The 137,971-nt window shown below is 44.9% G+C and overlaps 2 protein-coding genes across 7 annotated transcripts; both read right to left on the bottom strand.

Moving 5' to 3' along the window:
• Positions 1-11,323: 11,323 nt before the first annotated feature.
• On the bottom strand, positions 11,324-37,189 carry LOC142739547 (protein FAM47E-like). 6 transcript variants are annotated; one of them, XM_075849821.1, is made up of 9 exons: positions 37,100-37,189; positions 36,873-36,938; positions 30,490-30,859; positions 28,474-28,643; positions 27,984-28,146; positions 20,231-20,431; positions 19,571-19,729; positions 17,042-17,119; positions 11,325-11,557 (listed from the first exon to the last, which is right to left on the bottom strand). In XM_075849821.1, the coding sequence occupies exons 2-9, from the start codon at positions 36,923-36,925 to the stop codon at positions 11,414-11,416; spliced, it is 1,338 nt and encodes a 445-aa protein (XP_075705936.1). In that variant the 5' UTR covers positions 36,926-36,938; positions 37,100-37,189; the 3' UTR covers positions 11,325-11,413. The 6 variants fall into 6 exon arrangements, with proteins under 6 accessions (XP_075705940.1, XP_075705936.1, XP_075705937.1 ...); XM_075849822.1 differs by having other exon boundaries at positions 37,089-37,167; XM_075849823.1 differs by having other exon boundaries at positions 37,093-37,132.
• A 20,892-nt stretch (positions 37,190-58,081) lies between these two features.
• Positions 58,082-135,520, bottom strand: HPSE (heparanase). The gene is made up of 12 exons (XM_075849818.1): positions 135,217-135,520; positions 131,334-131,479; positions 112,080-112,205; positions 107,268-107,441; positions 105,175-105,346; positions 97,001-97,048; positions 86,182-86,275; positions 72,442-72,548; positions 66,244-66,358; positions 64,590-64,717; positions 59,669-59,812; positions 58,082-58,997 (listed from the first exon to the last, which is right to left on the bottom strand). Exons 1-12 carry the CDS (start codon positions 135,393-135,395, stop codon positions 58,838-58,840), a joined length of 1,593 nt encoding a protein of 530 aa, XP_075705933.1. The 5' UTR covers positions 135,396-135,520; the 3' UTR covers positions 58,082-58,837.
• Between the last annotated feature and the right edge of the window lie 2,451 nt (positions 135,521-137,971).

Raw genomic sequence — 137,971 nt, 5'->3', positions numbered from 1 at the left:
TGGTGATGTACTGATGTGGGGGACTGTAATGAGTTATTTACTAACTTTTGCATTTAGCACTTTACATGTGGCAATATATTGTCCATTAAAACGGGAGTTTAGAAAGATTCATGTTATTTAGAAATATTGCTATTATTTATGCCTACAGGCTAGCCATTAACAAATTAGCCTTTCTTTCTCCACCTTTACTACCTGTAAATATTGCACTTTAGTAGTTATCCTATGATACATGTATCAACAATGGAAAGTTTTGTACAGTATTGATATGATATTCCTCATGTGGTGATCCTATTTGTTCATCAGTGTGGATTAATTTTTATATATATACAGTGGATATAAGAAGTCTACATACCCCTGTTAAAATCCAAGGTTTTTGTCATGTCAAAAAATCAGTTTAAAGAGACTCTGTCACCACATTATAAGTGCCCTATCTCCTATATAAGGAGATGGGCGCTGTAATGTAGGTGACAGTAATGCTTTTTATTTAAAAAAACGATCTTTTTTCACAACGTTAGGAGCGATTTTGGTTTATGCTAATGAGCTTTCTTAATGCCCAAGTGGGCGTACTTTTACTTTCGACCAAGTGGGCGTTGTACAGAGGAGTGCATGACGCTGACCAATCGGCATCATGCACTCCTCTCCATTCATTTACACTGCACTAGCGATATAGATATATCGCTATGTGCAGCCGCATACACAAACCCTAACATTACTACAGTGTCCTGATAATGAATACACATGAAATCCAGCCTGGACGTCATGTGTACTCAGAATCCTGACACTTCTGACTCTTTTTTGTGAGATTCCAGCAACGGATACGAAATGTCAGGATGAGTACACATGAAGTCCAGGCTGGATTTCATGTGTATTCATTATCAGGACACTGTAGTAATGTTAGGGTTTGTGTATGAGGCTGCACATAGCGATATATCTACAGTGGAAACTAACCAAAAGTGACTCCATTCACAAAACTAGACCCCTTGAAGATTTTATTAGAATTGGGCAATAAAAATAAAAACAATCCTTTTTCTTCAATAAGACATAGCTTTAGCTAAAAAGAAAAAAAAAATTCTCAACAAATAAAGGAAAAAAAAGGACCACAACATTTGTAAAGCAATTTCTCCAGAGTACGGCAATATCCATATGTGGTCATAAACTGCTGATTGGTCAAGGCTCAGAAGGGAAGGAGCGCCATTTGGGTTTTGGAGTGCAGATTTTGCTAGATTGGTTTCTGGGCGCTATGTCGCATTTGCAAAGCCCCTGTGGGACCAAAACAGTGGGAACCACCCAGAAGTTACCCCATTTTGGAAACTACATCCCTCAAGGTGTTCACCGGTGTAGGGAGCATGTTAACCCCACAGGTATTTTGCAGACATTAGTGTGCACTCGATGTTGCAGAGTGAAAATGGGATTTTTTTCCATAGGTATGCCAATATGTGGTGCCCAGCTTGTGCCACCATAACATGACAGCTCTCTAATTATTATGCTGTGTTTCCCGGTTTTGGATACACCTTACACGTGGCCCTAATCTTTTGCCTGGACATTCGACCAGTCTCAGGAGTGAAAGAGTACCATGCAAAGTTGAGGCCTATTTTGGTGATTTACAAAGTATTGGTTCACAACTGCAGAGCTCTGATGTTTAATAATAAAAGAAACCCCTGAGAAGTGACCCCATTTTATAAACTACACCCCTCAAGGTATTTATGAAGGGGTGTAGTGAGCATTTTCACCCCACAGGTCTTTTCCATAAATGCGGATGGTGCAAAGTAAAAATAAAATTTCTTCCCTAGATATGCCATTTCAGTGGCAAATATGTGGTGCCCAATTTGTGCCACTAGAGACACACACCCCAAAAATTGTTAAAAGGGTTCTCCCAGGTATGGCGATGTCGTATATGTGGAAGTAAACAGCTGTTTGGGCAACCTGTAGGGCTCAGAAGGGAGGGAGCACCATTTTACTTTTGGAGCGTGGATTTTGCTTGGTAGTAGTTTCGTTTGAAGTTTTACTGGTATTTCAGTTTATAATGTGGGGATACATGTAAGCTGGGCTGAGTACCTCAGGGGCATAGTCACGTGGTATTATAATGGGGTAAACAATAAAATAATCCATAGATGTGTGTTACGCTGTGAAGAATCCTTTATGCACAGGCCAGTGTCGCACTGATAAATGATGTACTTACTTATCGCCCTTTTGGTCCACACTCTGCATACTTTGCAGTTTGGGGAATTTTGCTGGGAAAGTGTTGTCCTGGTATAATACGGGCATCCTCGCTCCCAGCAGATATGTTTGAGTCCTACCCTAATTTTAGGGCCTTGATAAATCGCCTCTTGGAACAGAAGAAATGTTCCCCTCGGGCCTGCACAACTGAATATTTTTTATTTCCTGACTTATTGGAAACTTGACTAACTTTATTTTTTCATAGACGTAGTGGTATGAGGGCTGTTTTTTTGCGGGACGAGCACTAGTTATTATTGGTATAATTTTGGGGTACATGCGACTTTCTAAAAAATTTTTATCCTATTGTTTGGGAGGCAAGTTGACAAAAAAACAGCAATTCTGGCATAGTTATGTAGGTTTTTTTATACAGCGTTCACCACGCGTTATAAATTACATGTTAACTTTATTCTACAGGTCAGTCCGATTCCGGCGATACCAAATTTATAGCACTTTTTTATGATTGACAACTTTTTGCACAATAAAATTACTTTTGTAAAAATAATGTATTTTTTCTGTCGCCATGTTGTGAGAACAATAATTTTAAATTTTTTTCATCGACTGAGCTGTATGAGGGCTTGTTTTTTGTGAGACGAGCTATAGTTTTTATAGGTATCATTTTTGGATACATGCGACTTTTTGATCACTTTTTATTTACATTTTTGTAGAGCAAAGTAACCAAAACACCGAAATTCTGGGATTGTTTTTTACGGGGGTTTTTTTTTACGCCGTTCACTGCGTGGAATAAGTAATATAATATTTTTATAGTTCAGGCCGTTACGGTCGGGGCGATACCAAATATGTATGGTTTATTTTATTTTTTTTCAATAATAAAGGACTTGATAAAGGAAAAAGGGCGATAGTGTTTTGTTTTGTTTTGATTTATTTTATTACTTGAAACCTTTATTATATTTTTTTACAACTTTTTTAACATTTTTTTTTTAGTCCCAGTAGGGGACTTGAAGGTCCAGCTGTCAAGTTTTTTTTCGAATACATTGCACTACCTATTTAGTGCAATGTATTAGATCGGTCAGCCATTCACTGACAGCAAGCCGATTAGGCGTTGCCTCCAGGCAGGGCCTAATCGGCTTCAGTAATGGCAGAGCAGGAGGCCATTGTTAGGCCTCCTGTTGCCATAGCAGTCTGAAGCCCTGCGATTGCAGGGCAGAGCTGCCGATCTGCTGCCAACCACTAAGATGTAGGGATCGCTTTCGATCGCTGCATCTAAGGGGTTAATGGCAGGAATCGGAGATAGCTCCAGTTCCTGCCTTTACAGGTGGATGTCAGCTGTAACATACAGCTGATATCCACCGCTGATGTCGCTGGCTCATCTCCTGAGCCAGCACCATCTTGCCGACGGCTCAGGAAGCCTTTTAGGCCCCGCCTCTGGGCAGGGCCTGGAAGGTTTCCGTACTAGGCAGACTGGGAGGCCACTATTAGGTCTCCAGTTGCTATTGCAGGCACCGGCACCCCAGCAAATGTAGTGCCCTCTGTAGATAGTGCCACGAGGCCCCCCTCACAGGTAGTGCCACACAGCCCCCTCCTCACAAGTAGTGCAACCCAGCCCCCCCCCCATGGTAGTGCCACACAGCTCCCCTCCCTGGTAGTGCCACACAGCCCCTCACCTTGGTAGTGCCACACAGCCCCCCACTCCCAAGTAGTGCCACTCAGCCCCCTCCTCCCAGTTAGTGCCACACAGCCCCCTACTCCCAGGTAGTGCCACACAGCCACCCTCCCTGGTAGTGACACACAGCCACCCTCCCTGGTAGTGCCACACAGCCACCCTCCCTGGTAGTGCCACACAGCCAACCTCCCTGTAGGCCTTTGGGGTTCCCTCTAGGAGTGGAATTCCACTTCAGGAGAAGCCCCTGACATCACTGTCCATATATGGACAGTGTTGTCAGGGGCAACCTCAGAGCCATAGTCCCGGGCAGAGCGCTACTAGCACTCTGCCTGAAACACTGCTCTGCTCCTGACATCACTGTCCATATATGGACAGTGATGCCGTGACAACGGCAGCGTCGGCACGCTGCGGCCGAGTGGGCCACCCCCAAAGGTGGGCCCCGGTACTTGCCCGGGTTCACCTGGTGATGACGCCGGCCCTGACAGGCACCATAAACTGTGTCTAACATAGGATAACTTTGTTATTGTAATGATGGGGGTAAGGAAACAGACAAGTGAGCCCTAATCTACCCGCCACTCAGTCCCTGCCTACGTGCAACTCAGGGTTAATCATCCTTAATCTGACCCATTTCATTTTCAGTATTATAATAATTTACAATCCTAGGGAAACTAATTAACCCTCACCTGGGGCATGGCGAATTTCCTTTCCAGGAAACGTAATCCTGATGACCTATCATCTGAAGCAGCACTAGTATTCTCCACAGATAATATACCCCTGCATAAATCTGACGTACAAACGGCATTCAGAGACATACAAAAAACTTATAAGCAATATGTCCGTTCATGCTAGGAAATCACCAGCTTAGAGACCTATATCCAGCAAAAAATAATCTACAGAGGGTTACGTATAAATATAACCCCCAACTAATACCGCAACGACAATATTTTCATCCAAGGGTGGGAACAGCTATTAACCGATAGCTCATTACGCATGCTACATTACTTGCTAGAATTTGAAAAGAGAGATTTCCCCATGGAGACGCATGATGTGTTTGACAAACAAGGTAGCTAACGTAGCATTGGGTAGTTTTTTGAGGGACACAAAGTGGCACATCTTACTGAAGCGGTCAACTACAACCCACACCACCGACTTGCCTTGAGATGGAGGCAAATCGGTGATAAAATCCATGGAGATATGGGTCCAAGGTCTCTGGGGAATGGGCAAAGAATGTAGTAAGCCCGCTGGTCGGGACCTGGGAGTCTTGGACCTAGCACAAACCTCACTAGCGGCGACGTAGGCCTTAACGTCTTTAGGCAACCCAGGCCACCAATAGTTTCTGGCAATGAGGTGCTTGGTACCCAGGATGCCTGGATGACCAGATAGTGCGGAGTCATGATTTTCCCTAAGTACCCTTAGCCGGAAATGCAGGGGAACAAGCAGCTTGTTCACAGGAAGGTTCCCGGGAGCTGAACCTTGATCAGCAGCAATTTCAGAGACTAAATCAGAATCAATAGAGGAAATGATTATACAAAAGGCAAAATACAAGCAGGATCTTCCTCCGAAGGAGGGCTGGCCATGACGCTATGCATCAGCCTTAAAATTTTTAGACTCAGCCCTATAGGTAACCAAAAAGTTGAATCTGGTAAAAAATAACGCCCATCGAGCTTGTCTCGGGTTTAGCCTCCGGGCAGATTCTAGGAAAACCAGATTCTTGTGGTCGGTAAGGACCGTTACCTGGTGCCTAGCCCCCTCCAGGAAGTGGCGCAACTCTTCAAATGCCCATTTAATGGCTAAGAGTTCGCGGTTGCCAATATCATAGTTACTCTCAGTGGGCGAAAACTTCCTGGAGAAGTAGGCACAGGGACGGAGATGGGTGAGGGACCTGGTACCCTGGGACAAGATAGCCCCCACTCCCACCTCAGACACGTCAACCTCCACGATAAATGGCTCCATTTGGTTGGGCTGAACCAGCACCCGGGCCGAGATAAAGCACTTTTTAAGGATCTCAAAAGCCTGGACAGCCTCAGGAGGCCAGCGGAGGAGATCAGCACCTTTGCGAGTGAGATCCGTAAGAGGCTTAGCGATGACCGAGAAGTTAGCAATAAATCTCCTGTAATAATTAGCGAACCCCGAGAAGCACTGTAACGCCTTCAGGGAGGCAGGTTGGACCCATTCCGCCACAGCCTGGACCTTGGCGGGGTCCATGCGGAATTCATGAGGAGTGAGGATTTGACCCAAAAATTGTATCTCCTGCACCCCAAACACACATTTTTCGGTCTTCGCAAACAGTTTGTTTTCCCGAAGGGCCTGGAGCACCTTCCTGACATGTTCAATGTGGGAGGACCAGTCCTTGGAAAACACAAGTATGTCATCAAGGTACACTACAAGGAATACCCCCAGGTAATCTCTTAAAATCTCATTTATGAAATTCTGGAAAACCGCGGAAGCATTACATAACCCAAAGGGCATGACGAGGTATTCGAAATGACCTTCGGGCGTGTTAAACGCAGTCTTCCACTCATCCCCCTCTTTGATGCGGATAAGGTTATACGCCCCCCGTAGATCAAACTTAGAGAACCATTGGGCCCCCTGAACCTGATTAAAGAGATCAGGAATCAAAGGAAGGGGATACTGGTTCCTTACAGTGACCTTATTCAAGTTACGGTAGTCAATACATGGCCTAAGACCACCATCCTTCTTCCCTACGAAGAAGAAGCCAGGACCTACCGGAGAAGTAGAGGGGCAAATGTAACCCTTGGCCAGGCATTCCTGGACATACTCTCTCATGGCTTCATGTTCGGGACAAGAGAGATTAAATATCCTACCCTTAGGGAGCTTAGCTCCTGGTACCAAATCGATAGCGCAATCGTATTCTCTATGAGGAGGTAACACTTTGGAAGCCTCCTTAGAGAAAACATCAGCGAAGTCCTGAACAAACTCAGGTAGCGTGTTCACCTCCTCAGGGGGAGAAATAGAATTAACAGAAAAACATGACGTCAAGCATTCATTACCCCATTTGGTAAGATCCCAGTATTCCAGTCAAACGTGGGATTATGCAACTGCAACCAGGGAAGGCCTAAAACCAAATCGGACGATAATCCCTGCATCAACAGTACAGAGCACTGCTCCAAATGCATGGAGCCAACAAGGAGTTCAAAAACAGGGGTATGCTGTGTAAAATAACCATTAGCAAGAGGAGTGGAGTCGATACCCACTACCGGGACAGGTTTAGGCAAATCAATCAAAGGCATAGCTAGAGACATAGCAAATTCCACAGACATGATATTAGCAGACGACCCTGAATCCACGAAGGCACTGCCGGTAGCAGACCTACCACCAAAAGAGACCTGAAAGGGAAGCAAGATTTTATTACGTTTCATATTTATGAGAAATACCTGTGCGCCCAAGTGACCTCCCCGATGATCACTTAGGCGCGGAAGTTTTCCGGCTGATTATTCTTACGCCTAGGACAGGTGTTCACTAGATGCTTGTCATCCCCACAATAGAAGCAGAGACCATTCTTCCTGCGGAACTCTCTACGTTGTTGGGGGGACACGGAGGCCCCGAGTTGCATAGGTACCTCCGAGTCTTCCGTGGAAGAACGAAGCAACGGAACCTCGGGAGACATCATGGGGGAGTCAGAGGAGAAAACACAAAAACTTTCACGTTGTCATTCCCTGAGACGTCGGTCAAGTCGTACCGCTAAAGCCATAACCTGGTCTAGGGAGTCAGAAGAGGGATAGCTAACTAGCAGGTCTTTCAGGGCGTTCGACAGACCCAACCTAAACTGGCACTTTAAGGCAGGGTCATTCCACCGAGAAGCTACGCACCACTTCCTAAAGTCAGAGCAATACTCCTCAACAGGTCTCTTACCCTGACGTAAGGTCACCAGCTTACTCTCGGCAAAGGCAGTCCTGTCAGTCTCGTCATAAATGAGTCCGAGAGCAGAAGAGAAAAGATCAACGGAGGAAAGTTCAGGGGCGTCAGGAGCCAAGGAGAAGGCCCATTCTTGGGGCCCTTCCTGGAGCCGGGACATAATTATACCCACCCGCTGGCTCTCAGAACCTGAGGATTGGGGCTTTAAACGAAAATAGAGCCTACAACTCTCCCGAAAGGAGAGAAAAGTCTTCCGGTCCCCTGAGAACCGGTCAGGCAACTTGAGGCAGGGTTCAAGAGGTGAGGTATGGGGCACTACCATGGTAGCATCAGGCTGGTTGACCCTCTGAGCCAGGGCCTGGACCTGTAGGGAGAGACCCTGCATTTGCTGAACCAGGGTCTCAAGGGGGTCCATAGTAGTGTGAGGGACCAGGGTAGAGTAGGTATATGGGCTTGTGATTATGTAATGATGGGGGTAAGGAAACAGACAAGTGAGCCCTAATCTACCCGCCACTCAGTCCTTGCCTACTTGCAACGACCCGCCCTAGGCGACGGGGTACAACTGGGCGACGGTCCCTACGCTCAATAAGTGCACGACAGACAAACAGACAAGGGTACACAGAAGCAAGGGAAAAGGGGCAGTTGCCCACGGCAACACCGTGAGCAGCAAGAGTGGTGAACGAGCCGAGTAAAACCAGGAGTGTACAAGGTACCAAACGCAGAGCAGGAGAGTAGTGAACAAGTCGAGTCAAACCAGGAGTGTACGAGGTACCAAACGCAGAGCAGGAGAGTAGTCAGTAAGCCAGGGTCAATATGAAGCAGGGTCAAATGGTTCAAGAAGCTGCAGCAGGGCCAGGAAACAAAACGAGAAGAATCACAAGCAAGGAGGAACAGGAAAGGCAGGTATAAATAGACAGAAGGCGGGAGCTAGCTCCGTCTGGCCAGGCTGTGATAGGCTCTCCCACTCCTAAGCTTGCCATCCTGAGTGGTGGAAGATGGAGTCAGTCTCACAGACATAGAAGCAGGTGCAGACTGATTACCTATGGGCGTGGATACAGAAGCTGTGCCTGGCAGATCCTTAACAGTTATGTTTAATTTTTATATACATTACATTTGGACCTGATTGAGGAGGCCGCATATTGACTTTACACATAACTTTTTTTTTCCATACTCCGTACTGCACGATTACAGTGAGGAGAATTTTGAATGGAGTGGGGCGCATGTCCCCTGCCACTCATTAAATGTCTATGGAGCTGACGGAAACAGCCGAGCGCTTTAGAATGATCGGGCAGTGAGAAGGATCGGGGGCCAGTAGTGGGACCCTCGGGAATCATACATTTATCACCTATCCTGTGGATAGATGATAAATGTTCTTAGTGGGCAAACCCCTTTAACCCCTTAAGGACACGGCCAATTTTGGCCTTGAGGACAGAGCATCGTGTCGGCCACATCGGCACCAGAGGCTACAGTTGATTTTGCAGCAGCATCAGCGTTTGCAGGTAAGTAGCTACATCGACTTACCTGCAAACGCTGATGCTGCTGCAGAATCAACTGTAGCCTCTGGTGCCGATGTGTCCTCGCTCGTCCGACACGATGCAGGACCTGGGGCAGGAAGTGAGTGACGTCACAGCATGATCTCTCGAGAACACGCTGTGTGTCTGCACTGCCAGAAGCTGGGCGTTCTGAAGAGAAGTGGATGATACTTCTCGTCAGTACGCCCAGCTAGAAAAAGTAGTAAAAACGCCCCGATGTACGCACATAATACACGCCCAGTTGGACTTTTACTTTAAACACGCCCACTTGGACTTTTGCAAGCCTCATTTGCATAAATACAAAAATGGTCATAACTTGGCCAAAAATGCTCGTTTTTTTAAAATAAAAAAATTACTGTAATCTACATTGCAGCGCCTATCTGCTGCAATAGCAGATAGGGGTTGCAAAATCTGATGACAGAGCCTCTTTAAGTTCTCTTTCACATAGGCATTTTAGTCAATATTTTGCATTAGTATTTGTAAGCCAATACTACAACTGGAACCTACATACACATGGAAAAAAAATATAATGGAATGATTGCACCACCTCTCCCGTGGTTTGGACCCACTACTGGTTTTGACTTACAAAATGCTGCCGTGTGAATGTGGACTAAAAGAATATATTAGGCCTTTTTCCTACTTTTCCTCCTGATGCATTATTTTTAGATAAATATATCAAAACTTCCACCAGAACAATAAAGACTTTACACCGTGTTTCAAATTATTATGCACATTGGATTTAAGTGTCATAAACATTTAATTATTAGTTTTTCAATGAAACTCATGGATGGTATTGTGTCTTAGGGCTCTTTGGATCATTGTAATCAATCTCAGACACCTGTGATAATTAGTTTGCCAGGTGTTAATAGGATTAGGAGAGCAGCTGCTAAAATGCCATTGCAAAGCAGCAAACAGGTATTTGAAGCCGCTGGTGCCTCTGAAGTCCCGCGAACCTCAAGGTGTAGGATCCTCCAGAGGTTTGCAAGTGTGCATAAAGCTATTATTCGGCCACCCCTAAACAATGCTCACAAGCAGAAACGGTTGCAGTGGGCTCAGAAATACATGAAGACTAATTTTCAAACCGTGTTGTTTACTGATGAGTGCCGTGCAACCCTGGATGGTCCAGATGGATGGAGTAGTGGATGGTTGGTGAATGGCCACCATGTCCCAACAAGGCTGCGACGTCAGCAAGGAGGTGGCGGAGTCATGTTTTGGGCTGGAATCATGGGGAGAGAGCTGGTAGGCCCCTTTAGGGTCTCTGACGGTGTGAAAATGACCTCTGCAAAGTACGTAGAGTTTATGACTGACCACTTTCTTCCGTGGTACAAAAAGAAGAACCGTGCCTTCAATAGCAAAATTATCTTCATGCATGACAATGCACCATCTCATGCTGCAAAGAATACCTCTGTGTTATTGGCTGCTATGGGCATAAAAGGAGAGAAACTCATGGTGTGGCTCCCATGTTCCCTTGACCTCAACCCTATTGAGAACCTTTGGAGCATCCTCAAGCAAAATATCTATGAGGGTGGGAGGCAGTTCACATCAAAACAGAAGCTCTGGGAGGCTATTCTGACATCCTGCAAAGATATTCAAGCAGAAACTGTCCAAATACTCACAAATTCAATGGATGCAAGAATTGTGAAGGTGATATCAAAGAAGGAGTCCTATGTTAACATGTAACTTGGCCTGTTAAGTTTTTTTTGATTGAAAGAGCTTTTGATTTCTGTAAATATGACCTCCTGATGCTGCAAATTCAACAAATTACCATTTTAGTTCTCTTTACAACCTTTAAAATGTTTTGATCTCTGTTGTGCATAATAATTTGAAACAGTGCATTTTGAGTTTTTTACTTCTAAAAAAAAAATCTGTTATCAATAGGAGATTTGTTCAATAAAATTTGCATTATACTCCAACGGTTGATGGCTTGAAGATTATACTGACTGTCATTTCCGTAGACTATTTAGGAAAATCAGCGAAAAATAAAATTTGCATAATAATTTGGAATGCGGTGTACAGAGAAGACATTACCACTTTAGTGGTTCGCTAAGATGCTCTGTTGTTACATCAATCTCTTAATACTGACAGCATTTTTTCATATATTTATTATTCTACTCAACATTTCCATATAGCAGAATACACAAATACGCCATGTGTACTAGACAGCTGGTCAGTTTATGATACTATCTTCATGGGTGGAGGCTGAACCGGAACGGTACCAGGTGTTTCTTGCAGAAGAAGCTGCTCTGGATTCAGTTACAAGCGTACTGTCTGAGGTGACTCCATCCTTCTTGCAGAACAGTTTATTCAGAAACTAAAAGAGAGATGTTACCATTATTTAGTAAATTAACTATAAAAAAGTAACAAGAGAACATATCTGGCAAAGGTGTTATTAGACTGTACAGTATATGCAAGATGCAAACTACACTGTATGGACAAAAGTATTGGGACACCTGCACATTTCACCTACAAGAGCTTGTATGACATCCCTTTATGGACCTTGCTTTGTGCACTGGAGCACAGTCATGCTTGAATACAAAAATGCCTTCCCCAAACTGTTTCCACAAAGTTGGAAGCATACAATTGTCCAAAATGTCTTGAAGCATTAAAGGAACAGTGTCATCACAAATTATTTTTTTATATGTTAAAGATGTTAGTGCTTTATTAAAAACGTTTATATTCATTTGTGTGTTTGTGTTTTACTTTTTCTTATTTTTACACTTTTTCTTCCCTATGGGGGCTGCCATTTTGTGTTCCATTTCTGTCTGTGTCGATTAACGACACATACAGACATGGAATACGGCAGCCACAGTCCCATAGGGACTGTGAACGGCTCCCGTCCCATTGACTTCCGTGTACGGTGTCTGTGTGGGAACTGCGCATGCGCCGCTCCCACACAGTCCAATTCGAAATTGGCGCCGTCCGGCGCCATTTTCCTGTGGACCGGAAGTCGCGGCCGGACAGTAATATTACTACTTCCGGTCGCGGCTTCCGGATTTGTGCACTTGGACCAGCGGCAGCAAACGGAGCGGACGGGCCGGAGGGAGCCGCGGCGGCAGGAGCAGGTAAGAGATTTCAATGTATGTTCGTGTTTGTGTGTGTTTACTACTGTATGTAAACCTACTACGCTGTGTGTTAGCTCAAAAAATGGCGACACACAGTGTAGGAGGTTACACCGTTCAAACCCCTCGTTTATCCCGGCACTAGCCAGGATAAAGGAGGGGGGGATGCTGAGAGCTCACTAGAGCGAGGGCTTTTAACCCAATGTTGCAATGCTGCAATTTTGGGAACTAGCTCCATCTAGTGACCAAAAATGGGTAGTATTATAAATTAGAAATAAATTAGAAATAATTTATAATATTTCCTGACTCGCGAAAAAAATAAAAAAAATTTGAACAATGTTTAATCACCCACACACTAAATGTTTAATTTTTTTTAAAAAAACATGTTTTTCTGGCAACACATTCCCTTTAAGATTTCCCTTCACTGGAACTAAGGGGCCTAGGCCAAACCCTGAAAAACAACTCCATAGCATTATCCCTCCTCAGCCAAACGTTACAGTTGGCACAATGCAGTCAGACAAGTAACGTTCTCCTGGCATTCGCCAAACCCAGACTTGTCCATCAGACTGCCAGATAGAGAAGCGTGATTCATCGCTCCGCAGAACACATTTCCACTGCTCCAGAGTCCAGTGGCAGCGTGCTTTGTGCCACTCCATCTGACGGTTGGCATTTTGCTTGGTGATATAAGGCTTGAATGCAGCTGTTCGGCTATGGAAACACATGCCATGAAGCTCACAGACACAGTTTTTGTGCTGATGTTAATGCCACAGGAGGTTTGGAACTCTGCAGTTATTGAGTAAGCAGAGCATTGGCTTTTATATACTACGTGCCTCAGCATTCGGCAACCCCGCTCTGCAAATTTACGTGGTCTGACACTTTGTGGCTGAGTTGCTTCATAAATGCTTCCACTTTGCAATAATACCACTCACAGTTGAATAGTCATGGAATATCTAGTTAGGAAGAAATTTCACAAACTGACTTGTTACAACGGTGACATCCTATTACAATACCACGCTGGAATTCAGTGATCTCTTTAGAACGACTCATTCTTTTTCACAAATGTTTGTACAAGCAGACTGCATGGTTAGGTGCTGGATTTTATACACCTGTGGCAATGGGACTGAATAAAACATCTGAATTTAATGATTAAGAGGTTTGTCCCAAGAGGTTTGGTTCCTATAGTGTACCTGCAATATTAAGATGGGTGAAGAGGTAAAATATGTCCCATCAGCAATTTACCGATGTGGGAATTTCTTATTATAGACCAGTATTTGTCAGTGGAGGCTGAAATGTTGGAATATTGATCCAGTTTTTAGCCTCAATTGTTGTTTATGCAGCGAATAAATACAGCTTCGTAAAATAAAATTTGCAGAATACTGATGAGACTAATTTTTACTGATTCACTCATCTCTAATTAAGACAGTGGCGTAACTACCGCCCCCCCCCCCTTATGCTCGGTGGCGCCGCTAGCAGCAGTTATGACTGCTACAGCAGTAGCGCCGCTACTATGGGGCCCGCGCCGCCAAGCCTCCAACAAGTATGGGCCGGGCGACACAGGCCCTCTCATGCCTGTAGGCGTCGCTAGCACCGGAGGGGGCCCCGGTGCTAGCGACAGCCAAATACATGCATTAGCACTGAATGGCTGGCCATGTTCCGTGCCCGACCATTCAGCGCCTTACAATGACGCTGATTGGCTAGTGGCGCGATGATGTCTGCGCTGCTTCCATGCTTGAAAGGCGCTGATTGACGGGGCAAGTCATTCTGCCCCGCCAATCAGCGTTATTGGACGACGCTCGTTCAGCTCCTGCAGACTCGCTCAGAAGAGAGCAGAACTGCATCGCCAGCGAACAGGAACGGGATCATGTGAGTATGTAAAGTTTTTTGGGTTTTTTTGTTATAAAACTGTTAACGGCATTATCTATAGTCGGGGCTCTATCTACAGGGGGGTCGTCTATATGTGGGCCACTATATACAGGGGGGGGTCTATATGTGGGGCACTAGCTACAGGGGTGGTCTGTATGTGGGGATGTGGGGCACTATATACAGGGGGGTCTATATGTGGGGATGTGGGGCACTATCTACAGGGGGATCTATATGTGGGGCACTATATGTGAGACACTATACAGGGGTGGGCTATATGTAGAGCACTATCTATAGGGGAGCTATTTTTTAGGGCACTTTCTATAGGGGTGGGCTATATGTGGGACACTATATACAGTGGTGGGTTACCTGTGGGGCACTAGCAACAGGGTGGCTATATGTAGGGCACTGTCTACAGAGGTGGGCTATAAGTGGAGCACTACCTATAGGGGAAGCTATATGTAGGGCAGCACAGTGGCTATGGGGGCACTATCTACAGGGGGCACGGTGTGTGTGTGTGACAGTGTATGGTACTATTATAATCAGGGACACAGTGTATGGAGCTATTATAGTTAGAGGTGCAAAAGGTGTTGAGAATTTTTACTTTACTTATAGGTGCAGAAATGTTTTAAAAGTGAGAAGCTAAAGACACCTGAGCGGAAAACTGCAGAAATGGTGTGTTTCTTCACCTTGGAGCCACTGGACACTTGGAGCGACATAGGTTAGTTATTTATTCATGTTCTTATAAACATATATCACTGTTGTAGTTTGGGGATTTCTTCCCCCTTGAGGTTTAGAAGTGTCAAGTATGTTTACTGGCGCCCTATTGATCTGACCGCTTGAGTTCTACACAGCATTGTTACAAACTACTATTACCTCCATAGATATCATCATAGTATATACTCTGTCTGTGTTACGATATTGCTGTGTGGATTACTTCTGCATACCCCTTTTCTTGTCGATATAGCACATTGCCACTTTAGCTATTTCAGATATGGCTATTTAGCCCTCTGTATAAGGCCCCATGCACACGACCGTAAAAAACCTCAGTTTTTGCGGACCGCAATTGCGGTCCGCAAAAACTGAGCCATTCACTTTAATTGAACACTGACACCTTTCCGTAGCACTACGGAAGGGTGTCCGTGCCGTGGAAATGTTCCGGGAATTATGGAACATGTCCGTTCTTTCGCATTTTGCGGGCCGTGCGGCTGTCAGTCAGCGGCCGGCCGTGCCCGCAATCGCGGGCCGTGATTGCGGGCATGGTCGTGTGCATGGGGCCTTAGAGCTTATTTCTTGGCATTTATGTGTATTCCTGTCCTATGTGTAGCTCATGTACAGTTGTCCGATTTGAATTCTTAATTTTATTATTTTATCTGTATTTGTCCAATAAAGTTTGAACTTTTCTATGCCTGTGGCATTTAAAACCAATATAGTATATGACTCCTTTTTTTCTTATGTTTCAATTAATCAAAAAGTGTCTGTCTCCATTATTACTAAAATAGTAGAGTCACAATGCCCACATATTGTAATATTAAATATCTGCAGCAACCATAAAACCTATTGGGACGTTACCGTATTTCCAACAGAAACTAATGTGACTACGTTTCTAGGGATGTGTGGCCTTCTCTCCGGTAGCAACAGGGAACTGGGAACCCATATTCTCCAATAGGTATGCAATAAATGCCTTTTGAGGGGAATATCAGTTACCCACATGGCGACAGACGTTATTGTAAATTTCCCCCTAGCAATTGCACACAAGGCTCAATCACATGTGTGTACACAGCTTTAGCTGTCTTGGCTCTCTTCATGTGTCGGAGATTTTTGCAATAAGCCCAATACTTTTTTGTACAGAAAAGGATAGGATTGGACTTCGATGGACTGGTGCTATAGTCATACCTACAATTGATTTAACTAAACTAGCTGCTGATCTGTTCCTGTTGGCTTCAAACAAATTTACTCTTCAGTGCAACTATTTCACGTAAAAAATATGCTCAGGCTGCCTATAATAAAAGGTTAAAACCCAGTGATCACAATGCTAAGGTTCACAGGTTCATCTGTTACTCATATAGGGAAAGGTCTGCTTTAATATTAGTCCAAACAGCACCAAAAAAAATGGTGCTCTTGTGCTAATAAACCCTAATAAAGAATAGTTATGAGTCCGCTGTATTCTTGGGGCGAACACTCCCCTTGTTTCTCCCCACCCATGTCAGAAGTGCTTGAGAGGCTGCTGTGTGTCTGCACGTATATATGGCAGCCATCAATCACTGGTGAAAGTGGCGGAAAGAAGAGGGGAGAGGCGGGCTCCAGACTAGTATTACCTAGACTGGATACACTGGACTGGATGCATATTATATTTTTATCTACTTGATGTACATTCGAATGTGTTGAGTTTTTCATGTACACAGTGATTGAACTTTATTTATAAAACCAAAAACTCCTTAGGCTGCGTCCAGACGTAGTTTGCCATAAGCATATATTACATGCAGATTTTGGTGGGGATTAGCAGCGGATTTACATTTAATGCATTGCAAAGGGTGAAATTCGTATTGAAAAATCTGCTGCTTCTCCGCACAACAATTAGCATGCTGCAAATTTTCTAACCTGCAGCATGCTCTCTTTTCGGTGCAGATTTTTTCCACTACATGTGGATGGGATTCTAAAGAACCAATCCACTTGTATTGTACTGTACTGTTAATTGCTGCGGATTTGAAATCCAGAATCCGCACCGCAAAAATGCAGCAAATCGACCATATCTGGATGCACCCTCAAATTCATCTTACAGTGCGTTGTGCCAACATAATGATGTAAAGATTATCATTTTCGTGGAATAATAAGCTAAATAACAATTTATAGTGAATAGGGCTGAAAGTACTCACTTCTGGTTTTCTATAGCCCTTCTTCTCAATAAAATCTTTAAAGGCAATAGTTCCATGGAGCTGCAGAAGATCTTCATCCTACAATGACACATATTGTGCTCTTGATATTCTTAATTTTTTTACATTATTAGAAAAAACAACTGTGCGTATTTCGGCATGGCATGGACAGAATTAAAGTATAAATCAGCTTTTAAGCTTACAGCATAAATGCTTACTGGATGAAAAGAAAAAAATCTTAAACAAATAAGCATCTCTGTATAGTATACGTGAATTTAAACAAATATGAGTACTCCATTTACAGTAGTACCCTCTCTCTTCATCATACAATAGTCTGAAGGAAAAACTACTTATGAAGAAGAGCTGAGTTTTTTATTGGAGCGAAACCGAATTAATCATTTGGCACAACTTAAGGGCTTATTCACACAAACGAGTGCAAACTTGGACGTGAAAAACTGCTGTTTTTCGCGTCCAAGTTGCACCCGTGCTTGCTTAGTTTTCACGGATCCCTTATAGACTTGAGTCTATCGAGGGATCCGTGAAAATGGAAGAAAATAGGACATGTTCTATTTTTCAACGGACCCTTCACACGGTCCGTTGAAACAATGGCTCTGTGAACGGCCCCATAGAAATACATGCATTGATGTGATGGCCATTGTTTTAACGCCCGTCACACGGACGTATACAACATTCGTGTGAATAAGCCCTAACATGATGCAATGGTGTGTTATCTGTGGTTTTCCATAGAACTACAGGTAAACCTACTAAGATATCTTTACTTAACAAGTTATCACTATCTGGGGCAAACACTGATTAAATTCTCTTTCTACATCACAAATTTTTTAGGGGTTGTTATTCCTGTAATACTCCTGGGGGTCTAGAGTGGCTTAGTGGTTAATATCTAGTATCTCTGCTGGGCTAGGGGTAATTTAAAATCAATTATCCATGGTAGTCTTGGACAATTATGGGTTAATATCTAATATCCCTGAATGGCCATCATGTAATACTACATTTCTCTGGCCTGATGATCTGGATGACCGTGACAGTTCAATGAAAAGAAAAAAAAAAAAGGTCACTGTATACTAATTTATTATTGAGTTTAAAGGGGTTTTACCAGAATCATAAATGATCACCTATCCACAGGATAGGTGATAATTATCTGATCTGTGGGGGTCTCATTGCTGGGACCCCCACAGATCTGGAAAACGGGGGTCATTAAAGGACATTGAATGGAGCAGCGGTCGAGCATGCGCACTTGCCACTGCATTCAAAGTGTATGAGAATGACAGAAATAGCCGAGTGCAGCGCTCAAATCTTCGACCGCCACTCAATTCAAGCTCCTCCTCACTGCGGGGGATAGTAGTGAGGTGGATCTGGGGATTTTGGATCCCTGTTCTCACGATCGGTGAGGGTCCCAGCGTTGGGGCTCCCAGCAATCAGAATATTATCAGCTATCCTGTGGGTAGGTGATAATTTATGATTCCAGGAAAACCCTTTTAAGTGCCAGGAGCCGGACCGGTGGCAGTCAGCTGCAAACTTTAACCTCCATAATATATGCAATGCAATGAACTCCCACTAGTAATGACAGATTTTTTTATTTATTTAATTAATTTAAATGTTTTCTCCTGAACTTTTCTTCAGGAAAAGGGGAGTTCTGGGTACTAGGAACCCTCACTTCAGTATCCAAATGTAAGAGTTCATTAACAAATTCAGTTATGCTACAGCTTTGTGTCCACACGAAAATTGCCACTGTAAATTTAATCTCAAAGGCAAATGGAGTTGTTAGTTGGTAATTTTCAATGCAGTAGTTTTCTTTTCATAAAATATAAATGTTTACAAGCTGAAAAGTATTGTACATATGTAATACAGTGTGTCACTCAAGTCATGAATAATGAAGTTGAACTCCGCTTATCAATGTTGCACACTGATAATATTTATATTTAATACCAAATATTCAGCTCATAATAATTTATAGGCCCATGCTGTAACATTGTCTGTGAGGAAAAAAAAATATGGCAGCCCATCACATCTCATGGAGCGTATTCTTGGCCCGTGAAATAGAATGTAAAAGAGGTATGTACTGTATATTGTAACATATTTTATTTATTTTTTTCGGCAGATATCTTTAGGGGGTTTAAATAGATCTCAGACAACTCTATTAAGGCCCCATGCACACGACAGCAAAAAACCTACCTTTTTGCGGACCGCAATTGCGGTCCGCAAAAACGGAGCCATTCACTTTAATTGAACACTGACACCTTTGCGTAGCACTACGGAAGGGTGTCAGTGCCGTGGAAATGTTCCTGGAATTATGTAACATGTCCGTTCTTTCGCATTTTGCGGGGCCGTGCTCCCATACTTTGTATGGGAGCACGGCCCGAAAATGCGGCTGTCAGTCAGCGGCCGGCCGTGCCCGCAATCGCGGGCCGTGATTGCGGGCACAGTCGTGTGCATGGGGCCTAACCAACCACATGGTATGTTCTATTTAGTATTTAAAGTCACAAAAAAAAATTATACTTATTTAAAAGAAACCTTTTGGTTCAGCCTTTCTGTTGAATGTGCAACCTTTTCTTTCTTTTCTATGACTGGATCTTTCAATGGCTCATTGACTTTCTGTTTTTTCCATGTTTTAGGATCAAGGTACCAAGCTCCATATCTAGTTTTTACCCAGCTTGGACAGTATGTGGACTCCTGTAAAAAGGAACTGATTTATAAAATGCAGCTGCATCTATTTTATTTTTATGAGACAAGTAAATAAGCAAACTAATGTTGTTTTTAAGTATTGATTTGATAGGAATTCGCCAAAGCTTTAATACAATGAGGTAGAACTCATGGAAACAAAGAAATGAGCACACTGAACAGAGAAAGCAGGGGATATTAAGGGTCAGAGGAAGGTATAGAGAGCACAGGCGACAGAGGCGGAAGCAGGGAGCGCAGAGAATCGGGGTAAGGAGCTGCAATTGACAGCATGTTGCTCTCCCCTGCAGAACTAAACTGATCAAATTTTCGTAGCTTTATTTTACTTAAATCTACTTTATTCCTACACATTAAAAAATATACATGCAAGTAGAACTCCACAGAATACAGAATAAAATATAACATTTAATAATGATGCTTGATTCGACACAGAGGTCATTTACCACTTTGGCTTGATTTCTCATCTTCTGTGCTAACAATTGTCATGCCATTTACCTTAGATTGCACTCCGTTCCCTGAGGTTGGAGTCTTTGCTGAGCCCTGTTGAGGTGAGACTCCTACAGACAATCTCAGCTCTGGTGGTACATTGTTGAGCTCTACAACATGGATTGGGACACTGAGGGCAGGCTTTGTCTCGTAACCACTAGCAAATAAACTGAAGATGGCGGATTCATTAACATTGCATGGCTCCCCTCCCTGCAGAAATTACAAAAAAAAAGTACAAACGCTTAATAACATGTATAAATGCATTGCATAAACTCATTTTATGATTATTAATACTTCAAAAATATGAACCCTAAAAAATTTACAATCTTGCATTTACTATTCTCAGGCTGTGCACAGCGTTATCTAAATTTTAAGTGGAGCACGGTTTCATCTATCTGCTTTGAGTACAATCTATTTAGTTGTAAGAGTTGTGGAACGCTTCCCTTTAACCCCTTAAGGACGCAGCCTAGTTTGGGCCTTAAAGAGGCTCTGTCACCAGATTATCAAATCCCTATCTCTTATTGCATGTGATCGGCGCTGCAATGTAGATAACAGTAAAGTTTTTTTGTTTTATTTTAAAAACGATCATTTTTGGCCAAGTTATGATCCATTTTATATTTATGCAAATGAGCCTTTGTAATGGACAACTGGGCGTGTTTTCTCTTATTTCCAACTGGGCGTGTATTGTGTTTTTAGCAACTGGGCGTGTTTACTTGTTTTACTAACTGGGCGTTGTGATTAGAAGTGTATGATGCTGACGAATCAGTGACTAGTCAGCATCATGTACTCCTCTCCATTCATTTACACAGCACATACTGTTCTTACTAGAACGATGTGCAGCCACATACACAGACATTAACGTTAATCAAGTGTCCTGATAATGAATACACATGACCTCCAGCCTGGACGTCATGTGTATTCAGAATCCTGACACTTCTGAATCTTTTCTGTGAGATTTCCAGCAAGGGAAACAAAATCTCGTTTACCTCGTAATCTCGCGAGATTACGCGTGGCTTGCTGGAATCTCACAGAAAAGATTCAGAAGTGTCAGGATTCTGAATACACATGACGTCCAGGCTGGAGGTCATGTGTATTCATTATCAGGACACTTGATTAACGTTAATGTCTGTGTATGTGGCTGCACATCGTTCTAGTAAGAACGTGATGCTGCTGTGTAAATGAATGGAGAGGAGTGCATGATGCTGACTGGTCACTGATTCGTCAGCATCATACACTTCTAATCACAACGCCCAGTTAGTAAAACAAGTAAACACGCCCAGTTGCTAAAAACACAATACACGCCCAGTTGGAAATAAGAATTTAAATGCATCTGCTTGTAAAACAGATGGTTATACCACCCAAAATAGTGACTAGTTCACATTTTCCATATGTCTACTTTAGATTGGCATCGTTTTTTGAGCATTCTTTTATTTTTCTTGGACGTTACAAGGCTTAGAACATAAACAGCAATTTCTCATATTTTTAAGAAAATTTCAAAAGCCTTTTTTTTAAGGTACCTGTTCAGTTCTGAAGTTGCTTTGAGGGGCCTATGTATTAGAAACCCCCATAAAACACCCCATTTTAAAAACTAGACCCCTCAAAGTATTCAAAACAGCATTTAGACTTTTTTTTAACCCTTTAGGCATTTCACAGGAATTAAATCAAAGTGGATGTGAAATTTGCAAATTTCATTTTTCTTTCTGAATTTCAATTTTATTCAATTTTTTTCTGTAACACAGAAGATTTTACCAGAGAAACACTACTAAATATGTATTGCCCAGATTCTGCAGTTTTTAGAAATGTCCCACATGTGGCTCTAGTGTGCTCGTGGACTAAAACACAAGCCCCAGAAGCAAAGAAGCACCTAGTGCATTTTGAGGCCTCTTTTTTATTAGAATATATTTTAGGCAGCATACCAGGTTTGAAGAGGTGTTGAGGTGCCAAAACATTAGGAATCCCCCAAAAGTGACCCTATTTTGCAAACTACACACCTCACGGAATTAATTTATGGTTGTTGTTACCATTTTGACCCCACAGTTTTTACACAGCACGTATTTGAATTGGGCTATGAAATTAAGAAAATTAAATTTTTTCCAATAAAATGTAATTTTTCATCAACATTTCTTATTTTCACAGGAAACAAAATACCCCATTTTGTTGCCCAATTTGTCCTGAGTGCGGCAATACCCCATTTGTGGTGATAAACTGCCGTTTTGGCCCATGGGAGGGCTCAGAAGGAAAGGAGTGCTATGTGTTCTTTGGAGTCCAGATTTTGCTGGATTGGTTTTCGGTGCCATGTCGCATTTGCAGAGCCCCAGAGGTATCAAAGCAATGGAAACCCACCAGAGGTGACCCCATTTTGGAAACTACACCCCTCAAGGAATTCATTTATGAGTGTTGTGACCATTTAGACCCCACAGTTTTTACACCGAATTTATTTGAATTGGGCTTTGAATTAAAAAATATATATATTTTTTCCAATAAGATCTAGTTTTCGCTCAAAATGTCTTACTTTCACAAGGAATAAAATACCCAATTTTTTTGCCCAATATGTCCTGAGTGCGGTAATACCCCATTTGTGGTGATAAACTGCCGTTTGGGCCCATGTGAGGGCTCAGAAGGAAAGGACTGCTATGTGTTCTTTGGAGTGCAGATTTTGCTGGTTTGGTTTTCGGGTGCCATGTCGCATTTGCAAAGCCCCAAAGGTATCAAAGCAATGGAAACCCACCAGAAGTGACTCCATTTTGGAAACTACACCCCTCAAGGAATTCATTTATGAGTGTTGTGACCATTTAGACCCCACAGTTTTTTCACAGAATTTATTTGAATTGGGCTGTGAATTAACAAAAATTTAATTTTTTCCAATGAGATGTCGTTTTGGCTAAAAATTTCAAATTTTCACAAGGAATAAAATAGCCCATTTTGTTGCCCAATTTGTCCTGAGTGTGACAATACCCCAGTTGTGGTTATAAACTGCCGTTTGGGCCCATGGGGGGGCTCAAAAGGAAAGGACCACCATTTTGCCTACTGGGGATTTTCTGGTGCTAAGTCATGTATGCAGAAGCCCCTGAGGAACCAGTACAGTTGAAACCCCCGAGAAGTGACCCCATTTTAAAAATGACACCCCTTAAGGCATTCATCTAGAGGTGTCGTAAGCATTTTGACCGGAGACATACACCCCATAAACTGTAATGTGGGCTCTCCCGGGTATGGCAATACCCTCAATGTGGCTGTTATCAGCTGCCTGGGCACGCAGCAAGGCTCAGAAGGGAAAGATGAGGGTGATAAGCTGTGCGGAGTGCATCAGGGTAAGTAAAACTGGGGTAGATTAAAAATCAAAGGATGTATGATAAATTTTAAAACACTCTTTCATACAGAGCTCTGATTTTTCGGAACACGTGTCACATTGATATATTGTGTTCTTCCTTATCCCCGTCTTATAGCAGACTTTGCACCTCTTTTGACTTTTGCCCTTCTTGCCAGTTTGGGGAACTTCTCCTGGAAAGTGTTGCCCTAGTACGATGTGTGTGGCCTCGCTTCCAGAAGTACTGGGTGCTCCTCCCTTCTTGGTCCCTAAAGATTAGTTTCTTGATAACCACCTCTTGAAATTCCAGGAAAGTTCCCCTCTGGCTTGTACATCGACGTAGCACGTACACATTGTACAATGCCATCTGTATGATGTGCACGGCCAGCTTCTTATACCACACCGCATGGCGCTGTAGGGCTTCAGGACTTGATCTGACAAGTCCACCCCTCCCATGTACCTATTGTAGTCCAGGATGCAGTCTGGTTTGGGGGTCTCTGTTCTGGTACCTCGTACTGGTACATGGGTACTGGTGTGGCCATGTATTGTCAATACAAGGACATCTCTCTTGTCCTTGTACTTGACACACAATATGTTGCTGCTGGATTGTGCCCTGCTCTCACCCCTTTTTGTTTGCCCAAGGAGAGTCTTAGGGAGGCCTCTCAGATTTCTTCTAGCAGTGCCGCATGCCGCAGGACTTCTGGAAGCGAGGCAGTTGAAGAGTGGGACGCCGGTATAAAAATTATCCAGGTAGAGGTGGTAACCCTGGTCCAGCAGTGGGTGCACCAAATCGAACACAATTTTGGCATTAACTCCCAATAAGGGGGGGGGGGCATTATGGGGTTTGAATACTGGTGTCCTTCCCTTTATATATCCTAAATTTGTAGGTATACCCTGATGCACTCTCGAACAGCTTATACATCTTCATGCCATACCTTGCCCTCTTACGCTGCAGGTACTGGCGGAATTGAAGCCTCCCTTTAAAATGTACCAGGGACTCATCAACAGAAATACACTTCTCGGGGGTGTATGCTTGGGAAAACCGGGCACTGAAACGGTCTAATAGGGGTCTCCGTTTATACAAACGGTCAAAACTGGGGTCATCTCGGGGTGGGCACTGCTCATTATCAGTATAATGTAAGAAGCGAAGTATTGCCTCATTTTTATTTTTTTTTAGGTTCCAGTTCAGTTCTGAAGTTGCTTTGAGGGGCCTATATATTAGAAACCCCTATCAAACACCCAATTTTAGAAACTAGACCCCGCAAATTATTCACAACAGCATTTAGAAAGTTTATGAACCCTTTAGGTGTTTCACAGGAATTTAGAGCAAAGTAGAGGTGAAATTGAAATTTTATTTTTTTTTGTCAGAAAATCCTTTTTATTCCATTTTTTTCTGTAAAACAGAAGGTTTTACCAGAGAAACGCAACTTAATATTTATTGCCCAGATTCTGCAGTTTTGAGAAATATCCCACATGTGGCCCTAGTGCGGTAATGTACTGAAGCCCCGGCCTCCGAAGCAAAGGAGCACCTAGTGGATTTTGAGGCCTCCTTTTTATTAGGCACCATGTCCGGTTTGAAGAGGTCTTGTGGTGCCAAAACCGTGGAAACCCCCCAAATGTGACCCCATTTTGGAAACTAGACCCCTTGAGGAATTCATTGCAGTTTTCATGAGGGTGCATGTGGCTTTTTGATCAGTTTTTATTCTATTTTTAAGAGGCGTGGTGACTAAAAACCAGCAATTCTACTATTGTTTTTTTATTCTATTTTTTTTACAGCGTTCACCGTGCGCTATAAATGACATATTCACTTTATTCTGCGTGGCGATACGATTACGGCGATACCATATGTTTATAGTTGTTTTATGTCTTATGGCGTTTGCACAATAAAATACGTTTTGTAAAAAATCATTCACTTTTTGTGTTACCTTATTCTAAGAGCCAGAACTTTTTTATTTTTCTATCAAGAAAGCCGTACGAGGACTTATTTTTTGCGTAACGAACTGTAGTTTCGATCAGGTACATGCGACTTTTTGATCTCTTTTTATTCCATTTTTTAGGAGGTGAAGTGACAAAAAAATTGTCATTCTGGTATGGTTTATCATTATTTTCTTTTATGGCGTTCACCGTGCGGGATAAATAATGAAATAATTTTGTAGTTCAGGCCGTTACGGACGCGGCGATACCAATTATGTATAGTTTATTTGTTTATTTATTTTAATAATAAAGACTGATAAGGGAAAAGGGGGGATTTTTACTTTTATTTTCTTATTTTTACCCAACTTTCTTTGACTTTTTTTTTACTTTTTTACTTTGTCCCACTAGGGGACATGAGGGAAGGAGTCCCTGATCACTATTCTATTACACTGCACTACATGCGTAGTGCAGTGTATTAGAGCTGTCAACTACTCACTGACAGCAAGCATAGTAGGTCCTGACTCTGTAAGGACCCACTAGGCTTCCGTCAATGGTGTATCCAGAGTCCTTTGTTAGGATTCTGGTTGCCATAGCCACCATCGCCGGCCGCTATCATGTAGTGGGCCGTCGATGGCGGTTTAACCCCTAAGAAGCCGCGATCGCTATTGAACGCGGCTTCTGAGAGGTTAATCTGCAGGGACCACCGCGATCGGTCCCTGCACATTGAGCTGTGATAGCCTGCTGTCGGAAACAGCAGCTATCACAGCTCATGAACGCGCCCCGCGCGAACGGCGCAGTGTTTAATCCATGACATACTATTATGTCATGGAGCGCGAACGATGCACTTACCATGACATAATAGTATGTCCTGGAGCGTTAAGGGGTTAATGACACATAGCTACCTGCATAAGGCCAGCATTCACAAAAGCAAAAGTATAAAAAGTAAATGTATAACTAAAAATGAAGACAAACAAGTTATTTTCACTTATAATGTAAATTCTTCTGAATCATAAAGCCATTAATGGTGATAAGCTATATGTAGTTTTAACATATGCTGTATTTGTCATTCGGCTATAAAACCTAGCACTCAGTTCTCTCTATAGTCATAGAATATATACCCTTTTGTTAGGTATGTGTATTTCTATGGCCTGAGGATAGGCCACCAATTTTTAGAGGCTGGAAAACCCCTATAATAATTATGTTATTTTGGTTCATTTTTGTTGTGTGCCTAAATAACAGGGGATTACAGACAAGTTAGAAGTAGATCAGTAGTTTAAAAGATGAGACTACACAAAAGAAAGAAAACTGCTCCTATATGACTGTATCTCAATTCATCTTTCATTTGTCTCCTGAATCCAGTATAATATTAAATTATGCGCAAAAGAAGTAAAAAATGACTCCTTGGCTGTGCCTCACCAGCAAGGCCCGCCTCACAATTCCAGAAGCACTGGCTTAGAGTTTGTCTACTGACCCAAACAAATAAGGATATGTTCACACAGGGCAGATACACTGCGTTAAAGTACACAGCGTATCCGCCCTGGATGCCGCAGGGAATTCCAACAAAATTGTGGTGCCGTTTTTCAGCCGAAATGTCCACTGCGGAAAATAGTAGGTAAAAAAAAAGCTCATACTTACCTGTAGCCATGGCGACGCATCCCTCTGATGTCCTCCAGCCCGGACTCCTGGGATGACATTTCATCCCATGTGACCGCTGCAGCCTGTGATTGGCTGCAGCAGTCACATGGGATGAAACGTCATCCCTGGAGGTCGGGCTGAAGGCAGGAGCAGAGAGATCTTGGTAAGCATGAGATTTCTTTTCTTTTTCTGAGTTGCGATCTTTGCAGCGGAATCGCAGCTTTTCAGCTGCAAAAATGGCAACATCTGCTATTTGTTTTTGGTTTTACCTCCCATTGAATTTAATAGGGAAAACCCGCAATAGAAAAGCAGCGATTCTGCAGCATAACTTGACATGCTGTGGATTGAAAAACCGCACCGCATGTCAATTTCTGAACGATTTTTCAGCAAACTTTTTATGCAGCGTGTGAATGAGATTTGTTCAAATCTCATCCACTCTGCTGCAGATTTTCCTCAATGAAACACGTTCGGGAAAGTCCGCAGTATTTACGGTACGTGTGAACCCGGCCTAACTGTGAGCTGAGTGAAGGTCTTTTTACACCAATGGAGTAAGTTGATCTGCGTTTGTTTAGCTCTAGTTACATGGAGCAATCATTGAACTGTATGGGGATGAGCGAGATTGTTCGTTCCCGTACAGTGTGCATCATTGATGGCAGCACATCCAGTTTACACGAAGATGTGCTACCAACAACTATTATTTTTAGAACCGCCTGATAGATGCGATCAGCCGACAAACTACTGTTTGCTCATTTGTCGGCTGATCGCTGGGCCCTTCTACACGTGCCGATTCTTTGGAACAAGCGTTCCGTTCCCTCAATCATCGGCCTGCGTAAAAGGGCATTTAGTAAATTCCTTTTTTACGTTCTATGCTAAATTTCATTGTATGTATTTATTCTATCGAGACCTTACCAAGGAAGTTACCCATTGACAAAATTCCTTAGTCACTTGCTTGACATTTTCATCTAGTGCATGAATGAAAGGCCGGGTTGTCTTAGATTTTTTCTCTTCAGGAACAGGCTCTTCTTGGTTAGAAAGCCATTTATATGGATTTTTTAGTCTAGATTGTTCACTCCTGCAACAATAAGATTAACAGGAACATGAAATAAAGAACCAGTAAGGCACATACCAAAAAAATAAGAATAAAAACCTTTGGACAAGTTAACATAATTTATCAGAAAAATCTTATATGTTGCAGATTTAAAGTTCAAGCATCTTTGCTGTGGCTTTAAAGGCCATTGCGCAGTGGAAATTTCCACCTACCTGTGAACATGCCATAGTCTTTTCTGCTTTTACACTTGTGTTTATTGCATTACTAAACAGCAATAAAATCTATTGTTGGTTGTTTACATTATACATGGTGTTTAGATCTAGAAAATCAAGAAGGTGTGGCTTCACATACATGGATGATTGCCTTGTGCTTGCTTCACGTGATTTCACACTCTGTACTTCCTGCTGCTCCGGTGTCAGAAAATTCTCTTCCTCCTGGTCCTCTGGTATCACTTCGTAGGATCCTGAAGCGCTCCTTAGTCTCATCTCAGGGTCCAGGATGCCCACGATTTCCTCAAACAGCTTCAAAAGTGAAATAATAACGGCACAGTTAAATTTACATTTCAAACTAGCAAATGTGTTTGAGGGGTAAATATGAAAAATATTTACAAACAAATAGTAAAATCCAAAATCAGATTAAAATCATCAGGACATCTATGGGTTCTGTTACGCAGATTATCCAATAAAAGCTCAAAAGTTAGTTTGTGATAATCATCTTACATAGTCGTACAGTACATATATCATTATGAGCAGCTAAGCTAAAGAACAAAATAAGGAGGGTGTTGTATGAAATAATGAATGGTCACAATTAGAGATGAGCGAGCTTATGATAAGTTCGGTGCGGCTGGTTCGCCGAATTTCATGAAAAAGTTTGATTCGGACCGAACTAGTTCGGACCGAACCTGTAATTCAAGAAAGCCCATAAAAATCGTGGCCGTGATAACGGCACGGGTAGCCCATAGAAGTCTATGGAGCTCCCGTAATGACGGGTGGCTACATGTGTGCACCCAGCATTACGGCAGCGTTGCTAGGCGATGTCAGTAAATAGTCACTGTCCAGGGTGCTGAAAGAGTTAACTGATCAGCAGTAACTCTTTCAGCACCCTGGACAGTGAATTCCGATCACAATATAGAGCAACCTGTAAAAAAAAAAAAAAAAAAGACGTTCGTGCTTACCAAGAAGTTCCTGCTTCTTCCTCCAGTCCGGCCTCCCGGCCGTTGCCTTGGTGACGCGTCCCTCTCGACATCTGGCCCGACATCCCTGGATGACGTTTCAGCCAATGTGACCGCTGCAGCCAATCACAGGCCAATCACATGCTGCAGCGGTCACATGGACTGTCGCGTCATCCAGGGATGTCGGGCTGGATGTCAAGAGAGGGACGCGTCACCATTGCCTTGGTGACGCGTCCCTCTCTTGACATCCGGCCCGACCTCCCGGGATGACGTTTCAGCCAATGTGACCGCTGCAGCCAATCACAGGCCAATCACATGCTGCAGCGGTCACATGGACTGTCGCGTCATCCAGGGATGTCGGGCTGGATGTCAAGAGAGGGACGCGTCACCGTTGCCTTGGTGACGCGTCCCTCTCCTGACATCCGGCCCGACATCCCTGGATGACGTTTCAGCCCATGACTGGCTGACATGACTGGCCTGTGATTGGCTGCAGCGGTCACTTGGACTGAATCGTCATCCCGGGAGGTCGGACTGGAGGAAGAAGCAGGGAGTTATTGGTAAGTAGGAACTTCTATTTTTTTTACACGTTGATGTATATTGTGATCGGAAGTCACTGTCCAGGGTGCTGAAACAATTACTGCCGATCGCTTAACTCTTTCAGCACCTTGGACAGTGACTATCTCCTGACGTCGCGTACCGGAAAATCAGTGACTCATAAGCCGGGTTCGGTCAAAACGTGTTCGGCCGAACCCGGTGAAGGTCGGATTCGCTGCGAACCGAACTTTTCACGATGTTCGGACCGAAACCGGGTTCGGTTGTCCCAGTTCGCTCATCTCTAGTCACAATGCATAAACATATACATTTTTATACTGAGATTCATTATGTATAATGGGAGGACTTTATGAAGCCCTCTGAGTCAGTTTTTAAAAAATAGTTGGTGGGGCTTATCGGCAGGAGAGAGGCCACCACAGGCCAATACATTTACTATAGTTTATGCCAGAAACTGGCTTTAATGATAGCGCAAATCTACTCCAGCTCATAGCTGGAGTTGATTTTATTTTCTGGAATGGTCAGTGTTGCACCTTTTTAATAAGTTGGCCGCATCTTACTCCAGCTTTCTTTAGATTAAGACTGGCGTATGAAACTTTTTTTAGTCTAATATTTGAATGAATTGCATTGTAGACTATAGTTCTTACTTCAGGTGGTACACCTTCTTCCAGGTGAGGATAAAGGGCTAGTGGATGTTGCGCAAGGCCATATTCTATCCCAGCAATGTATTCTCTGTGTGCCTGCTGCTGTGGAATAAGCTTAGAGAAGTAAGCTTGCTCTTTAGTAAACCTTTTTTTGTCTTTCTGAGTAGGTTCTGGGCCATCAGCCACATTCTGCAGGAAAAGAGCATGCCCCGTGGTCGCAGAATTAAGAGAAATATCGGAGGTGGGATAGCCATCTCGAAAATCGTCAACTCCTTTTGGTAAGAATTTCCATTGGTGGCTATTGAGGGCACCGGAAAGGTGCAGTTTATGGTTGGATTCTTTGAGAAATTTTTTATGCAGCCTCTCTTTATACCTGCAATAAAATGGACAGTATATATAAACCATATACTTCACACACAGGTTTTACAATAGAGGATACTTATTTTGTAAAACAGCATAGCTTTCATTTGAGCTCATTTAAAGATTTCCTCAGAAAATGTGGCAGTCTTTGGCTCAGTTGTTTTAGCCACACAGGAGTGGCAGGAAAAAAAGAAGATATATCAGTCTTTAGGATCCACTTCTGATTTTGGCTCAAAGGATGTGAATACCCTCAAATTAAAGCGGAGAGTCTGCACTTTAAGCCCATATTGATTATATAACTGTATATTCAATATGTTTTGGTAAACAGCCAAAATGCCAAAACTTGTCATTGTCCACATAATTCTGGACCTAACTGCATACCTCCCAACCATCCCGGATTCAGCGGGACAGTCCCGGATTCCGGGCGGTGTCCCGCTGTCCCGGGCGGCCGGGGGTATGTCCCGCTGTCAAACTAATTCTGAAGCAGGGAACCATCAGCACCCTGCTTCAGAATTAGTTCTTTCAGACAGACAGTTCTTCAGCACAACAACCTGGAAACCACACCACCGACCGTGCTATACAGCAAATATCAATTCACCTGCAATAAATGCAGCACGGTTATCTGGGGTTGCTGAATGAACACATTTGCTCAGTCTTCAGGTTATAAATGGCAGTGCACGGGGTATATTTTCTCTATGCACTGTGAACTTGAAAACGAACTTACAAACGAGGGGGTGACACTTGGAAACGAAAGTGCCTGAACATATCTGATGTGGATAATGAAATAATAAAATATCATATTTATTAAAAATAGCTTACATATAAAAAATATATAAAAATACAAATAAAAATACAAACATAAATAAATAAAAATAACAAAAACAATATAAAATAATACCACACCGGATATTACAACTATATAGAGACTAGAGCAATAATAGGCAGATTCTGTACATATATCTCAACCATTATATTACCGAGGTGATAGTGACAATGTAAGTGCATAATGCACTAGTAATAAATATTATCATATCTGCATCATCTATCAATACATGCAGAGATTACTTACTAACCAATATACAGTAACATCGACATCTGAAAAACACTATATCCCTAAAAGATCGCAATCAGTGATAAAATAATTAGTTCATAGCGGAGGAGCAGAGGGAGCTCCTCTGCTCGCCGAGGGCACACCCGGCCACAGTGCTACTTTAAGCGCTGTGCTCGGGGAAGCCCTTGACGTTACTGTCCATTTATGAGCAGAATCCCCGGCCAGAGTCGGCAATGGGGATTCCACTCAAGGATTAGCCACTGACGTCACTGTCCATATGTGGACAGTACTGTCAATGGCTTCCCCGAGCACAGCGCTTAAAGTAGCGTTGTGTCCGGGGAGCAGGGTTGCCAACTGTCTCTGACTGGGGTGACCTCAGTCAGAGACACACAGACCGTCATTGGGTCTGTGCCGGGACCAGTAACGTGTGAGTTACCTGGTCCTGACCTCATGTCCAGAGACCAGGCAGGGTGATGCGGGTGGTGGTGGATTGACTGTCCGACTCACTAGTAGCTTTCCCGTGCTTAATTAGCGTGGGAAAGCTATAAGTGGGGCTGTGACTGGTGAGTCTCACAGTCACTTCCAGTGCATGCAACAGCAGCGGCGGCCAGTCTGGCTTTGAGTCTCTGAACAGTTACCACCCCCACGCAGCAGACAGATGGTGCCGGCAGGAAAGATTGAGACAGTGCCCGCCGTTTTTGAATCAACCCTCAACTACTATTGTTTGGCAAATGTTGGATATGATATACAACAGCTTCTATAGTGTAGTGGTTAGCTTAATTGCCTTACAGCTGAAAGGTCACTGGTTCAAAACCTGGCAGGATTAATTTTTTTTAAATATTATTAATATCTTAATTGTATTAGGCTAAGTTCACACTAGCATTAATATACGTTTACCTCTCTTCCGTCAGAAGAAGAGAGGATCGATACATAAACGGAAAGCAACGGTTCCATTAGTATTACCATTGAATTTAATGGTAATTATTTTGTATCAGTTACTTTCCGTTTGTCTCCGTTCTTTTGAACGGAAATAAAAGTTCTGCAGACTGCACTTTTGTTTCCTTTAAAAAAACGAAAAACTAGCGAACGGAGAAAAACGGAAAGCAACTGATACAAAAGAATTACCATTGAAATCAATGGTAATTCTAACGGAACTGTTGCTTTCCGTTTAATGTATCGATCCTCTCTTCCTCTGATGGGAGAGAGGTAAACGTATAGAAACCCAAGTGTGAAAGATGCCTTAGGGTATGTGCACACACACTAATTACGTCCGTAATTGACGGACGTATTTCGGCTGCAAGTACCGGACCGAACACAGTGCAGGGAGCCGGGCTCCTAGCATCATAGTTATGTACGATGCTAGGAGTCCCTGCCTCTCCGTGGAACTACTGTCCCGTACTGAAAACATGATTACAGTACGGGACAGTTGTCCTGCAGAGAGGCAGGGACTCCTAGCATCGTATATAAGTATGATGCTAGGAGCCCGGCTCCCTGCACTGTGTTCGGTCCGGTACTTGCAGCCGAAATACGTCCGTCAATTACGGACGTAATTAGTGTGTGTGCACATACCCTTACTTTAATCATTTTTTTAATTCAACTTCAGTTGTGCCCGTACTCTTCTTTTTACTATCCCACTCATGTGATCACTTATAAAAGGTGTTAGTTATGCTCCTTATTATCACTGAGGCCCCATGCACACGAACGTGCCAGTAATCACAATCTGTGATTACGGGCACGGGCGGCCACGGACAGTCATCCGCATTTGCGGACCGTGTTCCCATTATAAAGTATAGGACCATGGCCCATAAAATAAAAAAATAGGACATGTCCTATTTTTTACGGAAGGTTTCTACGGCCATAGAAATGAATGGGTCCGTGATTACGACAAATCTACGGTCGTGTGCATGGGGCCTTACTCTTGATTTTGTAATGTGTCCGTAAAACTTTTGGTCTGTCCGTGATTTTTAGCTCAGTTGTCCAGAAATTTCTGAAGTGGAGGTTGGCAACGATGCCGGGGAGTCTTCGGCGAGCAGAGGAGCTCCCTCCGCTCTGAACTAATTCTGAAGCAGGGAGCTGACCGTTTCCTGCTTCAGAATTAGTGGCTACTCCTTGAGCGGAATCCCTGTTGCCGATGATCTGGCCGGGGATTCCACTCCTAGAGGAAACCCCTGAGGTCACTGTCCATATATGGACATTGACGTCAGAGGCTCCTCCTGGAGTGGTATCCCCGGCCAGAGTCGGCAATGGGGATTCGCTCAAGGAGTATCCACTGACGTCACTGTCCATATATGGACAGTAACATAAGGGCTTCCCTCTAGGAGCGGAATCCCCGGCCTATGCCCTGGCTGGGGATTCCACTTCTAGAGAGAGTCTCAATGGCGCTGTCTACAGGGTGGGGGTAGTGCTATCTGCAGGGGGTGGCACTATCAACATGGAAACTGTGGCACTATATAGGGGCACTATCTACATGGGCACTGTGGCACTATCGAGAAGGCACTGGCACTTTATATATGGGCACTGGCACTAGGGGCAGCTTTGGGGGTATTATACTGTATAAGGGCAGCTAGGGGGGCATTATACTGTATGGAACAGCTATGGGGGCATTTAGTGTATGTGGAGGCTATTGTGGCATTATACTGTAGGGGGGCTTTAAGCTGTATGGGGCAGTTATGGGGCATTATACTGTATGGAGCAGCTATGGGGGCATACTGTATGGGGGCATCTGTATGGGCATTTTACTGTATGGGGCAGCTATGGGGGCATTATGCTGCATGGGGCAGCTATGGGGCATTATGCTGTATGGGGGAATTTGTTTGGGCATTATACTGCATGGGGGCATCTGTGTGGGCATTATACAGCATGGGAGAATCTATGTGGACATTATACTGTATGGGGGCATTTGTGTTGGCCTTTTACTATATGGGGCATTATACTGTATGGTGGCAGCAAGAGGGCAATATACTGTGGCACTACCTACATGGGCACTGTGTCACTATCTACAAGGGCACTGGAACTAGGGGCAGCTAAGGGGGCATTATACTGTATGAGGCAGCAATGGTGGCATTATGCTGTATGGGGGAAGCTATGGGGGCGTTATGCTGTATGGGGAAATTTGTTTGGGCATTATACTGCATGGGAGAATATGTGTGGGCATTATACTGTATGGGGCATTATACTGTATGGTGGCAGCTATGGGGGCATTATACTGTGTAGAGGCAGCTATGGGGGCATTATACTGTGTGAGCTGAATCGGGTGTGTATGGGCGGGGGATTGGGTGGGATTAGAGGCATGGCTTAAAAGAAAAAAAATTGTCCCTCTTTGTGATACTTGAAAGTTGGGAGGTATGCCTAACTGTATGTCTGCCATTCCAGCTTCCAAAATAGTTGTCATCCAACTTTCCAGGAATTCTACAGGACAAATCAAATTATACATCAATACAAGAGTAAAGGAAGTATCAAAGTTGTAGCGATATCAATAGTCACAATGCCAATCTTAATGTAAATTTCTACAAGTGCTTTCCAGCTACTTCTTAGCAGACAGAGGGGAGAATAATTATTCATGAGGGAGTCTAAATAACTAAAATTATAATCATAATAATTACAATAGGAAACTCACTATATGGGAAGGTGTCCAGGCTGTAGAAAGGCTCCGCAAAAAATAGGATATGTTCTATTTTACAGACTGTGTTCCCATACTTTGGAGCATGGCCCGCAAATGCGGGTGAATGTCCGCGGCCGGCCGTAGCCGTAATCACGACCCGGGATTACAGCTACGGCCGTGTGCAGGGGGCCTTACAGAGTTAATTTTACAGGTGATACATTCTATAAGGGTATATTTCTGCACTGTCCCATTCATCTGAATGGGACTTGCAGAAATGCTGCAGAAACAAGAAAATACATTTCTGAAAAAACTCTTCTGCAAGTGAACCCTAAGGGTATGTTCACACGGCCTATTTACGGACGTAATTCGGGTGTTTTTGCCCCGAATTACGTCTGAAAATAGCGCCTCAATAGCGCTGACAAACATCTGCCCATTGAAAGCAATGGGCAGACGTTTGTCTGTTCACACGAGGCGTAATTTACGCGCCGCTGTCAAATGACGGCGCGTAAATAGACGCCCGCGTAGAAGAAGTGACCTGTCACTTCTTTGGCCGTAATTGGAGCCGTTATTCATTGACTCCAATGAATAGCAGCGCTAATTACGGCCGTAATGGACGCGGCGTTCAAGCGCCTGCACATGCCGGTACGGCTGAAATTACAGGGGATGTTTTCAGGCTGAAACATCCCCGTAATTTCAGCCGTAACGGACGCCCTCGTGTGAACATACCCTAAAAGTACACAAGACTGTACTATATGTACAAGCCCACAGTGAATGGGATATTTTATACATGATTCCATCCCAGATTTTTTTTGAACTACACACCAAAAAAGGTGAGAGGTGGACTCATTTTTTGTGACAGCTGAATAACATCACAATTGCTTATACCATTATACTTGACACACAGAACTAGTCAGTTTATTGTGCCAGTCACATGAAGGTGTTCAAAAAATAATTGCTATAACTGTGCCCACACAAATATGCCAGCAAGAGTAGTAGACATACAAATAGGCCAGCCATCATACTATAATACAACACACTTTTATTTCTACTCTTCTAACGAAAACTTAGACTCTGTGCACACGTGTTAGTTTTTTTCCCCATCAAGTTTCCATTGCTTATAAGGCTAAGTTGACACTTGCGTTGTATAATCCGTTACTCCGCCTTTAGATCAGAAGAATAGATGAAAACGGATCCGTTAAAAATTCCATATAGCAACATGTACGATAATAGAGATAATAGATAAAGCGATAGATAGATAGATAGATTACACATTATATAAATATAATCATATAGTCAAACAGTATATATATATATATATATATATATATATATATATATATATATATATATATATAAAAGAGTATATGTACTAACCAAGGATGGCGAGGAGGCTGCGAATCACTTCCCAATTGTGTCACAACAGACATGGCTCATATAGATCTACAGATAGAACATATTTCTTCCATTAGTATTTACATGTATTTGTGGAACTAACTATTTAGAAACATGACACGGATACATGAAAAAGACTTCTGGCTTCAGTAAGTACAACACACACATGGAAGGATACTAAAAGTTATCCTGCAATACCTACTACCTACACAGCACTAACTGGTTTGTTTGTGTTCCTTCCCATGTTGGTTACCATGGCAACTTAGCTTTCATAGAAACTACTGGCGTGTATTGATGACGTATCATGGTGAGGTCGCATGCATTTAGCCCAGCGTTTACATTTGTGTTTAAGGGTCGCCATCTAGTGGTCATAGCAAAAATGACGTGAAGAAAAATACTGGTCACAAATCACAGCTTTAATTAATGTTGTAGTTATATAAATGAAATGTGTATTATAGATAGATAGATAGATAGATAGATAGATAGATAGATAGATAGATAGATAGATAGATTAGATGGATGGTCTATTGGCATAAACAGCTGCCTGTATAGTATTCTTTGAAGATTGTGTGGGCAACTCACAAATTGTACAGTACAATAGTACAGTGATATTACTTTTAAATACCAGTTAAACAATTCTGCAATAGTACAATTTGTACTAATGCATAGTTATTTAACTGATATTTATAAGTTGCACAGTTAGTACGGTTGAAAAAAGACACATGTCCATCAAGTTCAACCAAAGGATGGGAGAAAGGGAAGGGATGAAACAAGAATTCTACACATTGACATAGGAGCTGATATTCTTTCGTTCTAGGAAATTATCTAGGCCTTTTATAAAGCATCTACTGTCCCTGCTGTGACCAGCTCTGCGGTAGACTATTCCATAGATTCACAGTTCTCACAGTAAGGCCTCATTTACACGAGCGTAATATACGCGCGTGCGACGCGCGTGCTTTTCACGCGTGTCGTACGCACCTATATTACTCTATGGGGCAGTTTAGACGATGCGTGAATTTTGCGCAGCGTGAGTGCGTTGCGTAAAACTCACAACATGTTCTATAATCGTGCTTTTTTCACGCATCACGCACCCATTGAAGTCAATGGGTGCGTGAAAACCATGCATGCCGCACGGAAGCACTTCCGTGCGAACTGCGTGATTCGCGCAAGAGCTGTCAAAAGGATGAATGTAAACTGACAAGCACCACATGCTTTTCTGTTTACAAACATCCAAACGGAGTGTCAAATTAGAGATGAGCGCACCGAACTTCACCGGGTTCGGCCAAACTCGTTTTGACCGAACCCGGCAAAAAATGTTCGGGTACGCGACGGCAGGAGACAGTCACTGTCCACGGTGCTGAAAGAGTTAAACTGGTTCAGCACCGTGGACAGTGACTTCCGATCACAATATACATGAACGTGTAAAAAAAAAAAGAAGTTCTGACTTACCGAGAACTCCCGGCTTCTTCCTCCAGTCTGACCTCCCGGGATGACAATTCTGTCCAAGTGACAGCTGCAGCCAATCACAGGCCAAGCACAGCCTGCAGCCAATCACAGGCTGCAGCAGTCTCATGGACTGCCGCGTCATCCTGGGAGGTGGGGCCGGATGACAAGAGAGGGACGCGTCACCAAGGCAACGGCCGGGAGACCGGACTGGAGGAAGCAGGAAGTTCATGGTAAGTATGAACGTCTTTTTTTGATTCACAGGTTGGTGTATATTGTGATCGGAACTCACTGTCGCGGGTGCTGAAAGAGTTACTGCCGATCAGTTAGCTCTTTCAGCACCTTGGACAGTGACGGGCGTCGACTACCCTCATCTCTATGATGGCGGCTGCGCGAAAAACACGCAGCCGCGCATCATACACGGATGACACACGGAGCTGTCAAATGCCTTTTGCGCGCGCAAAACGCAGCGTTTTTCGCGCGCGCAAAACGCACACGCTCGTGTAAATCAGGCCTAAAGAAGTCTTGTCGCCTCTGCAGGTTGAACCTTTCTTTTTCCTTACGGAGGGAGTGCCCCCATGTTTTTTGACGGGGTTTTACATGGAACAGGATTTCACCATATTTTTTGTATGGGCCATTCATATATTTATATAAGTTAATAATGTCCCCCCTTAGTCGTCTTTTTTTCAAGGCTAAATAGGTTTAATTCTTTTAATCTTTCCACATAACATAGATTATCCATGCCCCTTATTAGTTTAGTTGCTCTTCTTAGGCGGGATTCACACGACAGGGTCCCGCCCGAGCCCGAGTGTCGGCCGCTAAAATCGGCCATTTTGCCCGGCCGGTTTGCATAAAGTTTTGCATCCGTTCCGGGCCGGGCAGATCTGGACAGTGACATCAGCGGCAACTCCTGAAGGGGAATCCCCATGTGTTCGGGGATTCCGCTTCAGGAGTTTCCCCTGATGTCACTGCCCAGATATGGACAGAGACATCAAGCGCTCTGTCCAGGAGTGGAATCCCCGAAAACACGGGGATTCCGCTCCTTCAAGGAGCTAAAGTGGAGCTAGCACATAGCAGAGCGGGGACATACCTCCCTGCTCTGCTATAGTGGCGTCGCTACAGTAGTAGCAGCCGCAGCAGCAGCTAGCGGCGCCATGGAAGCTGTCGCCGGGCCAGGGAGCTTTTAAAACAAGCAGGGGAAGGGAGCCAGCGCAGCGCTCCCTTCCACCTGCTGTACACCCCGGCCCTGCCACACAGTATCTCCAGCGTAGCCATTCATCCGAATGGCATCAACTCCTCCTCCTCACATGCACTCTGCGCTGTGAGGAGGAGGAGATAGAGTGCAAGCGACGGAAAACCCGGCCATCACTCGGGACACATTCCAGTGATGGCCGTGTATTACCCGGCCCCATAGACTTCTATGGGAGCCGGGCGGCCGGGTACCTGGCCGAAAATAGAGCATGTCCTATCTTTTTGACGGCCGGTTTTCCCGGCCGTCAAAAAATCAGTCGTGTGAATAGCCCCATTAGGGGTCTATTATTCCTAATGCAGCCGGGTGCCGGCCGATTTATGAATGGCCAGCACCCGGCCGGGAAACCCTGTCGTGTGAATGAGGCATCCTTTTTATGAACTTGAGCCCAGAACTGAGCTGCATATTCAGGATGAGGCCCCACTAATGCTTTGTAAAGTGGTAATATTATATCCTTGTCCCGTGAGTCCATGCCTCTTTTAATACACGACAATATCTTAATGGCCTTCGAAGCAGCTGATTGACGTTGCATGCTGTTATTTAGTTTGTAATTTACTAGTACACCCAGTGTAGCTCAACCTAGGACATATGATGCATGCAGATTGTTGGTACCCAGATGCATAACTTTACATTTATCTACATTCAACCTCATTTGCCAAGTGGATGTCCAAAGACACCGTGTGTTTAAATCGGCTTGTAATTTATGAACATCTTCTATAGACTGAACTATACTACTGTCACGATGCGGGGTGTGGACCCACTGGGCCGTACCGCGTAGCGGAACGGCAGCTGACCAAACAGGTATAGTACAGAGTCTACGGTCCAGAGAGGGTACCTGTGGCAACTCGGATAGTAGCAAGGCAGGTTCGGCTCGGACCAGGCAGCAGGTAGACGTCAGGCGTGGCGTAGCAGAACAGGTGTCGAATGCAGCACAACACGACAACAGCTCAGCACGGTACTTGATCTGGATAGCATGGCCACGGCCGTCAAGGGGTAAGACAGAATGACGGGCCGTGGCCATAGACGTTACAGTATCCCCCCTCTTACGCCCCCTCTTCTTGGGACCAGAGCAGGAGAGAAACTTCCTCACAGGACAGGGGCATCAATGTTCTCCTCTGGCTCCCAAGACCTCTCTTCTGGACCAAACCCCCTCCAATCCACTAAATAAAACATCCTTCCTCCCACCTTCTTGGTAACCAGAATCTCCCTTACTTTGAAAGTCCCTGACGAGCCGCCTGGGACTACTGTGGAACTAGGAGTCCTGGAGTAGCGGTTCAGGACCATGGGCTTCAGCAGGGAGACATGGAAAGAGTTAGGGATCTTGAGGGTAGGAAGCAGCCGCAGCTTGTAAGACACCTTAACCCGATTAACCATTTGTATCAGAATTTCGAAGGTCCGAGGAACCTAGGGGCAAATTTGCAGGAGGGCAACCTTTGAAGACAACCAGACCTTCATACCTGGAAGAAACTGAGGAGGAGCCCGTCTTCTTGTATCTGCCTTTCTCTTCATGCGGTCCACCGCCAGCAGGATAGAAGATCGGGTCTTGTAACGGCTGCCGCAAACCCTGCAGCACGGGGTTGACGGCCTTGAACAGGAAAAACAGGGAGATGAGCTCAGAATGAAGAGCTCCCACTTGAAGTCTTAATGGCTTGGTCACAGACAAAACTGGGTCAGGCAATGGCAGTCCATCTACCGAGGCAACGATCAATGGCCTTTCCAGCAGGACAGTGAGCAACTGAAGAAGATCCACAAGGTCTTCGCAGATGAAATTGGCTGCAGAGCCAGAGTCTAGGTAGGCAGCGACCGGATGGAGCCTTTTGCCAGCAATGATGGTCACGGGAATGAACAGTTTGGAGGAGAGTTCTCGATTAAATGCAGTAGCACCCAGGGTTGGCTCTCCAACCAAACCTAGGCTTTGGATTTTTTTGGCTTCTGAGGACACAGACGCACGACATGGCCAGCGAGGCCGCAATATAAACAGAGTCCAGAGGTGCGCCTGCGCTGTTTCTCCTGGACGGACAATTTTTACCGATCCGCTTGCTTTGGAACCTCGGGCAAAGCAGTAGAATGAGGCAAGAGGGGCTGTTGGAAGTTGGACGCCAGTCTAGGAAGCCGTCTCTCCTGACGAACCTCATGAGATCTCCCTCAGCCTTATGTCCACCCGAGTGGCAAACAGAATCAGGTCGTACAAGGCAGGTGGCAGATCTCGAGCAGCAAGTTCGTCCTTGATCTCGGGCAATAGACCATGCCACCAGGGCCTCATTGTTCCAGGACAGTTCTCCTGCCAGGGTCCAGAACTGGATGGTGTATTCGCCCACAGAGGTGGCCTCCTGGCGAAGGTTAAAGATAGCAGTGGCTGCCGATGAGACTCATCCTGGCTCCTCGAAAACAGTCCGGAATAACCGCACGAACCCCTGGAAGTCTTGGGTCTCGTGTCCCTGACATTCCCAGATAGGGTTTTCCCATGCCAGGGCCTTGCCGGCAAGTAGAGACACGATGAAGGCGATCTTGGTTCCGTCCGACGGAAATGCTCGGGCGTGCAGGGTAAAATGGATATAGCATTGGTTCAGAAACTCCCGGCAAGTACTTGCGTCACCATAGAACCGAGAAGGTAATGGCAGCGAGAACCGAGGATCCGAACCGGAACTGCCAGGAGGTGTAGCAGGAGGGTTGATCTGAGGAGCTTGCATAGAGGCAAGAAGGGAAGCAGGTAGTTTCCCTAGCTGCTGTGCCATGGAGTCCACTGCCACAAGAAGTTGATCCTGTCTTGCTCGGAGATCCTGCAGGTCCGCCTGTATGGCTTGGGAGGGTGACATGCCCTTGAATTGACCTCGGGGTCCATGGCCTGAGCGTACTGTCACGATGCGGGGTGTGGACCCACTGGGCCGTACCGCGTAGCGGGACGGCAGCTAACCAAACAGGTATAGTACAAAGTCTATAGTCCAAAGAGGGTACCTGTGGCAACTCGGACAGTAGCAAGGCAGGCTCGGCTGGGACCAGGCGGCAGGTAGACATCAGGCGTGGCGTAGCAGAATAGGCATGGAATGCAGCACAACACGACAACAGCTCAGCACGGTACTTGATCTGGATAGCATGGGCTACAGGATACATGAACAGGGAACACTTGGGAACTGGAAGACCCTGGGAGACCGTTTGCAAGACAAACTTTGGGTAACGAACAACGCTCAGGCAAAGAACAAGAGGGCAGAGCCCCTTTTATAGTCCAGTAGCATTCTGGGCATGATTGCAGACTTCCTGCAATTATGTGCGTACTGGCCCTTTAAGACCGTGCACGCACGGGCGCGTGCGCCCTCCGACAGACAGTCTCGATACCCGGAAGTGAGTGCCGGCGCCTCACTGGGGGACGACGCTGCAGAGAAGACACATGTCCATGGCTGCGGCCGTCAAGGTGTAAGTCAGTACGATGAGCCGTGGCCATAGACATTACAACTACATAGCTTGGTGTGATCTGCAAAAATAAAAATAGTTCTATTAATCCCATCCTCTATATCATTAATAAATAAGTTGAATAATAGTGGTCCCAGCACGGAACCCTGGGGTACACCACTTATAACCATTCAGAGTATGAATCATTGACCACAACTCTCTGGATACGGTCCTTGAGCCAATTTTCAATCCAATTGCAAACTATACTTTCTAAACCTATAGTCCTTAATGAACCCATTAGATGTCTATGAGGGACAGTGTCAAGTCCAAAACACTATATCCACAGCAGCCCCTCTCTCTAGGCTTCTACTCACCTCTTCAGAAAAACAAATCAGGTTGGTTTGACAACTTCTGTCCTTAGTAGTCCCTCAATAGCCCCTCACACATTTTTCGCACAATGGATGTTAAGCTTACTGGTCTATAATTACCCGGGGAAGACCTAAAGCCCTTTTTGAAAATAGGCACCTCATTTGCCCTGCGCCAGGCCCTTGGCACTATACTAGTCACAAGAGAGTCTCTGAATATTATGAAGAGGGGCACAGAAATAACTGAACTAAGTTCTTTTAGAACTGTTGGGTGTAACCCATCTGGTCCCAAAGCTTTGTGCACATTTATTTTATTTAACTTAGCATGCACCATATCTACATTCAGCCATTTTAAGTATATAAATTGATGCATTAACAGCACTGGCATCGGCTACACCTGCCGCTCTTTCTTTTGTTGTATATAGAGAGCTAAAGAACCCCTTTAGTAACTCTGCCTTCTCCTGATCCCCTGTGACCAACTCCCCATTACCACTATTTAGGGGTCCTACATACTGTATTCAGACCTCGACTTTTTTGCATTTATATACTTGAAGATTTTTTGGGGATTTGTTTTGCTATCCTTTGCCACTTGCCTTTCATTTTGTATTTTTGCTGATTTTATTACTTTTTTACAGATTTTATTAAGCTCTTTATAATTTACAAAGGCTGCAGCTGTACCCTCAGATTAATTTTTTTTAAATGCCCTTTTTTGTCATATATTGCCCTTTTTAAAGAAGGTGTAAGTCATGTGGGATTTAGTTTTAGGTGTGGAGCCTTAAAAATACTTTTAAAGAACTAGGCAGCAAGCTGAAGGGAAGGACCTCCAAGGTTGTATTCTCAGGAATACTGAATGTGCCATGCGCATCGCAGGAAAGACAGCGGGAGCTCAGGGAGTTAAATGCATGGCTGAAGTCTTGGTGTAGAGGAGAAGGCTTTGGGTTCCTAGAGCACTGGGCTGACTTATCATTGGGGTACAAACTGTATTCTGCAGATGATTTGCACCTAAATAAAAGGGGGTCTGCTGTGCTAGGGGAGAGAATACTAGCTGGGGTGGCAGAGTATTTAAACTAGGGCTGAGGAGGGAGATCAATGTAGAAAATAAAGGGGTAGTTAGGTTAGACAGGGGTCAGACTATATTGGGTGGAGAAATACTGTGGGATGAGGATTAGGCAACAGGATATCCTCTTGTTACAAAACAACATTGAGGATAAAAATGCCCAAATAATGTCAAATAATTACATTTCTGATCAGAAAGTGAAAAATGTAAAGGCAAGTTAAATGTATGTTCACAAATGCCAGAAGTCTAGCAAGCAAAATGGGGGAGCTGGAGGCCTTGGTACTGGAGGGAGGAAGATATAGATTTAGTTGGTGTTGCTGAAACATGGCTGGACTCTTCTCATGACTGGGCTGTAAATCTACTGGGTTTTACACTGTTTCGGAAAGACAGGACAAATAGGAAAGGCGGTGGTGTATGTCTGTATGTGAGCAGTGATATGAAGGCGAGTGTGAAAGAGACAATAGTGGGTGAAGACTGTGAGGAGAATGAAACCTTGTGGGTGGAATTACAAAGGGAGGTAAACACTGAAAAAATATATTTTTGGTGTAATCTATAGACCCTGAAAACATGATTACAGTACGGGACAGTTGTCCTGCAGAGAGGCAGGGACTCCTAGCATCGTACATAACTATGATGCTAGGAGCCCGGCTCCCTGCACTGAGTTCGGTCCGGGACTTCCGGCCGAAATACGTCCGTCCATTACGGACGTTAATGTGCTTGTGTGAACCCAGCCTTAGGGCTCTTTGGATCATTGTAATCAATCTCAGACACCTGTGATAATTAGTTTGCCATGTGTGCCCAATCAAAGGAAAACTACTTAAGAAGGACGTTCCACATTATTAAGCAGGCCACAGGTTTCAAGCAATATGGGAAAGAAAAAGGATCTCTCTGCTGCCGAAAAGCGTGAAATAGTGCAATACCTTGGACAAGGTATAAAAACATTGGATATTTCAAGAAAACTTAAGCATGATCATCGTACTGTGAAAAGATTTGTGGCTGATTCAGAGCACAGACGGGTTCGTTCAGATAAAGGCATAATGAGGAAGGTTTCTGCCAGACAAATTAATAGGATTAGGAGAGCAGCTGCTAAAATGCCATTGCAAAGCAGCAAACAGGTATTTGAAGCCGCTGGTGCCTCTGGAGTCCCGCGAACCTCAAGGTGTAGGATCCTCCAGAGGTTTGCAAGTGTGCATAAAGCTATTATTCGGCCACCCCTAAACAATGCTCACAAGCAGAAACGATTGCAGTGGGCTCAGAAATACATGAAGACTAATTTTCAAACCGTGCTGTTTACTGATGAGTGCCGTGCAACCCTGGATGGTCCAGATGGATGGAGTAGTGGATGGTTGGTGAATGGCCACCATGTCCCAACAAGGCTGCGATGTCAGCAAGGAGGTGGCGGAGTCATGTTATGGGCTGGAATCATGGGGAGAGAGCTGGTAGGCCCCTTTAGGGTCCCTCACGGTGTGAAAATGACCTCTGCAAAGTACGTAGAGTTTATGACTGACCACTTTCTTCCGTGGTACAAAAAGAAGAACCGTGCCTTCCGTAGCAAAATTATCTTCATGCATGACAATGCACCATCTCATGCTGCAAAGAATACCTCTGTGTAATTGGCTGCTATGGGCATAAAAGGAGAGAAACTCATGGTGTGGCCCCCATGTTCCCCTGACCTCAACCCTATTGAGAACCTTCGGAGCATCCTCAAGCAAAATATCTATGAGGGTGGGAGGCAGTTCACATCAAAACAGAAGCTCTGGGAGGCTATTCTGACATCCTACAAAGATATTCAAGCAGAAACTGTCCAAATACTCTCAAATTCAATGGATGCAAGAATTGTGAAGGTGATATCAAAGAAGGGGCCCTATGTTAACATGTAACTTGGCCTGCTAAGTTTTTTTTAATTGAAAGAGCTTTTGATTTCTGTAAATATGACCTCCTGATGCTGCAAATTCAACAAATGACCATTTTAGTTCTCTTTACAACCTTTAAAATGTTTTGATCTATCTCTGTTGTACATAATAATTTGAAACCGTGCATTTCGAGTTTTTTACTTCTAAAAAAAAATCTGTTATCATTAGGAGCTTTGTTCAATAAAATTTGCATTATACTCCAACGGTTGATGGCTTGAAGATTATACAGACTTTCATTTGCATCGACTATTTAGGAAAATCAGCGAAAAATAACATTTGCATAATAATTTGAAACGCGGTGTATTGTACATTATAATGTAGCTTTAATTATTCGATTTGAACATAATCCGCAATCACTAGGTCAGATTAATGGTGTCCATGGTACAGAGCAGTTCCAATTTTTCACACCCTTGAATTTATTAGTCCCAATCACAAAACCACCAGTTTACACTTAGTTCATAGTACCATACAATGCTAATTTTGTCTACACAAAAGAACGTCCCTGACAACCCCACAAATATCATCAGCAGTGACGTCAGCCCATGATTTCATCCCCCACCCTGGAGCCATCACCCTCTGCCATTGGCCACCTGCTTTCAGGTGCATTTTTTTTTAACGGGATCATTTTGGGGTAGCTAACATTTATTGGTTAGCTGTTATTAATTTTTGGGGGAAGGGAATGCAAAAAAAAGCAATTCTGCCATTGTTTTTGGGGGTTTAGTTTTCACTGCAATAAAAACTGACATGTTAACTTTATTCTGCAGATCGCTGCAAATGTGACGATACCAAATGTTGTTTTTTTTACATTTTAGCACTTTTGCACAATAAAACATTATAAGGAAAAAAGTCAGTTTGTATTGCTGCATACCAAGAGCCATAACTATATTATTTTTCTGTCGATGTAGCGGTATGATGGGTTATTTTTGGGGGATGAATCGTAGTTTTTATTGGTACCGTTTTGGGGTGCATATAATTTATTGGTTACCTTTTATAATTTTTTGGGATGGGGGAATGCAAAAGCAAAAAAAACACAGCAATTCCTCCATTGTTTTTGTATGACTTTCTTTACACCATGCGCCGTCCGGTATAGCTAATAAATGTTGTTTGTTCCACGGATCATTACAATTGTGGCGGTACCTAATATGTCGTTTGTTTTTTTTTTTAAGGTGAACCATTTTTTAACACATTTTTTATAATTTTGAAGGAATAAAAAAGTTTTGGGTGGGGGGGTACTTTTTATTAAACTCTTGCTAGCTAAGGTTTGTTCTTAAACTGTATTCTCTTAATATCAGACTGCTGACCTCCTTACCAGGCCTACAAGGCCGTTCTGAGATAAGATTGACACATTTACTGGAGACAGACATGATATTCTAAACAACATAATAGTTGTTGTAACGTACGCAGTTGCAGACCGCAGACTCCTATCATCCTGCAGACGTCTTCCTCCCCAGAGATGCCAGCACATACGGCCGTCCTGTCCTGCAGTGACCACTAGAGTGCGCGCTCGAGCTCATTCCCGGCCTTAATGGGCCAGAGCACATGTTTTAGATTGACTGATTGCTCCCATATTCACCCTGGACTATAAGAAGGGCCCTGCCACTTCCTTCATTGCCTGAGCGTTGTTGTGTTACCTGTGTTAGTCTTTGCAAATGGTCCCTTAGTGTCTTCCAGTTCCCAGTGTTCCCGTACCTGCTGCCTATATCCCGTGCTACCTTGTTTCTGTGCCTTAAAGAGTTGGGGTCGTGTTGTACCACCGATCTGTCTGCTGTGTTACACCACGCCTGGGGTCTGCTGCCAAGGTCCCATCTGAGCCTAGTCATCGCTACTGTCTGAACCACCACATGTATCCTTGCTTGAACTATAGACTTTACTTGGTACTCTGTATTGACCAGCCGCTATACCGCTACGGCGGGACGGCCAAATGGGTCCACATACTCACAGATTGTGACAGTACGCTCAGGCCATGGACCCCGCTGGTCAACCCAAGACCATGACGATGTCACAAGTGATACGAGCGGATATGCTAGACCTCCGGTCTCGACAGGACCAACTCCCCCAGGCGTTGAACATTATTGCACATCGGCTGGATATGCAAGCTGCACTTCCTCCAGCACCTGCTCCTATTGCCTCTGCTGTTCCTCCTACTACACTTCCTGGCAGTATGGACTCTCCGACTACACCTCCTGGCAGTGCTGACCCCCGATTTTCTCTGCCACTACCTCATCGCTATGATGGAGATGCGAAGACTTGCAGGGGATTTCTGAACAAGTGCCAGATCCACTTCAGTCTGTATGCCTGAGCATTTTCTACGGACGGCGCAAGGGTCACTTTCATCATCTCTCTCCTCACTGGCATGGCCCTAGCATGGGCAAACCCTATCTGGGAACGACAAGGACCAGAGGCCCATGATTTACAGGGGTCCCTACTGACATTTCCCACGGTGTTTGAGGAGCCTGGACGAGTCTCGTTGGCAGCTGCCTCCCTGCTGAACCTTCACCAGGGAGACACTTCCGTGGGCGAGTACGCAATTCACTTCCTCACCCTGGCGGGAGAGCTGTTATGGAACAATGAGGCCCTGGTGGCTACATTCTGGCAGGGACTGTCCACTAAGATTAAGGACGAGCTTGCTGCTCGAGATCTGCCATCTACCCTGAACAATCTCATTCTTCTGGCCGCCCGGATCGACATAAGGATCTGAGGACGGTTCCAAGAGACTCATCGGGAGGGAGGACTCACTAGTCCGACTCCTACATTTCAGCAACCCCTGCTGCCCTTATCAGCTGTTCCTCCAAAGGAGTCTTTGAAGATGGACCATCTCAAGCTGTCTACCCAGGAGAGACAATGCAGACGCACCTCGGGACTCTGCCTGCCTCGGAGGCCGTCTTGTGCATCTGTGCCCCAAAAAGCTCCAGAGCCTAGGATTGGATGGAGAGACAACTCTGGGTGAAGAATGACTTTCTTCTAAATTGTCCATCCCCGTGACCATAGTGTCCGGCGAAAAGACGCACCGGGTCTCTACCTATCTGGACTCTGGATCCAAAGCTAAGTTTATTCAGAGACACCTGGTGGATCTTCTTCAGTTACCCACAACTGAGGCCTTTGATCATTGCCTCGGTGAAAGGACTGCCTCTGCCAGACCCGATTGTATCTGTGACCAAACAACTGAAGCTCCAAGTGGGAGCCCTTCATTCCGAGGTCATCTCGTTTTTTGGCCTGTCCAAGGCCATCCATCCTGTGCTGCTAGGCCTGCCCTGGCTCCGACTACATGCCCCAGTTCTGGACTGGAATTCTGGAGAGGTTCACCAGTGGGGTTCCAAGTGCCTTAACCACTGCTTGGGGCAGATCCATCCGGCCCAGCCTCCCCAGTCTCAGTCATTGGCAGGATTGCCTTCTCACTATTTGCAGATGTCTTCATCAAGAAGGAGGCAGAGACGCTGCCCCCACACCGGGTGCATGACTACAGTATTGAACTGGTTCCCGACGCATCCCTTCCCCATGGAAGTGTATACCCTCTCTCCTTGCCAGAGACTCAGTCTATGTCCGCCTATATTAAGGAGAATTTGGAGAGGGGTTTCATACGAAAATCCTCCTCCACGGCCGGGGCCGGGTTCTTCGTCAAAAAGAAGGACGGATCCTGCATCGACTACCGGGTCTCAACCAGATCACGGTCAAAAATAGATATCCTTTTCCACTGATTTCTGGACTTTTTGTCCGCATACGAGGAGCAAAGATTTTTTCTAAACTAGACATGCGTGGGGCTTACAACCTAATCCGCATTCACCGGGGTGACGAAAGGAAGACGGCATTTAACACCCAAGATGGGCACTATGAATACCTGGTGATGCCCTTCAGTCTATGTAATGCTCCCGCGGCCATGACTTCCTTTATGTATGTGTTGTGGTCTATCTCGATGACATCTTAATTCTTTCTCCAGACCCTGCGACTCATCAGAGACATGTCCGTCAAGTTTTGCTACGATTAAGGGAGAATCGCCTGTATGCCAAGCTGGAGAAGTCCGTGTTTGAGAGAAATGCTCTACCCTTCCTGGGCTACATTATCTCGGATCAAGGCCTTAAAGGAACAGTGTCATCACAAATTATTTTTTTATATGTTAAAGATGTTAGTGCTTTATTAAAAACGCGCATGCGCCGCTCCCACACAGTCCAATTTGAAATTGGCGCCGTCCGGCGCCATTTTCCTGTGGACCGGAAGTCGCGGCCGGACAGTAATATTACTACTTCCGGTCGCGGCTTCCGGACTTGTGCACTTGGACCAGCGGCAGCAGACGGAGCGGACGGGCCGGAGGGAGCCGCGGCGGCAGGAGCAGGTAAGATATTTCAATGTATGTTCGTGTTTGTGTGTGTTTACTACTGTATGTAAACCTACTACACTGTGTGTTAGCTCAAAAAATGGCGACACACAGTGTAGGAGGTTACACCGTTCAAACCCCTCGTTTATCCCGGCACTAGCCAGGATAAAGGAGGGGGGATGCTGAGAGCTCACTAGAGCGAGGGCTTTTTACCCAATTTTGCAATGCTGCAATTTTGGGAATAGCTCCATCTAGTGACCAAAAATGGGAAGTATTCTAAATTAGAATTAATTTATAATATTTCCTGACTCGTGAAAAAAATAAAAAAAATTTGAACAATGTTTAATCACCCACACACTAAATGTTTAATAAAAAAAAAAAAAACATGTTTTTCTGGCAACACATTGCCTTTAAGATGGATCCTGAGAAGGTAAAGGCCGTCCTGGAATGGCCATGTCCTCAAGGCTTAAAGAGGCTCTGTCACCACATTATAAGTGCCCTATCTCCTACATAAGGAGATCGGTGCTGTAATGTAGGTGACAGCATTGCTTTTTATGTGAGGGCCGATGCCTTGTCCAGGTCGTTCGAGACAGAGGACACCATGGAGTCTCCACAAAATGTCATTGATCTGTCCTGCATTATCTATGTCAACCCTCTGCAAGCAAGAGACATCCCTCCGGGATGCGCTTGTCAGACAGAAAGAGAATCCTTCGCTGGGGACACAGCTCCAGACTGGCAGGTCACGTGGGTGCCCGTAAAACCCGAGACCTGATTGCCCGTCATTTCTGGTGGCCGACGCTGCCCAAAGACATCATGGACTTTGTCTTGTCCTGCATGGTGTGCGCGGCTAATAAGGTTGCTCACGCCAAGCCTGCTGGCCTGCTCCAGCCGCTGCCTGTGCCCAATGCTCCCTGGCAGCATATAGCAATGGACTTTGTCACGGACCTGCCTCCCTCTGCTGGATGCAGTGCGGTCTGGGTGGTGGTGGACCGATTCTCAATTATGTCTCATTTTGTTCCGCTGACCCGGCTACCTTCTGCTTCTCGACTGGCCGACCTATTCATCCAACACATCTTCCGCTTGTATGGCTTACCTCTGCATATCGTGTCGGATCGGGGTATTCAGTTCACCTCAAAATTTTGCAGAGCCCTCTGCAAACTCCTTAATGTAAAGTTAGACTTTTCCTCAGCCTACCATCCCCAGTCCAATGGCCAAGTCGAGAGGATCAACCAAATCATAGAGAACTATCTACGGCACTTCATCTCCAGGCAGCATGATGACTGGGTGCAGCTTCTTTCTTGGGCCGAGTTCTCCTATAACAACCACACAAGTGAGTCCACTGCTTCTACACCGTTCTTTATTGTCTACGGCTAACATCCACGAATTCGAGCTCATTCCCGGCCTTAATGGGCCAGAGCATACACATGTTTTAGATTGACTGATTGTTCCCATGATCACCCTGGGCTATAAGAAGGACTGTTCCCCTTCCTTCATTGCCTGAGCGTTGTTGTGTAAGCCGTGTTAGTCTTTGCAAATGGTCCCTTAGTGTCTTCCAGTTCCCAGTATTCTCGTACCTGCTACCTGTATCCTGTATCCCGTGCTACCTTGTTCCTGTGCCTTAAAGAGTTGGAGTCGTGTTGTACCACCGATCTGTCTGCTGTGTTACACCACGCCTGGTGTCTGCTGCCAAGGTCCCATCTGAGCCTAGTCATCGCTACTGTCTGAACCACCACAGGTACCCTCGCTTGTACTATAGACTTTACTTGGTACTCTGTTTTGGCCAGCCACTATATTGCTACGGCGGTACGGCCCAGTGGGTCCACATACCCATAGATCGTGACACTTGTAAATTAAAGATTGTGTCAATAGTACGCATTTTTTATGTGGCCAATAACTTGTAAGGCGGTTCCTTGATGGCAGTTAGCCAGAAAAGACCTTTAAAAGGCTTATCTAAAAGCCAATCTTTAGATCTTTTTTTCTAACTCTTGAGAGGATCTCCGTGGCAGTTTTTCTTATTTCCAGCTTTTATCTCTATTAAACTTTTTATTGTAACCTTACTTATTAATAAACGTTTTATTTAATTTTATCAAGAGAGTTTGTTCAAGGTCACGTCAGGCAGAGCGGAGAGTGGTAGCGGTAGGCTACCGCTCGCCGCTCTGTTTACAGTGTAGCGCTAAGTACAAGGGGGGAGTGTGGAACTATTTAAAAGGGGGGAATGTGGCGCTATTTACAAGGGGGTGAGTGTGGCGCTATTTACAAAGGGGCAGCGGGCTGTGTGTGCCACTATCTACAAGGGGGGGAGTGTGCCACTATTTACAAGGTGTGGAGTGTGGCACGATCTACAAGGGGGGCTGTGTGGTGCTATTTACAAGGTGGGCTGTGTGTGGCGCTATCTACAAGGGGGGATGTGTGTGGCCTCTTTAATTTATTTTATTTTAATTTATTTTTATGTTAACTACATTAGCGCTTGTAAAATGTAGAAATGCTTTTATGCTCGAGTTACATTCAAAAAAGTGTGAAAAAAAATTGTGAAAAAAAATGACACCTCATTGATTGGTAGAGAAAGCAAACATGTCGAGGGGGAAGGAGATGTCGGGAAATAAGTTGGGGGGGGGCGCCAATCTGAATCTTTGCCCCGGGTGCAGGAGAACCTAGCTACACCTCTGCATGTAGCTATACTCAAACAGGTGTAAGCTGGTAGTAACAAGACCACATTGCAGTTAATATTATTGTAGTAGCAAATGATGGCCCACATGAAGTATATACATACACCAATAGTTGATGGTAACAGAAGAGGGACTAGGACCAGACCACCACTGCTGACCCGACGCGCGTTTCACCGTGGCTTCGTCAGGGGGTGGCGTCTTGCATAAAAACATCTCCCTATATACACCAAATCCTAACTATCCCCATGTGTAGAATAAGCATCCTAATTGCTGCAACCCAGACGTAGGCATGTTATGTTCAGAGTGACACCTGACGAAAAACAACCCAGGCAGCAAAGGTCCCATCAGAGTCTTAGATTAAAGTCCCACCCGCCTAAAGGTCCTGGAGGACACGGGGGATACACAAAGGTTTTTTTTAAAGTTTAATTACACTTTAAAGTTATTTTTTAAATGTGTTTTAAGTTATGAGCCTACAGGGGGCTGTGTGGCATCATAAACAGGGGGGCTGTGTGGCACCATATACAGGGAGGTGCGTGGCATCATATACAGGGAAGTGCGTGGCATCATATACAGGGAGGTGTGTGGCATCATATACAGGGAGGCTGTAAATAGTGTCTAGGTGAACATGTGACCTTCTTTTGGGTGTTTTCAGGGGGTTTGGGACAAAAAAAAGCCTGACCAATGAAATTCATTCGTTTTTTTTTTTTAACGGCCATGAAAAACTGATGAAAAACACCCATTAAAAACGGACAGACGGACTGGAAATGGATGAAAATTTGGAGACACTGATGCAAAACGGCCATGAAAGACAGTTGACCAGTTGACAGTTGACAAGTTTTTAATGGACTTTTTTTTTCACTGTCGTGTGAATATAGCCTTACCTAACACTTCAGTGTGACTGCTAGTAACCCCAGCCACGTAGCTGATACAGGGACTCTTCTGTCACTTTAGGAGTCCATGCATTAGCATTTTCTGGTGCACGGGACCTCCCAGATGCATCAGAATTATTAATGACGATTAATATTTCTGCCGGATCTTTAGGTCCCGGGCGCCACAATAGGAACTACAGTTCATTGACCTCTAGTTTCTATTGCAGCGCAGGGGAGAAGAAAGAAGACAGAAGACTGCAGTAGGTGAGTAGAAGTATTTTTTTTATTTTTTATACTGGTTGTGTTTTGTTTTGCAGGTTCCGCTGGACCATTTGGACAACGTCGTAGATTTGTTGGATTACTTTGACAATCGACATTTTTTTTTAATAAAATGGTCAGAGGGTAATGTGAGGGAGTTTTTTTTTTTTCAATTAAAAAAATATTTTTTTACGGTTTTTTTTATACTTTATTACCATCTTCGTAATAGCCTCTGTCTGACAGCATCCATTACTAAGGCTGGGGCTTAGTGTTAGCCAAGAAAAAAGGCTAGTACCAACCTCCCATTATTACCCCCTGTACCCACCGCTATCAGGGGTACCAGGAAGAGCTGGGTACGATTCAGGACCCGACCATCCGAAGGGATGACGGTGCCCGGTCGTCACTACAGAAGTTCAGGTATTGGATCGTACCCGGCTCTTCCCGGTACCCCTGGCGGCGTTGGGTACCGGGGTAATAATGTGAGGTTGGTGCTAGCCTTTTTACTGGTTAACAGTAAGCCCCAGCCTTAGTAATGGATGCTGTCAATCAGATAGCGGCCATTACACTGGCGGTAATAATGTATTAAAAAAACAGATGGACAGAAGATTTTTTTTTTAATTGAAATAAAAACTCCCTCACACAACCCACTTTCACTATTTTATTTAAATAAATAAATAAAAAAAACAAAGATCGTGAAAGTAGTCCAATAAATCTACGGCGTAGTCCAAACGGTCCATTGGAACCAACTGAAAAAAAAAAAAGTGTATAAAAAATAAAAATGTATACACTTTCCTTCTCCCCTGCAGCGCACTAGAAACTAGAGGTCAAAGATAAATAATTCCCCATCATGCAAGTCTGCTACCTGTCAACTGAAAAGTCATTCGCCAGAGGGAAAAAAATTTCCACATGGTGGAGTACCAGGTCCCAGGCCCAGGAGACGTTTTCTTTTAAGACTCCACCATTGGGAAACATTTTTTCTTCTGGTGGAACATTTTTCCATTGACATGTAGCAGTTCTATAGGGGTGGTGTTAGGGAGAGCAAACTCAGCAATTGCACAGTGCCCCCAAAATGGGCCGCTACTCAGGCAAGTGCTGTGTGCTTGACTCCCGACTAAAATTTTCAAGCTGTTGACCCCCTGCCCCACTGTTTTCTCTCGTAGGTCTGCGGTCTGCAACAGTCCAAGAACACGCTATTGACGTCAGCGGCCTAGCGCGATTATGTCACTGCATCAGGCCATCCGCGCTGGGCCGATGAACTCAGCAGAAAGTCAGAACGTTTGCTTGGGTTGCTTGGATAGATTTGGGGGGGGGGCCTTTCTATAGTTCGCCTCAGGCAGCAAAGGGGCTAGGTTCACCCCTGCGGACAGATCTTTCCCTGATAGATTTATTGTAAACATGCCAGCAGCTTCCCTTTGGAGTTACTGCAACATGCGAAGGGGCTGTTCTGATTGGACAATCCATTTAGATATTATAAAACTTTATATGAAGAGATGAGCTAAAACCGTTTTGCCACTTTGGAGGTTAAGCACGAAAGATGCCAATTCTCAAGATTCAGAACATTTCAGGTTTTGCTGTTAATGACAATTGAGAACTTCAGAGAAGTACCCAATCTCTATTTCTATGAACTAGGTTTTTCTTCAGTCTCTGTATTAATTTGTCTTTTTCTTTTCTTTTAAAGGTCTCTCTCTGCCACATTCTCTGTCCCGGTCTGTCTCATTCTCTTGGTTATCCTCGATTTCAATTTATGTCTTTCTATCATTCTCTACTTACGGTATCTTCATCGGTCTCTTTCTCTCTGTTTATCTATCCCTATGTCACTCCATTTCTTTCTCTCTCAATCTGTCTATTTTCTTTTTTTGCTGTATCCGCTATCGCTTTCCGCTTTGTTTTCTATACCTCTGTTTCTCTTGCTCTCTGCCATTTTACGTTCCCCTCTTTGTTTCTCTTTTACTATGCCTCTGTGATTGTTTCCTTGTCTCTGTCTTTATACTACTCTCCTCTTAGGCCCTGTTCACAGTTTTTTTTTTTTACACGTTTTTGACGCGGAAAACGCGCCAAACAGTTGAAACCGCCTCCCATTGATTTTAATGGGAGGCGGAGGCGTTTTTTCCCACGAGCGGTAAAACCGGCTCGCGGGAAAAAGCGACATGCCCTATATACGGGCGTTTACGTCTCTGTCCTCCCATTGACATCAATGGGAGGCAGAGAAAGAGTTTTTCACTACGTTTTTGCCCAAGGCGCTTAATGGCCGTTGGCGAAAAACGCAGTGAAAAATGCGGGAAACGGCGTGCAGGCAGATCAAAATCTGCCTCAAAATTCCAGAATCCAAAAAACAGTGTGAACAGGGCCTTATTTTCCTTTTGTCGCTTTATTACTTAATGAGGTTGTCCACCTTCTGACAACTGATGACCTATCCACCGAAAAGGTCATCAGTAGGTCATCGGTGCGGGTCCGACACCCGGACCCTGCACCGATAACCCGTTATGGTGGCCTGTGGGCACCGGATGCTATGGTACATAATGCTATGTACGGAGCCGGAAGCAGTTGGCTCCTTACATAGCATAGCGGCCATGCTGCAGAACTGCAGGTCTGTTCCTATTCAGTTGAATAGGAGATGAGCTGCAGTACTGCAGCTCAGCCGCTATTCTGTGGCCGGAGCAAACTGCTTCCGGCTTGTACTTCCGGTTCTCGAAGGCACCGGACCAGCGGATCTGTGCGGGTCCGGAAGCTGAAAGACCCCTTTAATTTCAATCTCAAATTTTTTTATTACTCCTTTTTTCCTCTCTCTCTCGGTCATCATTTGACTCTCTAAGTTTCTAACTCGCTTTTTCTCGATCCTTATTTCTTGTTTTGTTTTTTCCCTTTCTCTTTTTCTTTCATTCATTTGATTGACCGGTCTATCTCTCCTAATCTTGTCTCTTCCTCTCTCTCGATCTCTACCTTTACCTACCCAAGGGTGTACATACCATGGAGGCAGGTCATGGGGCACTTTGAGAAATGGAGCCCAGCACTTGTTGGTCCAATCTTCTTTGCCACTTCCTCTCCAGGGCAACTGCAGTTTTGGCAAACAAGGGGTGTGGCATTGGCCCGAGGGTCATTAATTATTTTTGCAATTATTTTTTAGCATTGTATTGTACTGCTATGTGATTAATGTATGAATGTATACAGAGACTGATGCAGGAACTGGCAAAGTCTGCTTGTGTGTAGCTTATTGAAAAAAAACCCTTATTTTTCTGATGCAGTAGTGGTATAGCAACTAAAACTTGTGTTTAAAGAGAATATAGAAGGGTAAAAGAAAAATTCATAAACATCCCTCCACACATTAAGAAAAATATTTTAATGCAATATGTCACCATTACAGCCATTGAAATAAACATATGTGGAATTTCTGGAACCTGTAAATTGGTGTATTAAACATTTTCCCTTTTAAGCTACATGCACACGTTGCATATTTTGCTGCAGAAAATACGCAGCAAAACCGCAGGAAACCTCAAAATGTGCAGGAAAAAAAATTCACCTGTAGGTCCGTTTTTTGGTGAAGTGTTTACATTTTTATGCGTAAATCGTGGCGGTTTCATGCTGCGTGTTTTGTGTGTATTGACCCTCATATATTTACATCGCTATGCTACTTGAAAAAAAAAAAAAAAAAAAACACATTAGGGAGATTCATCAATATTGTTTTAAGATTTTTTATTTGTTGTAACAGTTTACCAGCAAATTGTGCCAAATCCATCAAAACCAGTATAATAAAACATGTTAGACATGTTAGGAATCTTTCTCTTCTATAGGACTCCTCATGGCTGGATTATTTTGCAGCCTCCTCTTAACATCGCCCGTTTTTCTAGATACATTTCAAATAAGTTAAGTTTAACACACATAATACATTTTGTCACACGCCACATACTCGGCTTTGTTTGATGCAATTTGTGCATAGTCTTTGTAAATCTTCATGAAGGTATTACATTTACACACAAATTACATAACTGGATTGGAATCCAAAGCTTCTGCAGTTGATGCCTCAAATTTCTGTAACATTAGAAACAGTGTGAAGATGTAACTTGAAGCTCCTGGGCCCCAATACAAAATTGGTAACAGGACCTCCCACCTACCATTTATAATACTGGTGTCTTCATATGTGGTAGAGGAGCTTTTAGGCCCCCTCATGCACCAGGGTTGACGTGTGAATGCTAGCTCTGCACCCCTCTGTATCTACACTAGTTTACAAGAGAATGAATGATAATGGCTTAGTCAAAATTAACTGTAATAGTACGGATATCTCATTGTATTGCAAAAACAAATTCGATGTTAATTTTGAATATCAATTCTAGCAGCAAAAATGTTTACCTGAGAAGATTAAAAAAAAAGGAATTTCTTAATCTCATAATAATAGCTATAGATCTTCTTAGAGAAACCAGCCATTTTATTCAGAAGTCATAGACAAGCGCTGGCCTTAGCACTTTTTACAACAAAAAATCCAAAACTCATAGATGGTAGAATAAGAGGAGAGCCTGGATCCAATTGCTTCCCATTTAAAGCCGGCAATGTCTTTTCATCCACCATCTTTAAAACTTGGCCGTTCAGCAAAACGATTCTAGATAAAGAGGAGAAATACTGGCTTTAGTAATTAAATGGTATCATTTCACAGTAGATCATTAGAAAATTAAGAATAAGAAAATTAAGGAATGGCACTATATGGCATTTTTATTACATAAATGGGTGCCCTAGTTTACACCGATTTACTACTATGGGCAACATGTGCAGTAGTAGGCAAGGGGGTCCACCACCATTGTACAATAAAAATAATAGCGCTCCCTACTGACTACAAGATTAAATGCTAGGCAAAGCTGTGTACAGACCCTGTATAACCGCACACACAGATCCATTACATTCACTGAATTACAGGCCCATAGACATTCCCTGTGCTACTGCATGGTGCCTCAAGGAGGCACCGCATTCTACCCTAGAAGCAATGCAGGAGAGAATACCTGTATAATACAACAGGCTATGGAACATGCCACAATTCGGTTTCTCACGGATTCCGTATAAGAACATAGCAGTTTATAAACACTATATTATGGATCCATGTGTATAGGCCCTTATAAACAATGGATTCTCTTCAAGACCACATTTCCCCTAAATATTAGTCAGTACGTGAACTAGAAATAACATTATAGGGCTGTTACAACTGGAACTGTAGGGAACACCGTGAGTTAGCCGATAATCTATTGTACATGTGGGACTCATGTTTGTCATTAAACTTACGTAGAAAGTAGTCCTGCTTTTCCGGGCAAAAGAAGATATTCATCCACAAACTTTCCAGACAGGAAGATTGGCAACTGCATTTCCTGAGTGTGGTTGAGCAAGTTCATGGCAAACAGTGTAACATCTCCCACTTTGTATTTAGGGCTGATCGAGAGAGATCGTTGACAAAAAACATAAGCTTGAGTACAATACAACATGCAACAGAAATACAGCTAAAGATTAGTTTTAAAGGGGTTGTCCAGATTTTAGTTTTTATTTTTATCTATTTGTAGAATAGGAAATTATACAGTTTTCTAATATACATGTATTAGAAATTCTGCTCACATACATGTCATATAATGCATGAGGCCCCTGTCACAGTAGAATGGTATAGCCCACGGATTAGTCTTGTGTAATGAATCCACAAACTAACTGCATAGGACTAAACATATCATCATTTATGGGACACCTAACATTCAGTTTGCAACAGTGTTACACAACATACTGTACATGTGTCAGAGCGAAGTGAATAAGTCTAAGGCCAGGATCACACACAGTTTTGATGCAGTTTTCCGCTCAGTTTTTTTAGTCAAACACAGTAGTGGACACAAATGAAAGAAGATGTGTCAGTCTTTTCTTTATACCTTTCCTTCCTTATGTATCCACTTACTTTAGATTAAAATAAACCGATCCAAAAACTGCATCAAAACTGTGTGTGATCCTGGCCATATGGTGAAATAATGATGAACAACTACTTCACTGTGCCTGTATTTACGGTCTCTGGAGGATTTATAAAATGGCTGTAGGTTGTCTCTAGGGGATGTTGTCATGTTGTTAATAAAGTTAAATATAAAAAAAAAAACACACACACACACACACACACACACACACACACACACACACACACAGTGAGAAGAATGTAAGACACTGACAGACATGAGATGTTGCTGTAGGTAGGAATACTTTATCATTTCTGCTCCTCAATAACCTATTATTTACCGGTTATATACCTGGACGGTGTTACCTGAATGCCAGAGGTCACATGATGTGGGTCACATGACTGCCGCCATCTTTAGTCCATTCAATTATTCTAGAGATGCATTTCTATGGACTAATCTGTGGGCTATACAATTTAATTTAACCCCTTCCCTCTTTAGCCACTTTTGACCTTCCTGACAGAGCCTAATTTTTCAAATCTGACATGTTTCACTTTATGTGGTAATAACTCTGGAATGCTTTTGCCTATCCAAGCGATTCTGAGATTGTTTTCTCGTGACATATTAGACTTTGTTACTGGCAAAATTTGCTCGATATGTTCAGTATTTAATTGTGAAAAACACAAAAAATTAGCAAAAATTTTTAAAAATTAGCATTTTTCGCAACTTAAATGTATCTGCTTGTAAGACAGGCAGTTATACCACACAAAAATGTTGCTAACTAACATCCCCCACATGTCTACATTAGATTGGCATCCTTTTATTTTTCTAGGATGTTACAAGGCTTAGAACTTTAGCAGCAATTTCTCACATTTTCAAGAAAATTTCAAAAGGCTATTTTTACAGGGGCCAGTTCAGTTGTGAAGTGGTTTTGAGGGCCTTATATAAAGTCCCAATAAGTCAAGCCCATTTTAAAAACTTCACCCATCAAAGTACTCAAAACAGCATTTAGAAAATATCTTAACCCTTTAGACTTTTCACAGGAATTAAGGCAAAGTAGAGGTGAAATTTACAAATTTCATATTTTTTTTGCAGAAATTAATTTTTAATTCAATTTTCTTTAGAACACAGAAAGTTTTACCAGAGAAATGCAACTCAATATTTATTTCCCAGGTTCTGCAGCTTTAGGAAATATCCCACATGTGGCCCTAGTGTTATAATGGACTGAAGCACCGGCCTCCGAAGCAAAGGAGTACCTAGAGGATTTTGGGGCCTTATTTTTATTACAATATATTTTAGGCATCATGTCAGGTTTGAAGGGCTCTTGCAGTGCCAAAACAGTGGAAATCCCCCAAAAGTGACCCCATTTGGGAAACTACACACCTCAAGGAATTTATCTAGGGGTATAGTGAGCATTTTGACCACACAGGTTTTTTACAGAAATTATTGGAAGTAGGCAGTGAAAATTAAAATCGAAGAAAATGTAGGTTTAGCGAATTTTTTAGCTGGCAGAGTACATCAGGGGCATAGTCAGGTGGTATAATAATGGGGTAAAAAAACAATAAAATAATCCATAGATGTGTGTTACGCTGTGACACAATCCTTTCTGCACAGGCCGGTGTCGCACTGATATATGGCGTCCTTTCTTATGCCCCTTTTAGTCCACACTCCGCACCTTTGCAGTTTGGGGAATTTTGCTGGTAAAGTGTTGTCCTGGTATAATACGGGCACCCTCGCTTCCAGCAGATATGTTTGGGACCTCCACTTCCTGGTTCCCTAATTTTAGGTCCTTGATAAATCGCCTCTTGAAACAGAAGAAATGTTCCCCTCGGGCCGGCACAACTGCATATTTTTTATTTCTTATTGGAGCCATAACTAATTTTATTTTTTCATAGACATAGTGGTATGAGGGCTGTTTTTTTTGCAGGACGAGCTGTAATTATTGGTACCATTTTGGGGTACATGCGACTTTTTGATCACTTTTTATCCTATTTTTTGGGAGGCCAGGTAAACAAAAAAAACGCAATTCTGGCATAGTTTTTTTAGTTTTTTTTATACAGCGTTCACCATGCGTTATAAATTACATGTTAACTTTAATCTGCGGGTGAGTAAGATTCCGGCGATACCTAATTTATAGAACTTTTTTATGTTTTACAACTTTTTGCACAATAAAATTACTTTTGTAAAAATAATGTATTTTTTCTGTCGCCAAGTTGTGAGAACCCTAACTTTTTTAGTCGACGGAGCTGTATGAGGGCTTGTTTTTTGCGAGACGAGCTATAGTTTTTATAGGTACCATTTTTGGATACGTGCGACTTTTTGATCACTTTTTATGCCAATATTTGTAGGGCAAAGTGACCAAAAAACAGAAACTCTGGTATAGTTTTTTACGCTGTTCACCGCAATAAATAATAAAATATTTTGATACCTCAGGTCGTTACGGTCGCGGCGATACCAAATATGTGTGGTTTATTAATTTAATTTTCAATAAGAAAAGGATTGGATAAGAGAAAAAGGGCGATTGTGTTTTATTTTATTACTTGAAACTTTTATTGTTTTCAAACTTTTTTTTTTTTCGCTTTTTTTTTTTTTACACTGTTTTAGACTTTTTTTTACACTTTTTCTGAAGTCCCACTAGGGGACTTGAAGGTTCAACTGTCTCATATTTTTTTTCTAATATATTGCACTACTTACGTAGTGCAATGTTTTAGATCTGTCAGTTATTCACTGACAGCAAGCCGATTAGGCTTCGCCTCCCTGCGGGGCCTGGTCGGCTTCCATAATGGCAGAGCAGGAGGCCATTGTATCTCCTGTTGCCATAGCAGCAGTCGCCAGTCCTGATTGCCTGTCAGGGCTGGCGATCTGCTTGCAACTGCTAAGATGCAGCGATCGCTTTCGAAGGGGTTAATGGCAGGGATCGGAGCTAGCTCCGGTTCCTGCCGTTACAGGTGGATATCAGCTGTAACATACAGCTGACTTCCACCGCTGATAACGCCGGATCAGCTCCTGAGTCGGCGCCATCTTGCCGGCGGCTACGGAAGCCGATCAGGCTCCGCCGTCGGGCGGGTCCTGACCGGCTTCTGTGCTAGGCAGACCGCGAGGCCAGTATTAGGCATCCGGTTGCCATTGCAGCCACCGGTTTCCGATGAGCTGCAAACACCTTAAGTGCATCGATCACGTTTGAGCGCTGCACTTAAGGGGTTAATGGCGGGGATCGAAGCTAATTTCGGTCCCCGCCATTACAGCTGGATGTCAGCTGTAAGATACCGCTGAGATCCGGCGATGATGGCACTGGCTCAGCTTCTGAGCCGGTGCCAAACATTTGGCGTAGGGATACGGCAATTTGCGGGAAGTCATGGCTTTCCATGGCGTACCCATACGACAAATGTCGGGAAGGGGTTAATTTTTTAGACAAAGGCAACTACACCGGTATAAGAAAGGTGTGTGATCCGAATTTTAAATATGTATCTATTCGAAATCTGTATGGTTTCCTATTCTATAAATAAGTTATTAAATTAAAGTGGACAACCCCTTTAACAAATATACATTATCGGAAAATAGATGTTAGATACGTCTTTTATTTAATTAGTATGTGCCTTTCTGCTAAGACTATGTTGACATTTGCCTTGGAGGCTCCAGAGCAAATTCCGTGAAAACGAATGACGCCACGACACAACATTGACAATCAACATTATAAGTCAATGGAGTTCGTTAGGCACTGGTGATATCTGTCGTAATAGGGACCCGTCCCTACATCTTGGCTTCCATTATAAATGGTAGCCATAATGCAGATGTGAACAGAGCCTATTACTCACTAAACATAATCCATGTCACCAATTTTTGTCACCCATCCCAAGGGAAACTTAACAAGTTTAAAAATTAAATGGATAGTTGAACTGGCTCTTGATATAGTTGTGTAAAATTTCAGATAGATTATAGGTATTTGTTATTGCTATACATTGGATAATTCCATTTTGAGGATTGCTTTATATTAGTTAAGTTCAATAAGAATGCAAAAAAACCCCTGTATTTTCCTATCTTCATATTAACGCCCATGGTTTTGGAATGGGATGTCCAACAACCTAATATATAGGTGTGATGCCCAGGTGTCCAGATACATTTTCCAGATAGTGTATTTAGCATAGCAAAAGCCGGTCTATCCTGGGAAAAAATATTTTGGTAACTAAAATATTTACTCTATATTTAAATAAACCCATCTGGCATCCAGCTAGTCTAACGAGAAAGATTCTCTTGAAATAATATGTAAAATACGGTTTTATACTTACTTGTTAATATTCGTGCAATGTAGATAAACCCGCATTTTTTCCACATTTACATTCTTGGAACTCTTAAAACTGGCATTCAAAACAATGGAACCAACCAGTTTCTTAAATAGCAGCGACAACCAATAATCCTAAAGTGAATGATATATTAGATTGTAAGTATTCGTTTTTTTTTATAATAATATCATCTACACTCTGTAGCTCAGTTTTGCTGGTATCTCGTAAAAGGTTTTAAAAAAAATAATTTAAGTATCTAATAGATATAGCACCACTGTAACACATAGCATACATTGCCTTCTAGTATACAACACATTACAGTTGCTGAAGTCAGGGCCACATCATCCATGAGGTGAGAGGAGCCTCTTGCCTCAGGCGGCAGTGCCACCCCCTCCTGCACTATAATTGTATCTGCATCTATAGGACACAGATACAATTACTAGCGCTGGCAGGGCAAGGAACATTAGTTCCTTGCCCTGTCATTCAGAACTTTTCAATGACGCAGGCGGCACAATAACATCATCGCGCCGCTTGCATAGTTCAGCTCCTGCAGATCTGTATTGCTAGAGGACAGCGCTGAAATTGGATCAGGCGATTATGTAAAGTTGTTTTTTTGTTTTGATTTAGTTAACAGTGTGAGTGGTTTTATTAACAAGGGGCAATTTATACAGGGGGCACTATCTGCAGGGCATTCTGGGGGGGACAGTATCTACAGGGAACCCCGCTCTGGTGCCGAATTTATGTAGGGAGCCCCGCTCTGGTGCCGAATTTATGTAGGGAGCCCCGCTCTGGTGCCGAATTTATGTAGGGAGCCCCGCTCTGGTGCCGAATTTATGTAGGGAGCCCCGCTCTGGTGCCGAATTTATGTAGGGAGCCCCGCTCTGGTGCCGAATTTATGTAGGGAGCCCCGCTCTGGTGCCGAATTTATGTAGGGAGCCCCGCTCTGGTGCCGAATTTATGTAGGGAGCTCGGCTCTGGTGCCATATATATGCCAGAGCTTGGTTCTGGTGCTGTACGTATATAGGATATATTTATAATTACAAAATTGCAGGGCAGATGGAATTGTTGCAATTCATTGTATATTTAATGGGAACCGGTCAGGTAGCTTTAACCCCTTATATGGCCACCTTGCAGTACTACATGATCTGACTATATTTCGAAACATTCAGTGTATGCGGTTTCAGATGCAGCAAAATATATAATCAACTATTAAAACGGCACAAACTGTGTGCTAATTACACTATAAAGGGTCATGTGGTGGTGCCGCTATCCTGAAGAGTCACACAGTCCTGACTACAAACCCATCTTTCCATCCTTGAGTGCCCCTGGCTGTTCTACATCACTACCGGTCTCCTCCAACTTTCTCGGATGAGCCATCGCATGGGCACGCAACACGCAGCGAGGTGTTTTCTGTCTGCTTCATTGCTGCATTGCGAATGCCAGTGGAGTACAAGGCAACAGCGTATCCAAAAGAGTTGGAAGGGGCTGGTAGTGATGTACAAAAGCCTGAGGGATGTCAATTAAGATCTGGGGAGCGCCCAATTTAAATTATTGCCTCAGGCAGCAGAAAAGCTAGAATCGGCCCTGGCTGTGGTGACGCACATACTGTATGACAAGCATTGTTGTTAAGATAGATAGAGATAGATCGATTGATACTTACAGGTAAAGGTTCAAAATCAGAATCCACCAGATTGTATGAACCAGCACCGAAAAGGGCCTGCCTCATAACCACATCAATTCCAAGTTTAGCAGACATTCCCAGCTTGTCTAGCCACCTGTTTTAAAAAAAAGGTAGAACAAGAGAATTATGGATGGATCTAAAGTCTGTAGACACTCATTTTGCCTTAGAAGACAAGCACTGCATTAGCACATGGACCATATAATTGCCAGAGAGCAAGTGAAGGCAGCACCATCCTGGACATAGACCTCACATCCAGAATGTATTACTTGGAGGAACACACCCACAGGAGAAAGTCTAAAAATAGAGCAGCTTACAAACGGAATATCAGGAAGTCAAAAAATTAATAAGGGAATAGACATTGAACCTGAAACTTTGTGCACCTTTTTTTAACTCCAGGTAACCGCTAACACATGATAGGTCATCAGTATAGGATTGTGGGGCTCCGACACCAGGACCCCTCACCGATCAGCTGTTCAAGCTGCCTTCGAGCACCAGATGTTATGCAGTGGCCGGTGTCGAAAGTAGATGGCTCCGTACACTGTATAGCGGCCATGCTGCAGTACTGCAACTCTGCTTCTATTCGCTTAAATGGGAGAAGAGCTGCAGTACTGCAGCACAGCCCCTATATTGTGACCTAGCAGACATCTGAGGCCCGGAGGCAGCCACAACAGCTGATCGGTGTGGGTTCCGGCTGTCGGACCCCCACCGATCATATACGGATGACCTATCCTGTGGATAAGTCATCAGTATGAAAAACAACTCCATGCCCAGACAACCCTGCTTCAAAACGTGTCGCCTATCTAACCTAGCACCAGTAAACTATTTTAGGTAATTATTGGTGTGTGACACAATTCTACAAGAACAAAACGAACATAGGGCAGTGCCAAGGGTTTCATCCGACTTCCTTTTTCTCTAGCTCTGCATTTGATCTCTGAACGCAAGCTGCCCTGTTCGGAACCCAGACTGCAGCCTCAATACTGCGACAAGCTCTATTGGATGTTGTGCTCCGAACATCAGGTCAGCATAACTGATCACGCATTACCGTTGATAAAAATCGGATGATGCGGTATGTGCGCTGTGTGTGTTTATCTTTTTTCTTCTAGCAGATCCTGTCGGAAGGTCATCAGTATGAAAAACTGCCCTTTGCCCGGACAACTCCTTTAAGTTCTGGAAAACCCCATTTAAAGAACATCTCTTCCTTAACCACGTCCGTACCGCCCATAGACTATAAACGTCCGGGCGGTCCGCAATTAACTCTGCAGGGCCATTCTAGGACGTCCTGCAGAGTTAGCAGGTTTGCCGCTCCCCGGCGGCCTTTAGCTCCGTCATACAGCTGTCTCTAGACAGCTGTATCATGGAACTTTAACCAGAGACCACACAGCATGGTCTCCGGTCATGTGATCGTTGACAACCTGTCACAACTATCACATTGCTCCTCCCTCACAGCCTGTCGCAGCGATCACCAGTTGAATCTTCTCCCTCTCTGGCAGACTGCCAGTGAGGGAGAAGAATAATGTAATATGAAAAAAATAAAAAAATTTTTCAATAAAACTTCTCTATAAATAAATTTGTCTATCTGCTACACGGCGACTTTGGCCACGCACGACACAGATCGACCAGCCAAAGATCGCTATGTCCCGTAGACTACATTGCATGTAATAAAAGTCAATGTGGTTGTGTCGCAACGCACAAGTTGCCACGACATGACAGTTGCAAGAAATCCAAACTGTCATGTCGCAGTTACTTGCAGGTCGCAACGCGACCACATTGACTTTCATTACTTGCGGTGTAGGCTATGGGACATAGCGATCTTTGGTCGGACAAGCTGTACACGAAGCATTTTGCTGGCAGAAAAAAATCTGCCTCAAAATTCCTGAAGGAATTTTGAGGCAGATTTTGACCTGCCTGCACTTTTTTGCCATGTTTTTCGCCGGAGGCCATTGAGGAACGCGGGCGTAAAACGCTTTTTCTGCCTCCCAGACGCCCGGGAAAAAAACATTTTTGGCTGTATATTAGTGCGGATTCCGACGCGGTTTCCATGTCAAAATCAGCACTAAAAAACCTCTGTGTGAATTGGGCCTTAGGGTGACGTTAGATGTGGTGGATTTACTGCAAATTTTACCCGCGGATTTGCGCAGGCCAAGTTTGCAGCAGATTACAGTACAAGGCAAGTAGATAAGATTTTACAAAACTCATCTACATGCTGCAGACATTTTACACGGCAGATTTTCAAATCTTTGATATGGTCGTTAAATTAATACCTTGGGGTCTGCTTTCCATAAAATAATCATTTTTGGAGTGTCAAAGGGGTTCTCCAGTCCACAAAAATTGATGGCCTATCCTCAGGATAAGGCCCTATTCACACGACCGGGTTTCCCGGCCATGTGATGGCCGTTCAAAAAACGTCCGTCACACGGCCGCAGTAGGAACAATAGACCCCAAATGGCCCTATTTTCAGCCGTTCTCCCGGCCCCAAACACTATGGCTGGGGATTGGGGATTCCGCTCCAGGCGAAGTCCCTGCCTTCACTGTTCATATATGGACACAGTGACGTCAGGGACTTCTGAAGCAGAATTCCCACCGCTGTAGCCGGGGATTCTGATCCAGAAGTCCCTGCCTTCACTATCCATATATGGATAGTGGCACTACCTACAAGGGGGGCTGCGTGGCACTACCTACAGGGACGGCTGCGTGGCACTACCTACAGGGGCGGCTGCGTGGCACTACCTACAGGGGGGGCTGCGTGGCACTACCTACAGGGGGGCTGCGTGGCACTACCTACAGGGGGGCTGCGTGGCACTACCTACGGGGGGGCTGCGTGGCACTACCTACGGGGGGGCTGCGTGGCACTACCTACGGGGGGGCTGCGTGGCACCACCTACGGGGGGGCTGTGTGGCACCACCTACGGGGGGGGCAGTGTGGCACCACCTACAGGGGGGGGCAGTGTGGCACCACCTACAGGGGGGGCAGTGTGGCACCACCTACAGGGGGGGCAGTGTGGCACTACCTACAGGGGGGCTGTGTGGCACTACCTACAGGGGGGCTGTGTGGCACTACCTACAGGGGGGCTGTGTGGAACTACCTACGGGGGGGCTGTATGGCACTACCTACGGGGGGGCTGTGTGGCACCACCTACGGGGGGGCAGTGTGGCACCACCTATGGGGGGGGCAGTGTGGCACTACCTACGGGGGGGGCAGTGTGGCACTACCTACAGGGGGGGCAGTGTGGCACTACCTACAGGTGGGGCAGAGTGGCACTACCTACAGGGGGGGCAGTGTGGCACTACCTACAGGGGGGGCAGTGTGGCACTACCTACAGGGGGGGCAGTGTGGCACTACATACAGCGGGGCTGTAGCAGTATCTACAGAGGGCAGTGTGTGGCAAAAAATTTACTAATGAAATTCATCCGATTTTAAAACGGACAGGGAAAAAAAAAGGATGCAAAATGGGTCGAAATTGCCCGTTGAAAACGGAAACACGGCCCGGAACGGATGCAAGACGGCCGGTAAAAACGGCCGTTTTTATCGGCCGTCACCCGGACCTCATCGTGGGAATAGAGCCTTAGCCATCAATATCTGATTGGTGGTGGCCCGTCTCCCCGCAGATCAGCTGTTTTGATGCTCGTACCATCGTCGCTTCCCCTTCATTTCCTTTACTGCTCACACGGTGAATCGCAGACACACTTGTAGCGGCGGTTCACAGTACTACAGTATACACTTGAATGGTAGAAGGCTCTAATACTGTGAACCGCCGCTACAAGTGTATCTGCGATTCACAGTGTGAGCAGTAAAGAAAATGAAATGGAAGCAGCGCTCGTATAAGCACTGTGGCCCCTTCGAAACAGCCGATCGACAGGGGTGCCAGGTGTCGGTCCCTGACCGATCAGATATTGATGGCCTATCCTGAGGATAGGCCATCAGTTTTTGTGGACTAAAAACGCCACAACATCTGTAATAGTCGTACGGTGTCAGCGAAACAGCTTTGGAATTTTTTTCTCTAAAAGCCAGTTTGCGCACCATTTGTTGTAAGCGCCACCTTGCGCCCAGCGTGTAAGAAATGCACACATATTTGGTATCGTTTAAGTCGGTAGAAGTTGCCAAATATGTATTCAGGTGTGTTTACCCAGTGGCATGCACCAGATGTAAAAAAAAAAAAACACCTAAAATCACACATTCACATTTTTTTCAAATTTATTTTCCATTTTTCCTTCCATATTTTTTAAAAAGTACAATGTATCTATTTATTTATTTTTACACAATATGGAAGCCCAATATGTTCTGAAAAAACAAGACCAAATACATGCATGTTGGAAAAATAATAGAACAACAATTTGCTTTTAAATTGGCACGTAGCTAAAACTTAAAAATGGGCCTCGTCAGGAAGGGGGGTAAAGCTCATGGTCAGGAAGTGGCTAAAAAAACAACAAAAAAACACATGATCTGTAAACACCACTTATGCACAGAGTTTTTGCCCATAGAGAGGAAATGCCTCTAACCTGCATAATTCTGACCCTCTTTTTCCATATTATTGGTCACCTGCCCTTGCAGTTTATACAACGACCAGGCACCGCCTTCTAACTATTAGGCGTTTAGACAGTGTGGCCAACTAATATAGGATTCTCCTCTGTCAAGCTGTTAAAAATTCTTTATAAAAAGGTAACCTTCCAGCAGCTTTATGCTGCTCCCTCTGAGGGCAGCATAAAGTAGTGACAGACACGCTGATTTCCGTGCTTTGTCACTTGTGTGAATGTGTACAGTGTGGGGATTAATCCTCAAGTTAAAGGGGAAATGTGAGTTACTTTACATTAAAATTGTATTTTGCCTATGGTATTGTACATGGAACATATGTGCACTGTACCTTTTAGCAGTGCTGTTTATTTCCACCCACTAGGTGGCGTTCCAACAGAGGTCAGTCTGGCCACTGAGATGACAGCATTGTAGAAGGAGTGGTCAAGTTCGGCCACTCTGAAGACATTGCACATCTAAGGCTGGGTTCACACGACCTATTTTCAGACGTAAACGAGGCGTATTATGCCTCGTTTTACGTCTGAAAATAGGGCTACAATACGTCGGCAAACATCTGCCCATTCATTTGAATGGGTTTGCTGACGTACTGTGCAGACGACCTGTCATTTACGCGTCGTCGTTTGACAGCTGTCAAACGACGACGCGTAAAAATACAGCCTCGTCAAAAGAAGTGCAGGACACTTCTTTCAGACGTAATTTGAGCCGTTCTTCATTGAACTCAATGAAGCACAGCTCAAAATTTACGGCTGTCAGAGAAGCCTCGCAAAATGCGAGGAGGAGGAATTACGGCTGAAAGGAGGCAGCTGTTTTCTCCTGAAAACAGTCTGTCATTTCAGCCGTAAAAGCCTCTCATCGTGTGCACATACCCTTACAAATGATCTTGCGTTTTCTTGACTTGTTTTTCACAGGTTTGTCAAATAGACTTGCTGGCTTTAAAAAAGTAGGCGCTGGGATGTACAGCCTGGATGCAATTTTCGGGCTGTGATCAGTCACTCTGTAACATCACATGAGTGATAATGCACGCATGGAGGTGCACGGTGTCATCGCGTTGGGGGTGGTACTTAGTTAATAAAACGGTGGTGAGCCCACCAAACCGTTTTCAGTGTTGGAAGAAAGTTGGTGTGACCTGGGCTCTATTGCTGTATTGGAGAAAGTGTGAGGAGACGGTTGCTGGAAGGAGAAAAGCTGCTGAAAAGGGAGCGGTGGGTTGAGGCCTGTGCTTCCTCATCGTCTGGTGTCCGTACGTGTGAACAGTGGTGGGTGATACTAAACCTTATTGCCAGATCGAGCCCCGGGATCAAGGAGGGATGCTCTTGACCCTGTTTGCAACAAATCTACAGCAAGTCAGCCATCTTAGCCTACCTATTTAAACAGCTCTCTCCCTATGCACAGTAATCACTTCCCTTTAAGGGTTTCTAAGGCTCCTTTCACTTTTGCAATGTGTACTAAGGCCTTGTCCCATAACTTCAGTCATGAAGAAAAAAGGTATACATTAGTATATACTTTTTTTGTTTTAACAAACAATAGCACAAAGTCCTATGCTATCCCCTTTGCTTTTCTCATTAAGCATTATGTGGCGGGAGGGTAAGTTCCCAAAAAATAAGACTGCGTATGATAGTTCTGCGCTAACTTTGAATTTATTTACTTACATAAATCCGTCAATATATGTATTTGATAATCCTGGGGATCCCCCACCATATGCTGAGCTGGTTTCACCCAACCAGACTAACTTCCCTGGAACAGTTTCATTTACGATCTAGAACAAGAAAAAAAAAAAAAAGGCAACACTAACAAAATAATAAGAATGCTGTTACAATGCAGCCACAATCGTTTTTCTAAAACACTCTTATTTTATTAGACAATATTACTTAGTCCCCATGATTTATCCAAATGAGTCCAAAAGCTCTTTAACCTCTGTGAAAGTGATTAAAATAATATTTAAATTATTTCATTTTGTGCAGCAGCCATCTTGTTTGGAGTTTCCATCTTGTTTCTTTTGTAACGAGACAGGTTTGTATGTTTATCTTTGGCCTTGGTTCTCATGAAGCTTGTGGAAAGGAAAGGAGAGGGAGTGAGATTAAAAAAAAGGGGAGACACGTTTACATATGTATGCGAGTAAAACTCTCCCATCTCAGAAGAACAAAAAACTGTTATATTCTTGCCAAGAGAAATAAGCCACCAGCAAACCTGATGTAAGAATTATAATTATGCATTTGAAATGTATCGTAGGTCTGTAATTGGCTGAATCTGAAATATTGTCACATTGCCTCTGATTGGTTAACATCAAGCCTACATCCCATTTAAATGCTATTATTGTAATTGAGTTTGCCAATAAACCTCAGAGGAGTATTTTGAGCATACCAGCAGCGTCTGTTTGTCTAATTCCTCTCTCGATATAATCGATAAAACATGATTTGTACCTGGATAAAATCACTGGAGGGCGGGTATCGGATGACATACCCATTACAAATTTCAGTCGAATATATTTTGGCTCAGTTGTTGCGTGAACAACCTCATGTCAAAATTTACCTTGTTGCCCAAAGTAACTGATCAGAGCTCGGTTTTCATTTCTTAAACTGCTCAGAAAAAATGAAAGCTAATTGGTGCCTATGGACATCAAGGCCGGCTTTTGTAAAATCACAGCAAAAAATGTGATTAAACCACATAGAGGGAACACACCCTTATATACAGTAGAGTAGCACTAATAGTAGTCTATAAGAAAAAGCACTAAGCGTAAGGCCGGATTCACACAATCGTGTTCGGTCCGTGATATACGGTACGTATGTCGGCCGCATTTCCCAGACCGAACACACTGCAGGGAACGGGGCTCCTAGCATCATTGTGATCTAGGACGCTAGGTGTTACTGCCTCTCCATGGAACTACTGTTCCGTACTGAAAACATGATTACAGTACGGGACAGTTGTCCAGCAGCGAGGCAGTGACACCTAGCATCATAGATAACTATGGTGCTAGGAGCCCGGCTCCCTGCAGTGTGTTCGGTATGGGAAACGTGGCCGACATATGGACCATATATCATAGACCAAACACGCTGGTGCGTGGGAGGCTTAAGCGAACAATTATAAAGAACTGCAAGGCCATGATCAGGGGACTGTAGAGTGCGTACACTCCTACCGGGGGCATGTGACTTCACCCACTCCCCTTCCCCATTATTGGCCATACCCTTTATCAAACCCCCGTCTCTATAATAAAACTCGGACACTTGGGTTGGATAAATTTGGCCACAGCAGCCATTTTATTTACAAACAAACATAATGAACAACAATTTACAAATGATAATAACAATGGAAGGGGAGTCCTTGGAGCTACAAAAGTCTGTCACCAAACAGCCCACCTGCATCGTATTTTACTCCCAGCCGTCACCCTACTGGCTCAGGGGCACCGTTATACCTGCAGTTGGCTGACCTAAACCGCAACCACTCCCCGGGACACCACCCAGCAGGAGTCCAAATTGACCAGACTACAAACCATAATAAATTGGGGAGGGACCATACCCCCGATGAATCCCCCCCCCACCCACAGTAATTTAGCACCAACTCAAAGGACCCCCAATCCACCACACGAACATACTTAGACACCTTTAAGTATGCGAGCCCCCACCCAGCAAGAGGGCCCTTTTGATACCTTCCTGCAAACGCAGAGTCCACAGGTCAATCCACACGGCCGTCAGGTGCACACCATCACCTAGCCAATAATTCCCCAGGCCATCCTCTAAGTCATAATGACGCACGAAGACCCACCCGTTTCTCACCACGAAACTGCCCGATTAACCTTGACCCTGGCTTTATTTAAACCAGACACCGACCTGGCATGCCACCAAACCTTACGCGGGACAGTCTCCGACCAAACCACCTTAACTCCCGGGAAACTGGACCACAACCCGAGTAGATCATATTTAATATCCCTAATCAATTCCTGGAAAGGACGACTACCCAAATCATTACCCCCGACGTGCAAAACCAAGACATCCGGGGTCGTATCAATCCACGCAAACCTATGCACATCAGGCAACACCCAACTCCACATCATCCCTCTCCTCCCCAGCCACCGCACAACTACCTCCTCCCGCCGAAAACCCAACTGCCGCCCGTCCAGACGAACATCAGCCCGCTCCGCCCCCCCCAATGAACATATGAATGCCCGACGATCCACACCAAACGGCCCGAGGGACCTGGAAAAGAAAACCAACTGATTAAAGAAAAACTATGTACGGATGCAAGCGAAACATTGAGGAGGCGGGAAAACGAAAGGGAAGGAGAGAGAAGAGAGGAGGGATTACTACTGAATCATAGAAACTGAGGGCGCACATACAGCTGAAAACGGCAGGAATCCCATCGACCTATCCACTTTACCACCTCCTCCCCCAACCCCCATGACACTGCCTCCGTCGCCACCCCAATACGAAATGAATGGGGGGAAAACAAAAAATCCTCCAATCCCAACTGTCGTAGACACCTACGAAAAACCCACGTAAACTGGTACCGGGACAGAAAGGACCCGTCCTCGTGACACAACAAATGTCCCCTCAGTACCGGTGAAACCTCTCTGTACCCCGCAAAGCATGCGACCGGGCACATCCTGGCCCCCCTGGCCACGCCCAACACCACTCTCTTACCCCGACCCCCCTAATCCGTCTTAGAACGCCGGATCCAGAATTCCACACTCTGATCCGTCAACACCACATCTTCCATCCTCAACCCTCCAGGCCTCCTTGTGTTGGGCGCCACCAGCTCCCCGACCCTCATGGCCCCAAAAAACGCCCACGAGAACGCCAATCTATACAGAGTCCCCTCGAAACTAGAAAAACAAATGTCACCCAACACCGCCCACAACTGTTCCAACAACATAAAAGACACTGGGCACCGACGGTCCGGCAACATCCTCCCCTTCCTATACCCCCTCAGGGCCTGGCCGACGAAAAAACATTTTGTAACATCCCTGTACCCCCGGAGCTTAAAACCAAAAGCCAGAGCTACCACAAAGCGATTAACCTTGGACACCGACCAGCCCGCAATAGAGACCTGACCCAGAAAAACCAACAACGCCACCACCCGATCATCATCCGTCCTTACCCCATCCAGAACTGCCAGCCAACTTTCCCACTCCCGCCACGCAGAATCATAAGCAGCCCGAGTACCCGGAGCAAGCAAGGCCCAAATCAATTCTCCTGCGGCTCGTAACCCAGCCCCCACAGCCACTCCGGGCAAGAGATCCCGTCCGCCTCCGCGTCCAGAGCCACCATCCGGAAACGTTCCCACTGCAAGCGAGAAAGAGAATCTGCAATGTCATTCTTGATTCCCGGCACATGAACCGCCACAACCCAAGCGTTCAACGACAAGCAACGTAAAACCAAGTTTCTCAACAGCCGAACGACCGGGGGGGATGAAGCAGACACAGTATTAATAGCCCCCACCACACCCAAGTTGTCACAATGGAACCGGACCTTGCTGTCCCGAAACCTCTCACTCCAAATTTCCACCGCCACTACTATGGGAAACAGCTCAAGGAAAGCAAGTTTCTTCACCAAACCCAACTCCGCCCACTTCTCTGGCCACCGAACCGCGCACCACTGTCCCTTGCAGTATGCCCCAAATCCCACGACTCCCGCAGCATCTGTAAACAACTCCCAATCCACACTGTCAACAACCGGGGACACGATTAAGGACTTCCCATTATAACAATGCAAAAACTCAAACCAAACTGCCAAATCCGCCCTCAGCTCTTTAGTCAGATGAATAAAATGATGCGGTGCCGACACCCCAGCCGTCACTCCCGACAGCCGCCTGCTAAAAATCCGGCCCATGGGGATGATCCTACATGCAAAATTGAGCTTTCCCAACAAGGACTGCAATGCACGCAAAGAGATCTTACTCAAATGCCTGGCCCAATCCACCTCCGCCCGCAAAGCCACCAATTTGTCCTCCGGGAGCCGACACTCCATCCTCACAAAGACCAGAGAGGAGCTAGGCCCCTCTGTTTTGTCCTGGGCCAAAGGCACCCCGAACCTCTTTGCCACCCACTCCATCGTGCTCAACAAAGTAGAACAAACCGAAGAACCATCCGGACCAACACACAGGAAATCGTCCAAGTAATGTATCACCGACGAGACCCCCGCCACATCGCAAACCACCCACTCTAGAAAGGAACTAAAAGACTCAAAATAGGCACAAGAAATCGAACACCCCATAGGGAGGCAGCGATCCACAAAATAAGCCCCGTCCCAATAACACCCTAACAGCCGTAGACTATCAGGATGCACAGGGAGGAGGCGAAAAGCCGACTCAATATCCGTTTTCGCCATTAAAGCCCCCATCCCATAATGGCGCACCCACGCAACCGCCGCATAAAACGATGTGTAAACCACCGAGCAAAGTTCCGGAGAAATACCATGATTAACCGATCGCCCCCGCGGGTAAGATAAATGATGTATGAGCCTAAACTTATTCGCCTCCTTCTTGGGCACCACCCCCAGCGGTGACACCACTAAATCTGGTAATGGGCAACACTCGAACAGACCCGCCATACGCCCCAACTCCACCTCCTTCCGCAACTTATCCCCAACTACCCCCGGATACTGCAACGCTGAATGCAAATTACGCAAGGTAAACGGCACCTTGTGTGCGGGGGCAGGGATACGGAAACGAACCCGAAAACCATCCAATAATAAACTTGCCCTGGACCTATCAGGGAATCTATTTAGAAAGGGCTCCATTTCTTCCCACCTCACCGGCGTCCGCCCCTTGACTAGCGCCCCTGGCCCCCCCGTCCTTTGCCTTTATGAAAACATTTAACCGCAGGAGGAGCAGCTATGTTTAAACTTACAACCCGGTCCGAACTTACACTGGCCCTCATTAAACTGCCAGCAGAACCCGGATTTTCCTCCTGCCCCACCTGAACCCCCACCAGAAGGCTGACCCGGCCCCACTCCCAGGAAAGGACTGGCCAAAGCGCACCGGAGCCATGACCCGCAACCATAACCCAATATCTTTGTTATCCCATCTAATGTCAGGCCGCACTGCCTTCCGCTGTCGGAACTGCTCATCATAGCGCAGCCACGTCTGCCCGCCATAAACTCGATGAGCCTCCCCAATAGCATCCATGTAACAGAAGAGGCCGGAACAATGTTCAGGCGTCTTCTGTCCAATTACGCTCGCCAAAATCGCAAACGCCTGCAACCAATTGACAAAAGTTTGAGGAATCAACCGATACCGACGTTTTTCTTCCTTCTCTTTTTTGCTTTCCAACCATTTCCCTTTATCTAAATTAAACTTCTCCAACGGCAACAACGAAAAAATGTCAACATATTCGTCCCTCCATATTTTCTCCCTTACTTCAGGCTTCAGATGCGCCCCCAATGGGCCTTCAAAACAAACATAGACCTCGCCCTTCGCCTTATCATCCAACCGCAACTCATCCACCGCCCCATCCTTTTCCGTCTGCACCGACACCGCCACCGCCGATTCACTAGACACCCCCCCCCAGCTCCACATGGCGTGCTATCCACCACTGCAGGCCCCACCGACGGCCCCACCCACGCTGAAAGCGGGGAGGGGGAACCCAACCCCCCCCTCCGCATCGCGCCAAAAGCTCACGCACACAACCCAACAATTCCCGAATCCCCCCCCCTCACCAACCACACTCCCTGGACTCCCCCCGCTAGACCCCGGCAACCCCGTGGGCGCAAGTGAACCCCCATCCCCTGGGGACCGAAATATAGCAGGCAACGAAAAAGTAGGAGACATCAACTCACCGGGCAGCGCAGGTGCTGTGTCCCCACCAGCCTGGGCGAAGGATCCATCCAGACGTCTCTCTTGGTCACCAAACTCCCAGTCGTCAACTTCATCCTGACCAGCCGGCCCAGGACAAGCGCCGCACGCCTGATATCCACGACCCTCCAAGGGAGTGCTCCGGACTAGCGCAGATGAACTGGGCCTCTCCGCCCATCTGTCGGGGGCCTCGTTCACTCCGCGGCCCGCAGGTTGCCGCCCACCTGCCCGCCGTGTCACCACCAACCGTGGCACACGCCTGGAACCCGTGACATCATACTGGGGACAGGCGGGCCGCCCGACTGGATCATCGCCAGCACGGCCCACCGCAAGTCCTGTATCCCGTCGTCTGGAGGCAGAGGGTGGTCCCAGCTGCAAGGGCGCCTGCCCCCCCACCTACGCTGAGCCAGGCCGGCTTCCAGGATTCCTCTCAGACCGGGCCGTCCTGCTCCCGGCAGCAGAGCGAGGGGCCCGGCCTGGAGGGTCCCTCGTGGGGCTCCTTACCCTGCGCCTGGCTCATGGCATTACTTCTGGGCTCAACCTCTCCAGAGGCCTCGTGCGACGGGACCGCCGCTGGGGAGGAGATGACGGCACCGCCTGCGCCCCGGATCCAAGCACTGACACTTCCTCAGCTCCCGCCCCTGGACCAGAGGGCTCCACTCGCTCCTCGCCTCGTCCGCTCACCGTCAAGCTCGAAGCCGCCGACAGCGGGCCGGAAAGCCCCAGCCCCTCCGCCAGCCAAGCCATGCCTCGTTCTGCCACTGCCGCCCGGAGCTGTGTAAGTAGTGCATCCATGCTTTAAAACAGTACAGAACAAGCTTTCTTGTGCTGCTAGGTGTAATGGCAGCGTCCTTCCTCTCTGCCACACTTAAGTATCCTAGCCTCGCCCCACTAACCTCCGCCCCCTAACCACCCCTCCTAACTCCTTAACTCCTTCCCTGCCTACATCCCTGATCATGGTGGCCTCCCCCTAGGGCATTCTGCCGGGTCCAGCCTGTACTGAATCACACATGTAGTTTTAAAGTCGCTTTTGTTGCAGTTTTCGGCTCAGTTTTTTTAGCCAGAGCCAGAAGTGGATAAAAAAGGAGTGAGGGTATAAAGAAAAGGCTGATGCATCTTTTTTGTGTCCACTTCTGTGTCTGTGTCTGGCCAAAACAACAGAGTCAAAAACTGCGTGTGCGTGATCCTGACGTAAGGGAGGATGCACATGTGGCAGATTTTGTTGCAGAAATTTCTGCAACTGAAAACCAGTTTTCATTCATCTGAAAGGGGCTGTTTCTGCAGCAGGCGCATGGAATTTTGCAAGTTCCATTCAGATGAATGGAACGGATATTCAGTCGCAGATATTTCTGCAACAAAATCTGCTTCAGATTTTATTACATGTAAATTTTGTTGTGGAGTTTGCTGCGGATTTGCATGAATTTTACCTAAAATCCACGGCATTTCTGTGACAAAATTGACATGCCTTGGATTTGAAAACTTGCAGCATGCCATGATTTCTATGCAGATTTTTTGTCTGCTACATGTGGATGGGTTTTTGAAAACTCCTCTAATCCTGCCGACGCCTATCTCTCCAGAGATGCCAGCACATGCGGCCGTCCTGTCCCACAGTGACCACTAGGGTGCGTGCACGAGCTCTGTCCAGTGTTAAAGAGCCAGAGCGCACACGTGTGAGATTGAGCCGATTGCTCCCAGATCACCCCGGACTATAAGAAGGGCCCTGCCCCTTCCTTCTTTGCCTGAGTGTTGTCTGTTCCTACCCATGTTAGTCTTTGCAAATGGTCCCTTGAGTGTTTTCCAGTTCTCTTTCCTGCTACCTGTATCCCGTGCTGTACAGAGTTGGAGATGTGTTGTGTCGCCTACTACACCCGCTATGTTTCACCGCACCTGTTGTCTGCCATCTGCTCGAGTTCCATTCAAGCCTAAACCATCGCTACTGTCTGCATTGCCACAGGTACCTTTATCCGAACTATAGACATTGACCTTGTACCATGTTTGGCCAGCTGCTATCCCGCTACGGCGGTACGGCCCAGTGGGTCCACATACCCACAGATCGTCACAGTACACTTAGGCCATGGACCCCACTGGTCAATCCAAGACCATGACGACGTCACAGGTGATGCGGGCGGATATGCTTGACCTCCGATATTGACAGGACCAACTCCTCCAGGCGAACATTATTTCACATTGGCTGGATATGCAAGCTGCCGTTCCTCCTACTACACCTCCTGGCAGTACAGATCCCCAGGTTTCTCTGCCACTACCTCATCGCTATGATGGAGATGTGAGGGCCTGCAGGGGATTTTTGAACCAGTGCCAGATCCACTTCAGTCTGTATGCAAGAGCATTTTCCACTGACGACACTAGGGTCGCTTTCATCATCTCTCTCCTCACTGGCAGGGCCCTAGCATGGGCGAACCCTATCTGGGAACGCCAAGGACCAGAAACCAGTGTTTTCCAGGGGTTCCTACGGACGTTTCGTATAGTATTTGAGGAACCTGGATGAGTCTCCAGCCGCCTCCTTGCTGAACCTTCGCCAGGGAGACACTTCTGTGGGCGAGTACGCCATTCACTTCCGCACCCTAGCGGCAGAGTTGTTATGGAACAACGAGGCCTTGCTTGCAACATTTTGGCAGGGTCGGTCCCCCGAGATTAAGGACAAGCTTGCCGTCCGAGATCTGCCATCTACCCTGGACGATCTCATTCTTCTGGCCGCCCAGATCGACATAAGGATCAGAGAATGGTTCCAAGAGGCTCGTCGTGAGGGAAGACTCCCTAGCCCGGCTCCCACATTTCAGCAACCCCTGCTGTCCTCATGAGCTGTTCCACCTAAGGAGTCTCTAAAGATGGACCATCTCAAACGGTCAATCTAGGATAGACAAAGCAGACGCACTTCGTGACTCTGTATTGTCGCCTCGGAGAACATATTGTGCGTTTGTTGCCCCAGAGGCCAGAGAGACCGCAGTACCTAGGATTGGTTGGAGAGACAACCCTAGGTGGTACGGTACCAAACAAAGCATTCTGTTCCAAGGTGACTATTCCTGTGACCTTAGTATCTGGCAAGAGGACGCATCGGGTTTCTGCCTATCTGGACTCCGGGTCCACTGAAAACTTCATCCAGAAGGAGCTAGTGGATCATCTCCAGTTGCCCGCAGTTCCCCATGAGACATCTTTGGACTGCCTCTGCCTGATCCGTTTGTGTCTAAGACCAAGCCGTTAAAGCTCCAAGTTGGAGCCCTTCATTCCGAACTAATTTCATTTCTTGTTTTGCCCAAAGCTATCAATCCTGTTCTGCTGGGCCGACCTTGGTTTCTACTGCATGCCCCAGTCCTGGACTGGAATTCCAGAAAGGTTCTCCAATGGGGCTCCAAGTGCCTCGGTCGCTGTCTATTGCAGATCCATCCTGTCCAGCCTCCTCTGCCTCGGTCATTGATGGGACTGCCCCCCCATTTCGCTCAGTTTACAGATGTCTTCAGCAAGAGGGAGGCTGAGAAGCTGCCTCCACATCTGACTTATGACTGCCCCATTGAACTGGTTCCAAATGCCTCTGTCCCGTGGATGGGTATATCCTCTCTCCTTGCCAGAGTCTCTATCCATGTCGGCCTATATCAAGGAGAATTTGGAGAGGGGTTTCATACGAAAGTTTTCCTCCCCAGCCGGGGCTGGGTTCTTCTTCGTTAAAAAGAAAGACTGATCTCTTCAACCCTGCATTGACTACCGTGGTCTCAACCAGATCACGGTCAAGAACAAATACCCGTTGCCACTTATATCCGAACTGTTTGACCATATACGAGAAGCCAGGATTTTTTCAAAATTAGACTCGCGTGGGGCTTATAATTTGATCCGAATCTGTCAAGGGGATGAGTGGAAGACTGCATTCAACACCCTAGACGAGCACTACGAATACCTGGTGATGCCATTCGCACTGTGTAACGCTGCAGGAATTTGTCAATGATATCTTTCGAGATCTCCTCTATGTCTGTGTTGTTGTTTATCTTGATGAGATTTTGATTTTCTCCCCAGATCCGACGACTCATCGGAGGCATGTCCGTCAAGTTCTACTGCGATTAAGGGAGAATCGGTTATATGCCAAGCTGGAGAAGTGCGTGTTCGAGAGAAAGTCTCTACCCTTCCTGGGCTACGTTATCGTGGATCAAGGTCTCAAGATGGAATCTGAGAAGGTAAAGGCCATCCTGGAATGGCCACGCCCTCAAGGCTTAAGGGCCATACAGCATTTCTTGGGATTCATCAACTTTTACTGGCAGTTCATCCAAAACTTCTCCTAATTGACAGCTCCCATCTCTACCCTCACCAACAAAGGCATGAATGCCAAGGTGTGGACTCCACAGGCAGAGGCCACATTTAATAGCTTGAAGACTGCCTTCACGTCAGCCTCAACCCTCCATCATCCTGATGTATCTCGACAGTTTTCGTTGGAGGTGGATGCCTCCTCTGTTGGTGCTGGCGCACTTCTTCAGAAAGGTCCCAAAGGCAAGTCAGTGGTATGTGGCTATTACTCTAAGCTTTTCTCTTCCCCAGCGCTACTACTCGATTGGGGATCGGGAGTTACTGGCCATCAAACTGGCCCTGGAGGAGTGGAGACACCTACTAGAGGGCGCAGCTCATCCCATCCTGATATTCACGGACCACAAGAACCTCACATATCTCCAGACGGCCCAACGGCTGAACCTCCGTCAAGCCAGGTGGTCGCTGTTCCAGTTTGAGCTCCACTACCACCCTGCCGACAAGAATGTGAGGGCCGATGCCTTGTCCAGGTCATTTGAGACAGAGGATACCGTTCGTTGGGGACACAGCTCTAGACTGGCAGGTCACCGTCAGTTTTGGTGGCCCACGCTACCCAAAGACATCATGGACTTTGTCTCCTCCTGTACAGTGTGCTCAGCAAACAAAGTTGCTCACTCCAAACCAGCCAGCCTGCTCCAGTTGCTGCCTGTGCCCAATGCTCCCTGGCAGCATATTGCAATGGACTTCGTCACGGATCTGCCTCCCCTGCTGGATGCAGTACAGTCTGGGTGGTGGCGGACCGATTCTCTAAGATGGCTCATTTTGTTCCGCTGACCGGCCCACCTTCTGCTTCTCGACTGGCCAACTTGTTTATCCAACACATCTGTCGCCTGCACAGCCTACCTCTGCATATCATGTTCAGTTCACCTCAAAGTTCTGGAGGGCCCTCTGTAAACTCCTCGATATAAAGTTCGACTTTCCCTCAGCCTACCACCCCCAGTCCAATGGCCAAGTTGAGAGGATCAATCAGATCATGGAGAACGATTTACGTAATTTTATCTACAGGCAGCATGATGACTGGGTGCAGCTTCTTCCTTGGGCCGAGTTCTCGTATAACAACCATACTAGCAAGTGCACAAATCGTTTATGGACAAGAATTCCTCTCCTGGTGTCAGTTACGTCGCAGGTGTCCACAGCTGACTCTGCTTTCAGGGACTTCCTGCAGATCCGGCAGCAAACCCGATCCTCTATTCTGCTGGCGGTCGACCGCATGAAGCGAAAGGCGGACACAAGGAGAAGAGAGCCACCTCAGTTTCTTCCGGGTACCAAGGTCTGGCTGTCCTCAAGAAATATCCGCCTGTGCCATCATGAAAATTCACTCCCAGGTTCCTCGGACCCTTTGAGAGCCTGCAGCGGATCAACCCGGTCTCTTATAAGCTTCGGCTGCCCGCTACCCTCCGGATCCCTAACTCCTTTCACGTGTCTCTTCTGAAACCTGTGGTCCTGAACCACTACTCTAAGACTCTTAGCCCTGCAGTTACCCCCAGCGGTTCTGCCAAGATATTTGAGGTTAAGGAGATCCTGGACACCAAAAAAGTAAGAGAAAGAACCTTTTATTTAGTAGATTGGAGGGGGTTTGGTCCAGAGGAGAGGTCCTGGGAGCCAGAAGAGAATCACAATGCTCCTGCCCTCATTAGGAAGTTTATCTCTCGTTCTGGTCCCAAGAAGAGCGGGCGTAAGAGGGGGGATACTGTAACGTCTGCGGTCGCTGACCACAAACTCCTCTCATCCTGCCGACGCCTTTCTCTCCAGATATGCCAGCACGTGCGGCCGTCCTGTCCCGCAGTGACCACTAGGGAGCGCGCGCAAGCTCAGTCCAGTCTTAAAGAGCCAGAGCGCACACATGTGAGATTGAGCAGATTGCTCCCAGATCACCCCGGACTATAAAAACGGCCCTGCCCCTTCCTTCATTGCCTGAGCGTTGTTTGTTCCTACCTGTGTTAGGCTTTGCAAATGGTCCCTACTGTCTGCATTGTCAGAGGTACCTTTATCCGAACTATAGACATTGACCTTGTACCCTGTTTGGCCAGCTGCTATCCTGCTACGGTGGTACGGCCCAGTGGGTCCACATACCCACAGATCATGACACATACATATGTAGCCTTGTTTATCTTGACTCAACGCACGATGGCTCAGTGGTTAGCACTATTGCCTTGCAGCGCTGGGGTCCTGGGTTCAAATCCAACCAAGGATAGCATCTGCATGGAGTTTGTATGTTCTCCTCGTGTTTGAGGGGGTTTCCTCCGGGTACTCCGGTTTCCTCCCACACCCCAAAAACATGCCAATAGGGTATTTAGATTGTGAGCCCCAACGGGGACAGTAAAAAAGAGGACCTCTGTACAGCGCTGCATAATATGTTGGCGCTATATAAGTAACTGAAGTAAATAAATAAAACAATACATTGTGTCAAGAAACTAACTTTACTTTTCTTTAATGGCTTTTGTCGTGTGATATCATGCTGCAGCAACTTATCAGAGTCAAGATAAAAGACTGCTACATGTTTTTTGGTGTATTTCCTTTTATTTTGTCGTTTTTGTGCTTTCGTAATGTCTGAGGTTTGTATTTTGTGGGTGGTAAAACTGTATCACACAACAAGATGATGATGGCATGCAGCAGAGAAAATCACAGTTAGTTTGGTTTAGCACTGCAAAATGTGGCCTTTACCTCAATTCTGAAGCTCACATCACTGATGTATAACTGCCTAAAAATAAGTAAAAAAATATATAAAATCTAGGGCTGATCCAGATGTAAACAACTTTCCCCAAATTCTGCAGCCCGCACCTAATTTTTCAGTACACAGCCTCTTTTCATAAGCTGCTCTAATTATTAAATAAGGTCTATATAAAGTTTATATAGCTATCTACACAGCCTTATCATGAGGATCCTTTGAACATTCTAAGTGATGTTAGAACATTCCCATATTATCAGCTGTGATTGGTCACTGGTTGGTCTACATCCACTTTGCTTTTATCTGGCAAAAACCTATTAAGGACTCCCTTCATTTTTAGCAAATAAGGGGGTCATGGAAAAGGGTGCGAAGGCGTAAACAAACACCAGGAGGGCATCAAAGCTACCAGACACAACTATCTTGCAACAAACTCTGCTCCTGGCATTATTACCAGTAAACACTTTGTGGAACTCTGGAGACCTCGCTACTGAACCCTGGGTCTCCACAGAACCCACTACTATTCTAGCTCATATTTCATAAAGTACAACAAACTGTATATATTTTGCAGTGAGCCCCTAGTACAAGCAGCATTCTTAACAAAATCGCACATTTTGATACATATCGTACATACCCTTAACACGGTCTTTATTTCTGAAGATAAACTGCCCAAAATCTTAGAGCTTACAAAGTCTTCCATAGATGCAGTTCGACCATCAATATAATAACTGTTTCAAGCAAAGAGAAAAATAATTTTGTTTATTATTATATATTTAATACCAGATAAGGAAACAAAACAACTCATGAATCAGTATTAATTCCAACAAACAAAACTGGGTTCTCTGCTAAAACATTCGGAACGCCTTGCTAAAACAGTACCCAAGACCATTGCTACACGTGTTCTCTCTCTCATGTACAAAACGTTTTTAGTTTGCTTTAAAAAAATAAAAATTGGAACAGTCTAATTTAATGGTATTTTATATGTAAAATGTATATAATATGAAAGAGAAAGAGAGCGAGAGAAAGAGAAAGAGAGAGAGCGAGAGAAAGAGAGAGCGAGAGAAAGAGAGAGCGAGAGAAAGAGAGAGCGAGAGAAAGAGAGAGCGAGAGAAAGAGAGCGAGAGAAAGAGAGCGAGAGAAAGAGAGCGAGAGAAAGAGAGCGAGCGAGAGAGAGCGAATGAGAGCGAATGAGAGAGAATGAGAGCGAGAGAATGAGAGCGAGAGCGAGTGTATGAGAGCGAGAGCGAGTGTATGAGAGCGAGAGCGAGTGTATGAGAGCGAGAGAGAGAGTATGAGAGCGAGGGAGAGAGTATGAGAGCGAGGGAGAGAGTATGAGAGCGAGGGAGAGAGTATGAGAGCGAGAGAAAATATATATATATATATATATATATATACACACACACACACATATACACACACACACACACACACACACACACACACGTTCAAAAGTTTGGGGTCACCCAGACAATTTTGTGTTTTCCATGAAAACTCACACTTATATTTATCAAATGAGTTGCAAAATGACTAGAAAATATAGTCAAGACATTGACAAGGTAAGAAATAATGATTTTTATTTGAAATAATAATTTTCTCCTTCAAACTTTGCTTTCGTCAAAGAATGCTCCATTTGCAGGAATTACATCATTGCAGACCTTTGGCATTCTAGCTGTTAATTTGCTGAGGTAAGCGGGAGAAATTTCACCCCATGCTTCCAGAAGACCCTCCCACAAGTTGGATTGGCTTGATGGGCACTTCTTGCGTACCATACGGTCAAGCTGCTCCCACAACAGCTCTATGGGGTTGAGATCTGGTGACTGCGCTGGTCACTCCATTACAGATAGAAAACCAGCTGCCTGCTTCTTCCCTAAATAGTTCTTGCATAATTTGGAGGTGTGATTTGGGTCATTGTCCTGTTGTAGGATGATATTGGCTCCAATCAAGCGCTGTCCACAGGGTATGGCATGGCGTTGCAAAATGGAGTGATAGCCTTCCTTATTCAAAATCCCTTTTACTTTGTACAAATCTCCCACTTTACCAGCACCAAAGCAACCCCAGACCATCACATTACCTCCACCATGCTTTACAGATGGAGTCAGGCACTCTTCCAGCATCTTTTCAGTTGTTCTGCGTCTCACAAATGTTCTTCTGTGTGATCCAAACACCTCAAACTTCGATTCGTCTGTCCATAACACTTTTTTACAATCTTCCTCTGTCCAATGTCTCTGTGCTTTTGCCCATATTAATCTTTTCCTTTTATTAGCCAGCCTCAGATATGGCTTTTTCTTTGCCACTCTGCCCTGAAGGCCAGCATCCCAGAGTCGCCTCTTCACTGTAGACGTTGACACTGGTGTTTTGCGGGTACTATTTAATGAAGCTGCCAGTTGAGGACCTGTGAGGCGTCTATTTCTCAAACTAGAGACTCTAATGTACTTGTCTTGTTGCTCAGTTGTGCAGCGGAGCCTCCCACTTCTCTTTCTATTCTGGTTCTAGCCTTTGTGTGCTGTCCTCTGAAGGGAGTAGTACACACCGTTGTAGAAAATCTTCAGTTTCTTGGCAATTTCTCGCATGGAATAGCCTTAATTTCTAAGAACAAGAATAGACTGTCGAGTTTCACATGAAAGCTCTCTTTTTCTAGCCATTTTGAGAGTTTAATCGAACCCACAAATGTAATGCTCCAGATTCTCAACTAGCTCAAAGGAAGGTCAGTTTTATAGCTCCTCTAAACAGCAAAACTGTTTACAGCGGTGCTAACATAATTGCACAAGGGTTTTCAAGTGTTTTCTAATCATCCATTAGCCTTCTAACACAGTTAGCAAACACAATGTACTATTAGAACACTGGAGTGATGGTTGCTGGAAATGGGCCTCTATACACTGTTATGGAATAAATATATGTATAATGTATCTCGGGCCCCAAGGAGTGAAATGTTATAGAGGAGAACATGTGTTACAATAGAATGGGTATTTTAGAAAGGTTAAGAGAGGAAATAGTTTGCAGCTGCTCTGCTGTCCATTGAAATTGCGAACAGATGGCGGTCAATCACTTGACCAACCCCCCTAAGCATAAAAGGAAACCTAAGGGAATACCTTGTGTTCCACCAATGGGAAAGAAGGATGTAAGGATGTAAGGATTGAATATACAGATGACTCATATGTTATGGAATGTTTTTTGTTCTGACGCTATAAAAGCGACCACTACAGTTAAATAAAGTCAGAAGGATTTTTACTTTGAGAAACGTCTCAGTGTATCTGTTGCTTCTCCGAGCTCGCCCCCCCCCCCACCTGATTTTAACCTGCATGGAGATCAAGGCGTAACGTGACTCAAATTGCGATCACAGAAATTGGCGCCCGAACCAGGGACTTGACCAGAAGGACGGCACCCCACCTAGGGGATCTCCCGGGACTTGAATGGCGACCACCCGGACGAAGGAACGTGCAGACCACTGCTGCAGCAAGGTAAGAAGACTTAATTCTTACAAACTCTGCTCTGCACCTTCCTGTCTGGTAGGTCACCTTCCCGGTAGTACTCCTGAGGGATAGAGGGGCCACATGAGGGTATTTTTAGTGTAAAAATCTGGTCAAGTCTATATGTAATCCTACCCTCAGGATAAAGTGCCTGATCTCCATGGCAGTATTTGTATGAATGTTGTAGAAACCCAGTTTTGTGTCACAAATGCATTTTAGAATAAGGAAATTGTTTTTGGAAAAAACTTCCGATAATCCGGCAAATTACCAGAAACATGTGTACATGCTTCAGGTGACTACGGGGATTATGATAGGCTAAATTTTAGCCCGAAAATCGAAAATTTTGTGCAATCTGATAATCCGGCAAAATACCGAAAATGTGTGTACAGCATTGAGGTACTTGCGGGGATTATCATGCACTGATTTTCAGCTCAAAATTCCAAAATTTTCTGCAATCCGATAATCCGGCATGTCAAATGAACAGCTTGATTTTACGTTTGCCTTATTATTTGAATCAGGAATATTTGTCATATTACTGTTATGGTGTGGAGGATATCTCCTTGAGTGGTGTTTAAAGTGAATAAGAAGAAAGTAAGCTAGTTATAAAAGGAATTTAATTCTCTGGCCAGAGTAGAAGGTTTAAAAGGGTTTTGAGGGGATAAGTAACTGTATAAAATAGGTGAGAAAGGTAGTGTGGGACTTTCCCTAACAGCCAATAGCCATAGTGTTTGTTAGTGAAGATAAAAACTGAGAGAGAAGGGTAAGAGTCCCCTCCATCATAGCAGGGCTATGGGAAACAGTCACGGCAAACGAGAGTTTGAGGTATGGCATATGGGTGAGCAAGCACCTGTTAAAAGGGTGTAAGCTTACTAGGGGATCGTAAATCCAGAAATTCACCTATCAGGAAAACTACCCCCTACATAACTTAGGGTCTGCCTATAGGCGACCACTTATAACTAGACAATGGGGAACTGGTGTCCCTATTAAGTACGGAGACTAGAAACTGTCTAAAACAGATGAGAATGGAATTCGTCTGTCAGCTAGAATCTGTAATAAGAGTAAGTACGGAAATTAGAAACTGTCTAAAATAGATGAGAATGGAATTCATCTATCAGTAGCTAAAATCTGTAACAGGAGTAAGTACGGAAACTAGAAACTGTATAAAACAGATGAGAATGGAATTCATCTGTCAGTAGCTAGAATCTGTAACAAGAGTACGAGATGAGCACCCCAAAGGACAAACCGCCAAACAGGTAGTAGCAGAAAGAGAAGGTAAAAAGGCAACGCAGGGAACAAATAAATAAATAAAAAAAAATAAAAAAAATAAAAAAAAAAAATTAATGAAAGCATGTGGTCTAGAATCCCATGGACGGTTAGACGCAGAAAAATGGAATGAATGTTGTGACACAAAACGTGGATGGTTGAAAGATAAAAAGTTACAGGGGAAAGCAGAAGCATGGAGAAAAGTGTCAGAAGAAGTAGTACGAGGAGGTTGTCAGAGGAAATTCATATTTTATAAAGTAAAGTTTAAAGCAAAGGAAGTGATAGAAGTAGGAGTTGTTTTAATGTTGCAAATGACCTTATAGTAAATTCCCATATGGTATAATTTAGAATCAACTAGTGTGATAAGAGAAGGGGGAGGTGGAGAACAGCTGCTGGTGAGATAAGAAATGTAATCTTATTCTTGAAATGAATGGACACAACATTAAATGCTGATATAGATATTTTGTATGACTTTGTGTCATATTGTATGTATTAGAAAACAGGACCAGCCGACGCCCGGTAATGGCGTCCGTACCTCATGTTGAGTGTGTCCTCATTGTTGGTGGGAAACCCCCTGCGCACTGTTTCTAATGGGAGAGGCTGCCCCCCCTGCCCCTGATGTGGCCACGCCCGGCCCATCCAAATCAGTATGAAATAATCACCTTGTTAATTTTGTCATTTGTAGTGTTTTTTCTATTTTACAGAAGTTCCAGTCTAGTTCACTGATGAAACAACACGTCATCATAATATAGAGATGGTGGCCGTCAGATTGTACTGTTAAACATTAACGTAGATAATTCCTATACAATGGTGTGATAAATGATTGCAGATACGTATGTTGTTTTGCCGGCATTGAAAGTGTTAAGATTGTGAGAAGTTGTGAGAAGCTGAGTGTGTGTGACCCCCCTCCCTCCCCTCTAAAGTGTGCTGTGTTTGGGAGGAGGAGGAGGGGGGCTGACTGGGTGCAGTCTGCAGGGCTGATGAGACAAAGGGATCTCAATATGCACTGCTGAGATATATATATATATATATATATATATATCAGTAATGTCTACAAACCGAAATAAATTTCTTCTCTTATGCGCAAGCGCTGTTGGTTATAAAAGTTACGATATTTATGTGTTATGATGTGATCAGATTTCATGTGTTTTGATAATTCAGATGTATTAAACTACAGATACTGTGAGACACGGGGGTTTTGAAAATGTATGTGACCCCCACCGTTATACTGTTTATTGGTTTGCAGTAATTAATGTGATCAGAGATAATATTTTCTGTTTTATTGAATAACTAACTACAATTGTTTTGTTTTTGATTTCACACATGAGTTATGTCATTGTAAAGATCAAATGTTTGTCAGGAAAAAGTCATTTTTGTTTCAGGCTGTTGTACATTACAGAGGGTTAAATTAGTGTTATGTCGAGATGTAGTTTTGAACTCTGCTACATCACTCTCGCAGAGTCCACAAAGGGGGGAAGGGTGAAGGAACTGATCAGGTACAATTTTGGTTTATGTGTAAGAGACCATCCCCCTCCAGCAAAGTTACACAGGAGGCGATGTGACGTCACTCACACGAGTTTTTATGGATTTAGATGAGGGAGAAGGCAAAACAAAACTTGTCTGGACATTGTTAATTTGATGTAAAGTTTTTGGGAATGTTTTATTTTTATTTGTTTTTGTATTAATCAAGTATTTGCAGAACCTGATAAAAGTGAGATTCTCAAAGTATTCTGGATTATCAGCTGAATGAGGAGGAGTTGTGTTTGGTAGCGGCTTGTGACACCAATCCATGGAGTACCTCTACGCAAGCATATACTTTGTACTGGACTGAACAAAATGGACATGACACTGCAGTTCTCACACAAAGTCATGGACCACAGCAGCGCCCGGTAGCATGTTATTCAGCTAGACTAGACCCTGTGGCCCGAGGTTCCCCATCATGTGTGAAAGTTATTATTGCTGTAAATTCAATGTTAAACAAGGCCTCAGATTTGGTCCTGGCATTTCCACCACATGATATTACTGCTATTCTAACTCAAGTACAACCTAAGCATTTGTCCACTGCAAGATATTTGAGATTAATTTGTGCTCTTCTTCTTCCTGAGCAGGTTACTTTACACCGCTGTACTACATTGAACGCAGCTACCTTACTGCCTTTGGAGCAAGGGGGAGAAGACGTAGGTAAAGTATGGTCACAATTTTTGACTGAAACTGATGAACATGATTGTATGGCCCTTATGGCCCAGGAAACAGTGGGGTTTGCACATGTGAAAGATACCCCACTCCAAAACCCAGACCTAATACTCTTTGTGGATGGTTCAAGGTATTGTGTAGAAGGATCTTTTCTTACAGGATATGCAGTAACCACCGAAGATGTAGTCCTAGAAGCAGCCTCCTTACCAGCGTCCCGCTCAGCACAAGAAGCGGAGCTTAAGGCCCTGGCAGCAGCATGCCAACATGCAGAAGGAAAGACAGCAAATATATACACTGACTCTCGATATGCTTTTGGGATTGCACACGATTATGGCCCCATATGGAAGGCTAGACAATTTTTGACCTCTGCAGGTACACCTGTAAAGAATGCAGACTTTGTAAAATACTTGATGGAGACCCTGATGTTACCCACAGAAGTAGCAGTAGTAAAAATTAAAGCTCACACTAAGGTGAGTTCACCAGAGACAAAAGGGGAAATGGCCTGGCAGACGAAGCAGCAAAGCAAGCAGCACAGAAGCTACCCGTGTTAGCAGCCGTATATCAGATAAAAGATCCAGAGGAAACAAGACCAGCTGTAAGCCCGGAACTACTGCAAAAACTTCAAGGACAAGCAACAGAAGAAGAAAAAGACAAGTGGACGGCCCAAGGAGCAACGCTACGAAAAGATGGCCTCTGGCAATGCCAGAATAAACTGTGCCTGCCTAAGACAATGTTCCCAATGATGGCCCAAATAACACATGGAGAGACACACCAGTCAAAAACGGCAATGATGGACTTGGTAAACAAGGTGTGGTATGCTCCGGGGTTTAGTGTGATGGCCAGCAGTTTTACACAAGGATGCATGATCTGTGCAACACATAATATTGGAAGAACTGTAAAAGTACCACAGAAGCACACACCCAGACCTATATATCCGTTCCAGAGACTGCAGATAGACTATATTCAACTACCCAAAGTTGGTACCTATGAGTATGTGCTTGTTTGTATTGATCTCTTTTCAGGATGGCCAGAAGCTTTTCCAGTAACCAAAGCTACAGCCGTAGCCACAGCAAAGAAACTGATCAACGAGGTGGTGTGCAGATATGGAGTTCCAGAGGTGATCAAGAGCGACAGAGGAACTCATTTTACGGGTGAAATCATGAACTATGTGTTGTCAGCTCTAGGCATAAGTCAAGCCCTACATACACCATACCATCCACAAAGTAGTGGGAAGGTTGAGAGACTAAATGGGACTCTCAAATTGAAAATCCAAAAAGCAATGGTAGAAACCGGGAAACCATGGACCGAGTGTCTACCATTAGCCTTGTTCTCAGTAAGATACATGCCCACAAAAAGAACAGGTCTCAGCCCATATGAGATCTTATTTGGGTCGGCTCCCAGATTAGGATGTTATTTTCCACAGGTGCTCCAAATGCAGTATGGTAGACTAACAGATTATGTATAAACGCTGAACAAACAATTGACCAAGGTGTATGCACAAGTCTTTGCTTCCATTCCAGGTCCTGATTCAGTTGACGTATAAGCTAGAACCAGGAGATTGGGTCGTTGTCAAAAGACACGTGAGGAAGAGCCTTGAGCCAAGGTTTGATGGTCCTTTTCAAGTCCTACTCGTTACAAGCACCTCAGTGAAGCTCGAAGGAAAGGCAAGCTGGATTCACGCCAGTCATTGTAAAAAGGTTCTTCAGCCAGAAGAATGAAGATCTTTGCGGTTGTTGCGGCGGTTGTTGCGTGTGCTCTTATCCAAAAAGGCAGAACTGCTACTCCTGTACACGTAATCAGTACAGAATCACTGGAACAGTTCAGGACAGGGTGGGCGAATGCCACAGTGGATAGAAAGCAGGGTAACTACACCTGTAAGGCCAATGCCCCGTGTTATACTACAAATGTGACTACAACCGAAGGGACTTGGAGAAAAGGACCACATGGAGGGACTGTGTACCTTCACATAGACAAAACAGCCAACATTAGCATACAAGAAGAGACGGCTGTTGTTTTGTTGTTATGAACCAGATTTACAGCATCTACAGAAATATACAACCAGTAAAAATAGAAATGAAATGATAAATAAGACTTATGAAAGATGCAACAAGGAGAGGCTCAACTCTACGATTGTAATAAAAGAGACTGATGGGATGATATTATGTATGAATAATAGCCAAATAAGAAATAGAATGTATTTTGTATTCTTGATAACAATTTTAAGAGATAGTTTTAAGCCACATATAACAGTACAAAGTCTGGAAAGAATCCCACACACTTGTAAGAGCGCTGTAACCCAACAGCAGAGAAAGAATGTACACTTCAATATTTCCTTCCCTGAATCCCCCAGCTGTCATAGACAAAAAAGAGAATGGTATGACCCGCTATTAGGAGGGGTAGGAACGGGATTAGGAGTATTGAATGGTATACAGTTAGAAACAGTTATGAACAAATTAAACTCAGTGGGAGACGACACATCTACTGCATTAAGGATAGGTGCCTCATGGTTACCTACTACCTTTGAGGTACAGCAGAAAGGGTTAGCTATAGATGAACTGTTTCTAAATGTTTTTAATGAAAGTATGCTAACCGAATATACAACATTACAGAATGTATCAACTTTTGTAAATTGGACAGTATGTACGCTTAAAGCGATGTGGCAACAAGAACAGATTAATAATTTTAAGAATAAATTGTTTAGTAGTCATGTTAGGCAATGGACGGACATTCTGCCCATAGGAGAGAGAAATGATACGTGGTTATTGTTCCAGCCTGAGTATACTGAGTGTACACCTAAATGGTGCGCAGGAAGACTAATAGCATTTCATGTGAAAAATCCTACTCTATTATGCAAATTTATTGTTATGCCAATGGTAATGATTGATCCGGTGACATTATTAGGACAATATTGGATGCCGGAAATGAAAGGAACACACATAGATTCTCAAAATAAGACAAGGAATATAGATTTGTGCCAGTTAACAGAGCAAGGATATGTATGTAATGAACAGTCAGGGATATATGAACCCTGTCTAATGCAGCAGCAGGATAATGTATGCACACTCACTATAATCCCAGAAGCTAACCTACAGGTTTATATTGAAGTAGGTCCACAGCATGTATGTTTAATAACTAACGACAAGCAGACCCTTAGCCAGTTTAATCTCACAGGACCATTTTCAGGATGTCTATACAATGTGACGCATTTGACTTGGGGGAACCAAACTATAGTGTTCCTGCCTACTTTAGAAGAAATAATGTCCACTGTATGGGTACCTGAACCTTTGCCCTATGGAAATTTTAGTTTGCCACTGGAAGAGTTAAAACAAGTGTTACAAAAGTCTAAAGACGTAAAGAAATTGATAGCAGCCCATAATGTAACTCTAAGTAAAGTGAAAGTATTGGCTACAATAGCAGCTAGGGAAGTAATAAATTTATCGTCAGCAATAAAAGATTCTAGTGCCCATCACTGGTATGACATATTTACAGGATTTTCCCCCACTGCCACTGCATGTGTTATTCCAACCCTTGATATGTTTCATAATATTGTTTATATTGCTTACATGTTTCAATTGTTATACATTTTGCAAAATAAGGGAAGCATTCAGTCAGAGGCCTATACATTATGATGAAAGAGTGTTGTGAGATTACCCCACCTACATACCTGTGTGAATCAAGTGAAGAAATGGATCGAAGCCTTGCTATCAGGAGATAGAAGTAGCATTGGAATTTAGGTGTTGGTAAAATCACAAAAGGAGGGATTGTTATGGAATAAATATATGTATAATGTATCTCGGGCCCCAAGGAGTGAAATGTTATAGAGGAGAACATGTGTTACAATAGAATGGGTATTTTAGAAAGGTTAAGAGAGGAAATAGTTTGCAGCTGCTCTGCTGTCCATTGAAATTGCGAACAGATGGCGGTCAATCACTTGACCAACCCCCCTAAGCATAAAAGGAAACCTAAGGGAATACCTTGTGTTCCACCAATGGGAAAGAAGGATGTAAGGATGTAAGGATTGAATATACAGATGACTCATATGTTATGGAATGTTTTTTGTTCTGACGCTATAAAAGCGACCACTACAGTTAAATAAAGTCAGAAGGATTTTTACTTTGAGAAACGTCTCAGTGTATCTGTTGCTTCTCCGAGCTCGCCCCCCCCCCCCACCTGATTTGAACCTGCATGGAGATCAAGGCGTAACGTGACTCAAATTGCGATCACAACACCTATGTAGATATTGCATTAAAAACCAGACGTTTGCAGCTAGAATAGTCATTTTGCACATTAACAATGTATAGAGTGTATTTACGATTAATTTAATGTTATCTTCATTGAAAAAAACTGTGCTTTTCTTTCAAAAATAAGGAAATTTCTAAGTGACCCTAAACTTTTGACCGGTAGTGTGTGTGTGTATATATATATATATATATATATATATATATATACACACACACACACACACACACACACACACACACACACACACACACGCAAGAGTGCTAAAAACATTTCTCAACAGACACTTACTGGTGCCAAGTAACTGAATTGATGACTTCACCTCCTGCTTTTAAAAAGCTGCAAAGTAATACAGATAGGAAGGGAAAAAATTCAATATCATCTCAGAGAATAAAAGTAAATTTATCAATAGTAAAATCATCAACAACTTATATTAATCATGATTGACATAAGGGGTGCAGAGGTCTAAATGTTCCCATTGTTAAAACAGGCTATTGCTATAGGGTTTGCTCACCATTCACCAAACTACAACTGATCAGGATTGGTCTTACATGTTTGAAAGACTAATATCCACTTTTGCATCATTTTGTTTTTGATCAAATGTATCTAAAATGTAAAAAAAAAAAAAAAAGGAGAGGCAACCTTGCAAATAGTATTAATTAAAGATAAGCTCTCCTATCAATCTGTGTATGCAGCTCCTCTATGTCTCCATGGTTGCAGAACTAAAACAACTCCTGTTTTTATTCTCATCTTGCAGTCATGTTTCACTCTTTTTCACCTGACACCGTGGGCGATCAAGAAAAGTGGGCAGAGGGAGTGGGGTAACACATGATTACAGAATCAGACTAAACACACACACACAAGTTTTTTTTTAAATCTATAGACACAAAGCGGTAGAATCATTTTTAATTAAGACTTTTTAAAAAGTTGCTTTTTTAATCATTTCAGATGCATTGCAGCAATCAAAAGAAATAAAAAAATTGGTTGCAAAAATGCTTACAAAAAACAACAAGGAGTGCAAGATCATCTGAATGCTCCAGCGTTAAAATGTTATCATATACGTGTGTACCTTTTTTTTTTAACAATTATAACCCAATAGATTATACCACTTTGTCCCTTCGCTGCAAATCTCAAAATGTACCTAACCTTCAATTATATACTACAATATACAAAAAATGTATCTATGAATGTAAATTAGTGCCTATAGGTTTGATTTGATAAGTTTTGCAGCAACTTTGATTTGATCAGTATTAGGCCTGATTTACACGTGTGTGCGTTTTGCGTGCGCAAAAGGCACATAACAGCTCCGTGTGTTATCAGCGTATGATGCCGCCATCATTAGGACACTCCGTTTGGATGTTTGTAAACAGAAAAGCACGTGATGCTTTTCTGTTTACATTCAGAGTTTAACAGCTGTTGCGCGAATCACGCAGTTCGCACGGAACTTACTTAGACTCAGCACAGCTCTATTAGTGACAATCGTCACTATGAGAGGGATGATTTCCCCTGTAACTGGGGCTGCTGTGCAGCTCCAGTTACAGGGGAAAAGCTTGGTGTAAAAGAAAGAAAAAATATATATAAAGTTCCCCAAATGTCTTTTTTGACCTTTGAGGAACAGACCATAGTAATAAAAAAATAGTAAAGTAAAGTGCAAAAAAAAATTAAATAATAAATACACATAAAATACCCACCCCAAAAAAAACGTTCCCCCTGCCAATCATTGTTGTAACGCTAGCGCTGACCCAATTACCCTAATATAGACATGTAATATATTAAAATTTACGGTAAACAATGACGATTACAAATAAAAGGAGGTCTATTTTAGGGTAAAACCATGTTATTACCAAAAAAAAAATAGCTGAAACGTAAAAAAGCTTATTTTTTTACTATTATTTTCAAACTTTATGAATAAAAATTCTAAAATAGCAAAAAAGGTGTGTATAAAAACGATAAAAAACAAAACCTGCATGGTCTACGGAAAAAACGTCGCAAAAATCACGTAGTTTTTATTTTTTTTTAATAAAAATGTGTGTTTGGTGCAACTTTGTAATTACATTTTATTAAAAAATATTTTCACTTTTTGAGATACAACTGCTTTGTATCCTGTATCCGTCAGGTCAGCAGGACTGACGGGATCAGTGAAACGGGCCCTGCGCTTAATTATAATCTTAGATGTGATAGATTTGAGGTGGATCCTGCGTGTCACTGATCCTGTCAGATACAAAGCAGCTGTATCTCAAAAAGTAAAAATATTTTTTAATAAAATCAATCAATCACACTGATACACACACATACTAATATATATATATATATATATATATATATATATATATATATATATATAAATATAATATAAAGTTTTTAAATGTGTACATAACCTTGTGCCACTATATACAAGGGGGAGCGCTGTGTGGCACTATATACAAGGGCGAGCGCTGTGTGGCACTATATACAAGGGGGAGCGCTGTGTGGCACTATATACAAGGGGGAGCGCTGTGTGGCACTATATACAAGGGGGAGCGCTGTGTGGCACTATATACAAGGGGGAGCGCTGTGTGGCACTATATACAAGGGGGAGCGCTGTGTGGCACTATATACAAGGGGGAGCGCTGTGTGGCACTATATACAAGGGGGAGCGCTGTGTGGCACTATATACAAGGGGGAGCGCTGTGTGGCACTATATACAAGGGGGAGCGCTGTGTGGCACTATATACAAGGGGGAGCGCTGTGTGGCACTATATACAAGGGGGAGCGCTGTGTGGCACTATATACAAAGGGGGAGGGCTGTGTGGCACTATATACAAAGGGGGAGGGCTGTGTAGTGCTATCCACAGTGGTATGTGTGTGGCGCTCTTTATAGGGGGGGCTTTTTGGTGCTATTTGCAAGAGGGGGAGGGCTGTGTGGCGCTCTCTACAGGGGGCTGTATGGCACTATCTATAGGGGGCTGTGTGTAACGCTCTCTACGGGGGGGATGTGTGATATATAGAGGGGGCTGTGTATGGCGATATCTATGGGGGTGTGTAATATCTACAGGGACTGTGTGTGGCACTATGTACAGGGGGCTGTGTGTATGTGGTGTTTTACAGTGTGTGGTATTATATTCAGGCGCGCAGTGTTTGGTGCTATTATATTTAGGGGTACAGTATGTGGCACCATGATAACTTTATTTTCGTTTATAGGTGTGGAAATGTTGGAAGAGTGAGAAGACGTCTGAGTGGCAAATTTTACAGAAAGGAGTCCTGGCCGGGAGAAGTCGTCATCAGCGCTGGACCGGATGGAGAAGAAAAGAGGAAAAAAACTACTAGAATCTGAGACGTCGTCACCTGTGAGTCACTGGATTTATAGAGAATCTGTCACCTCTCCTGACATGTTTATTATAGGAATCCTTGTATTTCACAAAAAGTCATTCTGCAGTCCAGGACTGATCGACAATTCCCCTTGTCAGGAGGTTGTGTCCCTGCACAGTGTGATACTGTCAGTATTTAGGGACACCGCGCTGTGACAAGGGAAATCGTAACACTGTTAATGCTTGCCCAAAAAGGTAGTGTTAAAAATAGTTACAGCGCGGCAGGGCGGTGGTGAGGAAGGGGGGCCCAAGTTTGGGTAGCAACCCAGGGCCCATGGTCTACTTAATTCGCCACTGCGAACAGCGCACAAAGATAGGACATGTCGTGAGTTTTTTTCAGCGGACTCACGCTGAGCAAAACTCACGGACTGTCTGCATGCCCCCATAGACTAATATAGGTGCGTACGACACGCGTGAAAAGCACTCGCGTCGCACGCACGTATATCACGCTCGTGTAAACGAGGCCTTAGGCTTACATGATGGCTCAAGAGCACACAGGAGACGCTACAGACCAAGCCAACATACCAGCACTATCAAATTGGGTGAGAACTGCATTTTGCAACTTCTGTGTACATTGATACATAGATGCTGCAGAAGCTAAACAGTCCAAATTGTTTAAGAAAAGCGAATTACAAAAGTGCTATTTATAGTAAAATACCTACATATCATGAAAAAAAATAAAAGGCCACCAAAGGTGTTTCTAGTCTTTTAGAGTCTGTTCACATCAGCGTCACCTTTTCCGTTGATGAGTTCCGCTAGGCCTTTCTGTTGAAAAAAATAGTGTAATCGACTGCACTATTGTTTGCGCAAAATAACAAAATGGAGACCTTACAGAACGGAGACAAACGGAAACCATTTGCAACGGAAGCATTACCATTGAAATCAATGGTAATGCAAACAGAAGCTTTGGTTTCCGTTTGCCTTTCAGTTGATGCGTTCCTCTGACGGAAAGGTCTAGCAGAACCCATCAACGGAAGGGTGACGCTGATGTGAAAGTGCCCTAACTCGGCTTGAGACACCATTACATATTATTGCAACACTTTTTCAGAGGTTGTCATTTATTGTTGAAGCCAGTGGCGTAACTACAGCTGTAGCAACCATAGTGGCTGCTATGGGGCCCGAGGCATGAGGGGGCCCGTGCCGCCAGCTGGCACAGGTCCCCCCATACTCAGAGGCTCCGCTACTAGCCGCTATGGCTGCTACAGCGGTAGCGACGGCACATTCAATAGTATCTGTGTCCTTCGGACGCAGATACTATCGAACACTATGACAGAGCAGGGAGGTATCTCCCTGCTCTGCCATAGGCTACACATACCTCCCAACCTTCCCGGATTCAGCGGGACAGTACCAGATTCCGGGCGGTGTCCCGGGAAGCCTGGGGTATGTCCCGCTGTCAACTATATCTGCATCCTCAGGACGCAGATGCAGTTGAACCCAATTCTGAAGCAGGGAAGCATCAGCTCCCTGCTTCAGAATTAGTTCAGAGCGGAGGAGCAGAGGGAGCTCCTCCGCTCACTGGGGACTCCCCGGGCATATCGCTACTTTAAGCACAGTGTTTTGGGAAGCCCTTGACGGCACTGTCCATATACAGACAGTGACGTCAGTAGCTGCTACTCCTTGAGCGGAATCCCTGGCCAGATTCGCCAATGAGAATTCCGCTCAAGGAGTAGCCACTGACGTCACTGTCCATATATTGACATTGACATCAGTTATTCCCTCTAGGAGCGAAATCCCCAGCCTATGCTTTGGCTGGGGATTCTACTCCTAAATGGAGTCCCAATGGTGCTACCTACAGGGGGGTTGGCGCAATCTTCAAGGGGGGTGTGGCACTATCTACATGGACACTGTGGCACTATATAGGGATATAGGGACACTATCTACAAGGGCACTGGTCAGGGGCGTAACTAGGAAAGTCTGGGCCCCATAGCAAACTTTTGAATGGGGCCCCCCCTCCCCTGGGTGTCACACAACCCCCCCTTGTAGATAACGCCATACAGCCCCCCCTGTATATAGCGCCATACAGCCCCCCTGTAGGTAACGCTATACAGCCCCCCCTGTAGGTAACGCTATACAGCCCCCCCTGTAGGTAACGCCATGCAGCCCCAACCCCCCAAAAAATCCGACCTATAGTGTGTCCTACAAAAGACATGTATCCCCTATCCACAGGATAGGGGATACATGTTTGATCGCTGGCAGCGATAGGGATAACGGGGGACCGAAAGTCCCCCAAGTTCTCCATGACTAACCTCTGACTTCCGGAGTCTGCGCAGCTCAATAAAAATTAAAGGAGCGCTGGTCACGCATGCGCACAAGCGCGACTGGCGCTCCATTCATTACTACGGAGCTGCCGACACAGACCCCGGAAGTCCGAGGTTTCTCATGGAGAACTTCAGCGGACTTTCGGTCCCCCGTTCTCCCTATCGCTGCCAGCGATCACACATGTATCCCCTATCCTGTGGATAGGGGATACATGTCTTTTGTAGGAACAACCCCTTTAATGGCAGAGCGGGGAGATACCGCCCTGCACTGCCGTAGTGTTCAGTGGTGTCGCGCTGTAGCAGCCATAGCGGCAGCTAGCGGAGCCTCCGGCCATGGTGGAGGCCCGTGCCGGCGGTCGACACGTGCCCCCTCATGCCGCGGGCCCCGTAGCAGCCGCTACAGCGGTAGTTACGCCACTGGCACTAGGCAGCTTTGGGGGCATTATACTGTATGGGACAGCTATGGGGGCATTATGCTGCATGGGGCAGCTATGGGGCTATATGCTGTATGGGGGAATTTATTTTGGCATTGTACTGCATGGGGGCATCTGTGGGGGCATTATACTGTATGGGGCATCTGTGTGGGCATTATACTGTATGGTGGCAACTAGAGGGCATTATACTGTGTGGGGGGAAGCTATTTGGTATTATACAGTGTGGAGGCACTATGTGAGCATGATACGGTGTGGGCTGGACCGGGCGTTGCTTAAAAGAAAAATAATTGCCACGCTGCGCGTTGTCCCTCTTTGTGATACTTGAAAGTATAGCACGCTCTACAGGGGGGGGCTGTATGGCACTATCTACAGGGGGGGCTGTGTGGCACTATCTACAGGGGGGGGGCTGTGTGGCACTATCTACAGGGGGGGCACTATCTACAAGGGCGGGCTTTGTTTGGCACCCAGGGGAGGGGGGCCAAGTCAAAAGTTTGCTATGGGGCCCAGTGTTTCCTAGTTACACCCCTGGTTGAAGCTATTCCGACACTGTAGCATATACCTATTGACACACCATTTCAGACATTTATGATTATTGCAGCTATTCACTCAGTGTAGTACTAGCATCACAAGGGCAGGAGATGAGCTGCCCGTTTGCTACCTTCTAACTGCTAGTATTGTTGACTTATTAACTGCTGCAGATGACCAAAATCATAAAAACACCCCTGCACTATTACGAGTAAAGCAACGGAACCCTGTCACAACGGTGACAAACAGAAACCATTAGCTAGGTTTCAACTAATGGTGATGAAAACGGAAGCTAAGGTTTCCGTTTGCCTTTTCGTTGAGGGGTTAACCCGACGGAAACCTCCAACGGAACCCCTCAGCGGAAAGGAATGGTGATGTGAACACAGCCTAAACACAGCTGTAGAGAACATCTGTGGCAATTCCTGATGCACTGGCAAGAATTAATTTTACCTGTGGAATAGTAAGAAAATCCTGAAAACATGACCGGTTACTTGAGAACTAGAGTTGAGACACACAGCTGTAGCACACATAAGGCTAGGGCTACACCGTGACTTTGCTTGCAAAATGCCTGCTATTTGCAGGTTGCAATAAATTGACAGAGTGCGATTTGGTTGCGAGTCACATGCAATTTAGGATTTGTGACCTGAAAAAGGCACCCCATGAAAAAATTTGTTGTCTAACATGACCTACACTGAAGTCTGATGTCAAATTCGCTTGTGATTTGCGATATGTGACCAAAAATTCAGCAGATTTGGATTTTTCAGAAGAATTGCGGTCGCATCACGTCACATGTAGTAACGAGACCACATTCACTAGCATTACTTTCAATGTCACAAGGCAAACGTATGATCTTTTTGTCACACTTTTAAAGAGGCTTTGTCACCAGATTATAAATGCCCTCTTACATAATGTGATCGGCGCTGTAATGTAGAGAACAGTGTTTTTTATTTTGAAAAACGATCAATTTTGAGCAAGTTATGAGCAATTTTAGATTTATGCCAATTCGTTTCTTAATAGACAACTGGCTGTGTTTTTACTTTTTTACCAACTGGGCGTTCTACAGAGAAGTGTATGACGCGGACCAATCAGCGTCATACACTTCTCTCCATTAATTTTTTAGCAGTACTCGCAACACAGCGGGATCTCGCGAGATCACACTATGCTGTCACATACTCACGCATTAACTTTACCGAAGTGTCTTCAGAGTGAATAGACATCGCTTTCAGCAAGGATGCAAGGTCTATTCACACTCCCGACACTTCGGTAACGTTTCTGTGAATGACAGCACAGCGTGATCTCATGAGATCATGCTGTGCTGTGTAAGTCTCACAGAAACTTTACTGAAGTGTCGGGAGTGTGAATAGACATCTCATCTTGGCTGAAAGCGATGTTTATTCACTCTCAAGACACTTCGGTAAAGTTAATGTGGGAGTATGTGACAGCACAGCGTGATCTCGCGAGATCACGCTGTGTTGCGAGTACTGCTAAAAATGAATGGAGAGAAGTGTACGATGCCGATTGGTCAGCATCATACACTTCTCTTTACAATGCCCAGTTGGTAAAAAAGTAAAAACACGCCCAGTTGTCCATTAAGAAACTAAATTAGAATAAATCTAATATTGTGCATAACATGCTCAAAATTGGATTGTTTTTAAAAATAAAAACCACTGTTATCTACAATACAGCGCCGATCACATTATGTAGGAGATAGGGCATTTATAATGTGGTGACGGAGCCTCTAAAGTCACTGCCCTAGCCTAAACCCTAAACTTAATCACCTCTGCTGTCACACTGGTAAAAAAGACTCCTCTTACACATAACTGCCAGTTAAACACCAGTAAGTAAAGGGTTTCACACCACTATACAGATACATTCTAAAACCCTAATAATTTTAGTTTTACCTTTTCAGCATCTTTTGGGATGATTTCTTAGGCTGACCTATGTCAGGGCCAAAGAGACCTGAGATCCTGTACCTCTTGTACTTGCTAAGAAGGTCATGTAAAGTAATAAAATCTTTGCCAAGCTGGAAGCCATCAACGTACAGACCGGATTTCTTTTTAAAGCTGTTCGGTTCTGATAAAAGAAAAAACAAACAATACAATTTTAACTTTAATTATTGAATTGGGCCCTTAATAGTCATCATAGCTATAACAGCATGTGATTCAGTACACATTCAGATATAAAATAATTAGATAAGATTCTCAACCAAACTCCAAGTCCCTACACGTCTGTATTACAAACGCATAAGCACTCCATGTGCTTCCGTTTGGTGACTCAGTGAGGTACCATAGGTGAGAATACCCCGTAATACTTCATCAGGTTCCAAGAGCAGATCTCCATCATTCTGTGGGTTTGCTTTTGTAATCAAAACGACTTCCTGTCCCACGCAGATTATATATGTATATTGCCATACAGTGTAGGCAATTTCATGTGAATTTGTCAAATGTCCTATCAGAAATTAGCGAATTTCCGGAAATCTGTTTCAGGTACAGTACGATCAAATAAGCAGTCTGAATTAAGTCGGTCCGAATAAATTAGCTGCAAATCATAAGTACCACGATTGCCCTGAAAACTCATGTCTGACTCTCTGATGTCTTCTAGGACTGAATCCAATTCATTTCAAGCCATTTAAAAAGGGTTGGCCATTGTATGTTTATTTTCACTAATGTGTTGGAAGCAGCATTACTTACCCCTAACGAATACAAACTTACTAGAAGATCAGTACCGATGTCTTCTTCTGTGAAGCGTCGCCCCCTTGTTAGTAGAGCCTTCTCCGTGGACTGTACGGCGCTCCCATTCTAAACATGGCCGCTGATAGTGGGGCCATAATACGGTTAGTGAAAATAAACAAACAAACAAAGTGGTCTCCATTTTGCTGCAATTCGAGAGTTGTGGTCCCCAAAAGCTTCAGATTTCAGCGAACCTGAAACTTTTGAGAAATTTGGATCACATTTGACGTAGAATTGATTCACTCATCTTTGTCTTCTATGTTATTCTATCAGAGGGCAACATAGTATAAATGGGGAGATGCTAAAGTTAGGGATATATGACTGGATTGATTTTCATGTAAAAAGCAGTCTGAATACTACCCTTTCCTTTTGGATTGCTTAGTCCACCTTCAAATCTTTTTTTTCTTTGCAGGACACAGAGCTTTTTTTTATTTATTTTGAAGATCTTATTTTCAGGGAAAAGATGGTCAGAAACAGGAAAAGCTAAAAAAAAAAAATTCTAATTTTTTCACGTTCTGTGTTAAGGTAGTTTATTCAATGAATAATATTTACCCCAAAAATTAATCCTTGGATTCTCTTATGCCAAATAGGTCTACATTGTGTAACATATGACTTCGCTAAAAAGCTGAGAACAAAGACCCTATTTTAGTTTTAAATGTATCTACCTCACATAACTTTAGACGCAGCCTCTGTACATGGAGATAATCATCCAGGTACAGAATGTTTTTTTAGTGAAGGTGCATAAGCAGATCAGACCAGGGGAGAACAGGCAAAAATTGGTGGCTCAAGGTTATTATTGTATGTAAGGTACATTCTCTGTGAGAGGAACGGATTAATGCCCGAGTACCTATACAAAATGAGCTTGTTTCACGCATGACGCCTAATACTAGTGCGCGTGGATTCAGAAATGAAAAAAACAAAAAACAAGTGCTGTTTTTACAAGGATTTTGCATAGTCGCATAGATATTGGCATGATTTTGCATAAATTGCTGTTGAAATACAGGTTATTCTAAGGGCATACGATCATAGTAGTGTGACAGCTTTTCTAGCCATTAAAAAAAAAAAAAAAAAAAACTCGAGTATTTAAAGGGCCATGTAAAAATAGCATTTCTAAAGATAAAAAGCTAGAATTCAGAGATAAAAAGTCAGAATCCTGCTTTGCTTTACTCAGAACATTTTACCGCAGAATTGTGCCATTTTTATTTTTAACATGGCCCCAGGGTTCTTCTGTACTGTTAGTAATAAAAATGGTTTCTACATCTTACCATTGCCTAATTCCCAGGACAGATTATATTCCTTGGAGTCACAGTAATCGATCAATAACTTGGCATTTGAGCTGTTCCAGTGATCATCTCTATTTCTCACTAAAGCGTTTAGTCCAAATATGAGATGCAGGTTTGAGCAATTTGCAAATCTGTAGAGCAGGTCAACTGTGTGCTCTGGAAAGAGAATAGGGTAACATCAAATATAAAAATATATATCATAGGCTTTGTTCACATCTGTCAAATTAATAATAATTTGTGCATGGCTTTTCCAGGATAAAATACATTAAGATTCGTATTTTTCTTTTTTACTTAAAACATTTAGGTGCTTGTCATCATGATGTATGTATATATACACACACAGCGTTCATCTAGTACATTAAGTCCATCTGCCGAATATTGTGTAGGTCCCACACGACTTTCCATCCCGGCATGGAATCGATAAGACCTCTGAAAGTGTCCTATGGTATCTGGAACATCACACTGCCTCTGCCGGCTTGCCATCTTCCCTAAGTGCATCTTGGTGCCATCTCCTCCCCAGGTAAGTGACACACACGCAACCGGCTGGACACATGATGCAAAAGAAAATGTGATTCATCACACCAGGCCACCTTCTTACATTGCTCCATGGTCCAGTTCTGATGCTCACCTGCCCATTACAGTCGCTTTCAGCGGTGAAGAAGGGTTAGTATGGGCACTATCTGGTCTGCGGCTACGCAGTCCAAAACGCAGCAAGCTGCAATGCACTCTGTATTATGACACGTTTCTATCATATGCAGCAATTACATTTTACAGCAATTCGTGCCATAGTAGCTTTTCTGTGGGATTGGACAAGACAGGCTAGCCTTCAATTTCCCTTGTGCATCCATGAACCTGCGCCAGTTATCTTTTCTTAGACCCCTTTTGGTGGGTACTAAACATTGCCTAATAGGTACATCCCACAAGACCTGCCATTTTGGAGATGTCCTGACCCAGTCATCCAGCCATCACAATTTGGCCCTTGACAAAGTTGCTCATATCCTTACGTTTGACTATTTTTCCTGCTTTCCACAAATCAACGGATTGTTCACTCGATGCCTAATATATTCCACCCCTTGACAGGCTTCATTGTAACAACGTAATCAGTGTTTAGTTCACCTAACAGCGGTTTAAGGGCCAGTTCACACAAAGTTTTTTGGCGCTCATTTTAACTTGGAAACAGCGTACGAATCAGCACCTAAAACGTCCGAACCACCTCCCATTGATTTTTTTTTTTAATGGGAGACGTTTTTTCCGCAACAGCTTTTAGCCACTCGCGAGAAAAAAAAGCAGCATGTTCTTTCTTGCCGTGGTTCCGCCTCTGTAATGCCATTGAAAGCAACAGCCTGCCTCAAAATTCCAGGAATTTTGAGGCAGATTTTTTTCTGCCTGCAAATTCCTCTGTATGGACAGGGCCTTAATATTATGGTTGAACGGTGTATATTTATTTATATATTTACTTATTTATACATTTATTGTTTTTTTTAGATATGGTTTATCATGCCGAGCAATCAGCCCTGAGGTTGGCTACTAGCTAACAGGCAGCTACTTACAGGCTGGCTGAAGGAGCACTGTAGAAGGCAGGAAAATGGAGAATGAGGATTGCTGTAGTGGGCATGGTGGTAGGCTTGTTGAGCAGCCAATCAGTGGCGTAACTACCGCGGTAGCAGCAGTAGCGGCTGCTACGGGGCCCGGGGCTTGAGGGGGCCCGTGCCGGCAGCCGACACGCCCACCCAAATGCCCGGTGGCGCTGCTAGCAGCCGTTATGGCTGCTACAGCGGTAGCGCCGCTACTGTGGGGCCCGCGCCGCCGAGCCTTACACAGGCCCTCTCATGCCTGTAGGTGTCGCTAGCACCGGAGGGGGCCCCAGTGCTAGCGGCAGCCAAATACATGTATTAGCACTGAATGGCCGGGCATGTTCCGTGCCTGACCATCCAGTGCCTTACAATGACACTGATTGGCTAGCGGCGCGATGACATCAACGCGCCGCTTCCATGCTTGGAAGGTGCTGATTGGCGTGGCAAGCCATTCTGCCCCGCCAATCAGCGTCATTGGAGGACGCTCGTTCAGCTCCTGCAGACATGCTCAGAAGAGAGCATGTCTGCATCGCCAGTGAACAGCGTGGGAACGGGATCATGTTAGTATGTCAAGTTTATTTATTTTTTTTCCTCATAAAAATGTGAATGGCATTATCTATAATGGGGGGGTCTATCTACAGGGGGGGGTCGTCTTTATGTGGGCTATTATATATAGGGGGTCTATATGTGGGGGTGTGGGGGTGTGGGCCACTATATACAGGGGGCTCTATATGTGGGCCATTATATACAGAGGGGGTCTATATGTGGGCCACTATATACAGGGGGGGTCTATATGTGGGCCACTATATACAGGGGGGTCTATATGTGGGGCACTATATACAGGGGGGGTCTATATGTGGGGCACTATATACAGGGGGGTCTATATGTGGGCCACTATATACAGGGGGGGTCTATATGTGGGCCACTATATACAGGGGGGGGTCTATATGTGGGCCACTATATACAGGGGGGTCTATATGTGGGGCAGTATATGTGAGACACTATACAGGGGTGGGCTATATGTAGATCACTATCTATAGGGGAGCTATTTTTTAGGGTACTTTCTATAGGGGTGGGCTATGTGTGGGACACTATGCACAGGGGTGGGTTACCTGTGGGGCACTAGCAACAGGGTGGCTATATGTAGTGCACAGTCTACAGGGGTGGGCTATATGTGGGACACTAACTATAGGGGAAGCTATATGTAGGGCAGCACGGTGGCTCAGTGGTTAGCACTATTGCCTTGCAGCTCTGGAGTCCATATGTGGGCACTATCTACAGGGGCTTCTATGTAGGTCACTATCTACAGGGGGCACGGTGTGTGTGTGTGTGTGTGTGTGTGTGTGTGTGTGTGTGTGTGTGTGACAGTTATATTTAGATGTGTTGAGAATTTTAACTTTGTTTATAGGTGCAGAAATTTTTAAAAGTGAGAAGCTGAAGACATCTAAACGGAAAACTGCAGAAATGGGTCATGGCCGGGAGAAATCCATCATAGATGTCTGAACCGGAGGGAGAAGAAAAGAACTAGAATCTGAGACGTCACCGGTGAGTCACTTAATGTAAAGGTTTATTCTGCCTCTAATCAGTATTGTAGTCACTGTATGATCTGCAGCGAGATGATGGTGGTATGATTTTTTTTTTTGTGAAACCGCATCTCCCAGCATATCCTTACCATTGTTCCGGCCATGCTGGGAGCTGTAGTTTTACGCCGCACAAACCTATACGAAGTGGCGTAACTACCGCTATAGCAGCCGTAGCGACTTCTACGGGGCCTGCAGCATGAGGGGGCCCGTGGCACCCGCCAGCACGGCCCCCTCCCATGGCCGCAGGATCCGCTAGCAGCCGCTATGGCTGCTACAGCGCGACGCGACTGAAGGGGTTGTTCCTACAAAAGACATGCATTCCCTATCCACTGGATAGGGGATACATGTGCGATCGCTGGGACGCCCAGCGATGAGGAGAACGGGGGACCGAAAGTCCCCCCTAAGTTCTCCATGACAAACCTCGGACTTCCGGGGCCTGTGTCGGCAGCTCCGTAGAAATGAATGGAGCGCCGGTCGCGCTTGGGCGCATGCGTGACCAGCGCTCCTTTCATTTTTATTGAACTGCGCAGACGCCGGAAGTCCGAGGTTAGTCATGGAGAACTTCGGGGGACTTTCGGTCCCCCGTTCTCCTTATTGCTGCCAGCGATCACACATGTATCCCCTATCCTGTGGAGCTGTATGGTGTTATCTACAGAGGGGGCTGTATGGCGTTATCTACAGGGGGCTGTGTATGGTGCTATCTATAGGGGGGCGCTGTGTGGTGGAATCTATAGGGAGGCACTATCTACAAGGGGGGGGGTTGTGTGATACCCAGCAGAGGGGGGGCCCCAGTCAAAAGTTTGCTATGGGGCCCAGTTTTTCCTAGTTACGCCCCTGCAGCCAATGTATTACCATCCAGCTCTGTCTAAACTACACCCACGCCCTATCCCTCCGATGCAAGATCAACTACCAGATGCGGCCTGCTCTGCCCGTGCATGTTGGACATTAGTTACTGCTATATTGATCTATCTTTTAGGTTATGAGAAATGTTTCCCCCTAACATAAGTGACCCAGCAATGTAGCAGTATTCAGCAGCACTGATGTGGTGAGGGGGGCCTGTGGGCCTGCCTGATTTTGCGGTCTGGTCCCAATTGAAACCACTGATCCCTTTAGCCTCTGACATAGGCAAATGATTCTCCAGGTTGACATCTACCCAGACAGAATTAAAGACAAGCAACTAAATGTACCGAACGCAAAGCTAAATTTTCTGACTCAAAATACCAGTTTGTTCACAATTCATAGTATAAATGGAGCAATAACTTTTACTTCAATGTTTACACTAGCGTGCAAATTTGTAAAACGGCTTAATTCCTCGCCCTTAAAATGTAATTAATAAATAAAGCAGTTAATAGCATACATGGTGTTTCAAGACTTTCTTGTCCTACTCTTCACATAGTAATGTTTTGGCAAAAGCATTTATTAAAATTAATTAAGTGAATATGAATGCTGTTAATATTTATTTATTTTATGACAGATTTATATATTGTGACAAATTATATTTTTCGGGACATAGTTTACATATTATTTATTTTAATATATAATACTTTAAAAAAAATTAGTTTTGTAAAACTAGGGTTTATTTGATTCCATTTTAGGTATTTTTAGCCAATTTATTGGCCCATGATGCAGTTCCTTACTTGTGATTGTAGAATTTTTGTAGGTCTCAGTATATGCCTGCTTGAGAATGGCTTGTTCCTGTACAGACCACTGAGACCACAGCTTCTGTTGCACAGAGAAGGGTAGTTTCCTTCCATCACACACATCTGTTGAAAAATATTAAATACATTTTTTACCTGATATAAAATTAATTAGTATAATTTAACAGACAGTTTCTTTGGTTAAGAGGCATATCCAGTCATGAGCTTAAGAAAATTGTATGCAAGTCAGTAGGTAGGCGATGCTTACCTGCTATTTTCCGTGAGTGCTGTTTGGCTACTTTTTAGCTCAGCTCCATTAAAGCGGTTATCCGTTTTTTTATGTAAATCAATCAATCTTCCAAACATGTAACACTTACTCATGTGTTTGATGTAGTGAAAATGCGCCCTTTTGGTCCTCTGTAATAAAGTAATGTGACTGTGCGTCCCTGCTTTATTTGGCCCGGATCAGTGACGTTTCGTGTTCACATCATGTGATGCTTTACCAGCATCTAGAATACGAAACGCCACCATTCAGATGACATTTCCTCCACAGTAAGCCACCCCCAGAACGAAACGTCACAGTTCAAGTGATATTTCGTTTCCCGTTTCGAACTCCCCAAAACAATGACACAGGCCACGTTACATCTGCTTTGCTAAAATCAACTTCTCCTCAATGAGACATCACAGGAGGAGTTACCAGTAGCATAGCTGAATATTCAAGTACTGTGTTGGCCTTCAGGGGATGGGATCAGAAGAATAGAGACACGGGGCGGAGATCAATCGGAGGAGGGAGGAGGTAGATTCAGAGAAACAGCAGCTTAGACATGTAGTGATGAACGTAAACAAAGGAGACGCGAGGCAGTGGGAATGACCGTAATTAGTATAAAAATATTTTTAACACGATTCAGGAGGAAGATGTAGGCATGTATTTCATGAAAACTTATTTGTATGTTTATTTTTAGAAAGTCGGATAACCCGTTTAAGGCAGAGCTGTGATCTACTGTTTGTAGGCAATCCGCAAATGTCTTTTTTTTCTGTCAGTTTCCAGAAGGGCTGGTCATGCACATGACCATGTGCGCCGGCCGAATCCAGTCAGTGATCCGAGAACAGAAAGAACATGTCTTATCTTTCCTCGGATCGAAGACTCGGATCATTTTTCACAGACCCCATTCACCCGCTAAAGTGAATAGGTCTGTGAAGACAATCGGGTGCCACTTGGATGCCGTCAAAAACGGCCCGAGTGGCACAATGGTCGTGTGCATGAGGCGTAAGTAACTTCAGAAATGTCAGTCTCTTGTACAAAAACAAATAATTAAGCATAAAGTAGACATTAATCTTCCGGGTATAAAAGGAAGCGGCTGAGATCCTGGCCATGACTTTCTGCTCAAAGTATCTGTACACGAACATCTCCGAAGCGGACTGCAGTGCAGGAGCACTGTTTTCACACCTATAAACAACGGAGGTTAGAAACTTTCCCCTTTATTTCAAAGCAATATTTTCTGTCTCCTCGTTGGAAGATGTAGGACACCAATGGCTGTAGTCAGAGATCATTTAGTAATTCCTATAAAAATAACATGTGTAAAAGCAAATAGTGTAAATCTAGTTATTTATTTCACACCTAGCAAATGACACAGGGGTGAACACCAACAGCAGGGGGGCCCTGTCCAAGAACAATACATGGGCTCCTTCTGCTAACTTGATAGATAGTACATATGGAATGTCCACCCCTAAGTTTGCCTGACAAAATACTTGTGATGTCACAGTAGCGAACATGACTGAAACACTTGTAATATCACAGCAGATTGTCTGACAAAAATAAACTTGTGAGGTCACAGTAGATTACCTGATCGAAACACAGTTGTGATATCACAACAGCTTTACGGACTTAAAACTACTTATGATGTCACAGAAGCTTATCAGACGGATATATACTTGTGATGTAACAGAAGCATATCCGACGGAAAAACCACTTGTAATGTCACAGCAGGTCACTTGACAGAAGCACAATTGTGAAGTCCCAGCAGGTTACCTGAGTAAAATCCACTTGTGACGTCACAGTAGCTTACCTGACAAACTCACTTGTGAGGTCATAGCAGCTTTCCCGGCAGAAACACAGTTGTCATGTCATAGCAGCTTACCAGACAAACACTCTTGTGATATCAGGAGCAGACAGCAGCAAAAGCGGGTCCTTGTGCAAGAACTGTATATGGGCTCCTTGATTTGCAACTGCTAATTTGATGACAGCAGATGCTAGCCATAGACCACCTCATTCATGGCTCACCAGAAAACCCCTCCCCACTGTACCAATCCACCAGTAGCTGTGAAACATGAATAGGAAGGAGTGTAGCCCCTGATATACAACCTAATAGACAGTGGGAATCACTTATTTTTTTTACGGTAGCAGTGGGTTCTCTTGCCCGTAGGACCCCTATGCAGCTGCACAAGTTACATATATAGTATGTCGGCCACTGTAATGCCCCTTTCACACTACATTTTAGTTCTGTGTACATCGGAAAAGCTTATGACGCACAAGTTAAATGCATTTACAGAGCTCCATTTGCCCGACAGAGGACAAAACAGTGTTCTTTAGGCCTCCGTCGGGCTGGTATACGTTAGTATAAATTTTTTTTAAGGATGGAATAGTAGACTCTGCGTTTCCATCCCACATATATGGATAGTTATTACTAAATATTCCCGACACAGCAGAGGCTGCCCTGCTTGCCTGCACGGTGGCCCAATCCACCACGGCCACAAGACCTGTACAGTTGAAGTCCCCTTCTGCTTGTAAAGCCCCTATAGTCCCCGGCTGCTATATGTGCAGGGGGAAGTTAAATCACTGGGTAGTGCGGCTGCATACAAGTTCTTGTTTTCTCGGGGGCAGTGGCGTAACTACCGCGGTAGCAGCAGTAGCGGCTGCTACGGGGCCCGGGGCTTGAGGGGGCCCGTGCCGACAGCCGACACGCCCACCCAAATGCCCGGTGGCGCCGTTATGGCTGCTACAGCGGTAGCGCCGCTACTGTGGGGCCCGCGCCGCCGAGCCTTACACAGGCCCTCTCATCATGCCTGTAGGTGTCGCTAGCACCGGAGGGGGCCCCAGTGCTAGCGGCAGCCAAATACATGTGTTAGCACTGAATGGCCGGGCATGTTCCGTGCCTGACCATCCAGTGCCTTACAATGACACTGATTGGCTAGCGGCGCGATGACATCATCGCGCCGCTTCCATGCTGGGAAGGTGCTGATTGGCGGGGCAAGTCAATCTGCCCCGCCAATCAGCGTCATTGGAGGACGCTCGTTCAGCTCCTGCAGACATGCTCAGAAGAGAGCATGTCTGCATCGCCAGTGAACAGCGTGGGAACGGGATCATGTGAGTATGGCAATTTATTTATTTTTTTCTTCAAAAATGTGAATGGCATTATCTATAATGGGGTTGGGGGTCGTCTTTATGTGGGCTATTATATATAGGGGGGTCTATATGTGGGGCAGTAGCTACAGGGGGGGTCTATATGTGGGCCACTATATACAGGGGGGGTCTATATGTGGGGCACTAGCTACAGGGGAGGTCTGTATGTGGGGATGTGGGCCACTATCTACAGGGGGGTCTATATGTGGGGCAGTATATGTGAGACACTATACAAGGGTGGGCTATATGTAGAGCACTATCTATAGGGGAGCTATTTTTTAGGGTACTTTCTATAGGGGTGGGCTATGTGTGGGACACTATATACAGGGGTGGGATACCTGTGGGGCACTAGCAACAGGGTGGCTATATGTAGTGCACAGTCTACAGGGGTGGGCTATATGTGGGACACTATATACAGGAGGAGCTATATGTGAGACACTATCTACAGAGGTGGGCTATACGTGGAGCACTAACTATAGGGGAAGCTATATGTAGGGCAGCACGGTGGCTCAGTGGTTAGCGCTATTGCCTTGCAGCTCTGGAGTCCATATGTGGGCACTATCTACAGGGGGCACGGTGTGTGTGTGTGTGTGTGTGTGTGTGTGTGTGTGTGTGTGTGTGTGTGTGTGTGAGACAGTTATATTTAGATGTGTTGAGAATTTTAACTTTGTTTATAGGTGCAGAAATGTTTTAAAACTGAGAAGCTGAAGACATGTGAGCGGCAAACTGCAGAAATGGGTCATGGCCGGGAGAAATCCATCATAGAGGTCTGAACCGGAGGGAGAAGAAAAGAACTAGAATCTGAGATGTCACCGGTGAGTCACTTAATGTAAATGTTTATTCTGCCTCTAATCAGTAATGTAGTCACTGTATGATCTGCAGCGAGATGATGGTGGTATGATTTTTTTTTGTGAAACCACATCTCCCAGCATATCCTTACCATTGTTCCGGCCATGCTGGGAGCTGTAGTTTTACACCGTACAAACCTATACGCAGTGGCGTAACTACCGCTATAGTAGCCGTAGCGACTTCTACGGGGCCTGCAGCATGAGGGGGCCCGTGGCACCCGCCGGCACGGCCCCCTACCATGGCCGCAGGCTCCGCTAGCAGCCGCTATGGCTGCTACAGCGCGACGCCACTGAAGGGGTTGTTCCTACAAAAGACATGCATCCCCTATCCATAGGATAGGGGATACATGTGGGATCGCTGGGACGCCCAGCGATGAGGAGAACGGGGGACCGAAAGTCCCCCCTAAGTTCTCCATGACAAACCTCGGACTTCCGGGGTCTGTGTCGGCAGCTCCGTAGAAATGAATGGAGCGCCAGTCGCGCTTGTGCGCATGCATGACCAGCGCTCCTTTCATTTTTATTGAACTGCGCAGACGCCAGAAGTCCGAGGTTAGTCATGGAGAACTTCGGGGGACTTTCGGTCCCCCGTTCTCCTTATCGCTGCCAGCGATCACACATGTATCCCCTATCCTGTGGATAGGGGATGCATGTCTTTTGTAGGACAAACTATAGGCCGTTTTTTTTTTGGGGGGGGGGGGGCTTATATGGTGTTATCTACAGAGGGGGCTGTATGGTGTTATCTACAGGGGGTCTGTATGGCGTTATCTACAGGGGGCTGTGTATGGTGCTATCTATAGGGGGCTGTGTATGGTGCTACCTATAGGGGGGCGCTGTGTGGTGGAATCTATAGGGAGGCACTATCTACAAGGGGGGGGGGTTGTGTGATACCCAGCAGAGGGGGGGGCCCCAGTCAAAAGTTTGCTATGTGGCCCAGTCTTTCCTAGTTACGCCCCTGCTCGGGGGATATAGGGCCGCCGTGCGTGTGGTGACTAGAGTCCCCGGCTAGAGCGCTTTTGATGCTTTGCTCGGGGACTCCAGCATTGGAAGGCTCTTGACATCACTGTCCATATAAGGACAGTGACATCAGGAGCTCCCACAGGGCCAGAATGCCCAGCTAGAGCACTACCGACACTCTGGCCGGGGACTCCTGCATCGCAAAGCTCCTGATGTCATTGTCCATACAGAGTTAGCAATCCTTATTTGGACTCTGATAACTTATCACTTACGCCACTGAAAAACTCGAAGCACTCCAATAATTTTTGCCTCTATAGTGCAGCATAGGCTATTATTAAAGAATAATGTAGAGGCTCCTGTGTATGCTTTGTGTATACTTGTTTTAGTTAATGTAACTAGACATTGTCTGCCATCTCGGTTCCTTCTTCCGCTCTGATATAATTCCCCTATTGCAGCTTACATTTCCAATAATGCCTCTGGCTTTGCAGAGGGGGCGGAGTCTTATCACATCGCTCTGAGTCCTATCTACTTGCAGCAAGTGATAGATCAGGGACATAGACCTTCTGCCCCCTAACTGTAGTCTCAGTGTCTCCCATGTGATGCACCTGTATCCCCTGCCTCCTACTGTATGTGATGCAGCTCAGCCAGTCTCCTGCTTGTGTCCGTTTTTATACGAGGCAGTAAGGAGCAGCATCTCAGACAAAAAACATAGAAATTTTACAAGCAGTCCAACATATTCTCAGAGTGTTCCGTCTCCCCCAGCCTATATGTAATAGACCAGTATTTCTTCTGTATAACTACAGGGCCAAGAAGAACCAAGAGCACACAAGTTGGATTTTGGATTATCTAGAACATATAGGCTGGGGGGAGTGAACATTCTGAGAATACGTTGGACTGCTTACCCAGTACCGTTCGAGTTGTAAAATTCATATATTTTTTCCTGCGTATTTTGGGGTGTTACGGATTTCACCCCTTATCTTTTACCTGCTCCGGTCTGAATTTATTTGAGTAATAGAGCCAAGGAATATAGAAATTGTTATTATTGACCTCAGACATTCACTGGACTCTACACACCGCACTCACAGATATTATAGACAGTTAGGCCCCATGCACACGACCGTATTTTCATCTGTCCGTAAATACGGATCCATAGTCATCCGTAATTCATCCGTACATACGGAAGGGTGTCCGTAAATACGGTCCATATTTCATCTGTATTTGATCCGTATGTACGGAACCTTAAAAAAAGAGGGAGGCTGCAAATGATGTCACCAACATGTTGCATAGCAACGCTTCCGGTTGTGTGGGATCGGTCCGGTCTGGGTGTTCTCCTCAGTCCCAGCCTAGTCTCATTAAGTTTTGTTTTTTTTACATCAGGAGTGTTCAATTTCATTATGTTTCCTGTGTCAACGTTAGATAGTTCTCCTCATGATTGACTATACTAGTTATCCTATGTTTCCACGATGTGAGTTCCATACCCTGTTGTACCACACTGGGCTATTTCATGATTTTATGATATTATGACTGATTGATTGCTTACCGGCATCCCCATATAGGACTTTGACACAGTCTTTACTCTTGCTACATCCACCGCACTTTTTCTCTCTGTCCCATTGTGAAGGTTGCATATTCGGTTTTATTTTATCTATACATGCTTGTATATTTTAGTTTGGTTATTCAAAAAAAGATTTATTTTTAAATGCATGCAATAAGGTCGTGTTTTTGTTCTCTATAGGTTACTTATATTTGTGTTACACGTACTATTACATTAAGGGTCACTCTATTTTTTGGTTTTCTTATAGCAACGCTTCCCTAAATACGGACGGTTTACGGATGCACATCCTTAGCCATCCGTATTTACGGAAGTGCCCATAGGCTTCTATGGGAGAGTCCGTGCCGTAATTACGGACAAGAATAGGACAGGTTCTATAAATATTTTGAGCACGGACACCCATCAGAAAAAATACTGAAAGGTGTCCGTGACCAATAGAAATGAATGGGTCCGTAATTAGGGGTGAAATATACGGTCGTGTGCATGGGGCCTTAGTGTGAGTCACAGGAATTTTATAACTTGAATAGGGCAGGTATAATCTGTTCAGCAGCACTATATGCATGTGGGACATACAGAGGAAGAACGAGGGTAGAGCTGGTTGGGACGGGAGGGGTCTCAGAGCGGTCAGCGGGGGATTTGATAGGTAATTGTGCAATCCTGTAGTTCACACAAAGTCCTCTACAAAGTCCTCTACACAGTGACCTCCTGTCTACAGATAAAAGAATGGTCTATTTTGGTGGTCAGACTGAGATCACATGACACAGCTGCCCATAATGAAAGGATTCAAAATATATAGATGCAACTGAACTGGAAAGAAACTGCTAAATATTGCTAGCGAGTTGGTATGTAAAAAAAAAAAAAAAAAAAAAGATGGAGTGCTTCTTTAAAGTTTCTTGCCACTGTGTATTTAACGTGTTAAAAGTCAAGTGGAGGATCCCTACTTCTAAATATGGACAGGTATGTCAGGAGCTTCCCCAGTGTCAGAACACTGCAGATGGGCACTGCGCCATAGCAAAGCTCCTGATATCACTGTCCACAGTGATGTCTGGAGCTTCCCAGGCACAGTGCTTCAAGTAGTGTTCTGCCCTGGGGTTCGGCCTATACAGTGGGATACGTCATAGCTTTGTTTTGGTCAGTGACATACACCCTCTAATGCACACTGCAAATGCAGTGTAAACAAAGCCTAATAACCACACCAATACTAGAACAGCATAGTAGTCGAGGTTCAGAGACCATGAGCCAGGAGACTTTCCATTATTCTTCTGAATGTGTGTACTTCTACGTAGTGAGTTCATGTACAGGTGTACTTCGCGAATGTGTGTATGTACAGTATTTGTGTGTGCACACATGTAGTAAGTTTGCCATTAATACCTGCATGTACTGTATGTCTGATAATATGTAGTTAGTGTGCCTATATGTGCTTGTATAAATCAAGTGTACTATATATGGGCAATTGTCATTTATCAGCATGGCTCATTTTTACTTCCAGTCAAGATTGCCGACCTCCAGTTCAGAAATTTCAGGACAACTGAGCTAAAAATCACGGACAGACCAAAATTTTTTACGGACACACTACAAAATCATTGCCTGTGAATTGTTCTAGGAGTGACTCACCAATCACAGCCTTGCCTGTAGCTTTACCCCAGCTAACTTAGGTGATGTTCTCGCTGATTAGTCGTTCACTTTCCCTTTTTTTCTCCATCCGGCACAGAGTGCTGTGACGACTTATTCCAGCCACGACTCGTCTCTGCAGAATTTGACACACAGACATGTTGGCTTCTCGCTTTTCTAGCACCCTCCACACCTATACCCCATCCTCTAAGCAAACTCATAATCCACAATGTCCCAGACTTTAATAATGATCCCTTAGTGCTCGACCCAATAAAAGTGCCCCATCAGTAACCATGCCCCCTTTGTGATCCCTGTACATAGCGCCACACACAGCACCACCTTTTAGATAGCGCCACACAGCCCCCCCCCCTTGTAAATAGCTCCACACAGCCCCCCCCCCTTGTAAATAGCTCCACACCGCCGCCCCTTGTAAATAGCTCCACACCGCCGCCCCTTGTAAATAGCTCCACACCGCCGCCCCTTGTAAATAGCTCCACACCGCCGCCCCTTGTAAATAGCTCCACACCGCCGCCCCTTGTAAATAGCTCCACACCGCCGCCCCTTGTAAGTAGCTCCACACCGCCGCCCCTTGTAAGTAGCACCACACCGCCGCCCCTTGTAAGTAGCACCACACCGCCGCCCCTTGTAAGTAGCACCACACCGCCGCCCCTTGTAAATAGCTCCACACCGCCGCCCCACCTTGTAAATAGCTCCACACCGCCCCACCTTGTGAATAGATCCACACTGTCGTCGTCCCCCCTTGTAAATAGTTCCACACAGCAAACAGACTGTAGAGCGATATAGGTAACGTGACTCACTGTAGCGCCCATGGCCGCGGGCCGTCGGGTTCACTCACCTCCCGACGTCCGCAGCCATGGATCTGTGAGCGCTGGCCTCCGTCTCCCTCCTAGGAGATGCCAGTGCTCGCTTCCGCTCCGTCCGGCCGGGTCCCGTAGGGTGCGCGCGCACGCTCTTAAAGGGCCAGCACGCGCACATGGAATCAATGATTACTAACCCACGTGATTCCCTGCTCTATAAGAATGCCCCAGCCCTTCTGATCCTTGCCTGAGCGTTGTTAGTCTTTCCCTGTCTGTCTCGCAAATGGTCCCTTAGTGTCTCCCATTCCTGCTGTTACCCGTGCCGTTACCGTTCCTGTATTTCGCATTGTTCCTGTGCCTACCCGTGTTCAAGTGCCATCTGCCACGTCAAGTGCCATCTGCCACGTCAAGTGCCATCTGCCACGTCAAGTACCATCGGCTCATCGGATACTGCCCGCCACGTCTGGCGCCACCTTCTGCACCTGTCTCCATCTGTGCTGAGGCAACAGTCACCGTCCGGACTATTACAGGTACCTAAACATTACTGTCTGCTATCTACTTTCACATAGACTGTGACCTGGTCAGCTGCCTCCCCGCTACGGCGGAGCGGCCTAGTGGGTCCACAAACCCATTGCCCGTGACAGTATGCTCAGGCCATGAAACCCGTTGGCCAGCCCAAGACCCCAGTACAGAAAATTCAGACAGAGATGCATGACCTACGCACTCGTCAGGATCAACTCCTTGAGGCGGTGAATTCTATTCTGGTCCGCCTGGATCTACTCGCTGTTCCACCCCCGGATCTTACTCCAGAAGCTGTTGCCGTGCCACTGCCTGTTGCTCCCCCTGTTTGTTCCGGATCCTCAGTTCCTCTGCCTCTTCCTCCCCGCTATGACTGTGATCCCAGAGTATGCCGAGGATTTCTTAATCAATGCACGGTGCACTTTAGGCTATGGCCTCATCTCTTCCCCTCCGAGGAGGCTAAAGTAGCGTTCATTATCTCCCTCCTCGCTGGCAAGGCCCTCGCATGGGCAAACCCAATCTTGGAGCAATAAGGTGCTGTATCCGCAGACCTAGCCTTGTTCCTGCAGTCCTTCCCTGCCGTGTTCGAGGAGCCGGGTTGAACATCCTCTGCCGCAGCCACTCTGTTGACCCTCAAGCAAGAAGGCTCCACAGTAGGGGAGTATGCAATCTCCTTCCGTACCCTAGCAGCCGAGCTGGCATGGAACAATGAGGCACTGGTGGCGACCTTCTGGCAGGGACTGTCCTCTCACATCAAGGACGAACTGGCAGCCCGCGACCTTCCTTCTACCTTGGATGCCCTCATCCTGTTAGCCACCCGGGTTGATATGAGAATCCGGGAGCGCTCTCAAGAGGTTCGTCAGGAGAGCCGGGCCCACAGACCAGCACTCCCTGCCCAGAGACCACAATTGTCCACTCCTAGTGCGCTACCTGAGGAACCCATGCAGGTAGACAGAGTCCAGTTATCTGAACAGGAGAAGCAGCGCAGACGCTCCTCTGGACTTTGCATGTATTGCAGCCTCAAGGGTCATTTTGTGCGTCAATGCCCACAGAAACCGGGAAACTCCAGTACCTAGGGTTGGTTGGAGAGGCAACTCTAGGTGGAACGTCTCCAAACGTTAAAACCTCTTCCAAATTATCGATACCTGTGGCCATCATCACCGGACAGGCATCACATCCTTCCTCCGCCTATCTTGACTCTGGAGCGGCTGCTAATTTTATCCACCAAGATCTAGTGGATCGGTTTCAACTACCCACAGTCCGTCTGGAGAGACCCCTGGCAGTTGCCTCTGTGAATGGTCTACCGCTGCCTGATCCAATCATGCTCATCACTGAGCCGGTGACATTACAGGTCGGAGCTCTTTACTCAGAACAGATCTCCTTCCTGGTACTACCCAAGGCTATCAATCCTATCCTGCTGGGTCTGCCATGGCTCCGTCTACACGCCCCGACACTAGACTGGAGTTCTGGAGAAGTTCTTCAATGGGGTTCCAGATGCCATAGCCATTGCCTGTCACAAGTCCGTCCTGTTGTGCCCCCTCTGCCGCAGTCACTCTCCAATCTACCTCCTCACTATGCCAGTTTTGCGGATGTCTTCTGCAAACGAGAGGCTGAGACGTTGCGTCCACATCGGAATTATGACTGTCCCATTGAACTGGTTCCCAATGCTTCTCTTCCCCGTGGACGAGTATATCCTCTCTCCTTGCCAGAGACTTTATCGATGTCAGCCTATATCAAGGAGAACTTGGAGAGGGGTTTTATTCTAAAATCTTCCTCCCCGGCCGGGGCAGGATTCTTCTTCGTTAAAAAGAAAGATGGACCCTGCATTGATTACCGTGGTCTCAATCAGATCACGGTCAAGAACAAGTACCCGTTGCCACTCATTTCCGAGCTGTTTGATCGCATACGAGGAGCCAAAATTTTTTCCAAGCTAGATCTGCGAGGGGCCTATAATCTAATCCGGATTCGCCGGGGTGACGAATGGAAGACGGCATTTAACACCCGCGATGGGCACTACGAATACCGAGTGATGCCCTTTGGACTGTGTAACGCTCCCGCAGTATTTCAGGAGTTCGTTAATGACATCTTCCAAGATCTCCTCTATACATGTGTTGTAGTTTATCTCGATGATATTCTAATCTTCTCCCCAGATCTGATGACCCATCGGAGGCACGTTCGTCAAGTTCTTCTGCGACTAAGAGAGAATTGCTTGTATGCCAAGTTAGAGAAATGCACCTTTGAAAAGAGGTCTCTGCCCTTCCTGGGCTATGTCATCTCGGATCAAGGCCTTAAGATGGACCCTGAGAAGTTAAAGTCTGTCCTGGAATGGCCACGTCCTCAAGGCCTAAGGGCCATACAGCGGTTCCTTGGTTTCGCCAATTTCTACCGGCAGTTAATTCCGAACTTTTCTTCTCTGACGGCCCCCATCTCTACCCTTACCAAGAAGGGTGTGAACGCCAAGGTGTGGACTCCGGAGGCAGAGTCCGCATTCATTAGCCTCAAGAAGGCCTTCACTTCAGCTTCGATCCTCCATCACCCTGACATATCTCGGCAGTTCTCACTGGAGGTGGACGCTTCCTCTGTTGGTGCAGGCGCACTTCTGTTCCAGAGGAGCGCCAAAGGAAAGGCAGTAGTGTGTGGCTACTACTCAAGACTATTTTCCTCTGCTGAGCGCAATTATTCCATTGGAGATCGGGAGCTACTGGCTATCAAGTTGGCCCTGGAGGAGTGGAGACATCTTCTGGAGGGCGCTGCTCACCCCATCCTGATCTTCACCGACCACAAGAATCTCACTTACCTTCAGTCCGCTCAAAGACTGAACCCTCGTCAAGCCAGGTGGTCACTGTTCTTCACCCGTTTCCAATTTCTGCTCCACTACCGTCCCGTGGACAAGAACGTGAGGGCCGATGCCCTGTCCAGATCATTCGAAAGGGAAGACATGGTGGAGTCCCTTCAGACGATCATAGACCCATCCTGCGTTGTCACCGCCAATCCTCTGCAGCTTAGAAATATCCCTCCAGGGAGAACTTTTGTTCGGTTGGCTGACAGAAAAAGAATTCTCCGCTGGGAACACAGTTCTAAACTGGCTGGGCACGCTGGTGCCCGCAAAACCCAAGACCTGGTCGCTCGTCACTTCTGGTGGCCCACGCTACCTAAAGATGTTCTGGACTTTGTCTCTGCTTGCACGGTGTGTGCCTCTAACAAGGTGGCTCACAGCAAGCCTGCCGGCCTGCTTCAACCCCTGCCTGTACCCAGTGCCCCCTGGCAGCACATCGCTATGGACTTCGTCACGGACCTTCCTCTCTCAGCAGGATGCAACACCATCTGGGTGGTGGTGGACCGCTTCTCTAAGATGGCACATTTTATCCCGCTAACCGGCCTACCCTCTGCTCCTCGACTAGCAAGCTTCTTCATTCAGCACATCTTCCGCTTGCATGGCTTGCCTCTTCACATTGTGTCCGACCGGGGGGTTCAGTTTACCTCCAAGTTCTGGAGAGCCCTCTGTAAACTCCTGGATGTGAGTTTGGACTTTTCCTCTGCCTATCACCCCCAGTCCAATGGGCAAGTTGAGAGGATCAACCAGATCATGGAAAATTACCTCCGCCACTTCATTTCTTCACAGCACGATAACTGGGTACAGCTTCTTCCATGGGCAGAGTTTTCATATAACAACCACACAAGTGAGTCCACCACCTCCACTCCGTTTCACATCGTGTACAGTCAACATCCCAGAGTTCCTCTTCCAGTGTCGACTTCATCTCAGGTACCCGCTGCTGACGCTGCATATGGGGACTTCCTGCAAATCTGGCAACAGACCTGGTCCTCTATTTTGCAGGCGGTCGACGCATGAAGCGTAAGGCAGATACCAAAAGAAGAGAGCCGCCTCAGTATCTTCCTGGGACTAAAGTCTGGCTGTCCTCTCGAAACATTCGCTTGAGGGTGCCTTCATACAAGTTTGCTCCCAGGTTCCTTGGTCCCTTCGAGATCCTGCAACAGATTAACCCTGTTTCCTATAAGCTGCGGCTGCCCCCTACCCTCAGAATCCCTAACTCCTTCCATGTGTCCCTCCTGAAACCAGTGGTCCTGAACCACTACAGCAAGACCTCTAGTTCCACAGTTGCTTCCAGCGGCCCTTCCGATGTATTCGAGGTAAAGGAGATCCTGGACTGCAAGAGGGTAGGAGGAAGGACTTTCTATCTGGTGGACTGGAGAGGGTTTGGTCCTGAGGAGAGGTCCTGGGAGCCAGAAGAGAACCTCAGTGCTCCTGCTCTTATTAAAAAGTTCCTCTCTCACTCTGGCCCCAAGAAGAGGGGGCGTAAGAGGGGGGATACTGTAGCGCCCATGGCCGCGGGCCGTCGGGTTCACTCACCTCCCGACGTCCGCAGCCATGGATCTGTGAGCGCTGGCCTCCGTCTCCCTCCTAGGAGATGCCAGCGCTCGCTTCCGCTCTTAAAAGGGCCAGCGCGCGCACATGGAATCAATGATTACTAACCCACGTGATTCCCTGCTCTATAAGAATGCCCCAGCCCTTCTGATCCTTGCCTGAGCGTTGTTAGTCTTTCCCTGTCTGTCTCGCAAATGGTCCCTTAGTGTCTCCCGTTCCTGCTGTTACCCGTGCCCTGTTACCGTTCCTGTATTCCGCATTGTTCCTGTGCCTACCCGTGTTCAAGTGCCATCTGTCACGTCAAGTGCCATCTGTCACGTCAAGTGCCATCTGTCACGTCAAGTGCCATCTGTCACGTCAAGTGCCATCTGTCACGTCAAGTGCCATCTGCCACGTCAAGTGCCATCGGCTCATCGGATACTGCCCGCCACGTCTGGCGCCACCTTCCGCACCTGTCTCCGTCCGTGCTGAGGCAACAGTCACTGTCCGGACTATTACAGGTACCTAAACATTACTGTCTGCTATCTACTTTCACATAGACTGTGACCTGGTCAGCTGCCTCCCCGCTACGGCGGAGAGGCCTAGTGGGTCCACAAACCCATTGCCCGTGACACTCATCAAGGAGGTCATGCGACGGAGGTTCTCTTCTGGCGGGGGTCGGTGACGGCCCGGGAGTGGACCAGTCCAGTCACCTGACCTCACGTCGCTGACATGAGGTCAGGTGACTGGATTGGTCCACTCCAGGCACTGACCTCACTTGGCGCATGTGCAGTGCAAAGTTCCGGGGGAATAAAGAAAAATCACGGATGGTGCTTTTTTCTGCCGGACGCTACGGATTGCAGAAAAAAAAAACACCAGTTTTTTTGCGGACTGTCCGTAAATTTACAGACGGTTGGCAACCCTGTTCCCAGTCCTGTCTCTGGATCTATGGTTACAGTTTAGCTACAGCATACCTCCCAACTTTCAAGCAGCATCAAGAAGAACAATCAATGTGGCACGTGTAGCTCGCCACTGCCACTCCTCTAACCCCACCCATACACATCCAGTTCAGCCCACACAGTATCATGCTCCCATAGTGTCTCTCCACAGTATAATGCTCCCATAGAACCCCCCACACACAGTGTAATGGCCCTATAGCTGCCCCCACACAGTATATTGCCCCATAATGCCCCACACACACAGTATCATGCTTCCATAGTGCCTCCCACACAGGTCCCAGACACAGACACCCATAGAACCCCACACACACAGTATAATGCCTCATAGTGTCTCCCATACAGGATAATGTCAAATAGATGCTCCCTCACAGTAGAATACCCCCTCACAGTATAATACCCCATAGTGTCTCCCACACAGCATAATGTCAAATAGCTGCCCCCACCCATACGGCCTACCACATAAACTACCATCATGGTCTGCAATGAGAGATTCCAGGACTGAATTAGCCTGGAGAGCTTCCCTGTGAATTGATGGGGTTGTCTTCTCCTTCTCTGTACTACATATGGTAACATGCACCTCAACTCACATGATACATTGGTTTTATTTGCCGTAGTACATTGCTGATAATCTTGAACCAGTAGAACTTTTAACATCCAGCTCTGTTGCACTATGTCTTACAATGTTGATATTGTTTTTCGACGATTTCTTTTTGACTACTAGTTTTGTTCCCTGACGAACGTGCCAATTTTCTGGGGAAAAGCGTTGGAAAGCAGTTTATTATGTCTATCGTTTTAAGTCAATCAGAGCCACCTCTCTGGACATATGGATTTCTTTTTCATCATTTACAACCTCCGTCTGTTGGTCGTGGTATGTTTTTGTATGAGTATATCTTTTTGCTGGGTATCTTTATTTTTTTTTCATTCGTGCCTACCCATTGTTGTGCACAGTTTGAAGTTTTTGCACATTTTTGCTTATTCTATTTGACATCCACTATAAAACATTGGCTAAGCCATTAAAAGGGTATCTAGGGTACAGGTTGGAGGTTGAAGTCATCCCTTGAGTAGGGCATTACTCAGACTAGGAAGGGTGACCCATTAGGGTATACCAGGGTCAGTTGTTCTCTCAACTCAATGAACAGAAGAAAAGAAAACCCTCCCCTCACCCCTATTTTTTTGCATCAGTTTTTTCAGGAATAATAATTTTCCCTTTTTTATCCCAATATATTAATTAAAAGGTTGTTTACTGTGTAATTTTTTTGATCAGCTGATTTTTTTCTGTGATTCCCCACCCACACAGTATAATGCCCCCATACAGTATAATGCCCCATAGCTGCCTCCATACAGTATAATGTTCACATAGGTGCTCCCATACAGTATGGTGCCCCTTAGGTGCTCCCATACAGTATGGTGCCCCTTAGCAGCTGCCCCCTACTGTATAATGCCCCCTTAGCTGCCCCCATACAGTATAATGCCTTCTCAGCAGGTGCCCCCATACAGTATAATGCCCCCTCAGCTTCCACCATACATTATAATGCCCCCATAGCTGTCAACATACATTATAATGCCCCCTCAGCAGGCGCCCCCATACAGTATAATGCCCCTCAACAGGTGCCCCATACAGTATAATCCCCTGTAGTGCCTAATAAATAAAAAAATACTTAGCTAGCCCCATTCCCACGACGAGTGGAGGAGATCCCTCTGCGCTGTGAGTGGTTCGGCACAGACAGGCGCGATAACGTCACTGCATCGCGCCTGTCTGTGCTGAGCGGCTCACGACCGCTCCACACAGTGAATGCTTTAGCATTGGATTCAACTATCTGCGCAGATAGTTGAAACTGGGACATACCATCGGCTGCCCGGGACAGCGGGACACCGCCCGGAATCCGGGTCAGTCCAGCTGAATCCGGGATGGTTGGGAGGTATGGCTACAGTGCCTACAGGCCATATAAAGTAATCTGGAATCCACCTCCAAAGTGGAATACCATCCAATTGTCACACATTAAGCAAGCCTTGTAAGGGAGAGTCTTGAGTTGCTCTAGAAGTTTTGACGAGTCATCCTTGGAAAACCCTCGTCTAAATTGGCGTATGAAGGGGAAGTAGCAGAATAATGCAAAGCAATGTGCTAATGAGCATATGTACTTCCTTCTTAAATATTTAGTATTGCTATGAGGCAATCCCATGATGGCCCTCTGCTCGTCATACTGGAAACTTCCCTTTAACTACATATACTGTATGTCTCTGCTAGATTTAATTACCAAGTTTTTCAGTCCATCATCTGAGCTTCTTGAAAAGCAGTATTTTATATCAAGATTTAGTATCTATTTCACAATGGACACTCTGGTGGTATTTGATTCCCTTAGACAGCATAACACACCAGTTAGCTTAGATTTGCATTAGTTGTCTATAACCATGGAAACACATAAGTCTGCATAGGAGCTGTATTAAAAAGAAACCTGTAAAAAAGAATAGGACAGAGTGGTGTGCTGGCTATTGCCCAGTAGGACAAAAGTTAAATATTGGATCTGTAATTTATGCACTTTCCCGCTTATCTCACTTATCCCCGTTTTTTTATTTTTAAAGGAAAATCTAGCAGCAGAGAAACAGCAGGGCAACAAAATAACACTAGCTCTAACAAATTGCTAATTTTATACAAAAAAAATAATAATCTATAGACGTTCTAGAATTAGTTCAGAGCAGAGGGAGTTCCTCTGCTCGCTGAGGACTCCGCAGGCACAGCGCTACTGTAAGCGCTGTGCTCGGGGAAGCCCTTGACGGTACTGTTCATATATGAACACGGACGTCAGTGGCTATTCATTGAGCGGAATCCCCGTTGCAGACTCTGGCCGGGGATTCTGCTCCAAGAGTAGCCACTGACGCCCTCTGCAGGCTCTATTTATAATTCTCTGTGCTAGTGTGTTGCACCTAGCTGTTAGCATGTCTCCCATAGACAGCACACAGAGGAGTAGAGAACATTCTGCTCCCCTATCTATCAAATGTATACCAACTGCAGCAGCATGGAGGACATCAGCTATTATACATCAGCAATTAGCAGTGTAGCGGTGAATCAAGCACTGGGGTGAGATAGAACACTTACTAGAAGCTGACGCTGTATTTGTCTTTCTATATGCCTCTTTCTTTCAGCCTACTCCTGCTCCAAGGACTACTATGGGCAGCTGTAATCTGATTCCTTAGTGGGCTGATAGTCCATTTTGTCTTGAGGAGTGAGTGAACAGTTAGGGTATGTTCACACGTGTAACAAAAACCGTCAGTTTTTGGAGCTGTTTTTCTATTGAGTCAATAAAAAACGGCTCAAGAAGTGACATGCACTTCTTATTACGAGGCGTTTTTCTATGCGGCCGTTTTAAAAAAATGGCCACTTAAAAAAACGCCCCGTGGGAACGGAACGCCGTTTTTCCCATTGCCCGTGTGAACATACCCTTAGGATGGAGTGTGGGGGAAAGGAGCCTGATAAGTGGAGAAGGAGACATTTTTCTCTCATACGATATATTACAAAGTTTCTTCTAACCGCTTGTACTATTGATTTATGATACATTTTGTTGGTATTGGTGAGAGTCCACCACCTGGACAAAAATGGTTTTAATTTCGTTCTCCGTAATATTAGGAAAGAAAAAGATAGATCCGGAGTATATATAAAATATAACTTTTACTTTGTTTCTTTTAAAAATATTTGTAAAAACATAACATGTGTACATAGAAGTTTCATATGCCAATACTGCATGCAATTTTTCATATATGCATGGTGTGCATTTATCATAATTTTTGAGACTGCAAATAGTCCACTTTTATGAGGATTATAAATCTGTACTATTTTCTTATTTCTCTTTTCTAGAAGTTCCCCCACATTTATTTATTTTCATTATCTTGCATGGATTACATATAAAAAGGTAATAGGAAAATTTAGGGGCTATTTGATGTCTCAAAAATTATGATGAAAATGCACACCATGCATATATGAAAAATTGCATGCAGTATTGGCATATGAAACTACTATTGATTCATGCAAAGTTTATTGAGAAGTTAGTAACCATTTAAGCATTCTGTTCTAAATTATTACTGGGACGGCAACGGTTTAGTATTTGTCTAAACCTATTGGGGTCCAAATTGGATATTCATATGTTTCTACCATTTAAGAATCACATATGTGTTATACCAAATACTATATTCCACAATTGTGTATAGAGGTAGACATTATTCCAGTATCACTGTTACCTTGCTTTACTGTCAGGTTCCAGATAATGTTTTCTTCTCTTGATGCATTTCGTACTGGATCAAAGAATAGAAAATCAGATTTTGTTCCTCCAAATCTCAAGAAGGCAGGAGAAAGCCCTCTTGTTAAAGTGATAAGCTTCTGGGATCTAAAAGACATGATAAAGAACTGTAAAGTCTATGTTACAGCTAGAAGAGGTTGCATTCATACCTAAGCTCTGCTGCCATATAAGCAAACAGCAGTATTACAAAAAGGAATTGCAAAAGTGTGATGGTTTCTTGATAATTGTACATCAATGTAATGACTAACCTAATGTAATAACAGAGTAAGACAGAGCGATCTTACTATACGGCATTTTACGCCTCGAATTACGCCTGAAAAAACAGCTCCATTACGCCTACAAACACCTGCCCATTGCTTTCAATGGGTTTTACAGAGTTCTGTTCCCACGAGCCTTTATTTTACGCTTCGCTGTCAAAATACGGCGCGTAAAATGACGGCTCGTCAAAAGAAGTGCAGGACACTTCTGGGGACGTTTTTGGAGGCGTTTTTCATTGACTCCAAAACGGCTGTAAAAAACGCGAGTTGTTAAAAAAAAAATCTGAAAATCAGGAGCTGTTTTTCCTGAAAACAGCTCCGTATTTTCAGACGTTTTTGCTCACTGCGTGTGAACATACCCTAAAAGGTAGAAGTGTTAATGAAACATTGCTGGCTTTACAGGTTTCTACCAGCAGGGTCTGGTTGGGTGGTCTGAATTAATTTTGGAATCTGGTCTGGTGTCTATGCAGGTGAAATGGGTGTCGTGTGTAAGGAGAAAACTTAATTCAGGCATGCCGCGGCGGTTGGAAGATCTTAGAGTCTGCAGGGGCCAGTAGCAGCAGCCAGAAGTGCAACTTGGTGAGAGACTATGCTGTGCAAAACAAGCATCTCCCGTGTAATGATTTTATTTGTTACCCCCCGCACAACTACGGTCTTCCCCTTGGCTCTGAACAGAGCCCTTGCCTACCTGTCTCCCCCCTTCCCCACCACACAGCCCCTGTCAAGGTGAATCTCCCCACTGGATTTATAAATGTCTGACAGATGCAGGTCACAGCTCGAGGGCTAGCACCTATTTCGAGAACAGGGGCCACACAACCCCTGCTTCTCCTGGTGCGGTGGCCGCAAGCTTTCCGATTCCAGATAGGGACCAGTGGAGAGAGGGCCGCACGTGCGCGCGGCTCTCTCTGTTCTGTTTGTGAGTTAATTAAACAGCCGAGCAGCGCTTTCTCGGCTGTCTCCATAACTCCCATTAAGCATATGTGTAACTCTCCTCGCCTGAAATCTGGCCAGCAGCCGCTGCACTAGGCGAAAAGGGGGTCAACTAACCCCCGTTCTCGCATCCGTCCAACATTTATGGCATATCCCGTGGATTTGCCATAAATATCCAAGTTGTTAATGCTCCTTTAAGTTTTGTCAGCTGCAAGGTAGGGCTTCTATTGATCGGACATGTTTTTCCAGCAAATCTCAATTGGATTGAGATCTGGGGAATTCTGAGGTGAAGTCAACACCTTGAACTCTTTGTTATGTTCCTCAAACCATTACTGAAAAATGTTTGCATAGTGGAAGGGCGCATTATCTTGTTGAAAGAGGCCACTTCCATTAAGGAATACCGCTGCCATGAAGAGGTTTAATTGTTCTGCAATACTGTTTAGTTAGGTAGTACATGTCAAAGCAGAATCTACAGTACATAAATGCCAGGACCCGAGGTTTCCCAGCAGAACATTGCCCAGAGCCTCAAACTGATAACACCAGCTTGCCTTCTTCCCACAGTGCATCCTGGTGCCATCTCTTCCCCAGGTAAGCGATGCACAAGCACCTAGCCATCCACATTATGTAGAAGAAAACGTGATTTATTAGTCGAGGCCACCTCCTACCGTTCCTACATGGTCAAGTTCTAATGCTCATGTGCATATTGTAAGCAATTTCGACAGGGGACAGCACGGGCACTTTGACCCATGTGCGGCTATGCAGCAAGTTGTGATGCACTGTTCTGACTCTTTTCTATCATAGCTAGCTAGCATTAACTTTTAGTAGCTCGTCTATGGGTTTAGACTAGACAGGCTAGCCTCAGCTTCCCATGCGCGTCAATGAGCAATATATCCCACCCCTTGACAGGAGCCATTTCAAGTGTAAATAATTGAAAAGCTTGGGACAGCATTGTGTCAATTAGCTCTTATGGTATGTGCACATGTAGTGTATTCAGCCATTTTTCGGGCCGTAAACGTCCCAAAAAACGGCTGAAAAATCGAAAGCAGAACGCCTTCAAACATCTGCCCATTGATTTCAATGGGAAAAACGATGTTCTGTTCCGACATGGTGCTTTTTACGCTGCCGTTTTCAAAACGGCCGCGAAAAAGTGCATGTCAATTCTTCAGCCGGTTTTTGAGCCATTTTTCATAGACTTTATAGAAAACCAGCTCCAAAACGGCCGTTAAAAACGCAACTTTGTTTCAAAAAATGTCTGAAAATCAGGAGCTGTTTTCCCCTGAAAACAGCTCTGTATTTTGAGGTCTTTGTTGTGTGAACACACCCTCACACACAGCTGAATCATGGATGGGATAGTCAGGCCCCCTTACAATAGGGAGTAATGTGTGTTTCCGTATCTATATATGTGTCTTGCGATATATATATATATATATATATATATATATATATATATATATATATATATACACACACACACACACATTTATTTGTACGTTTCTAAATATTGCGGTGCTGAATGTAAAAAGTGGCAAGAGAGAAAACTCATTTACATGCATTCATTACCTAGTGCTGTGCATATCGTATGTGCATTCTCTGAATTAACTCATGTGATCTTTTTACAGCTTAGGGATACAGACCATGTAGTCACACGATTGTATCATATCACAACAAATAATCATTTGGATATGGACAAGATTGTCGCTGCATTTCCTAAGCAACGTTAAGATGCAATACAGTCATCTAATCTGGGCATCAGCATATACGAAACGGGAAACTCTGGGCATTCTACCTCAACCAGATCTCCGCTTGCTAATCTACTCTGAAGGCAGCTGTGCGTTATACAGAGTGGGAAGATATGATGGACAAAGCTCATCGACTGGAGATTGCTGCAGGATGTCGCAAAAGAGGATTTCCACCCAAAACGTAAAACTGACATATGTTAGTAGATCAAAAGTTAGAGCAATAGCTCCCGACCTACAAGATAAACGTGCCTATAGTGTCCAACTTTGTACTTCGTTGGGCTGGTATAAGTTGGCATAACTTTTTTTTTTTTTTGAAGGATGTAATAGCGTAGTTGACTATGCTATTCCATCTTGAGGGATCCCACAAAAAAAAAAGTGGTATATGTTTTTTAACAGGGAGTCCATGAATGATGGATGCCACTGTACGGCATCCGTCAAAGGTATATGTTAAACTGTTACATTGTGAAGCTCCAGTGATGCGGCTGTCCATATATAGACAGTTATGTCACTGGAGCTTCCTGCATAGGGCCAAAGGAAGCTCTCATTCTCAGGAAGTCCTCTCCATATATGGACAGTGACGTCAGGAGCTTGCCCAGGGCCATTGTCCCCAGGCGCCCTGCAAGAGGGGTGGCGCTGTTCAATTGACATATCCAACTGTATGCATATACAGTGGGATAAGTTGCAGCCTTCAGTCTGAAGAATATGTCAGTAGTCCTCCCGACATAGGCCTCCAAAGAAAGGCAAATAACGTGATGTGAATAAGGCCTAATATATTACCAACTTTACATTTTGGGTGGAAATCCTCCTTAGCAGTAGCATGGATGCCTTTACTAGAAATTATTACTTGCATATGATTACTGACTAATTCCTTAGACATAGTATAGAACATGCTACTTACCCAAGGAAAGCAATATACTTAGGTTCTGAAGCTAGACTTGCATCTATGGTTACAGAAAGGAATCTTGGGTTTAGGGAAGTTCTGCTGCTAGTCTTCAGTTGTAGTTGTAGCTCCAAAGCATTGCTGCTGGCCTTGAAAAGAGCACCAGCAAGAAAGACAATACAGGCAGGTATATTCATTAGTCAGGTCCTACCGAAATGTTCTAAACTAAAGCTGCTGAATAGCTGGCCAGCAGGAAGATGACTTTTCCTCTCTGGAACACGTTACCCACAGAGGAAGCTGTGTATATACAACAACAGTGTATTTGCTTTCTGCTTGGGTTGCATATATTTTCAGTTTCCCTAGTCATAGGTCAATCTAACTTCCTCCTACTCTGCTGAAAAACAAATACATCATGCAAACAGTACTGGCATCTGAGTGTGTAGGTAAAGCATAGACACAGGTGGAAAAGAGTAGTACAAGAGGCAGACAATGAATAAGCGTTCTCTGCAGTCAGGTGATCACAGGTATATATAGGGAGGAGACACGCATAGAAGTAGCTAGCCTCGCCCTCACAGCATACATTGCATTGAACCTGTATTGTCAGTCCTAATGGACAGGCATTAGCAGAAGACAACTAGACATAATGGACTACAATAATTTTTTATGTGTATAGGATGATTAGATAAAAATCTTATAAAAGGGAATAGCAAGCCTGTAGTTTCCTAGGATGGAAAAAAGTATCCTGTTCCAGTCCTAGTAAAATATCTTTGAATGTAAATGCAGATGTAGGATTATCATACTAATAATTATTGGGATAGAGGAATCAAGAAGGCATTAAAATGAATGTACACACATAGACATTGTGACATTAGACATACAGATATAAATTCAAACCGGTAGTAGAAAGCGCTGCTATGGTGTCCTCTTCCCAAACGGCCCACATATGTAGGTTCTTGAACTGGCATGCATTTGGGTTATGACGCTCATCTGCAAGTGGTGCTATGAGAAATTATGCTTATTGTACGAAATTTAATGTAAAAGAGTCCCCAAGGGAACAAGAAAGAGTGTTTGCATTGCTAGCGTAAGGGCTCGTCCACACGTAACGGAATTGCAGCAAAAACGCACTATTTCCTGCGATTTCACTGCAGAAAATAGTGCGTATTTTGCTGCATTTTTAACAATGCTGGGAGATGGTGACATCTCCTCTGAAAAACGCAGCCATTCTGTCCACTTTCCGCAGCAGGAATTGACATGCTGCGGTAAGAAAAATACGTACCACAGGTCAATTTCTGGTCGGAATTTTAATGCAGCGTGTGGATAAGATTAGTTGAATCTGACCATCTTGCTGCTACTGTATTCTGCTGCGTATTTTCCGCCTGCAATTCCAGAAGGAAAAACCTGAAGCAATTCTGCTACGCGTGGAAAAGCCCTAAGGGTATGTTCACACGCTAGCTGTCATTTACGTGTGAAAAGGCAGACTGTTTTCAAGAGAAAACAGCTGCCTCGTTTCACACGTAAATGCTCCTCCTCGCATTTTGCGAGCCGTCTGAGATGCTCGTAAATCTTGAGCTGTGCTTCATTGAGTTCAATGAAGAACAGCTCAAATTACGTGGCAAAGAAGTGCCCTGCACTTCTTTGCCGAGGCAGTCAATTTACGCGTCGTCGTTTGACAGCTGTCAAACGACGCCGTGTAAATTACAGGTCGTCTGCACAGTACGTTGGCAAACCCATTCAAATGAATGGGCAGATGTTTGCCGACGTATTGTAGCCTTATTTTCAGGCGTAAAACGAGGCATAATACGCCTCGTTTACGTCTGAAAATAGGTCGTGTGAACCCAGCCTTACAAGTCAGGAATCAACCCCCCCCCCCCCTCCAGCCTGTGCTGTAGGATCTAAGGCCATGTTCTCACAGTGCAGATTTGCGGAAAAATTTTGAATTTTTTTAAGCTAAATCTGAGAATAGAACATAAACAGAAAAAATATATCAAGAAAGGCCTGCTCTCCTGAATCCAATGATGTGTTTTGCTTAAAAACGCATGTAAGACGGTAGGCTAGGGCTGGATTCACACTGGAGAGAAATGGTGCATATTTTCAGTGTGGAAAATCTGCAGCGGATTACAGTGCAAGCCATGTGGATGAGATTAGAACAAATCTCATGTGCATGCTGCTAAACATTTTGCGGAATGAAATCAGTGCGCGCCCTTTTTTTGGGGGGGGGGGGTTCTTCAAAACTGCAGCATGCTCCTTCAATTTTGGATGTTTACTGCAGATTTCAGCCTTTTCAATGTAGAAGGGGTGAAATCCGCCGCAAAATATGCCCATAAAACATGACAATTTTGCTTCGGAAACGCTTCAGAAAAATCTGGAGCATTTCCGCCCCGTGTGAAAAGTCTCCTACTGTCTAGTGTGCTGCTGTTTAACATCAGTATGTCCTAATACACTAGGATAGTTTTTCTTTTATAACCGGAGATATGCTTGAGGGTATGTTCACACACTTACTAAAAAACGTCTGAAAATACAGACCTGTTTTCAAGGGAAAACAGCTCCTGATATTCAGCCGTTTTTTAAGCAAACTCACATTTTGAAAAACTGCTACAAAAATGTCTCAAGAAGTGACCTGCACTTCTTTTTACGGGGAGTCTTTTTACGTGCCGGTTTTTCAAAACGGTCGCATAAAAAAACGCCCCGTCGGAACAGAACGCCGTTTTTTCGCATTGAAATAAATGGGCAGATGTTTGGAGGCGCTCTGCTTCCGATTTTTTGCCCGTTTAAG

Source organism: Rhinoderma darwinii, chromosome 1, assembly GCF_050947455.1.
Source record: "Rhinoderma darwinii isolate aRhiDar2 chromosome 1, aRhiDar2.hap1, whole genome shotgun sequence".
In the NCBI taxonomy this organism is placed as follows: Eukaryota; Metazoa; Chordata; class Amphibia; order Anura; family Rhinodermatidae; genus Rhinoderma; species Rhinoderma darwinii.
This window is presented reverse-complemented; position numbering and strand designations above follow the sequence as displayed.

What these genes read in the sequence shown, in the direction of transcription:
- LOC142739547 (XM_075849821.1), bottom strand. Translation starts at nt 36,925, where the DNA reads ATGTCTGTTGTGACACAATTGGGAAGTGATTCGCAGCCTCCTCGCCAT. An exon ending in GTCAATGGGTAACTTCCTTG is followed by an intron (nt 20,432 to 27,983) that starts GTAAGGTCTCGA and finishes TAATTTCTGCAG; the next exon opens with GGAGGGGAGCCATGCAATGT. An exon ending in AGGGCTATAGAAAACCAGAA is followed by an intron (nt 11,558 to 17,041) that starts GTGAGTACTTTC and finishes TCTCTCTTTTAG; the next exon opens with TTTCTGAATAAACTGTTCTG.
- HPSE (XM_075849818.1), bottom strand. Translation starts at nt 135,395, where the DNA reads ATGAATATACCTGCCTGTATTGTCTTTCTTGCTGGTGCTCTTTTCAAG. An exon ending in AAGTATATTGCTTTCCTTGG is followed by an intron (nt 131,480 to 135,216) that starts GTAAGTAGCATG and finishes CATGTCTTTTAG; the next exon opens with ATCCCAGAAGCTTATCACTT. An exon ending in CTGATTTTGAACCTTTACCT is followed by an intron (nt 64,718 to 66,243) that starts GTAAGTATCAAT and finishes CATTCACTTTAG; the next exon opens with GATTATTGGTTGTCGCTGCT.